The 144,179-nt window shown below is 36.3% G+C and overlaps 5 protein-coding genes across 14 annotated transcripts; 4 read left to right on the top strand and 1 right to left on the bottom strand.

The window, feature by feature from the left end:
* Nucleotides 1–55,850: 55,850 nt before the first annotated feature.
* Nucleotides 55,851–57,276, top strand: LOC126771489 (transmembrane protein 147). The gene is made up of 4 exons (XM_050491388.1): nt 55,851–56,030; nt 56,103–56,241; nt 56,347–56,469; nt 56,788–57,276. Exons 1-4 carry the CDS (start codon nt 55,954–55,956, stop codon nt 57,133–57,135), a joined length of 687 nt encoding a protein of 228 aa, XP_050347345.1. The 5' UTR covers nt 55,851–55,953; the 3' UTR covers nt 57,136–57,276.
* A 2,346-nt stretch (nt 57,277–59,622) lies between these two features.
* Nucleotides 59,623–73,034, top strand: LOC126771418 (uncharacterized). The gene is made up of 6 exons (XM_050491286.1): nt 59,623–60,288; nt 60,641–60,819; nt 61,836–61,917; nt 66,753–67,093; nt 67,845–68,240; nt 68,912–73,034. Exons 1-6 carry the CDS (start codon nt 59,986–59,988, stop codon nt 69,135–69,137), a joined length of 1,527 nt encoding a protein of 508 aa, XP_050347243.1. The 5' UTR covers nt 59,623–59,985; the 3' UTR covers nt 69,138–73,034.
* Nucleotides 73,035–73,662: 628 nt separating this feature from the next.
* LOC126771484 (uncharacterized) lies at nt 73,663–118,742 on the top strand. Of its 10 annotated transcripts, none has more exons than XR_007669537.1 (8): nt 73,665–74,231; nt 74,535–74,592; nt 90,349–90,399; nt 102,157–102,263; nt 110,045–110,286; nt 110,625–110,822; nt 116,319–116,461; nt 116,857–118,742. XR_007669537.1 is itself a non-coding variant. In XM_050491382.1 (8 exons), exons 1-7 carry the CDS (start codon nt 74,166–74,168, stop codon nt 116,400–116,402), a joined length of 741 nt encoding a protein of 246 aa, XP_050347339.1. In that variant the 5' UTR covers nt 73,675–74,165; the 3' UTR covers nt 116,403–116,430; nt 116,896–118,742. The 10 variants fall into 10 exon arrangements, 2 of the variants coding, with proteins under 2 accessions (XP_050347339.1, XP_050347338.1); XR_007669535.1 differs by having other exon boundaries at nt 73,675–74,231; nt 110,110–110,286; nt 116,896–118,742; XM_050491382.1 differs by having other exon boundaries at nt 73,675–74,231; nt 110,110–110,286; nt 116,319–116,430; nt 116,896–118,742.
* Nucleotides 118,743–119,105: 363 nt separating this feature from the next.
* LOC126771417 (protein lethal(2)denticleless) lies at nt 119,106–124,160 on the bottom strand. Its single transcript, XM_050491285.1, has 4 exons — nt 124,031–124,160; nt 123,750–123,946; nt 122,900–123,011; nt 119,106–121,533 (listed from the first exon to the last, which is right to left on the bottom strand). The coding sequence occupies exons 1-4, from the start codon at nt 124,071–124,073 to the stop codon at nt 119,930–119,932; spliced, it is 1,956 nt and encodes a 651-aa protein (XP_050347242.1). The 5' UTR covers nt 124,074–124,160; the 3' UTR covers nt 119,106–119,929.
* A 262-nt stretch (nt 124,161–124,422) lies between these two features.
* On the top strand, nt 124,423–127,566 carry LOC126771452 (putative uncharacterized protein DDB_G0282133). The gene is made up of 2 exons (XM_050491343.1): nt 124,423–124,723; nt 124,922–127,566. The coding sequence occupies exon 2, from the start codon at nt 124,926–124,928 to the stop codon at nt 126,774–126,776; it is 1,851 nt and encodes a 616-aa protein (XP_050347300.1). The 5' UTR covers nt 124,423–124,723; nt 124,922–124,925; the 3' UTR covers nt 126,777–127,566.
* Nucleotides 127,567–144,179: the final 16,613 nt, after the last annotated feature.

Genomic DNA, 144,179 nt, shown 5'->3' with positions numbered 1-144,179 from the left:
TGATGACTCAGCTATGTACCTGTAAGTATATTCTTGCATACATCACCTCGTATTTATTGCTATGGATGTATAAAGAAACTATTGTGCGACGTTATCGGAGATAACGACAATAGAATCGGTCAAATTCTATTTATTTAGTCAACGATAAATGCTTAATAAACAAAACTTTACAATTAATAATACAAATATATGTATAACGGAGCCTCTCGACTGATAACATTCCTCATTAAATTAATCATACAAATACATACATGCAAGATATCGTAGCGACGTCCGCGTCACGTCAGCAGAGACCACTTCATGCTTTACTTTTCTAGTCAGATAGAATTCGCGATATAAAGTGGATTGTACTCTATTGACGTAAACTATTATTTTATTTTAATTATTTATGTAGAAATCATAATGTTAAGCTTAAAACCAGACATTTTGTAAATATTCTATGAACCACCTGACTCATAATTTGCGGTAGGTTCAGGCAAGCGGAGCGAAGCAACAAAAACGTTTTAGACACTGATTTAAAATCAAACAAACGGCTAGATTGTCATTGATTACGAAGTTATTGAAAGTTTGCAAATACTAAGCCGATAAGTTTGACGTAACTGGTAATAAAAAATAAAATGTGTAAAATTTCCTCTGACTTTCGAAGGTGTGGACGTTAAAATGTTTACTGTGTGTCTAATCTATACTACGCTGACACACAGACTAAACTGACATTATTTATTTTAGTTTTGGGCCATTTGATACAATGTGGCCACTTTTACCCATAAAAATGGTACAGTACTTCCCCAATGCCCCAACATCTAATCTTCGATACGTTGTACGCCCTGTGCATATAATTACACTGGCTCACTCGCCCTTCACGCTGGAACACAGCAACATAAAGTAATGTTAAAATTAGGTGAGTGAGGTAGTAGGGTAATAATAATAATAAATAATAATAATATCCTGGGACATTTTTCACACACGGCCATCTGATCCCAAATTAAGCTTGTACAAAGCTTGTGCTATGGAAACCAGACAACTGATATACTACATATACTACTTTTCTTTTGTAAATACGTACTTATATAGAAAATTACACCCAGACTCAGAACAAACAGACATGTTCATGCACACAAATGTCTGTCCTGGGTGGGAATCGAACTCACAACCTTCGGCGTGAAAAGGCAAGTATCTACCAATCACGCCAACCGGCTCGTCAAAGTAAACCGGCTCGTTAAAGTAGGGTGAGTGGGTAAACACCAAGACGAACTTGCAGAAGCCCTACGTTATATGAGTACAGTGTTAAAGTTGACTAGAATATTTGAAATAAAAACCAGTACATAGAAAATTTTAAATAAAATATAAATAATCTTGTAAATCAAGCATTGTGTAAAAAAAATTGCTAAATTGGATGAGGTTCGGAAAGTATAACGATTGTGGTTGTTCGAAGAGAACGACTCATATCATCGCAACACACATCGCAAGGCGGCGCACGCGCATTATGCAAATCACTCCGATCTCAATTACGAGCCTTTGTACCTCTCATCGTACCGCTTAATGCGATACGCCTCCTACCCGTCAAATCTCTATATTTCCTCTTTATGAAAATTACTCGTCTTCGAATTCATAACAATTTTCTAATTACTCTACATCATGAGTATAAGTTAAATAAATACTGCTATTCGAAAACGTGAAAAAACGTCTAATATATAATTTAAATTACACAAAAAAATACGTCTAATTGTCATTCACGTTACTAAATACAAGAGTACAGTTTAAAACTATGTAATAACAGATTTTTTATCACAAATAGCGTGAACGAAACAGATTTTTCGGGTCGATAGGGCCCCATCAATATTGTCCCCGCACTCTATCATTTCGAGTTAACCCTGTATTAGTATGGTACAACTAATATTACGGCTTATTCTGCATCGATTTCATCCCGGCCTCGATTTGAAAGTATTGATTAATATTATAATGAACTCGATGGATAACGTCCTCGCTACTGCGACAAGACTTAGAATGCGAACTCATGTTTCAAGAACGCGCGCTCGCAGACCGACCAGGAGGTCGTTCATCAAGATTCCTCAATGTATTCAGACGAGAACATTAACATCACGTTAATTCTCATAGAGTTTGCTTCGAGATAAAGGCCAAGATCGGTAATTGTGTATAGTTTGAGATAATAGCGGCGGTGGAGTCGCGGGTGCAATTATTTTTATCCGGCTGGCGCGGTGATTTGCGTACGCGCATTACTGCCTGCGTAATAATACGCTAACAACCGCACTGTCCCCCAAATTGTGCTTCATAATAGCTATCGAAAGCAAAATAATGAGCTTCGTAGCGTAAGGTCGATCGTTCGACTTTTTTAATGATACTTCGTAACGTAATATTGCATTATACTCCTACTTATAGATCTAAATCGTTTATAATTTATACAATAAGTTATTAAATAGTACAAATTTCTATACCGCCTTTTTAATTTCTACTTTTAATGCTCAATTAAATTTACATTCACAGTAGACACCTACTATGTCCATACTATTTAGAAATATTTATATTAATTTATTTGGTAACTTTAAACTACCATCATAATAACAAACAAAAGGAATGGTAAATCTAGCGATATAAGTAAAGGCAGCGCTAGCAGTAGTAATTACGCAATCACGCGGCTCAGGCGCAAGCGCAGGTCGCTCCACTACGAAGAAGATCGTCCGCCCGCGCGTCTTCACAAGACACTCGAGTGATGTTATCGAATTAATTTGAACGTTATTTATTATAAAATTATTTTGTTTCAATTTTATTCCATGGATAATATACAATCAGATAATATGTTATTAAAATTTACGATGTATGTTCAGTTAGACGACCTTTTAAGTGCCATTCGAATGGTGAAATGTTTGCCACCTATTTGCAGCGCGACAAGAAACACTAATGATGTCTTAAAACATCTGACAAATGAGGTACAATAATAAGTAATTTATTTGAAACGTTCTTAGCGTATGAACAAACGCCTTTTTATAGCAATCGTTGAAAGGAATGATAGTAATTAATAAAAAATAATATTCAATATACTGTAAGCCATCGATAAATCTCGACCCATCTCTATGAAGCGCCGGTGCGCGGGCGCAGTTGATTGGATTTAGTTTAATAACAATAAAGCACCTGCCGCAGCGCTATGGAAATTGCTCTTCATGCCAATACCGTTGACCGACCGACTCGGAGCGCGGACCGTGCGGGTCAGGGATTAGATAATCGTTTTACATTACGTATTACGTACTTCTATAATACTAGCTGTATCGTTTAAGACTAAAATGAAATAAACACTTAACACGTAAATGTTCTACACAAACGAATGTATAAACGAGGGCATCGAGGAGGATCACATACGTTATATTTGCCCTTTTTTCTGTCGTAGCTGTATTAATGTTACATTTTTTGCTATTTTATGTTTTGATACACAATTATTTATTAGGTACTTGTTTAGCTTCTCTCTCTCTCTTTCTCTCTGGGATATTTCAAGAAGACGTGCTTTGTATGTGGTATATAATAGCAAATAGATTTACGTTCGAAGACACTTTACTTATAATCTATTCTATACATTTACGACAGTTGCCCTTCAAAAAGCAGTCGATAGTGGCAGACGCATCCTCCTTTCCAAACATATCCATCAATATTTGGAGAAAGGTAATGATAGTTCCGACCCTGTGATTAGGGCATTCACTTCCGAGCGTCTGTGCCCAGGGAGCGCAAACAATACCTAGGTAATAGCCGCAATCACTGGCGATCGCTGCGATCACAGCGTTGGTTACGATTAATATCATTATTTGATTGGTTAATCATAATACGGGACCGAGATGAGCCGCACTATCATCTTTATATGTGTGTATAAAAGAGATAACCTATGATTTTCAAACGCTTATTAATAACATTCTTAAAACTATATTGTAAATGGGTTTCTCAACATTTAATTTGTCTCAATTCGCTTTCTTCAGCATCACTTTAAGTGCTAATAAAAAAATATTCAACCAATCAGGTCGCTTGGAGCCACTCTCACTCACACTCGTGAAACACAAATATAAATATTAGTTAGGCCGCTAATGAGGACACGTATGAACGCGATCGCCAATTATATCTCGTATTTCAAGTATTTTAATAAACAACTCATAAACTTAGATTTATTTAAAAATACTTATATAAGTTCTAAGAGCTATGATATTATTATATATTATTTTTGAAAGTATTTACTAATGAGAACATCGAGTTTTATAATTCGTAATTGGTATTTAAGTAATTATCGAAACGACTAATTCAGACATACGACTGCGCTTGAATTAAATTTAAAAGTTTAATTCATAGTCAGACGTTATAAACTAGTGTCTCGCGATGATACCTCGTGTTATCGGAAGGACAAAGGTAATATTATAATCATGATGACGTCATCGTAACTCATGTACATTACATTAATCTAAAGATCGATCCTGAACAAAATCACATCGATTTCGAAAAAAAACTACTTTCGAATCATAATTCGACGAACAGCACGTACGTTACTCTAACAAACGTACGGAGCGATACTCATTCGATCTCGTATAGGCTGCCTCACGCGAAGCATCGGCATTAGAACATTCTGAGGCATTCGTTTAATAGCGACATGAGGAGAAATCGCCATGCGGTAGAATGTCGGAGGGTATATCAGCGGTGGTCCTAGTTTTGCTCCACAGTGGAAACTCGCAAAACACGCGCGGAGCGGACGGGTGTGTGGGCGCAGGCTTCCCGGTAGCCGGCGAGCCGGGTGGCCGCGCTGCGACCGCCGCGAGAGCGGCCGGCGCCGTCGCCGCCCGAAGGAGCCCGACGTCGCTAATTCGCTGGCCTGACATATTTTACATTTGTACTCGAGAGATGTAGACACTTATCACTTTTTATTTAAATAAAACACCTCTTCATAACACGTTCGAAGTGAACTTGTTTCATTCACATTGCTATACGACACACATGCCTTACATAATACTAATAAATGCTTTTTCTACATAATATATTATCATTATAATAAGTATAACTACTGATACACAAAAACCATGAGTGAAATATTCTTAAATAAAAAATAAATAAAAGGGTTATGTATCGTTTGAAATATTGTTTGTCAGTGTTTTCATATAATCCCAACGCGTAGGTTTCTGTGATACATCACATTCTTTAGCGACTCGTAAAAAAAAAACATATGAATGAACATGCAATATACATACTAATAACAGTTTTTCACCGCCAGACGACACCGGGCGCGGTGGGCGGCGGTCGGGGAGACGTTCGCAAAAAAGGAGATATGCCGGCGCAAGCACACGGGAGCATCTTTGCATTAATTGCGAATACCGGCGCCCGGGACACTCTCCCACCCACAGATCGTCGAGCTGACCGTCCACCGGCGCGCCGTGCACGTGAGCGCGTCTGTTTCATGACACAGTCGGTAGTCCTCGACCGCCGCCCTCCGCCCTCCGCAGCGTCACAATAGAAGGGCTCGTTGACGTTTAAAATTACTTTTAACGCGTCAAGCGTTACCGTCTTGCCGGGTCATCTTTATGTAAAGGGGCAATCTACATCAGGTGTAACATGGCCCGCGTAGCAATATGATTGCAGCCCATTCTCCACTACTAGACCCAGACATTTACACAGCACAAGTTATTCTATAGGTATAACACACCTAGATACAAATAATGACAGCATTACTTTCTACTAGCCAGAAGGTATCCAGAAACATCAAGCCACGACATACAAACCACTTTAAACTGACATGAAGTGAGTTTGCATTTGACCTCACTTCAAATAAAAAGAAAATCCAGCCAAACGTTCAGTGGACGATCAGCCTTAACTGCTTAATTTCAACATTATAGGAATTTAACAAACGCGAGCTGAATACAAATGCTAGTCTAATATAAAATAATTAGTAATTAATGTAAACGGTCAATGAATTAACTTCTTGTGTACTTTACAGATCAATAAATATAAACTGAAATGTCTGATAAATAATTATACTTTAAAATTACTAAGACTAAGTGTTTAAAATATAGGTATCAGATTGCTTTAATCACATACTTTAATAGCTGCAATTTATATACACAATATTCCACTCAGGTTTTTTCACCAAAAACATAACATTATAAATATTTCTTTCTGTACAAATTTTTAAGATGTCAAAACATTTTCACTTCACAAGTCAAAACTGGTTCTCTTTCAGAAGGTGGAGTGCGGAGCCGCGGCCCGAGCCGTCGCTACTTTTGAATGAACCCATTCATTACTACATTCATTGCCGACATTTAACACCTTTATGTCGAAGATAAATTTCAGTTCTGACAAATCATAACATCGCCCTTCACCTTTCGGATTTCGAGGATTTCGATATAAACAATAAATAGATTTACAAATTAAAAATTAAACACGGAATGTTTAAAAATATTTAGGTACATACTTAATGCTACTGTACATCTACTTATTACTAGGAGGCGTTTTCAGAATTTACTTTTAAGTTGATCATTTTGATTACTGTTGTAGTGAAAAGTTTTGTAATTAATAAGTCATAATGACGAGCAATAATCTCGCAGCGGGTTGCGAATGCCGGCTGCCGGCTACCGGCTGCCAGCGGGCCGGCGCGGGCGAGCAATAATAACTCGCGCGGACAGCTTTATTAGCATGCGCCTGCAATTACCGAGCCGTCTCATGTCACTCGGAGCGCGGACTTCGGCGGTGGTCCGCTTACTTAGTATTATTAATATGCCGCCCGAAGACTTCCAAGGAATGCTCAGCTCAACGACTAATCACTACTACCATTGTGTTACTCTATGAAGATTATTCCATTTCGATTTATGAAAAATAGCAAATAAGCTAGCGGGTGGAACACTATCGGCGGGGTGTAAATGTTATTATTTGTTTTCCATAGCGGAACGTATTTCAATAAGTAAATTAACTTCATTTCACAGGATCAGTTTCTAAGCTAAAATATTTACTGGTGGTAGGGCTTTGTGCAAGCTCGTCTGGGTAGGTACCACCCACTCATCAGATATTCTACCGCAAAACAGCAGTACTTGATATTGATATTGTTGTGTTCCGGTTTCAAGGGTGAGTGAACCAGTGTAATTACAGGCACAAGGGACATAAAATCTTAGTTCCCAAGGTTGGTGGCACATTGGCATATGTAAGCGATGGTTGACATTACTTACAATGCCAATGTCTAAGAGCGTTGGTGACTTACCATCAGGTGGCCCATATGCTCGTCCGCCTTCCTATACTATAATAAGCACTTTTATTTATTTATTTGCTATTAATATCGAAAATACTTAAGTAAAAATAAGGAAGCAATGTTTATACACTTTCACTTAAGCATAATTTATTTTGACTGGTTCTAATAAAATAGCTATGAGTTCGTAGAATTACTACAATTCTAACAAAACATTTAAAAAAAAAACTCATACCGATAAATAAACCAATTGCTATTAGTTAAACTAAATGAATTAAGGAAACAAAACGAAAGTCAATATTCAAAGAACAGCTATCAACAATCATACGATCGAATTAAACAAAATTAATAGATTGGACCGAATGACGTCAGGTACTGGCCGGCGATGGGGGACATTTATATCAATTGATAAATAATTACACACAATGCCAATGAAGTGATAACATCGCGACAGATGCGGCGCAGGCGAGGAGACGGCCCCGGTCACCGCTACCGTTTACATTGTTTCCTGCAATCAATGGAAGTTTTCATATGACGTCATTTTCATTTTCACTCGAACAAACGAGACTAATGATAAGTGACAATCGGTCAAAGAATCTTACTGATAACTGAATTTCTTGTAGAAGTTATGTTCGATAGGATCTACATTCCGACCCGGTGGTAGGGACGCATCGTTTGCATTGAATATTTTTAATTGACAAGGTCTTGCAAAGTTATCCTTGTGTAAATTTTATTTTGATTTTTATTTAAAAGCCTGCAGACAAATATCATAACAAATGCGCGAGCAGATTCTTAGACTATTGTTTTCTGAAATAGTATAATTTTATAATAATATAAACTAGGCAAATATAGGCTTAATACACCCAAGACACTCATGCAGTACTTTGATTCCTCATTCCTGATACGCACCACTGAAGACCTCCGCCTACAATATGGGTACCTCTAAATCAAGAGCGTATAGACTTTTCTAGAAAAGGGCACTCCACCTTACCTGTCCCGTCACTTAGCATCACATCGGGTGCAAGTTGTGGTAAAAAAGTACGCACTTATTTCATGGGTGTCTTAACTTTATGGCAATTGGCAGGTTATATAACAAACTTTTTTAATGAGTTTCTTTTTACATTTTATAAAAAATGGTAAAGAAAACGTTCCTTGCATTTAAATTATATTACAAAGTAGGCGATTCCTTACAATAAAACGAATACTATTCCAGCTTTAATGTTCCCTATAGTTACTGTTACTGGGCTGGTATATAAGCATATATACGTATTCCGAATCTTTTGACATAAAACGAACGTACAAACAACACTCCTAAGTTCGATTCGTCGGTTCTCCTCCGGGCTAGCCTTGATTGTTGTTCTTTTCTACATTTTTAGTAAAAGTTAAACTTGTATTATATTTAAGACAGTAGAAAACAAACCATTCTCTCGTTTCGAATGACCAAGCAAGTTGTTTTACTTTTTACGACTCCAGTAAACAATTAAATACCTAAAACACTAAAATGATTTGTCGGCGTTTGTACCGAGTGCTGTCACTTTCGAATAAATGATATAATAGGAAGGGACTTTCGTACTCATATCATTGCTTTTAATGGTACCTAACATAATTTATTTATTTATTTTGAACAAATTATACATATCTTAAACAATAAATACGATAGGAACTACATTAGTATAAAACTGTGTCGTAGCTACTATCGCCCTCCAATTCGACAGCACATTTATAATAATTGTTGTTCAAGTAGTTAAATCGCTTTATGAATAGTAATGATTGCAAATCGAGGAGATAGCAGACCTGTTCAATAGAAGACATCGAGCAAGACAATATAATTTGCATTCAATAACCTCGCCGATGATGAAAACGTTGCGCCGACGCCGATCTATGCGTTGCGAGGAACGCAAGACGCGACCAATCGTTGTCGAGTATTTCGAACTAGGAAGTCGCGAGCCGCTAATAGCAAGTGCGCTGCGTGCGCGCCCTCCCCGCGACACGCCCACCTTCCCCTCTCACTAGGTCTAAAGTGACTAGTTTTGAGATCTATGACAAGAACTAAATGGTCACTGGTCGCGTTGCGAGTGTGAGTCATACGACGAGTTCTCTATCGTTGTCGATAGATCTCGAGACGCGGGAATAATGAGCGGCCTTTTCTTTCCCGCAACAGTACTGCAGGAAAGCGCAGGCGCCGACGCTACCATATACAGCGGCGGCTAAATATTGACACGATTTACACTTCAATAGAACTAGCTTAAATACGAGTTGGCGCTATAACTCTGTCGGCTCAAACTTATATATTCTAGAACATGAATACCTGAACCTAACCACCTACTCTTATATGGCTAGCTCGAAGCTACATTCAACTTGTTCTAAATTATCTCTGTCCACTTGATAAGCTAAACAAAAAACGTCAAATTATAATCATATTTATATTATTCATACATTATTCGAAATTGTAACGGTGTTTATTATTAGATGGATAACCAATAAGTGTTGCAGTTGCTACAAGAACTCCACATTTTTAAATGTGTAAGTGTTTGAATAGTCACTTTAATAAAAGTAAATTAGAAAGATGTTTAAAAATGTTGCCAAAACTACATTTACAAGGATCATCGCTCCAAGGAGTTTCAGATAGCTGTATCTGAAACCTTCGCTTTTATGTAATAGTTTTTGTACAAACGAAACGACTACAGAACCGTTACAGTATGATACATTACAGTCAGCTCCGACCCGGGACTGATTAGTATGTAAGGGTAATCGTGCGTTAAACTTGCGGTACGGGGTTGTTAATTGATCTCCCCTCACAATTTGTACAACTTACCTGCATGCGAATGCAAATAGCCGCATGTCAGATCAGAGCGCGATAGCGCGCGTGACGAGCGATTTTATAGCGATTTAAACTGCGGGCAATAAGTGGAGGCGTACACTGAAGATAACCTTAATTGGTTTTTCGTACCAAATATTTTTAATTTTATTCTTCGTTTAGCGCCTGGTACACGCAGCGCGTTAGACTATCGAATGGTTGTTAATGATTGTGATAAGCTTATTCTTACACTTTTAGGAGATAATAGTTATATTTTTTAAGTTATCTTAAACAGGTGACAGACCAGCAAATGGGTCAACTGGAGGTGAATATGTGAAGTACATTTACACCTGTAAGATGTATGATTATATTGTGTCTATTATGCTTGTCGCAACACCGGCTCAATTTTCTTTTAAGCCCAAATACAGCAATACAGAAGGGTCTGCGCCTGTTCATAGTCCTAGCCCCGGGTTACACGACCCGGTCTCGTCATTTACATCTCATGAAAATGAAACACCAAAGAATATATAATAATAACATACCAAATAATTAATAATAAATTGATGACCATAGTAGGTAAAGTAATTCAAAATGGAAATTAGGTAATTAAAGATAACGTCAGAGACATTATTTGTTCAAAAATACCCGTTGTCCATATTATATGCATCGCCTCAGCTCGATAAGGGAGATTATCTCTGTTTGTTGAAGTGAAATCGATAATTCTGTGAGATATCACGCGTATTTATATTAATTAATGATGGAATTAAAATGTTTGTATGTAATATAATTAATCTATACGATAGTAACTCCGCCACGTAGATACAAAGGGTAGTGTCGCCTGTGAGTTATGTTACAACGCAAAAATTATCATGTTTAGGATAAAATATTTTTTTGAATAAAGCTACGAGTACATACTTAGTATTTGTAAAGGTTGCGTCGTGTTGCGAATAAAACTTGAACACAAATTAGTATTTTAAAAGTAAATAATACGAATATTAAGCATATTACAGTAACAGCCTGTTAATGTCCCATTGCTGGGCTAAGGCCTCATCTCCCTTTTTGAGGAGAAGGTTTAGAGCTTATTCCACCACGCTGCTCCAATGCGGGTTGGTAGAATACACATGTGACAATTTCAATGAAATTAGACACATGCAGGTTTCCTCACGATGTTTTCCTTCACCGTCAAGCACGAGATGAATTATAATCACAAATTAAGCACATGAAAATTCAGTGGTGCTCGCCCGGGTTTGAACCCACGATCATCGGTTAAGAGTCACGCGTTCTAACCACTAGGCCATATCGGCTTTTTATTAAGCATATGCTCAATTGTATCTAATTGCGTTTCATGATTATTTTTAGAGCAGATCATTATTATGCGCACATTAAAACGTGGTCCGTTTTATCGGGGGTGGTGTGCGAGTAAATTAATGTTGCTACCAGTTGACAAAATTGGTATTTTATGTTTTTATGTTCGATAAAAAGTGATATGTAGAATCGGATTGAGCACGTGTATGCGCGCCCACCGATAGCCGCCGCCGCGCCCGTCTCTTATCGCGACAAATCACACGAATTTGAATAAACACAATTTACTTTCAGTGATAAATGTATTCAGTGACTAACGCGAACTGTATTTTGATTGTGAAACCAATGAACATCGCGTTCTGTATTGTCTTGACAGCGGCTCACGTGACACGCTTCGATTGAAAAGGTTTCATTTGGGAATTAATTTGTAATTTACCTATTGTAACCGACACTGCTGATTATTATTAAAAAAACATGTGAAGACCTAATAACCCACTGGTGGTAGAGCTTTGTGCAAGCTCGTCTGGGAAGGTAACATCCACTCATCAGATATTCTACCGCAAAACATCAGTACTTGGTATTGTTGTGTTCCGGTTTGAAGGGTGAGTGAGCCAGTGTAACTACAGGCACAAGGGACATAACATCTTAGTTCCCAAGGTTGGTGGTACATTGGTGATGTAAGCGATGGTTAACATTTCTTACAATGCCAATGTCTATGGGCGTTGGTGACCACTTACCATCAGGTGGTCCATATGCTCGTCAGAATTCCTATTCTATAAAAAAAAAATCAACTAACCGAGTAGTAACTACCTAGTAGTACTATTTAACCGAACCTGTACCGTAACGTATTATAAGAAGATACGAGTTCAATATTTTATTATTTAGGTACTATTTTAATCGCAGTCATCAAAATGATAAATTTAAAGAAATGTTCACAAACACGCGAACGCCCCGTATAGACGACTGAGCCGTCGAAGCGATATGGGAGCCGATATCTTAAGCAAATAACACTTTCGCATATCGCAAAAATATATTCTATGGAAATTGTGACGCCGCGATGTTAATACATTATTATCGGCTACACAAACAAGTCGATAAAGTCAGGTGTCAGTCGATATGTGGGTCACAGGCGCACCTGTCCGTCTCCGCGGCCGCGCAGCCCCGAGACTCCGACTCCGAGCGGCGAGACGCCTCGGTACGGCTGCAGTGCAATTACGAATATCCCTAACAACAACAGTTGGGAAATCTTCATCTAATTCGATTGTTTATACATTAATTGCTGCTAGTACTCGTTAGCACTCTTTCGATAAAAGAAAGAAAAACAAACAAAATATTGATAAATTATTGCACCTATATTTCAAAACCTAAGTATCGTTACCATATCACGCTCGACCGAGTAGATACTCCTCTCGCCAGTGATTCTACCGACAAATGTCAAAACGTACACCTGTGTTCCAACGTTAAGAGGTCAGCGCTATTACAAGCCCATGCGGCAAAATATTATCATGGTTTTCTTACAGCGCCAATGTCTATGCATGGAGATGAGCATCAATCGTCAAAAAATACCTAATTGATTATTATAACATTCCACTTTTTTAAACGGCAATCAAAATGTTTCCTGTAAACTATATTTAGTTTAAACATAATCACGAGTAAAGAAATAGATAGATAGATAGATAGATAGATAAAGTCTTTATTTGGATCACACCACATGAGTAAAAATAAGAAGAAATGACAAAAGTAACACAGAGTTTAAGTTAATTTATGTCGTAGAAAAAGATAAATAAAAAATTAACTAACTTACAAAAATATTTACAAAAATATATAATACAGAAATATATAATACAGCTTTTTACTGATTATGTTCTTCAATTGAAAGACACTAGGTCGTTTCATAATGACTGTAATAAATTGATGTCAATGAGAAATTGATTTGAAAAAACTATAAAATCATAGGTAATATATGTACTCGACAATTACTATTACAGATATATATATATATATATAATTCAATTAAAGTATTTTCAAGACATATTTGCAGCTAGTGTGCCCCTGCTCTAGTTCGTGCTGTCTTGCCGGGTCGTCTCAGAACTTTAGTACCTATTGATGACCCGCGGCCTCATTTGCGCGCTCTCGTAAAACATTACATGTCTTATAAAAAACCTCCAATCCCTTATTCTTTATTAATTACTTATTATTCATTATTATTTTATAGAACAAGTACATGTTTAGTTTTTTTTTAAATGTAATTTAAGGAATGCGAAGCATTGCACAGTAATAAAAAAATATGAGAGTTACTCAAAGATGAAATCGGAGGCAAAGCGATGACATTTTTAGAATTAAGTTTTATACAAAGTTGTAAGTAACCCTTAATAATTGACAAATAATAGTTCGTTTTTAATATCCAGAACAAAATTCAATGTTCCGGTCAGAGTTCTTCGCAAAGCAATAACTGCATTAGTAAGACTTTTAAACACAGACTCGCGGGGACTCGGCTATTAGCTTCCGGAAGAAAGTTGCGTCAAATATGTTTCCTTGTCTTTTTGTTCATCTACTTATTCTTATTAAATGTTGTGTATGTATCATGGTATCGTATTTCCTTTAATAGATAATTTTACATCTAGTTTAATTGTAATTAAAGTTATATATATTTTGGTAATTCATGGTGAGTTTTAAATATACAATAAAATTTAATAAACAAATGTATGTTAGTTACAACACTAAATTCAGTTATAGCACATGCTATTAATTCAGACGCAGTGCGTTCGTGTGTTCATACCTACGTCTTGAGTATTTGGTCGCAGGATGAGTTATTTAGTTCGCAATCAGATCACACGCTTTACTTATGTTTCCCATTGTTCATATGCATCACAATAGAAGACTACCCTCATATATACGTAAATAATTATTCACTAGCGAGAGTCGAGACGTATATAAAAGCGTGATCGGTTAAGCTCCAAATATTTTCTGTTCCTCTCACTCTTACTGTATAGCCTTTTGTATATGAGGTGATCGTTTAAAACATATTTATAATCATGAATGAATGCAACCGTATATAATTATTTTTAAGCCGGCTATATGGAAGTAAAAAGTATTTCTGATGAAATCAAAATATTTATCAATCGGCGAAGCGGTTCCGACGCGTTATCAGCGATTTATTTTAATAAATATTCATAAGTTTCCGAAGAAACGTGACTCAGGAGTCGATTATTCAACAAACAGATTATAATATTTATAGCAACTACGTCGACGATGTTTTATATGACCCGATCCGTTCTACAACCACAGCATAAATATGATGGTGTCTCGATACACATAACGAGTCAGCGGCAGGAGATGCTAATGATGAGAGAAGAGCTCGCCAGCGACTTAGCCTACAGTAGTAGTAGAAAGCAGGGCAAATACCTGGCTCAGGTCCATGGCTGGCGGGCTCGGTGCGCGGCGGGCGGCGGGCGCGGCGCGGACGCCTACTTATACCGAACTTTAAACGCAAACTGCTATCGCGTCACGGCGATAAACTCCAGTCTATTGTTGCCGAGACGCGCCCGGGAAATTAGGAAAAGCACACACGACTCGCGGGAGCCCTCCGTCCGCTGTGACTGAGTCATGAGACATTATCGTTTCGCTAATATTTGTACCGGTCTCTTACATTATTTTATCGAATTACCTGCTTCTTATACTAATCACAAACATTTTACTATGTCGTCTAAAATAACTAGGAGCTATTTGTCCACGAACGTTCATAGTAGTAACTGTATACTGTAAACTGTTAAATGTCTTCCGTATCAGAACTCTAGAAGGCGTGTGTTTATTAGATTATTTAAATTTTGTAATTTGTAATTAACAAGTGTCAATTTAACGATTTGCTTTTCGTATTTTAGTCTTATTGTCTTTTTTTTAATTTTACGTCAATTTCAATCTTCAGCGATATTATTATACCTACTAGCAAAACCTACGTCCGGCGTGGAATTCAGATAATAAAAACAGTGAATAAAAACTTTCAAAGTCTGTCATTATAGCGTACACAATACCTATTGGAATCATAGATATTAAATATTTAAATTATTAAATAGCGGCGGTATTATTAAAAAAAACCTATACACTTTAAGAAAGGTAGTTTTATTTTGAAATCATAGACGGACGCTTTAATTTTATTTGTTCGTAAAGATATATAATAAAACAAAAATAATGGCTACCAAAACTAAGTACGTGAATTTTAATTTTTTGTAACGTTTGACAGACTAAGCCGATTTTGATAAAATAAAGATGACACAGTACCTCGGAACTCCTTATTTATAATTCATTATTTTCATTTGTAATTTCTAGCTGTTTAGAACATAATCACGGACAAGCAGACAGTCAAAAAAAAATGATTATTTTGGTTTTGGTAACTCGCAAATAGTCATATTAACTTATATTGAAGCAGTCGTCTTGGAAACAAAGACACACAGACAATATTATTTCTCTATGTAGATATAGATCCTCCAGAATGCGCACATCAGGTGAAATGTTTAAATGATTATGGTTCGCGTATACGACATCAATCCATTATAAATTCTCGTTTATAGAATGTAGTAATTTAGCTTATTTATTAGGTATTATATCAAATTATACGATGTAAATGTATGTTGAGCGAGTTTTTCTCGCATTGTTCCCGAATCGTCGGGTGTGGAGAACAATGGCTCGCAAAAACCAATGTTCGTGATCACGTTAACCGGCCTGCTCGCTCGCGTCTCCTGTGTCGTTTGATATTCGTCGTCATAAATACATAATATACCACTCATTTACATATTTTAATCGTTTTATTTCGAACAGTTTGTAATATATAATAATATAAGTAGCACAGAACCCGCGTTTATTTCTTGTCGGTGGGCGCTGTCGGGATCGGGCGACTAGACACACACGAGTTTTTAAATTATTTAAATGTTTCAGTGATCGATGATTTAGACGACCGGCTTTGCCTGAAACGAATGAAAATGAGTAGGTGGTCAATAACGGGTCTCTAGTGTGATTGTCACCCATAAAAACCCTCCGAATATTGCCAACCAAATAATAGTGGTTGTATTTTTCTTGTTGTGTGTGATCGTGTATAAATCCGATTATTGCAATTCATATGTCAAAAAGACTTGGGATTACGGATAGTAAACCGTAATTTCACCCGACACATGCTGAAATCTGTGGAAACCCACACGGTGTTTTTATATGAGACGAGACAAATTATTAAAAAATAATTAAGTATATTAATTTCAATGTCGATTGCTCAATTAGAAGCCGCGAAATCCCCGCGATCTATCGACCGGTCATACCAGATAGATGAACGAAATAATTTACGGCTCAATTGAGCTGTCGAACGAAGAAATTAACTTACTAGAATTATAATGTTTAAATTCTCATGATAAGACATTTATCTTTCGGCAAAGTCGATCGGTTAAAGTCGATCGACTCGACGCGTTACCGTCTAAAGATAGTTAGGTTTGCTTTCCGATAAGCGTGCGATACGTGAAAGTTATCGTAATCAAATAACTTGGAAAGTGTATTTATTTGTATATTTTATGCTATCGATGCGAATCATTTTCATACGAGTGTGTGCTCGGTCCACTCGGTCGTTGGTAACTACGACACAGGCACACACACAGGCACACAACGAACTCGCTCGTTGTGTGTGCTAGTTACACGTAACTACATTGTGACACCTGTTAAATATTAAGTTCCTTCTTTTCTGTGCGGTCGACGAGGCACAGCTGATAGCTAATACAAGATCAGATATTCAATTTCTCCCTCCCTCCCGACCTTAGAAACTCGATATCCAAAAACTTATTTTTTATAGAATAGGAAGGCGGACGAGCATATGGGCCACCTGATGGTAAGTCGTCACCAACGCCTATAGACATTAGCATTGTAAGAAATGTGAACCATCGCTTACATCACCAATGTGCCACCAACCTTGGGAACTAAGATGTTATATCCCTCGTGCCTGTAATTACACTGGCTCACTCGCCCTTCAAACCGGAACATAACAATACCAAGTACTGCTTTTTTGCGTTAGAATATCTGATGAGTGTATCAACCCAGACGAGCTTGCACAAAGGTCTATCATGGTCAGTTCATGAACAATTATTGTCGCACAGACCATTATTAGGACAACTGACATCTAGCAAATCGCCGCTACGCTGTAAAAAAGTATGGTCAGGTTAAAATGAAAACGATATTTTAAGGGTCAATCTGAAAGGTAGCCGAGCCGAATGACTTGCTAGCGTCGCCACCGTGCCGGTCCCGCCCCGCGAGCTGCCGTGCGCGGCGAGACCGACAGCTTCGCTCTGGTATTGGTTTATTGTTAACGATCGTACGTACATTCAAAATATTCGTCATCGGGCCGATTATTGTGAAAATTTATTATTATCGTTTATAGCTGTCATCACTTGACTACTTTTCTTATAATAATTGGTAGTAATGTAAAGTCGTCGGCGCCACCTCACTACCCCGAACTAGTTCACGTGTGCGTTTGTAACATTAACATCCTCCAACATAGAAGTGCAATAATGGCGAAATAAAAAGTATTTAAAAATGTTTCATTTGGCTTCAATTTGACGTACTTCTTGACTTACGTCATTTCAAATACTCCAATAGACAATATCTGTTCTAAGCTTTTCTTTTGTTAAAACTTATTAGATTAAAGAAATAACGAATCAACATCTAATTCCAAAAATTCAAGCTCTAGATTTACCTACATATTCCATGAAATTTGCAAATATCTTTGCCTCACAAGCAGTTCTTAATTATTTTATCTTTATTTATAAAGCACAAATCGCTAGTACACGAATTAATGATGAATACCATCAATTATTCATTATATCTTCTTGTGCAGTTTTTTTATAAAAACAAAATAAAAATAAAATGTATTCCAGGAGGTATAAGCAATTTTGTACCAATCGATTCAGTCAAACAACGACAATTAAACGTTAAGCTACCAAAAAAAAACCCGTGATGGTCCAGTGGGAAGAACGCGTGAATCTTAACCGATGATCGTGCTTCATGTGCTTAATTTGTGATTATAATAATTCATCTCGTCCTATACGGCGAAGGAAAACATCATGAGGAAACTTGCATGTGACTAATTTCATTAAAATTCTGCTACATGTGTATTCCACCAACCCGCTTGGAGCAGCGTGGTGGAATAAGTTCCATACCTTCTCCTCAAAAAGAAAGAGGAGGCCTTAGCCCAGCAGTGGGACATTCACAGGCTGTTACTGTACCACCTGCTCGGACTCTATATATGTATTCCACAAACAAAGACTAAGTACTTTTTACAATCAAATTACAATTACTAATCACAAATGCAAGTCAAGGAAAACTAACTCCGTGCTCCAATATATTTAAGGCATAACGAAATTAGCCTTCAGAATCTCAAAATCGCGGGTTTCCTCTCCTCTACTTAAAACAATGTTCACAGGATGGGAATATTGCTGACTCCTGGGGAAAAGACACTGGGAGTATTTAGATCCCCGAGTCGCGGTGTCAGGTGTTTGACGTAATTTTTTATATCGTGTCTATGCGGAAAAAACAGTTAGAAAAAAATAAAAACCCGACCAGTGGATTTCGCTGGTTCGCATCAGGTCGTTGATATTTTAATAAGCAAGTGTAATGCACGAGTATTGAAGAAATATTTTGACTTTGAATTCTCTGTCTAATGTTATTTTCATTTGAAATTTCACAGCATTCATTTATCATAATTGCAAATCAGAAAGAGTTTCGACTTAGAAGACGACGAGTGCGATTACCACCAGTCTGCGTGCTCGGTGGTCGCTACTGCGGTCGTATAATGCACGGAATAACATTATTGTTGTAGAACAATTGTTTCTTTTGTGTAAATGTATTATTTTGTGTAATATAGCGATGTACTGTATTAGTTACAATGATATATCTAAGTCCTGCATCGTAAGCGAAAAATAAATTCAATATAATATGTAGTATATAATATGTATCCAGTACCGCATAATAGTCATTACAAATTCATGTTTTCGACTCACATTTAAACTAATGGATTGTCAGACGTCTCGCGATAATGTCGGGACACGTGTAACGCTCGACGTCCCGATATTTTCCCAGGTTGCCACGTGATCACGCCGCTCTTTCCCGGCAGCAAGTCGATGAGCAAAAAGGGAGAATATTAATGATGACCGGCGACCATTGCTAATACTTTAAACGAAGAAATTAAATGTAATTTTTATAGCTAACTGGAGCCTCGCGACGGGACGCCGGCCGGACGTTTTTGCGGACATCGTGTCAGAGCTGATCGGTCAATCCTGATTACCGGCACCGGTCCACGAGGACACGGAGCTCGAACGATACTACGTCGACCGGTCGACCGGTTCGCGACAAAAACTCTGCCGATGAAATATCCCTGAACATTCTGCCTCCTGTTATCTTAATCTGAATTCCCCGGACCTCGTGTTTCTGTTTAACGTTTAATGTTTTATCTGCAGTTTGGGGAATCGATGGCGACGGCTCTCGTCTCTCGTGTACCGCTCGCGATACGCGTGTGTCGAGTACGACACGCCCCGAACGACTTCGGTATATAAGGTCGCGTCATGCGAGTTAACTAAAACAACTGTTTTCAATGTAAAATATATATATTAGTCCTGTTACATGACAACACACACAACGTTCGCCGTATCCCACTCCTAGTTACCAGTCGCTACTAACGCGCTGGCAACACTTCGGAACAGCGACCCAGCTTCCGCCGAGACGAACCCAGATGAATCCGACGGGAGTTTTCTGAATAGATGGGCAGACAGGTTGTTTTAATAGCAGGACGCCTATAGGCGACCAGGCACTATAGATGTGTAACACCGTTCATACTCTCTGATCATGTCGATAATGCGCCCCCAACCCCGGGAACTGAATTGTTATGTCGCGCGTGGCTGAAGTTACACTGGCTCATTCACCCTTTAAACTTTTAATTTGAAGACTCACACAACACAAGTCGACTCGAGCACAAAATTCATCTCGAAAGATAAGTATCAATGAGCAGGCGATCTCGTGATGCTCCCCGAAAAGCACAGTACCCACCACTGCTGGGTTTTTAATTGGTTGGTCTAAAGCACTCGGCTCCGGCGCGTCTCATATACTCCAGCGCTCCAAGCGCGGCATACAACAATATAGATATAAAAGATGTTAATGTCTAAGACTGCTTCTCATTAGAAAGATTAATTAATTTAAATTTAGTAATTAGATAACGTTACATTTTCTATAGACATAATTCGGAGGTCAAAGAAGGACTCTTGAATGTTACTATAACTACGAGGTATTTTCATTTTCTTTAATAAAACTAAGCGCGTTAGACAAGACGTTCCTGCGAGTTTGTGAGAGGCCTAATGTTCTCGTAAGCTGTGACTGCAATTATTTCGATTGTTTTCGAGTTGCTTTAAACTAGTGCCGGCTACTCATTTATAACGTATTTTATTCGTTCGGCAAAATAATCGATGACGTCGACGATGACAAATGTATTCAGTATGTATTATAAATACGTTTTAGAGCCACAGTTTTACCGCTATGTAATCGTTTTGTCTAGCCGATAGAAATAAAACATTTTCATTATAATATGTAAATTTGAATCTAGAGACGAGCAGAGGCCGCGGCACAGAGACATCACCATCGGCATCACCGCTGGTGACGGGCAGCAGCAGCACCCAGCAGCACCCGCCGCGGCCCGCCTGCAGTCGCGCCGCGGCAGGCTGCAGGCGGCGGTTCGACCGCACCGGGCGATGACAAATTTATCGCGCGCGGGCAATAAAACGCGCTCGTAAAAATATTACTACACCCTATGCCCCCCCCCCCCCTCACCGGCCCCACCCCCGGCCCCGCCGACCCCCCGCCGGGCGGATCCCGCGAGAAATAACACACTTTGTCTTAGAGAGAATCGCGTTCAATCGAGCTCCATGTTACTATGAATTTTTCGCGTTTATTAAGCGATTCGGATGCGGTAGTGATGCCGGTGAATATAATTTCAGTCGGGTCGGCGCGGTACGTATCATGTATCTGGCCTGGGAAATTCTTATGTAAAAAATCACGGCACAACCGACACGTCGGGAAAAAATAACGCGGTCTATACGTATTCGTTATAGGGTACGATGTACTCGGGTATTGAATTATATGAAGCTCCGGACGGTAGATACAGGAAAATGGGCCTTAGGACGGACCATGGAGCTTCAACGAAGTTGCACGGCGATACTCGGTCGCGTCGTCGCGCATACTGGTGATAGGGCTTTGTGCAAGCTCGTCTAGGTAGGTACCACCCACTCATGAAATATTCTACCACAAAACAGCATTACTTGATATTGTTGTGTTTCAGTTTGAGGGATGAGTGAGCCAGTGTAATTACAGACACTAGGGGACATAAAATCTTAGTTCCCAAAGTTGGTGGCGCATTAGCTATGTAAGCGACGGTTAACATTTCTTACATTGCCAATGTCTATGGGCGTCGGTGACCACTTACCATCAGGTGGCCCATATGCTCGTCCGCCTTCCTATTCTATAAAAAAACGCGCCCCAGCCCGAGCCGAGTGCCGCATCCGGCGGCCGAGCGGCTCCGGCGCCGAGAGCGGCCGCTAAGTCGCGGCTCCGCGTTTCGTTTACGGTCCCCGTTGCTGGTTTTTGGAGCGTTACGCGTATCGTCGTTATCGAGTTCTCTGATATATGATTTTTGGAATGAGGAGAACCAACTCATAATATTTTATTCCTAATCGATGTAGGTGCCTAGTGCCTCCCGACATAGATCGATTCCGAGTTATCATATTTTAGGTAGCGAAATAAACATTCGAAGTAAATCGATATAAAAGTTTATTAATTTCGATGGCGTGCTACCCCGATAGGTCATCATTATAGTAATAAAGTATTGAATTTACCTAACGCGTAAGTAGATTTCAGTTCCCAAAAACAAATTTTATGAAAGCTGCGTCGCATGTCGTCCACGTTCCCGTTGGGCGAGCCGGCCGCGTCTCCGTCAGGAGCTGAAAACCAAAGCAAACATTTTGTGCATTTTTTTATGTTATAGGTAGGTGAACAAATGGGACACCTGATGGGAAATGGTCACCACCGCCCACAGATATTAGCGATGTAAGAAATAATAACCACTCCTTACATTGCCAGTGCGCCCCCGACCTTGGGAAGTAAGATATTCTGTCCCTTGAATATTAGAAAGAAAAAAGAAAAGATTTAAAATTGAAGTGTATTCTGAATATAATCAATTTTTTGTCAGTCTTCGATCAAACTTTAACAGCTTCGATATAAACGGGTATGAAAGAATTAACTTCTCCTCAAAAAGAGGAGGGAGGCCTTTAGCCCAGCAGTGGGACATTCACAGGCTGTTACGGTACGGTACGGAAAGAACAAAAAAAACTACTTAAACTCACGAAAATGTGGTTAGAGAGAAACGAAATAATAAATGCAAACACAGGGATACGACGGCGTCACAAGAAAAATAAACAATAATCGAAACAAAACTGGCCCCTCGTGCGCGCACTCGTAAACCGGGCCGTAATAACAAAGACAATAAATAGCTACTAAACAATGCTGATCATGCAAAATGGACCGTCTCCCCGCTCTACGACAACCAGCGGGGAATTATAAGCGCGCGACATCCAATACGAGACTTTAAATACATTCATTCGGAGTGAAATTATTCCGAATGGTTTAATTTTAATATTTCGTAGTAACGATGCGAACAGTTGAAATCGAGTTTGAACACTTGTCCGACGTTACTCTGTCGTATGAATATTCTGCGAAGTGTATCGTGCGAGCGGGCGGCGGCCGGAGCGGGCGCGGACCGGCCTTTACGAGCCGTATTTATGGCTCACTCGGACACTTCGCTGTTTTTTACGATAAACATAAAAGCTGCCGTGAAAGATTTACGCCAAATATATTCCGACTAATGCTGATTGCCTCGGCCCGTCGCTCGCTTGTTATTGCACTTGTCGCACTCGAAAATGTTATGTAGATTGGATTGCTTCCCTCGCTTATGTAAATGTACCACATATGTACATCCTGTGTTATTCTTTACACAAGTAACGCACGGCGGACGCTCTCCTTGCGAGGAGTTGTGTTTATGAAAGAGACGATCAATTTTTTGATAGTGTCAGTCAGCGGAGACGAGTCATTTCTGCGGACAACGTTCTATTCGAGCCTGTACAAATTCAATTTGTAGTACAATACCAAAAGTCGCGGGGCGACTGCGGCGACCCGCGCCTCCTCGCGGAGAGAGACGAGAGCGGGCGGACGGCGAAATGGAAAGCAAACTCAAACCCAAATAAATATTCGCTTTAGCAACAATCGAGCTCGCAACTCACACAATTACGACGGAATGGAAAACCTTAGATAAATAAAATCGGAAGCGCCCCGGGCGGGGAGAGGACGGGGGGAGGATTCTTTTCTCGAAGAAAAAAGCGAAGGCAGCAAACGCAAACACGGAGCGAATGTAGCGAATTTCCAAAGTCCATTCGGTTTATTGACACACGGAGGCTCGTGGGGGCGCCGCCCGAATTCAAATCCCCGCCCGCCGCGATTTACAATAAATTTCAAGCGGAGAATATGTTTGCAGTATGTCGTAGGGCTTCGCCCGCTCTCGAGACCAATTACTTTGCCCTTTCGCCCCGGGCGCCCCGTCGCTGCATCGCGCCTTTGAGGACCCAATTTTAAACACTTGCTCAGGAATGTCGTAAGTTGTTTACAACGTAATCGAAAATATTGCAGGGGGAGTGACTCGCGACTGCTCGGATTCTTTAATGCGATTTTTGAATACACTGCAGATACTATGTGCACGCGTGGGTCGACTGTTACAACATTATGGGAAACGTATTTAAATGCACTCATTTTTATAAAACATTAAAATTGACATAATTACATTTATAATAAAGCAATTTACATTTTATGTAATCTACTATGATAACTACCTAACACCCATTCCACTCACTGCAAAAGTGAAACAATATCGTTAAAAACACGATCTTCAAACATACGGCATTCGCATCGTATTAAACACAAAGATATTTTGAAAATGTTGAAGTGAATAGCCACACATAGCTCACGATCGTATAGGCAACGTCGTAAGCGTAGAGCGGAGGGCACGGAGGGCGCGGAGGGCGCCGGCGATGTATTCATGGGAGAAGCAATAAAACGCACCCCGACACACGCAAATGGAATCGTAGTTTTGAACATTTCACATCCACTACATTTGTGCGAATGAATACATTTATCTCGACTGAATTCGTTCATGTTTATGATTTTACATTACATGGAGCGTTGGGGAAAGTTTTCATTTGCAAGAGCTGTTGCAGGGACGACTGTTTCTGAGATTTATCAATTGTTTGAACAGTGTAAATACAATTTACCGAACATTTATTGAGCTTGAAGAAATGGATGATAAGTGCAAATTATAAAAATATATAGACTAAGTGTCCTAAAATAATATAAGTAAGACCTAAAAGTTTTTATAAATAAAACGTTCATAAATAAAACTTTGTTACCATTTTTTATAATAAAAGCAATCTGAATGGTCATTTTAAAGGCCACAAGCGCTACGCCTACAGTGGAAGGTGGGTGAATTATATAATGTCGCCGAGATACCCCCTTCACGAGGGTCAGGGGGAGGGCGAGGGGGAAGCCATTCGTCAGCGCTCCGCAGAAATGTTTTCATTTTTATTTCATAAATAAAGAGTGGAATCTCGCCGAGCGTAATGAGGGCCACTACAATATATACTACATCACTGCGATCTTTTTATAAATACATAAGTATGAAGACATCGCAATACTTGTAAAACGTGCTTTAGTTAGACGTTCAGATTATTGAAAATACGATCCATTCGCCAATAGATCCAAAAACTCAAACATGGCGTGGCAAACATGTCCTCAAGATAAACATATAAACTGTTGGCACTGATTAGAGTAATATAATGCATGCAAGGAGTATTCATGACATGTACTAAATGAGTGCATAGCAATTTTAAGAATAGTCGACTCATGTGCTTCACTACGACATGCAATAGCCAACACAGTTTGAAAAGCAAAGCCATTACAAACATGGAACTTCGGGACCCAGATGTACAATGATTACATGTAGTAATACTGGGTAACACTAGTTTTATATTTAACAGACGCGTGGGTAATCTAGTTTGGTCGTCGTCTGTAAGGTCCGTGTGCTTTTGTCGCAAATCTATCGATGTTTACGAGACAATTATCGTCACAAGTATTTCCAAACATCCAAAAATTAACTAAAGCATGTGGACATATATCAGGTCTTCTGTTGTGTCGTACGGAACGTGCATGTGTGTCGCATGCGATGGTTACGGGGGGAGAGGGGGAGAGGGGGTGGTATTGTAAAGTAATATGTAGGATTGTAGCGAGTTTAATTCGAGGCGGACCGGCGACTGCAAAGATTTTTCAATTACCAACTTTGTGCCGCGCTCCAATCTCAGAGCACAGATTAGATTTCACAGAGCCTCCTTGTACCATTAAATACTTGAGAGATATACTCTTTAGATATTTGACGTTCTTACAACTCTACGCTCCCTCTAATTTGTGAATCGAAAGGTGACTACGACAACCGGCATTTACAGTAATTGTAACTTACAGGTACTACTAGTAACTAATTTAGACACACGTATGTACATTGACAAAGGCGCGTTATAGTCTAGATTATTTTTGACATAAGTACAGTGTTACTGTAACTTTTCCATTTGATCAACATCGGGCACAACTCGTCCTATTGCCTAGATACTACCTTTGCCCAGCGAATAAAATCTATATAACAGTTTCCGAGATTTCGTAAGACGCACACAAAAGAGAGAAAACTCCATAAAAACGTAACAAACCGAAATCAAAAGCGCTCTGTACATTGAGGAATTCTTAATATCAGTGCGCGCTAACTAGGAGCGTATAATATTGGCTGGGCGGAATGCACCTCCCCCTGCGCCCTGCTCCCCCCCCGCCCCGGCGAGCGTCCCTCGCGAGCGCCCGCCGCCCCCGGGCCGACATTCCTCATGCTGCAGCTTACAATAACACCGAGATGCCTTTGTCAACGAGGCGCGACAGCGGCACGCGATTTTCTGATGTTTCAGAAGATCTTACATTTTCTCTTTTAATCGCGTCATTATCTCGACACCACTACAAAATGTTATGTTACAGTCACATCGTTTGGCTCACGCCGTTTAATTACCACGTATTCAAAATATCAGTCCGAATTTGACAAGTTATTGTAAATCTTATGTCAAGCACATACGATGGTAACGTTAATCTCACTATTACTACTAGTACTATTGTCTACGTCTGATCGTCCAGTCCGATTTGAACAAATCTATGAAATCTGAAAGGTAGCTCGTTTTCTAGGAAGTTTATAGACGGTATTAATTCACGAGACAATGTGCGGAACAGTACTTCATTGATGTAATGCTGGTCCTTCTCAATCCGAACCGATGATGATATTTCATCTAAGTTAATCCTACTTAAATAAAGTGAAAGTTTAGCGCGGGTATACCCGCGTGATCCAGCGCTTTCAATAAAGATATGTTTATGTACATACATCTAAACAATATGCGATAAAGGCGATAACAGTTAGCGAATGATTTTCATTATATGTGAATATTTTGTGTAACGACAGTGTCATCCAGACGAAGACGATTAGAAGTCATAAATGTTTCTCGATCCTTATTTTGCTTCAAATCGCTAAGGCTTTGTTCGTTCGTCCCACACAAAGGCTCAGCCGCGCTAGACGGCTACACTCCAACTTTCGACCGGTGCGTCGAACTACGCGTCACGTACAATGCTTTGATCGCCGAACCATTAATAGCCGACAATAAGTATAGAACTATATTAATTTTCAAACACGACAATAAAATCGATATATATGAGGAGATATATATATATAGTAAATAACATATACTAACGTATTTAGTCAAAAGTATCGATATTAATGTTACAATTATGATATCTCTAATGGATTTTTAATGATTTTTTTGCTACTGTTAATTTGTGAATCTGGAACTGCTATGTACACTTGTAATTCACCTGCATATTAGATATACCCTTATTGTTTTATATATTTTTCATTTGTATTTTAAAAAAAAAAGCATACCCCATATAATAGAGAACTATCTTACACCAATATGTTTTTTTAATCAATGAACATAAAAAGTTCTGGTATAATTATCGCTGAAACCTAACACTAACTCTGAGTAATTTAACATAGAAAGTGCTCACATTTTCTCAACAAAACTATGTATGTAAAAAGACAGGTTATTTATTTACAAGCTGCGGTTGTGAAAACTAACGAGAATCTGCCGCTGGTTTTTTTTTAAATTTAATTTGTGGTGTAATGTTTTGATTAAACGTTGACAAAGCCTTTAAATATATGTCTATTCATTAATTTTAAAACGCATAAATAGTTTCATCGCCTCATATCGTACTGAATATATAATATTATTAAAGCTTAACTTGAAGTTGTCTCGGACTTAAGACAATGCAATATCGACTTGTCATTAAACACTTAATGAAGAAGCGCATCGTCGGAACACAACGGCGGCGGGGGAGGGGCGACGGGCGGCGGGGCGCGGCGTCGCTCTAAAATACTTTACAAGTATTTATTACCATCGCTTATGACACACGTAACGACCATCTTACACTATTTAATGATCAAATTAAAGTTATAAGGTTTCACACTATAGTTATTACCTTAGTAGGTTCACACAGCAAACCCGTGCGGTCTGTGCAAACAAGCCAAAAGCGAATTTAAAAACACTCACAATATAAGCTCTTCAACTTTAGATTCAAGAAATAAAAGTAACTTGGTGCCGTTACATCGACGTTACAGCTGAATAGAGTTAAGTTTCTTTGCAAATTACCAAAACAATGTGAAGTGCTTCATATTTTACTTCGAAACGATATGAAATTTGTATTTTCTTAGTTTTGTATCTAAATCGAAAGCATCCAAGTAGTAGAGCGCGCAAAACAAACATAGTGTAGGTACGTGGGGAGACATTCATTATGCATGCCGATCGATGCTGCACCCTCGCACCCCACCCTGCTCTCACCCTTACATCCTGCACGCGCTGAATACTGTATTTGCATAAGCTGATGCGTTCCCTTCATTAGAGGGAGAGATAATAATCGAAGCCGTTTCGAGCTTTTCTGTGTGCTAAATCTTTAGGTACGAACAAGTTAATGTAAATGTACGAATTATATTTGCATAATAAATGTTTCGTTGCTTCTTGAAAAATAGTGGATTTTATGTAAGTATTTGTAGTTAAAACAATTTAAGCAACGTGCTCAGTTCTTTTGCAAATAACGCTATTGCCAGCAGCTCTTTTGTGCATCGTACAAACACGCGTGAAATGCAAAAAAAGGTACGATTTTGAATGATTAAAGCAAAAATAAATGATAGTTAACATCAATTCTACGAGGAATCTAATTAAAGGCATACGAATGAGTTATAGCTACAAACGAGTGCGGCCCGCACCTCCCTCGTCCCTCTCGCATCGCTCGTCGTCTGTAATTACCCTCCCGTGATACGTCTCTCCTAGTTACCGTAGGTCTGGACTTTCTATAGTTATCATTAGCAAGTAACTATTCGGTCAATAATAAAACAAACTTTTATTACCACAAAGAAGTACCCGGCGCTCGCGCTACAAATTAAAAGCCTTAACAGGATCGTTTCCCAGAAGAGTAAATAAATCAAAGGGCTACCGCACAACAAGTACACGAAAACATTAATTATTATAACGTCGAAATCCTACTATTCACAGAAAGTGTAGAAAGCTATATATTTTTAAAAGTGCTGATTATAAGAGTTAATCACGTAGCCGAACCTCTTTATAAGGAATCAATTCACCCCCCGAGGAAGTCGGGGGGCGAGCGGGGCGAGCGGGGCGGCTGCAATAATTAGGCGCGCGGATTAGCCCCGCCGAGGAAATTAACTCGAAACTCGATGGCTTCCTGCCTCCTATTTTAGAAGACAATCGGCGACGTGATTAAATGTACCAGTACCAGGTGCGATATTGCGTGGAAAGACGTCCCAATAACGCGCGACACATTACAGAAACTTTATTGCATTCTGGGCGAAATAGCAACTAACTACGACCACCACGACTCGTACTCGGCGATTGAACAAAGGCGCTCGAAACTAAATGTTAAATCGTTGAATTGTTATCGTAATGTTCATCTCGCTTTGGCAGCGAGTGCATGTTTAACATTAGATTAATGTCAGATTTATAGCTTTAGTACTACATTAAATTAATTAGTAATACATTCTATGAAAACAAAAATCATCGTCGAAATATAAAGTCTCTTTTAATTGCTAAAAATCTTTAACTAAATGAGACTCATTTAGTTAAAGATTTTGTTAAATTAACTACGAAGTTCTGGAGTACTTATAACAATAATAATAACTGTTTTCTTCAGACAATTAAGCAAACCGTAGTAAAAAAAGACATTATATATCAAAAGGCATAAATGTATAAATTGTTAAACAATCGTTTGTTGAGACGAATACAAACTATCTAACTCTGTCATAATTATTACACATAGACAATAATGAGAGATGTCTCATAAAGGAGATTGCAATATGAGCGCTCTTGGATGCTGTACAATGACTTGTGTCGGTAGGGAGGGGCGGGCGGGCGCGGCGCGGGGGGGCAGTGCAGGCCGTCGCCATGGCAACCGCCCCCGCCTAATCAATTGCAGAAATATGTACGATCCATTACCACTATAGCTAGATCTGGGACTTCCGTGTCAGACTGACAGTCCATAGTGAACGCCGAGCGCCGATCCTTAAAGGATTAAGGTCATCATATAATCGCTTCGTTAAGAAAATAACACAATATTTATATAAAACGCAGCATCGTAAGCTTGTAAGTAAGTATAAGTATATATTTGAATATAAATAATTGGTGTTTTATTGCATAACTTTTGTTTTAATTGGGTTGGCATTACATACAGCGCATTAGTTACAGTTACTATATATAATGTCAGTACCTTCATATTATATGTAAATGAAATAAAGCGTACCTGCCTAAAGATATATTCTAATTGGACAGTCATCCTGAAGCTCGTACAATGAACGGTACCAGGAAAACAAAAAATATAAGAGCTTAGTGTATAGTAGACGATACTAGACATCGCCATTACACATACCTGCTTCATAAACGAGGGCTAATTAGCGGACAGATTATAATTTTAAATTATTAATATGAAAAAATAAACTGATTTTCGGTAAATGTGATATATATTTAAACATGTAACTTAAGTAATAAATACTAACATATTCGCGATCGCGCGTCTCTCCTCTTCGCCATCTCTCGGCGGTCGGGCTGATTGCTGTCGCTGGCGTCGTCGCAACACTGCGGCGCTGCTCTCCCACTGAGAACAGATAAGATAGAAACATGTCAACCTGATCTATTGGCAATACCTACGCTTTTTAATGTCGCTGACTGCAAATTCATTCATACATTCCGGGTAGACGTGTTTCGAAATGTTTATGGTTAAATAATAGTTTTATTATATTTAATTAAAATTATATTAATAAGACTTATTATTATCATTTCATATCAGATGCAAACGGCTATTAGGATATTTTGTTAGAATATTTTTAAATCTTTAAGGTTGAGTCGGTACTCAGAAAACATTACGATACCTCAGGTATATTATACCCTATGAATCGAGATGACTAAATATAATAAGTAAATATACAAACGCTCACGTGTCATATTTTTATTAACGGTACCGTAAAATAATATAATCCGTTCTGTTAGTAGGCTAGAATACCTTAACTTCACAACACAAATCAATACATTGTTACGAATATGAATTAGACCAGCCATATTAGGAGCCATTGCAGGAATGGTTGCACCTTGTGATACATTTCCCATTCCCCGTTTATCTGGCAGTCGCGGCGTTAGCCAATATTCGCCAGCACCTGATGCTGAAGTCTGCCATTAACATTGTTTATTGCTCTACTAATCGTCTCTTTAATCTCCGCCAAATGTACCGTGAAACTAATTATCGCTACTATAATCCAACATCCAACAACCTAAAAATTTATCCATAAGTTTATATTTTCCACCCTCCCTACGGAGCCCGTCCCTTTAAATAACTCTTAAAAGACTCACACACTCCATTATGTGATTTAAAAATCATATTCAAAAACGCCGTTTGAGCCAAACGACCGTGTCCGCTATTCTATTACCGACCCTTGCCGGAATAAATTCCATCGAAGCGCAATAATAATAAAAAAATGTCGAGAGCTTGTCGCGTGCAAAAGACGTGCGGTCACGCGGACTACCTCCCCCTCCCCTGCCGTGCCCTCCACCAACCTCGCTCCAACTACTGGCCGACCCTCTGAGCCTCCCCCGCAAGAATATAATATGCATTATGCGAAATCCGTAACTCTTATGTTGGGTCTGGAGAATACCTTAAACAAGCTCATAGTGCATTTCAATTTCAACCTTATAGTTCGTTACTTAAGAGTCTAAAATAGATAAAAAACGAACCGGTTTTAAGATGTTCTAGCTACGGAGATCAGTGCGGTTTCCTTAGGGCGGGCGAGGTCTGCACTCTCAAGATAACGCCGGGTATTAATCATAGTATTATCGGCCGGTGGCGGCGTCTTTGTTATGACACCGCGTTATTGCAGTTTTTTCTCTATCTACCCTCGAGCACGCGATAAACGGCTCGAGAGTAAATTTTCCGGGACAGATGTTTTAGTAATACGGGCATAGATATCACCGGCGCAGCGCCAATAAAACATTCAATATTATTATTACGCTGTGACGGCCCACGATGGGGTCACAAGCTGCCCTATCTCTATTAAGACATAAAATACTAAATAGATATTGCTAAATATATTCAGAAAATGTAAATATTATTCATTCATATATTGCCGTTGTAAATGTTTTGCTAGCGAAATAAAAACAAACCGTCCCGAGACCATCACTCACACGGACTCGCTGTCATTAAGTCGCGTCATATTTTAGCAGCTGAAAGCGTTCAATGGAATATTATCCGGTGAATTTTTCTAAAAGGCTGAGATGACTGGCTCAATCGAAGCTTACATATCCTCTCGGAGGGGACCCGTCGGGACCTGGGAGGGGCAACTGATGCGACGCAACAATTTGTGTATGATTAATGGGAACGAACGGCGTCGAGCGTCGAGCGAAATGGCCGGAAATCTCAGCGCCTCCTGAGACCGCTTCAGACTATAAAACTTGAACACTGTTAAACAAACTTGGCAGCGTAACAGAGTTTATTGTGAACCTTTCAAAGTTAAAGCGAAAGCGATAAAATATTAATAATATAATAAAGTCTTATAAAAGTTATCATTGATGATCTTATAAGTTAAATCTATTCAAAAAAGAGAGGGTGCCCTACCTTAGCCCAGCAGTAGGTCATTTACACTTACTTTTGTAAATACACTTTACCTAAAATTTTTATTTGTTGTTGTTGTCAACGCTAATATTAGTATACTAAAGAACAAAACGAGGTATTTATATGCAATTCCATGATTGTTAGGTAAAATGGCCTTGCGGTATTACGGTAATGGAAACGAGAAGCGCAGCGACGACTGCACATACTCGTAGCATCACTTGAGGTCTCAACATTCCAACTGTTCTAATAGGAAGGCAATAAGTGGCGAGAGGTCGTTTAAGGTCATTTATTACCGATAGCTAGCTGCGAAATGTTCGTTTCGTCGTACTTAGCGACAATGGAAACGACTGAAACTTCCCAATCCAATCTTTGCTGCACACAGGCAAGGGGGAAGTTAACTTTCACGTGTGAACACTATGAGAATGTGTGCGTCCGAGATCATTTTTCACGTTTCATGAAGCGCTCCGGCGCGGGGCAGTGGATTAAAATACATTTCGCTCGTCGTCGGTGATGGATGGCCGTGAACCCCTCGGAGGGAAAGGGTTACCTCCTCCTCCTAACTGTACTCCACACACCCTTCTACTCTACTTGAGAATAATGCACGTAACATCAATGAATGTAATACTATTAAATAATTTGAATGTTAAAATTTAGTAGCCTATATAGTACAGTACCTTGTTGTGCCTTTATTGTTCATGACATGTAAGCAGATCCAGTACCTTTTGACGTATAGTTGAAAAGTTTCCAAATAAAGTTCTCTTATCGGTGATGTAGTACAGCATGATTTATGTTAGTGTAACTGGAAACTGATCAGGGAAAACGTTTGAACAGGACTAAGTGAAAGTCAATACGACAAAAAACTTTTTGCGGATCGTATTTGCGTTGTGTGATGTTCTCGGTAAAAAGCAGCCGAGCAGTCAAGCGATGTTTATCTTGCTTGTCTAGTTCACTTCGTAGATCAGTGTAGGCATCGAAACAATACCTTTTTAAATATCATTAAATAGTAAATCACGTAATTACATTACATTGAGTTTAGAAACATTTTATTTTTGTATATATTAGAAGCAACTTCACATGAGAACTTAAAAACGACAAGTTGGAAGATTGGCTCCAATACGGTGACATAAATGGTGTTGTATTACTTAGTCATCAAATTGTCAAAACAGTCTATATAACATATCTCGGTGTTTCATATACTATAACATCGATCAACTCGAGGCCGTTCGGCCGACGTTTACAGTGGGTAACAGTAACAAGTAGAACGAAACGTTTGTCCGGATATTTCATTTCCTACGAGTACATTAGCGGTGTTTAACAACACCTCTGGGTAGTCGTAGACACATTATTGAAAACCTTGCGACACAAACATCGTTCCCCGCGTTGTAATTATTGTTAATATTTAGTCAGACATGTAGTGTAATCAAATAATTTCAGTGACGCATATTTTGAAACGAGTTATGAACACAAATAAAGCACATGCACGTAGTGTATTACCATTGGCCGATGATTGTTTGCTTAAAGTAATAGATTAATTGATTGATTGATTGATCCAGTATTTACTGGATTTGAACCAGCGACCTTCGGTTAAGGTCTAACGTGTTCTATCTACTGACCCATCTCACCTTTTTATGCCATAGCAAACCTATGCCATACCTTATAGGTTTAGCTTAGATTATTCCTACGCATTATATTCTCGTTTCGTAAAATATGTAAAGCAAATATGTATGTTTGACATAAGTACTTGTAAAAGTATATTTGAATAAAATATATTTTGAATTTGATTTTACATTAGAATAGTGGACATACTAAAGGTAGCCTACCTGCCGACTACTACTACACATAATAGTAACGAAATCCGCACTGACACTTTACTGGTATATAATAGTTACCAAACAAGTTTTAACTACTCGTATGCGACATATTATAAACTACTAAAGACAACATAACAAAATACCAGTAGAATAAAAGTACAACTACATAAAGAACATGAGAAAAACCTACCACGGCCACCGCCTCGCGACTGCAACCCGATCCCGCGCGACCACACATTAGCTGATTGCGCAAACAGCCGCGATGTTTGCCCTCGCCACACCCACCACCGTCACATCACCGCCGCCGTCGTCGTCCGGCGTCGCTTTAAGCGGACTGCACACGTTACGTGACGCCATTAAATATTTCAATGCTTTAACAAACAAACAAACAACGGTTTACATTTAATTATACTTTACTTCTTAATGGGCCAGCTATGTTACATCATAATTTGATAACACCGTTTTTTTACCTAAAAAAATATTAAAACAAACAATACTCATAATAAATACCAAGAAAACATATTTACACTTTGCTATTATATGCTGGTAACGTTTTTGGATTTGTGTTATCTATCTACACGCAAAGACAAAACAATTCAGTACCTTTTCTTCTCTGTTTGTCAGCCACCGCTTCGGTTTTTCTCGTTTGAACGATTTTCTAGCTATTAATGGACTTCAGTGTTATTTTTTAAAAAAATGGAAGCAATGATCAATGGTACCACATAAACAGACAATATTTACTAGGTTTAAATTGTCGGTGAATGACCGCCTTAACACCACACCTTGTAGTGTGCACGCGCTCTGGTGTTGATCTTGTCACCAGTCACAGCGCGACGACGGAGCAGGAAATTAGGTAAATTGCAAATGTACATATTATCCCTTATAGCACACGTACCTCTTAACAGAATTACTTTTTAATGTCAACAGCAACGGCACCATGGCGGTTCGCACCTCGTACTATTGTACGCCAGGTGCGAACCGCCGCCCGAACTATAACAAATACTTTCTTGTAATTTATTTTGTACGTGTCAAAGCACAAACACGTCAAAACGTACCGTCGCGTGCTCTTTACTAAACGAAACTAAAAAAACAGCTGCAACTTAAAAAAGGATTGCAGAAGGGTTGATAGACCCCGATCTGATTCAACCCTATTTTGTAAGGCGCCACGCGCTGGCATCCTATTGTAGAGAGCCCTTAAAATGCAAAGCACCAATAAAAAACGACGACGCGTGCATGCGCGGTGTAATTTTAAACTGATTTGAATATAGAACATTTACATATGCGGCTGCGAGAGCCGCTATTGGCCGCTGATTTGCCTACGGTCCTGCGCAATGCGAACAGTCGGAGGTTTTTTAAAGTGTCACTTTGCAACGACGATATTTGATTCGCTGTTATAATGTAACGCGACATGTACCTTTATACGTAGGCATACGTATATGAAGGGTTGATTTATATACATTTGCTTTTTTGACGTCATTATATAGTACCCGATATTGGAACAATTAGATCAGAAAAAAACATAAACAAAAAAATTAAACGACATATAAAATAATCCTTCAGTAATGATAAAGCTAAAACGGAGTCGAGTCATTAAAATATAAAGAAAAACAAATAAAATAAACAAAGAACCCACGATATAGTTTAGGAGACTATGTAAAGTCTCGCCGGCGGCAAACTTTTCGAAAAGCTTTATTTTAGAGATTGTAGAGGAAAACCTCATTAGGGGAGCAGTCCCTTTGTAGTACAATCAGTGTAGCGGAGCGAGCAAGGCCGTCATTATCGAATTGTTTAAAATAACGAGGGTGCGTTTGTCCTCCTAGTTAGCGATCTCGTCGACCTAACTACACAGACTTGACTCACTGCTCGATGTTTCGCTGCGAGAAATATGTCAAGACTGGCCCTTGTTAACGTACTACAAGGCAGCCACCAAATTTTTACAAGACCACTGAGAATATCTCTAATATTCTTCCTTGGGTAATTATAAACAAAGTCGAATGTTTAATATTTTACCACGTTGAATATATTGTCATAGATGATTGGGTTGGCTCATTAACGTGCAAATTTACACAACATACAAAGAAGCAAAATCAAATTGATATAAACTTAAAAACAGTAACGATATCGTTTTAAAATTTAAACAACAAAAGCGCGGCCGGCCATGAATATTGATGGAATCGATAATGTCTTAATCGGAGAGCCTCTGACGCGCTCATCAATATTTAATTTTTAAAAGTGCTTTAGAGCGATTAGCTCTACAAATTATGACTTTTGAGTTTCATTATTTATACCAAGAACGTAGCACACAGGAATCGCTTAAGGCGGCTGTATTCAACAATTTATTTGCAGAAAACGCTTTGTTTTGATTTACTCCTTTGGTTAAGAAATCTATAAAAACATTGTCTAAGGCAGCGATTAAAGAGGTTATCGCTTTGAGTAAAACTAATGGAATGAGTGGCTATAAAAGCATCAATTAAGAAAATCACAACATAAAGCAAACCACACGCTCCCTCGCCTCCTCCATATTACCTTAAAAAAAACGATAAAAATAGTTTAATATTAGCATCGGATACACCCTGACTTACTCGATCAACGTTTTTGTAAGCATCTATTAATGATTGCATATTGATAACGAGTTTATATCAAACGAGAATATTAAATACAATGATTATACCATCGGAAACAAGTATTTAATATGAAAGCAATGTAAAGAAACGTCGCAAGTTGTTCATAACAATAATTATAAATCCGTTTTAATAATTTCACATTACTTATAGCAATCAGCTATAAAAAAATGTAAAATATGCTTATTTTAGTTCGTATTCTATGCATTCACGCATCGTTCATCCGATTGAATCGAAGCTACGTACAGTTGCCGTTGATGCTTACGTGAAAGTTTCAAGCGTATTGTCTGCAATTTACGGTAAAAGGCACGTAAGACATATCGTTTATTTATATAAAAAATAAAAAAGTATTACAACGCTTGCCGGCCTATTACCTTAATTTATATAACATCAATCGGGAGGTACTAAACATTGTAGGTTCTATATATGGAAACGCCAATGTTATCACGAGGTCCCATGAGTTGGAATCTAAGGTTTTATCTGCGCAATTGTTACCGTGTTGTGGGCACCGTTTGTTAATAATAAATATGGCGATATTGTAAGCGGTTGAATACCTGTGAACGAAGCATACAAGTATAATACGAATAAAACGTGGACAACTTAGATTCGAGCTTATAATCTTGTAAGTTATTTTATAACTTAGCCCTAAATTGAATGCATGATGATGACAGACCTATGACGAAATATATTTAAAGAGCTTGTCCTAGAAGTAGTAGGCACAGCTCTTAATAATATTATTCTTAATAATATTCTCACAAACGGAAAGGAGCTTAATTCAACTATAAGATGTACCCGCGAGGAATAAAAAGTTGACAAAAGAGATACGACCGCCGTTATCAGTCGTCTTCATATGGTCGAAGGATCGTGAAAAAACGCTCCATTTGGTAATTAAATTGTAACGGAAGGACCTCCAACCCGGGCAGAGCGACTAAGGGGGTGGTGAACAAACTTTAAAAGCTAATACTGGATACCGAGGACCAAAAAATTTTTAACTTTTTAAATAGTAATAGTATAGTAACAGCCTGTTAATGTCCCACTGCTGGGCTAAGGCCTCCTCTCCCTTTTTGAGGAGAAGGTTTGGAGCTTATTCCACCACGCTGCTCCAATGCGGGTTGGTGGAATACACATGTGGCAGAATTTCGATGAAATTAGACACATGCAGGTTTCCTCACGATGTTTTCCTTCACCGAAAAGTACGAGATGAATTATAACAGAAATTAAGCACATGAAAATTCAGAGGTGCTTGCCCGGGTTTGAACCCACGTTCATCGGTTAAGATTCACGCGTTCTTACCACTGGGCCATCTCGACTTGACCAGTTATTTAACTTTTTAAAATTGACCAGTTATTAAATAAAATAAAACGACAATTCATTGACTTAACATTTTGCCCATATATTAGGATTTTATAACTGATGTAATGAATATAAAAAAAAATAATTTATCTCATATTATCACAACTTATTAAATTAGACAGCTTCTCTTGCGCCTAATTCTTTCAATTTTTTTTACAAACTAAATTGCAAAGATAGCCTGTAATTCATATTTAAAATTATAGACTCTTCATATCAGTACTCGTACAGTCTTTTAAGTTTCAAATTAAGATAAACTTTAACTGGGTACCTTGAAGAGCTAAATTATTAATAAATAATTAGGATACAAAAAGTCTATGGAATACACATTACATAGAGAAACATATTCGAGTCACTCGAAACAGGTACTGCGAGTGTCGCGTGAGGGTCGCTCACAATGGCGCGAGGGAGCCTTGCGTCTCCCCGGCCGGCGGCCCTCCGACGCTGCACACGCATCGCACAATACAACTCTACAATTTGCTACATTCTTGACGAAACATGACTAGAATATAAATAGTTCTGTTTGTAGGGTCCGTCTGCTTTCTCTTTTAATTAAAGCATTTTTTTTAATAAAGCACGGAGCTTTATTAAATATTTAGTTTCAATTCACTTAAAAATTCACTTAAAATGATAAAACACGTAATGTGTTTTATCATTTTATATTGTTATTGTTTTTAATTGAATAGTCTTAAAATCAGACTTAAAATATTCCTTATTCTAATATAAATTTAATTACCCAAACTAAAGTTTGTTTATCTCGCTGCTAAAGGGAACTAACATGGAAAGCGTATATGCAATATTTTATCAATTATGGGTTTCGATCTTATAAAGAAAAAACAAATGTGATATGTAATTGTTGCATTACCATCCGTTTTTAATACGTGTGTTAAATAACATATTATGCGAAAGTCAGACATTTAACACGTAAATAGTATTCTAATAAAGACAAAGTGACACTGTACAATTCAAGTGAATGTAGAGTAGTAGTAATAAAAACGCATTATAAGATTTATGTTCAAACGATAAGGGAATATTAATTAAAGTGCTAAAAATTTAAATAGAATAGTGTATTCCGACGGTGACATTTCATGACAACAGTGCAAGGACTCTATTAATATAGAGCTCCGCAGTAACGGCTAAGATAAAAATATTCTAAAGTAGATACAAAACAAGAGCTTAATTGAGACGTTGTAAGTGTTTAAATGACGATTTTTTACATAAAAAGTTTAATTGTGTATAATTTAACATTAATGAAGGGAAAGTAGAAAGTTAATGAGAATTTAGCAAAAAATAGACGTAAAAGTCATCTTTACCTTTTATTGACACGTAAAGGGCAAGCGTGTCCCGAAACGCGGTATTTTACTTCGACGACACATTTGCAATTAAAATTTTAGTACTTATAAATTGTATATTTATTATATATATACAACTTGATAATTTTTTATTGCTTTCCAATTATCGTATATTTACACTAGGAATGATAGAAACGACTAAAGCTATGAACTGTCCTAAGCAATTAGTTATAATGAGTTACCTACATTGTGGTTACCCCCGTGTTGAAGTATGGTTATGGTGGAACGGCTTGTGATTTTGCTCATTTGTATTACAAGATTATAATCTCATCTTGTGAATATTAAGCTGTGTAACATGCGTATTTGAAAAACAATTAATTAAATTATCTAACTCGAGTTTCTACTAATAACGAAACGCTACAATTAAAACCCTATACAAAAATAAGTAAGATAATAATAGTTGATTGGAAAATTGAACACAAATTTTTCACAAAATTAAAAACTGCAATTACGTATGTTGCATATTTTACGTACTCAAATATTACCAACGAATTTTATCTAATAAACGTCAAAATCCCTGCGTTAAGTTAGAGCATGTCTGTAATCGATTCAAATAGTTCTCATTCTTATGTTTAAAAAATAGAATGTCAACAAAATAGAAAAAGTCGTGCGAAGTCGGTTAAAAGTGTACATGCAATGCGTACAATGAAATGCGCTAAGCTCCCATTATATGGCGTTATACGTAAATTAAACACTTCCATAAACAATAAAAAAATAACTTTATGAGTAAGCATAATTACGTATACGGTCGACCGGGAAGATCAAAGGAAATACCGTCGCGCTGAATATCTATCTAGCGAGGTAGCTGTAAAGAAATTAAGTAATGAAATTTTATAAATTTACTATTGACGCATGTTTTGTGGGGTTATTTTAATGCGTTTGTTTCTTTATATTTGTTATTATTATTATTTTATTTAAGCCGCCAACTCTTTGAGGCTATTTGTATGAACATTCATATATACTACACCATTCATCTTTGTGAATGTCATATGAGCCCAAGGTGCATTCGAGCCCACGTCGATACGATCGACGACTGTCGATACGATCTTGTTTCAGACATCCTCTTCTATAAAAAAATATAGTCAATGTTTTTAATCGTTTATTGAGCCAATCTAGTAATTTAGTTTAACATTTGTTTCGATGTTTAAGATGATTGATTTATTGCAAAATAAAATATACGTTATATACTATTCGCGTTAGAGATGAACGCGTCAGAATACCTAGATATCGAAATATATACCCCAAATAAATTTAGTATTTTGATAAATTGGACCCGTCGGGTCGCACAATTGCTTATTGAATTATTTGTATATTTTTGCAAAAACGAGATCTTTCCTGACTCGATCTTTATAGTATACACCATATTTAATTTTTAATATATCCTCTAGTAAGCATTAAACAACAAACAAGAACAACAATAACAATTATATTTATACTGGTATTATATTGATACTGGTAGAGGACAAGATCGTCTGTAAAATGATGTTAAGACATTTTACAGCAGAGCATCGAAACAAATTATATCCTTATTTTATTTATATAATATTCATATTTTCTCTCAGCTAAATTATAAAATAAAAATATACAGTGACCTTCGACTTAATATTTGCACACGACCTTTCATCAAAGTAGCGATATGAGAATGTTATATGTATAATATATACCTACGCGTATAAAGATCTTAACGCGGATAAGTCTAGAAGCGTAATTGCTTAAATAATGAAGGCATTAACAGTATCACTATAATTATCAAGTCATCGACGAAAACCGACGCACCGTGCAATCTTATGTTATTTTTTTATTTATAATTTATAGACTTAGTTAAAGGTCAAATATTCATGTTATTTTAAGTCACCTAGTAAAATAACTTTTTATTTAAAATTAATTTACTAAAGCAAATTATAATTTTATACAAAAAGGTAAAGAATAATTAAAAGCATGTTAACATATACTTTAAAAGAGCCTATTTTGTTGAAAAATTAGTACGAATTGCAAGCTAAAAGTAGGAAGTATTTTAAAATAATAATTAATAATCGTCTAAAAACCCGTAACAACATCACAATGACATTCTCGTTATTGCTAAAATAATAATGACATTCATCTCGGACACAGATCTCATTCCATTCAAACCTCTCGGCCTCGTCCTTCTCATCACCGCTCGTCATCGGCGTCGTCCGCCCTGGTCCGGCGGAATGCGAATTGTTTTGTTGCATTCCACTCCGGTACCGTTAAATTTGAATTTGCGTATAGTAACTATGCGGTAGTGTGTGTCTGCGCGTTTGGCGGTGTGCGCGGTATGCGCATGCGCGTTGTCGCAGACTGATGGATGACAGCTGACGTCGGCGCCGCAAAGGGCCAGGGGTGCACAAATCTACGTGGAATTTTTGTAAATACTATAAGTGGAAACCGCATAATTAATCCTCGATTAATTATTATCTTCAGGAATTTTATTCTTAAATATCATTATACAAATAAGCAAACATTTAATAATAAATCATTATAATATTCATATATATATATATATAATGATATATATGTTTACTAACAAAATTATTTTCTGCTATACCGTAAATGCTCAACCTCAATGTTTTCGCACCTCGAAAATTTACTTTAAACTAAAATAATACTATGAAATAAAATCATTATAACACGCGATCTTTAAGTACTAACATGAAAGCGACACTTCGAAATGATCGAAATGATCGTCAAAAATACAATAAACACACCGCTTGCTGCGTTAGGACTCACGAAGGACCCGCGCTAAGCCCTGACAAAGCGCAGATCATTACACATTCATAGGTTTGAAGACTGAGACGGCGCAGATTCCGCGGTCGGCACAAAGCATGCCGACGCTTTACATCGGAGACTCTATCACGGTTGCCCTGTGACAAATACTTAAATTCTAATTACTTCGTTTAAGACGGGTCTCTCTCTCATCACATAATTAAACTGTACTCGTACTAAGTGTACTTGAATACTATAAAATCGATGCAAATGAAGTCGAACGAGTTTATCAATAATTTAGATTTAAAAATAGTATTATGTATGAATATTAAAAAAAATAATATTTGAGACCAATATTCACAAAAAAGTCAACTTTGCTCCCTATAATATGTCCATTTATTTCAACAGTACTTGTATCTTGATCCTCAAAAATTTTATTCAACTTGTCGTTAATACTTAATTGAATGTTTAAAAGGTTGTGTTGAATATTGGAAAATTTTATTCGAGGGTCCCAAAAAGATGAAACTGAATAGACAACTGTATGTGTTAAGCTTTAAGAATCAAAATAGAACACAGATTATAAATCTAAATTGCTGGAATTGTTCAGAAAAGAAGAGCGAGCGAATATCACTAATGAAATAAAAGTAAGAATATTTTTAATCTCTTCGCGTACAGCGAACACGGTCTCAGAAGAATCGATCGGTAAAACTTGCAAGAGTTTAGTGATGAGAACTAATATAATGATGTAGTAGTAGTAGTAGTAGACATTTTTCAAAAGTAAAGAGTTAAGTAAATCTACTTATAAAAAGTAAAGCCTTCTACGGGTTAAATATGATACTGGCTTTCAGACAGTAAGTTATTTACAACATATTTCTCCCCCATACGTCAGGACTTACTGAAAGTGTACTTTAAGTCAATAATCAATTACTTATTCATTGACCTATGATGATACTTGTAAGGAGGCTCCATGTATAATGTTATGAAAAAACAAAACATTTCTATTTATTCTCTCTGTATCCATAAGAGATTGTTAAAACACTTTTTATGTTTTCTTTATTGCTCCTTTATCAAAAATAATATTGTATATGAAGGCAAATAAATAAAGTTTATAAGGTATAAGTAAATAAATCATAATATTGTCAAAAGAAAAAGAAATATATTCGTATGTATAATAAAGTACTTTGTAATAAATTTATAATGCCAAGTAACACGCAAAGCATGGTAACAATACGCAACGGCAGCCTCGCATTGCGTATACGCGAAGGTCGTAGGTAAGTAAAGTTATGATATATGATATGATGATGTGTCCTTGCAATATGTTTTTTTTTTATATTCGCCGGGATATCAAATGACTCTACTCCACCTGATGGTAAATGGTAGTAGAGTCCAAACGCGACGACGGCCAGTACAGACGGGAAAAACGTTCTGCACTAGCCGCCTTCGCCTTGCCGGCCCGCAAGATGCCTCTTCACGCCACGTTTGAAGGAACCCGGGTTGTAAGAGGAGGAGAACACGTGAGCTGGTAAGGAATTCTATTTTTTGGAAGTGCGACAAAGAAAGGAGTTGCCAAATTTCTTTGTTCGCGATGAAATAGATGTCACAGTTAGGCGGTGACATCGAGAACCAGTTGTTCAAGGCGGGCTGCACCGCACATAAAACTGCAGGGAGGACACAAAATGTCATTCATTACACGTAAACGACGGCGGCGTTATTACACGCGCCCCACTTTTCCGTGCTTTGGTATAAAGATGTCTCACGGTGACGAAGATGTTCTTTTTGTAAACATCTTTTAAATGTTATAAGATTTCTTCAGCTTTACATTTAAAATATCATATTTCTACAAATTTAATACAACAATACAATTTACTACATATTTAATACAAATTATTTAAACATATAGCTTTATATTTAACAATATTAAAAAAATAGAATAAACGTAAATTGATGTTCAAGATCATTTTACATTTATATACACTGATACGTTCGAGTACGTACGATGTACTGTTCGCTGTGCTTGAACCTGAACCTCGCATCCCCCTAGCGGTTTACATGTATCTGCGTGAAAATGAGATAGTAAGCTGGTACGTGGGTCGGACATCCATAAAACATCTCGTGGGCTAAAACACGCCCGCGCCCGCGCGAGATAAGTCGCATCAATTTTTTCTACCGCCGCTAAAAATCCCCTGACGACGTCCTCGCCTAAAATATTCCCCACTTTATACGTAGAATAATAAGGATGGGTCGAGAGGGCTTTTATAAAAAGGCTTGTAACGAAACTTTTTATAAAATATTTTTGTATATCGCGACCTTTACTTAATTTGATATGAATCATACAAAAATATGATTTTTGTATAATTCATATAAAATTTAGTCTTATGATTTTACCGATATGCATGTTAAATAAAAATTAACCGACCGATTTTTATATGTCATATTTCCCAATATAAATATATTTATGAAACTGAATATGAAAATTATTTTGTATTCTTTTTGTATGTAATTAATATCAAACAACTTTAAAAAACATTTCTACAAGTAATGCAGGTTTGCTCAAGATACTACCTTATGTTATATTAAGTCAACTCTGGCAGAATAACAAGGGCGAAGAAAAAACGCACTAAAGTTCGGTAAAAAATACACGATCTTAGTGTCTCCCACAAAAACTCTGCGGCTCGCCGGCGATGTTTATTGTATGAGTCGCTGAAATTCAAGTGTTCAGCTTAATGGATTGTACCGCCGGACCTTAACTCTAGCCCACATAAAACGTGCTGAGTATGAAATAATTCTTGCCGCTCCGCATTTTTCTTGTCACATTATATCTTGTTATAATAAATGGTACATTGTGTCAGAGAGTAATTGTTTTGATGCGATTTACATTTTAAGAAGAGAAAAGTATGTTTGTAAGTAACTTTTATGTATAAATAATTTTTTAAACTCACTCTTCAACAAGTCGCAGATACATTTTTTTATTGAAATTAAGTAAATTTAGAAACGACAATTTAAATCATTTATTTACCTTTACAAATATATTTATCATTACAATAACAACTGTCGTAATGTCATTAAATTAATAAATTGTCATATTCAATTACATTTAGTCCCCTAAAAGTATCAAAAATTAGCAAATGATAATAGAATATAAAATAACAAATAATATACAAGGCAGATAAACGATAGACAGCCGGTCGATTGGTTGCAGCAAGTCACGACTGAAATATTAATCACGAGGGTCTTTCAGGGTTGAATTTCATAAAGCAACTTTATGGTAATGGATTTGATTAATTGCGTAACCAGCGACTCACGTTCATCGAAATGCTGACTTGGTAGCCTCAAAATATTCTTTGGCGATTATAAAAGCTATATCGCTCTTGTTAGTGGAAAGTCAATAGATAGTGGCTTCACCGGGCTTTACTTCGGCTCCCTTTATTGTTATATCATTTAAGTTATCGTTCTTTGAAGCTGTCAGCTTGGAGCGAAAACCTACTGCTTTTTAAACTAAATAACTTACGTCATTAGTATCTGTTCCTAATGCTGCTAAAACTATTTTAAGTCATGTCTTAGCCACTTTTTTATATGAAGGCTTAAAAATATCCCCATTGGAACACTATTCTATTCTATCCGATGTATAGAGAACAATTATCATTAGCGACGGGCAAACCTCCGAAGGCGTCAATGCGTTAATGGCACTATCGCGTCTAAACAAAAGACTCATCCATCATTTACTGGTGCCGCCATAACGCACTAACCCTTTCTCCAGCGTCTACTTACAAAGTGTCATCTGCAACTATCAATCATCTATGATGCTTTTACCTATTTACTGTACCTAATTAATATACGCAATATTACATAACTCTGTACATATATTTTTTTTTATTATGTACATATATTATAGAGTTTACTGAATTTCATTTTTAGTGTTATTGACAAATGACACACGCGACCTTATTAAATAAAATAATAGTAGGTAAAAAAACATAGGTTTTATTTTTAGTTGTTAATGAGCTTTGAAGTTGTATTAAAAATACCTGATAACTTGCGCGTTTGGTCTCAGTAAATGTAGGCAACAATAAGAGAACACTTTACTGGTACTTTACAATTTACTGGCACAATAAGAGAAAACGCAACAATTATTTATCTTGGTTTGCTAGTACTGATTGCGTTTTATAAGTATTACTAAAAGAGCATTTAATATAAAATTAAGACAATTACAAAGTAAAGTAAAAGCAAACACAACTTGTTAAAATAGGATAATCATTTGAATAAACATATGAATTAAGTTAGTGTAAGCACCTAATTAGAATTTAGTTAGAAAAACAAAACAGCTGTTCAAATCCCAGAAAACAGAACTGTATAAGTTAATAAATATATATATAAAAAGTGTAATAACAAAATAAAATAATATAATGCATTATCTAGGAAGAAATCTTGCGACGTCACACTACCGTACCGTACCGTACCGTAACAGCCTGTGACTGTCCCACTACTGGGCTAAAGGCCTCTTCTCCTCTTTTTGAGGAGAAGGTTTGGAGCTTATTCCACCACGCTGCTCCAATGCGGGTTGGTGGAATACACATGTGGCAGAATTTCAGTGAAATTAGACACATGCAGGTTTCTTCACGATGTTTTCCTTCAACGTAAAGCACGAGATGAATTATAATCACAAATTAAGCACATGAAAATTCAGTGGTGCTTGCCCGGGTTTGAACCCACGATCATCGGTTAAGATTCACATGTTCTTACCACTGGGCCATCTCGGCTCGTCACACTACAGCACACCTCAATTCCGGATATGAAACCAATCTTTGCTGGAATATGGCGAGTTATTACGATCATATTTCCACGCTAAGTACGTACTGGGCAAAAATTATTACATAGCGATGTAGATGCAGTCGTGAAAACACAATAAAAGATTTAACTACGACACGCCTCGCGAACATTTCGCTTGCAATAACCGCGGACAATATCTCCCTTACGATTTATAATGTATCTCTTTTATTACCATAGGGCGGCGCGGTGGACGCGCGAGGCGATGAGACCAGCGCTTAATAATGCAGCGCAATAAGTGCATTATTTAGTTTATAATTCTCCGTAAAGCATGCACGGAACGCGAATGCTTCGATATGCTTACTCGCATGTCGTAAAGTGTTTTATGCAATTTGCTGCAACGCGTGGGATCGACGCAATGAAAGAATCACAAGGCATTGTATTACAAAACACATAAAATGTAAATATTACTTCGCTTATTATATACTTACTAGGTGTCCGTGAGGACTTCACCTAAAGGAAAAAATAGGGGTCACACAATGACATTCACATCGAGGCAAGCGATCTATGTTGATGCGAGCCTGGACTGTAATACATCTTACAGCACGCAACACGTCTTTTTTATGCAATTATTCAAAACCGTGTAACATCGCTTAAATTACATGTATTGCTCAAATTCTTTAAGCTTCCCAATATGTATTGTGAGTTATCAATAAACGTTAGATATTGCGGACTTTTATGTAAATATCATTAAGAATAATGATTCAGTACTAGAATAATACGATTATTTCTAACACTTTAGTAGGCGAAAAACTGGCTAGTTTTTTAAAAGCCTTGATTATGTAACATTCAATTTTTCTGTTATGGTCTTATTAAATATGAGTGCATTACACTCAATGTTTCTCTAAGAAATTATCTTAATAATGGTGGAAATTGCATCAAAATTAATCGTGTAACATTTAGAAGAACTTGTCTTTTCACATCTTAAAAGTCACCTTGTTTAAAGTTATTCTAAGACGTAAGTCTTATTTAATAAAATAAGAGTTATTTCATTTCGGCCAAAAACGATAAAAAAATTATCGTATAAAAATGTATATACATACCTATAGGTATTTATTTTTATATTTTATTAAAACATAAAAACCGTTACTAGTTAAGAAGCATTTCGTGTAATGACATGAGTCTCGTTAGTAATGGTTTATTGGCTCCCAGGATGTAGTCGTAATAGTAAAATGATCTTAAATATCGCATAAACCTCGTTTTACTTTCACGGGTGACATATTGACAATAAGTAACCCGACAAGATCCGGCACTATACCTCACATTTTCAAAGAATTTCACGAATGCGCTACAATATGTACGTTTTTATTTTGTAATAATGGTGTCGCTCGAATGTCACTCCTAATCCGTATAATTAACTTAAGTTTAATTGACGTTTCCGTTTTTTTTGTACATTTATCGCATATCGATGTAATTTTATTACCAATTGGCCACCTGTCACCTCTGATGTGCAGCGCATTGTGGACCCGCCGGACATACACACATGTCCAGAACTAATAACTCAATCGTGTTGGTTGCTGCCACTTTAAGTCACCATTCCTAAGCCTAGTCCTACTAATACTAATTAAGAATATATAGAGCACAATTAGCACAATATCTTCCGTCGATTTTATATTTAACCTGTATTCAATAAAATCAGCAGTAATAAAATGTTTTTTTTGTTTTCATAATAAATAAATTACGTAAAGAATATATATTTTTACACACTTTATATACACTAAAAATATATTTAGTATTATTGTGGGTTTTAGTGTTAAAATTTATAAATCATTTTTTATAATAACAATTTCCCCTAAATTGAGCACTCCAACGGGGTCAGAGGGCGAAATAAAATTTTTAAATAAATCCCTTACGCGCCCAAAACATCCTTGAATTCGCACAATTTTATTATAATGTCCAAAACTTAACAACACAAAACTAAATTTAGAACTTATTCCAAACTAATAGAAATCAGTCTTCAATAAACTTGCTTTCAATAAGCGTTGCAACAATTATTTCTTTTGCCGTACCAAACCGCTTTGTGCCTATTCCTCCTTTACTTCGTAATGGTCATTCCCAATTTTCGATTGTTAGCTTAATACTCCATTTTCAACGCTTTTACTGAACCGGATTAAGGCATCGTGGGAGTGTATTGATTGATGTGTATGGTTTAAAAATGTATTATATTAATTTGTAATAATTTATTTTAAGTTTCAACGTGGCATAAAAACCTGGATATTTAGTTTATAATTATTCAACTTGAGGTCGATTAAGGACAACACAAAAAGACTTAAGAAAATTGAAAGTTTCGAAAATAATGCTTACACGTGCATATTAACCCAAATCGCAACATAGCAGCTTCATGGAATAACCTCCCAATACTTTTACTTAATATTTGTATAAGTCTACGCCCAGCAGAACATTGACAGACTATTTATGTCTTACTTAATTTTTTACCGAATTGTAGTTTTCATGTTCTTTAGACAAATATATCGTTCCATTGTTTGTGACATGCTCGCGGTCCTTTAGTGGTATCTGATCTACGACAAAAATTATAATTGGGAACTCTTAACCATTAGAAAATAATAGAAATGTTGTTATCTTAGAATTTGGTTTGGTTGCATTTGTAAATACAAAAATAATGAAAATAAATGCGACAAATTGCTTGCAGCTATATGTATGTATCGTATTAAGAAAAATAAAATAATTTCTGGATAGGGTAAAAAACCGTAACATTTCGTAAGTATGTTTAACGCAAACAACGAGTATCCATTCAGCAACGCGATCCCTTGTATCCAAAGGCTCAAATCGTAGCGCACCTCCGCAAATCGTAATCCTCTTAGAAAACATTTCCAATTTAAAAAGAATTCCACCTTTTATCCCTTCGAGGAGGGCACGCGTAAAAAATAAAAGGAAAAACCGTGTGACACGCGTCTACGACGGACGAACTCGTACCTATATATACCCGGTGTTGTCGGTTCCCTCCACTCGACTCTTTACAGGTCGCTTCTTCCATCGAGAAAGCATCTATTGAAACTCCACTCAGGCCGTGTTAGCTGCCTATTTAGTATAAAAAGGGTCGAAAGTTTCCCCGAGATCCTTTTTTATCTAAAGGTGGGCCCACCCCGCGTCACCCGTCGCCGTACGTCGTGGACCCGACCTACGTAACGACCGTGCGGCCTTCATTACTATCGATGTGCTATTCAATTTACTTATCCTTGTTTCTATTAAACTCATACAAATAGAACTTATGGCTATGGCTATTTATATTGAAGATAATGCCGATCATATTTTTATAGGAATGCATATATTTACTGAGAGAAAAAAAAATTCACTTAAACGAAAATATACAAATTAATTATTAAAACATTATTAGACTACAATACAATTTGTAATTTGTTGAAATTACTATCTTATCAACGAAACCGACTTAAATTATTACTCGTAGTACAATTTTTCACATAGAAATTCAAAAAGAAAATAAACTTATCAGTTTTTATGAGTATCCATTTACTTCATTCCCTGTAGTAACATCAGTTCAAATATTTAAAGGGCGGCTGAATTTGATCCGGGCCCGCGAGTGGCCGCAATTGGATCACACGAGCGGTTTCCATCCTCCCAAGTTATTTCATTGAAATTAACTTATCCAAGCAAATTCGATTTCAATGGCCTAAAGTAAACTTAAATTTGTATCAATTTCGAACTCCGATCGTCGTAAAAACTTTTTTACTGTAAGCTATTCCGTCGATACAATTTATTGTTTTATGGCTATTGCTTTTGTTGAATGTATGGCATTTGTAAATAAGACAACAAACTTTTTTAAACGAAATTTGTACTTAAAAATTCTTTCACTTTTAAACTGATAACGGAGATCCTAAATGAATAACATCCTGTAATATGACGAATAAAAAATGCCTAGGTACTTGAAGACAGAATATTTTCATTTTGAATAGGAAATGTAAGAAACTGTCTAATTACTATATAATTTAGTTTATAACATCGTTCCGATAAAAGGTAAGGTTGAGTTTTATTTCAAAAAAACGTATACAATATTATTAAAGCATGCCAGAGGGGAACCAGAAACGCTTTCCTTTCAAAATTTCGAGGTCGAAAATAGGAATTGGAAAACAGAACAATTCGCATAAGAAGACAGCGACGGCGAATCGCCTAGGGATCGGTTAACCCATGTTACTCGACGCGTCCGCCGCGCTCCCATAGGAGAATTCCGACTTTCCACAAAGAAAATAGCAATCAAAATTTGATTTACTGCCACCCGTGGCCATACATCACATCTCTCTAATCCGCGAACAGAGAAAGCCTAAAATCTAAGGGGATCCGTCGAGGTCGAATTGAAAATCCTACCGACATGAAGTCTCTTTAATATTTATGAGGACGCAAAACGTATAGCCCTACAGTTTCTTACTTTAGTTACTTACATTTTGGCAAGTTCGATTTAAGAAAAATACAAATCACGATATCAAAACGAAAAATGTACAAAAATCTTCTCCCAATTAGACTTTTTTGCACTGTAGACGAATACGTCTCTCGTCTCCTCCCCTCGATGCTGTTCTATGTATCTTTGCAAAATATTGCGAATTATACGGCGACCCGTCACTCAATATTCAGTGGCATATAAAACTGAATTGGACTTTTTGATCAGCTACCAAAATTTCTATGATCCGCTCGACGATAGCCTATACATATAGAATGAGTTCTGAACTTGCTTCGGCAGATTGTTTTTAAATAAACCAATATCATTATAGGCGAAGCGATTTTATTCATCATATTATCGATTAAAAAATGTTTTCATTGGGTATTAAAGACACTGTATTTTTTAAAAGGAAACGAATCAAAAATTAAACAATCCGTTACGTTGCCGTTACAGCAATCAAAAACGAGTCGCTTTAGTTATCCAATCGAAATATTGAATTTTGCTACACGTAGTTCAAAGCAACATAAAGATACGCGTCACGGTTAACGCACTAACTAACTAACAACGCTGATTTAAAAATAGAAACCGACTAATCACAAAAATATCATTACAGACATTATTTAGAAGATTTTTTTATATTTTTAATAAAATCTAGTAGTGTGAAGAACGCAAAACACGAAATGTTTTCTCTGCGCCAACAACCCGATACGGTAATAAAATAAAATTATTAGTAAGAACAAAACTGGCATCCCCAGCGGCGAGCAGTAATTTTGCATTGAGATCGATCGACGGAGGGAGCTCGGGCTCGGCTAGGGCCAGTGAGGAATGTCGCATTAGGGAGTTTGCATGGGGTCACCGTAAGCCGTTTCCGATAAGGCCCCCCGGCGAACTCGGACTTTCGGTATTCTCGGCTCAATACGCGCTTATCTGCCTGCCACACTCGCCTGCAGCGTGCGTGAGCTGAATAATGCATCCGACGTCCACTCACTCCCCAAATTGAAATAATTTTTCTATAACTTCATAGTAATGATGGGTATTCTTATCTTGTAGATAAGATGCGACATAGACACAATATATAGAGATATTATTTATTTGTATTCCAAGTATTCTTATATCTTTTCATTCCAGTTCAATAGTACAGCAAACCCTCTGTTTATATTTCAAATACTAAACTAATTTAATTAAAACAAAATATAATTAAGTAAATTTTAAACGGTACAATATTCTTTCAATAATTCGAAAATAACAAACTTCCATTACGTCATAGTATTTCTTTAATTCTCTAATTTCTACATACAAACTAAAATACTAAGTCAATTTTGTACGCGCTGTACGCGCTGTACGCGCTTTACGCTATCTTATATTGTATCGTGTATGTAACAAACACAGTCTGTACCCAAATAAATCTAGGGGGACGACTTTAACCCACTTCTAGTTATTTACGTTATATACGTATTTATTTGAAAGTTTGCAAATATAATATTTAATTAAAATTAGTATAGGGTCATATAGGCAGTAACATCGTCGATTCGATGACGTGCTCTACGATCTTTGGACGCATTAGATTTGTTATGACAAGTAATTTACACTTGTTCATAGATCAGACTAACAAACGCGCGTTTTATAATATAGCTAAGTAAATATTATAACGCTGTTTTGATTACTTAATTAATTTGAAACTAACCAACCTGAAAGGACAAAACATGGGAAATCAAAAGTCGAGCACCGAGTAGGTACGTTAAGCGCGGATTAAGTTCAGTAACAAAAACTTCACGCCGGCTCTAGATTGAGATCTCCAGCTCCACTTCACATCTCCACATGATAAATAACCGCTTCCCCGCTTTTTACGCGTCGAGGGTGTCACGCAAAAAAATGAATAAGGAAATTTACCTAATGGCTGCGATTCTTTATACTCTATCTCCATTGTCAGAGGACAATGCTGTAATGGAGGGATAACGTGAGTGAACTGTGCTGAAGATTCGCATTTTATATCCCTCTTTCTTTACGCAAAGAATTAAGCGTTGTTACCTATACGACTAGGTTCGTACTTTAGTACACAAATACTATTACGAACACATCCAATTGAACTTTACTTCGACTGCCGAGATTTTTTTTTAATAAACGAGATTCACACGCATCAGAGCTTTCTATCTAATAATCGTTTCTACAAACGTATTGGAATATATATAGTAATACATATTACTGTGTAGTTAGTTGAAAATAGCCGTTGGTGGAAGGGCATTAAAAATCTAGAGCTTTTTTATTTTTTTACAAAAATTACTTTATTCAAACAACTGATTTTTGGTAGATAATTTAGAGATTTACATTACTTACTACAAAGTTTTCGTACAGCTAATATTTAATTAAAAATATAACTAGAAAAACTTTCTATTTTTACTTAAACCATTGAAGGCAAATTAAATAGTGTATAAATACTACACAGAAAAAGATTTCTAAGTAAAACAGTTAATAAACTCAAAATTGTTGAATAAATTCAACTATCGATTTACCATTAATTTTGGTAATTATTAATACATACAGATTTTGATTGGCATATTTTAAATGACATACATTTTTTTATGTTTATATTTTATTTTAATCAAACAAATACTCAACCAATTAGTCTATTAAGTATCAAAAAGTATTGTTTTTTTATGATAATACTGTAATTATGACTATATTTAAATATGTTGTTTTATATAAATAATATATTAATTTTAAACACAATTCTTATTTATCATTGAATTTAAATTTGTATATTCTTCTACCTACTATGAAATATTATGTTGCAATAAGTTTGAATTCTTAGAAGATTCCATAAATATTATATAGTTTAAAATAACTTTTAAATATGTATTAACACAATAATATGTCCTTTATTTGTTTACTTAATTTATTACAAACTTTATAAAATAATTAAATATTTATTTATTCAAAAAAGACTCACCAAGTTTTATATTATTAAAACAAATATCCATTTCTCTCATATTTCACTTTCCGTCTAAAAGGTTTCTAATTATGAAATATTATACTTTAAAGATGTTTTAATAAATGAAATAAATACCTTATCAATAATCATGGTTATGCAAATATAAGAGACAAGTTTATCCAGTAAACTGCACAAGGGTACTGCGGAGAAGTGTTGCTCGAGCTCTCACCGAGCGGAGCCCAAACCATTCTACGGACAAATAAAATCTGAATTAGATAAACTCTTCTCTGTGATTGGATAAAAATATCCAAACCCCTTTGCGCGTGTGCTAAAAAACGAAAGGGTTGAAAACGTTACCCTTTTTTTAGTGTCCCCTTAGCTTTCATCCCTTCCTGTCACTAATATCTAAACATATTGAATTTTCTTTTCTGCTAAGATAACTTTTTTGTGTAATAAATTAAAAAATTATACACTTTTTACTCAATGTTTATTATTATTACATAACTAATTGTACATTATTTGAAATTACTTACATCTAGTTTGTAGGTATGTTCCTACTTAATTATTTGATTCATACTAATACAAACTTTTTTAATATGTATTCATAATGCTCCGAAACCTGATTTAATATAGTTAATTTGAGGTAAAATTAAACATTCAAGTAAAATAAAAGTTTAAATTTTCATATAATTTAAATTCAAACCCCGCCGAAAGTCTAAACTGAATACGTTCCATTGCACATACGACATATATCTGTCAGTTAGTATTTAAAAATATTTATAAAATATTTAATATTAATAATCAACAATATTAAAGAAAAAGAAACATAATTTTTGAAATCAAATACATTCAATAGACTACGTAAAAAGTAAGTTAAAAATGAAGCCGTATGATGAACTAAAGTTTGAATTATCGATAGCTCTCTTGTATATTTTCTTGAAATTAATATATATGTCATACTTTAATATAATTACTTTTTTCTGAAATAATTTCTTATCGAATAAGTCCAGTGTTTTATTATTATTCTAGAAACTAGAAAAAAATTGGTATCTGTGATTGATCATAACGTTAAGACTACTGACATTTGACATTATTTTGACAAGTGACATGTCACTCAAGAAATAGAATTTTTGAGTTAATTTTTTGATTTCTTCCTATTAAAAAAATATCTATAAGCCTTATATTCAGAATTAAATTTATATAAATAAAAAATTGAAATGACTTTATATCACTTTGGGAATTGTTTAGCGTTAGTTTACGCACCATATCATATGGCTTATAAGTTTTCAGGAATGTAAGCGTATTTATCTAATTAGGTTAAAAGTGTTAAGTTAAAACTGTAAATACATGATTTTACTTCTTACAGATCTGAATATGCAACATTTTCGAAATGCGTATATGCCGGAGGACTGTATATATTCACACAGCTTTGTAAAATGTTGCTTTTAGCGACCTTTTTCCCCGATTCCGATAACGTTCAAGGCGCTGAATATGATATATTTCTTGTAAGTACCCTTATGATGAATGCTTAAGTTGACATTAAAATGAATGAAATAAATTTTTTTATACATAACTTTATTTATTAAAAACTATTTCGGGCTATCTTACAGGAAATTCTAAAAGCCACAGTTGATCTTGCTGATCTTCTCGGCTTATACTTTGCTCTGAATTCAATACCGGGGAAAGGACATGCTAAGATCTTGACTGCAGCTATAGGTTGGGCTAGTGCTGAGGTAAGCAAGTATTGTTAATTAAGATGTACTCTACAGATTAATATTTATACTGTAGGCTTGTACCAATACTTTACTATAAGTAGGACAAGCAAAAATGTTTTTTTAAAACATATCAAAACAGTAACTAGCCAAATGCCGGTTTTCAAATTATTTAATTTTTTTTCTAAAGATTAATTAAGTACTATTACAAATTAACTTTATTTTAATATATAAAAGAAAATGTCCGCTTAAAGCATACTATAGCATTCTATATTGTTATTTTAAGTTATTTAAAACAATCCTAGTTCAACCGAATCAAATAAAAATTTCATTTAACAGGTGCTAGTGACCCGCAGCATTCTCCTATGGGTCGGTGCAAGGGGTTCAGAGTTTGACTGGCGATATGTGCGATCTTGTGCTGAGTCCAACGTAGCATTATTGCAGCATGCCTCTACTGCTGCCCTAGTGTGGCTCTGGACCCGCAGTGACCTGCCTCGTAAACACTTCCCCATAGTTGTTACACTTTTAGCGATATCTCCATACAAAAGTCTCATAGAAGAAGCCATTGCTAGTATATTTTCTCTCAGTGCTTGGGCTTTATTAGGTCTTCGTACTGTACACACCACTGTAATTGGCCTTACCGCATTAGCTATGTATGCAGTCTTAGCTCAGCAAATCGGAATATAACTTAATTAGTTAAGGTTATAAGTTCAAACCTAAGTGTTTGTTTCATTTGTATGTCAGAAAGTTTGTTTGTTGTCACATTAAGCAGAATAAGTACCTAATATAAGTGTAAATTTATTTAATAAAATATTGATTGTGTCAGTGCTCAATCATTCATTTTAATACCTAACACACAAAAAACATTAAAATATTACAATTTATGTTATGATTGTTAATTTCTATTCTATCAACAACAAGGATTGTAAGAAAATAAGAATTTTACATTTAAAAATATTACTAGAGGTGCAAAATGCATTTATCCTGGTTAAATCTACATCACTAGTAAATAGGGTAAGATTTTTATGGTAATGATATATTTATTGCAAATTTATTTTCGTGACCTTAGTATTAAAGTCTTTGATGAGTGGTGCTTAGGACTTATGTTTGTAAAAACCTAGAATATCTGTCTATAGAATATTTGTTAGCATTAATATGGAAATACAACAAAGTAAACGAAGTTGTCAATTTTTTTTTAATATTTTTTGGTTGTTTATTTTATATGTATGTATGTATTTTATTGTATGTATTTCTTTTTCTGGTATATGTAATTGTATAACATATACCAGAAAAAGAAAAGTGATCATTTACAACTACCGATTTAAGGAAGATGATATAAAACGTGTATCAGTGGTCAAAGATCTTGGAATAACACTCGATTCTAAACTTCTTTTCGATGAACACATAAATTCCATAACTTCTAAAGCGTTTCGTATGCTAGGATTTGTGCTGAGGATTTCCAGAGAGTTTAAGCGTGTTTCAACTTTTGCTCTTTTATATAAATCATTTGTGAGACCTATTCTAGAATACGCTTGCACTCTCTGGAATCCACAGTATAGTAAATATATAGAATTCATCGAAAATATTCAGGAAAAGTTTTTAAAATATTTAAAATTTTCGTTTATAAATAATTTGAATCAAATAGAAAAGATACCGACAACTGAACAGAGACGACTTGAACGTGATATGGTGTTTTTATATAAATTGATCCACAACATATTTGATTCCCCTTATCTCCTTTCTAAAATAAATATCAAGTGCCTTCGCCCTGGTAGTCGCAACAAATCTATTTTTGATTTTCCATTGACAAAGACTAAATATGCAGCAAATGCATTTATTAATAGATCATCTAAACAGTACAATAAAACATTTATTGAATGTGATATATTTCATCTCTCCCTTAAAAAATTCAAACTGCAAGTAAAAGAAATATTATACTCTGAAGAGCCTTAACTTACTCATGCATTTTTAATTAATTAATTATAATTTGATTATTTATTATTAAATTATGTTTTCTTGATTTAAAAATTAAATTTATATTAAATTAAATTATATAAATGAATTATATAATTTCATGCACCTATTAACTGTTTTGGTTTAAGAATTGTTTTATATTTTTTATTTTATTGTAATTATTTCACTGTTTGTTTCCTGTACACTAAATAAATAAATAAATATAAGAATTATACAGATTTTGATAAGAGGTATCAAATAAAAAATATTTACTTTTAAACAAATCAAACTGGTATTATCAAACACAATATTATATTAATATAAAACTAATTTCTAAACGTTCATAGTGTTTTTTCATCTTTGTACAACAGCTTAATCACATTACTTATATAGTAAAAGTTGTTTTTAGTTTTATAGTTATTTTACATTATTCAATTTCGTCCAGATTATATATATGATAACTTTTTTTTCGGCCTGTGTTATCATAAAACTAAAAAATAGTAAAACGAACATTCATAGACGATGGTAGAACGTACTTTCGCGTATTTAATTGGCACATCATTTTCATAAATCGACAAAATGAAATTAATGTAATATTATTTTCTATTTTGTTACGAAATTTAAGGTTTTCAAAAAACTCTGCGTAGGTTTTCGAATGCATGATCGTATATCGTATCATCTTAAAAAAAGGTCTAACATGATTTGAATCGTACGTGTGGCAACGCTGACTTGGGTACGTGTTTAGTCTAGTGATAGCTAGCATAAGATGGTTTATTCTGGTTTTAGTCACTGTGTAAAACACTACTACAAACGCAAAGCGTCTACCAAATTTTTCTGTATTTCTTTGTTTATTAGCTGCATGACTTATCTGTACAAAAACTATTACTATAATCTACTGAAGTTACGGGATCTACTACCCTACAGTAACCAAATCCAATGTATTCATATCGAGATTATTTGAATACTACGGTAAGATAATTAATGTCTTGCAAAAAAATATAATGCTACGAACCGTAAGCACCATAAAACGACACACCTAAATAATATAATAATGGCATTGCAACGCATTGTATGCATCTCTCACTCTGTGTCTGTGTTAGACTTTAGTCAAATTGTCATATTAATTTTTAGCCTGTAGCTGTAGTTTATGGTATGTATAAGCTTGAGCCTTAATAATTATTAGTGTATTGTCTATGATATAGTTTATTATCTATGCTTAATAAAAGTAATAAATTTAGTCAAAAGGTCACAAGTACAAATATGGCTAAAACTTTAGATTCAAATATATTTTAAAGTGCAACGCCGCTTCAGCAGGAGATAAAAATAACAATTAGCATGTAAAGCTGAAACAGGGTGATAGTCATGAGGCTGGGGACTCTTTAGGAGTATAGCTGTTAATAACATCAGTGAAGCTTACATTACTGAAAAGTGGTTTTATCAACGACTCTCTAGAATTTCCAGTTACTTTTTCGCATCGATAACACTGTACCGGTCCTATACATTTTACATATTACCCGCCCATTCATATGTTATGTATTTTAATCTTCAAGTGAGTTCGTTATGACGTGATCGATAGTAGTCAATATGAAGAAGTTGTTTTTATTTTCGCTGCTATGTTATTTAACAAAGGCTGAATATAATGTTAAGTGTAGTGATAATTTACATAGTGGCTTAACTTTCGAAGCTACGAACGATGGTGTGGAGGGACGATACAGGGTGGAGTGGTGTACGATGGCTGATAAAAATGTTACCAACTGGGAGCTGGTTATGCGATATTATGACACTCTGTCTCCCAGTCGTTGCGAGAAATACAGTGTTGACATCCCACTTGGATTATTACATTCTCGTTTTAATGAGATTGTTCACGTTAATTTAAATTGCACTAATGTGAGTATATTTTCCTCGATATTTATATTTAGAATATATGTAATTATTCTTTAATTTGTTTTTAAAACACTTATTTAAATAATAATTACTTATAATTTAAGAAAACATAACAAGATCAAATGCCATAATACACAATGGAGGTAGTCACAAATACTAAGCAAAGTATTTTTTACTACCTCCATTTCTTTACATTAAAACATTTATGGATATAGATCTTGTTAATACAAACCATGTATAACTTAATATTTGGATCGGTAATAAATTTGTATTTACAAAGCTTAAAATTCATATTCAGTAAAACCTTTAAGTCCTTCACTATAATAATTATAAATATCAAATTTAAATATTTCAGGTATGCTTCTCCACGAACTTGGACTTAATATTCAATAGCACATGCTATCACATCAAGACAGTGCTCCACCGAGGGACCACAAGCTCCAGTCCTCATGATTCTTTACATTATGTTAATAACCCATATCCAAAAGAACATTTCACTAAAAGCATGGCTCTGGTTAGAACACACAGTACATAGTAAGTAAAGAAGACATTCTTGTTTTTACTTTAAAAAGGCTTTACAAGTATTTTTTGTGCCATCATTTTACAACCTAAAGAGTCTATTTAGAATCTTAGAGTTGTAGGTCTAATAATGAGAAATTTTTTAATGAGAATTGAGTAATTTAGGGAGTTAAATAAATTGATACAATCCTTTATAATAAAATCAAAATATTCAAGAAGGCTCTATTAAACGTAAAACTACCAACAGTTCGGAATGTAGATTCCACTGAGAAAAACTTGTAAGAAACTCTGTAGTTACTTTTTTAATAATCAAAAATTTACATGTAATAAATTTTTGTAATAATAATAAAAATTTAAATATTTGTAATAATACAATACGTCTTTATTATTAAAAACAAAACACTAGTTTCAAATTTAAATAATTTTTTTTTTTTCGTTTTTTTTAATGGATTTTTTATCCTTGCGGCATGTCAAACCCATAAAAGTAAAATGGTCTGCAGAGTTTTATTATAGAATCGAATACCCTGTTTCAGGAGGGATGTATTAACTCTGTAAAGTCGAAATTATAAAACCTTTTTTATACAAAAATATATGTATCTTATATTGTACTGCCTTGTTGGTCTAGTAGCTAGATGTAAGGACGCAGACCCGGAGGTCCGGCGTTCAAATCCCAGGTCGTGCCAATAAAAAGTTATTGGGCTTTTCTGTCGAAAATTCTCAATAGAAGCCCAGAGTGTGGAAGTTAGTAGTGTGTACACTATCATGCCTAGGAAAGAATGTAAAGCCGTTGGTCCTGCGCTTCAACTCTTTCGGGTTGTGTCGAATTGCCGTCCCATCAGATTATGAGAGTTAGGGAATAGAGAGTGCACCTGTGTTTGAAAACACACACTTGTGCACTATAATATGCCCTGCGCAGTTGGCTAATCTCTCTTGAGTTTGGTTGCCGTAGTCGAAATCAGTCTGGAGGACCTTATTATATAAAGGAAGTATGCTAATGGGAATGATGTTAAGTGTTACTTTACATTTTCCAGTGAGGAGCTCATCATGCACTGGTATCTGGGCTTTGTGCCGGCCACTGATTACACAATGAACCTTTGCACAGCAGACTTCCAGGTGAACAAACTTTGACACTAATTTGCCATTTCAAGTATCCTGCTTGCCTTGCATACAGTAGTTGTTCCATTTCTATAATTCAAATATTTTTAAAGCCCATTAAATTATATTATTATAAAAGTTAATCAGTAACATGGTAATTTTCAGTGGCCCAGTTCTAAGATATAAGTATGCTTTAAAAATATACATTTTTCACTAATGAGAGATATATTTGATTACACAGCAACATTCGTAATGCTATAAAATTTAAATTAAAGTGACATATGATAAGAAAACCATTAATTTAAAAAGTAATATTTAATAGTCGTCTCATGGCAATAATACTGCTTGATATTCTACTACCAAATGTGACTATTAAAAACCTGTCGTAAAATTTTACAAATAGTTATTAATTAATAGTTCGTGGTTATTATGTGAATATTATTATTTTTTGTATATTTACCTAAGCCCAGAGTTCTTGTCTGAGTATTCTTACATGTAGGAGATAATTTCCAGTTGAAACTGTTTTTTTTAGACAGTCATCACACTTCACTATTATTGTAAAAGTTATATACAAAATGTTTTTTATATGTTTTGTTAAAAATATAGTATTTATTTTTTTGATGATAATGTTACATTTGGATCTATTCAATGATTATAATAAGTAAGTAGTTTCTAGTGGTTCAACAATGATAAATCCAGTTAAACGATATTAAAAGGCCAAAATGTGTTAATTATGTTATATTTTAACTGTGATAAAGCTCGAAGAAGTAACAAGTAATGAAAACACACATAACCTCTCGTATTTATGATATGATTGTTGTTTTTATTTTGGTAACTCGCAAATAGCCAATATTAACTTTAAAAGTGGTAGTTATTTTGAAATCACAGAAAGAAAATTCAATTTTATTTATTTGTTTAGATGTGATAAAGCGTGAAGAATTACTGAATATTCACAACACACACAACTGTTCGTATCCATAATATGTCGTGTGATTATTATTACTCTAGTGATTAAAGAAAAACGGATTTACTGAATTATTGTAATGTCTCCTTATATACAATATTAGGTGTAGTATTTCGATATTCTAAGAAAACAATAGCATTGGCATGACTTACACGTGATCATGCTACACATAGTTGCCCATGGGTAAAGCAGCAGCAAGTAATAGAACAAAATACAACCTCTTATAATCTAATAAAACTATAAATAAAGTTAGAACTAAGCAATTTAATGCAAACTTTAATAAATTCTATAATTAATGCAAGATATTAATAAAAACTCAAAACTAAAAGTCTACCTCGTAACTAATGATAAAAATAAGAGATCTACGAACTAAACACGAATCCTAATATGGCAGAGGGTCACTCTACTCCGGAAATCTGGACACACCGCCACCATCATATACTTATATTGTAACGAAAAAATACGTATGATTGTTACGTATAACTATTGATAGACTCACTCGATTTTGATAAAATTAAGACTAAACAGTACCTTGAAATTTCTGTTATTTCAATTTTTAGCCATTTCAAAGATTAACCCGGACAAAAAGACAGACATACAATATTAAAAATATATTTTTTTGGTTTTAGTATCTCGCAAATAGCCCATATTAACTTCAAAAGAAGCAGTTATTTTGAAATACAGACAGACACTTCAATTTTATTTAATTGTATTGATTCTAAAATATTCAGATTAAACAAAACTATTTAACTCACTGAAAACATTATTTATGATTAATAACCCTAGCACCCATTTGTACACGACTCTCGTCGTTTCTTTTTGGGACTAAAATTACTAAGTTACTCGCAAAGCTTACTCTAGAGCACGCAACATAAAACTGTCCTGAGAACTGCCATCATCTAAATCAATGCCGGTCATGTTCAATGACTGACCTTGAGACTTATTGATTGTCATGGTGAAGCACACATTAAAAGGGAACTATATTCTTTGAAAGAATATTCTGATGGATCCATATAAAGCTTCGAAACTACCAAATAAATGGTTTTGTTCTGTATAAGTCCATCTTCTATAATTTGCTTCGCTCCAAAGGAAGCATCAATTTGCAAACATTGATCATACTGTGTAATACAGTCCGTGAAATGTTCGTGTTCAAGACGCTGACCGATTTCTTAGCGAATATTCTAATTAATAAAGAAAGAAACATTCTAACCCTTCACAACAAAAAAAACTACCCCTTTGGATGGAATTTGAATACATGTTTATCAAATTATTCAAGAAACACAAACAATTTCAAGTAGGTCAGACCATTTTTTATACTAATGTTTCCACCCCATTTCTCGCGTTTTGGGTCGAATATCGAAAAATGACAAAATTATGACTTATGCATCTATTTTTGCTCAGAAACTTTAATATTAAATTGCATTCTTCGTACTTCAAAAATGACGGACTCCACATACAAACTTTCAACCCCTATTTCAAACCCTCTTGGGGATAGATTTTCAAAAACCCTGAAATACATAAGTATTTATATCTAACTAGAACCTTGTATATAACATTTAATGCTTCTTACTTCAGAAATGATGGACTCCTCATGCAAACTTTCAACCACTATTTTACCCTTATGTGGGTAGATTTTATTTATTTCTAACCAGAAGCTTGCACTCTTAACTAAGAAAATATGCACCTAAGTTATGTACGTGTACATTCATAGTAAAAGCAAAGGGGGAGGGTTGATAAGGGACATGTTTCGCCCATCGGCTACTTAATGTGATATCAATTTGATTTGGTAGCAGACATCATAACAAATATAAAAAAATTATTGTTTTAAGTAAAAAGATGGAAATAGAAGGAATAAATAAAACAATTTTTATGTAGATTTTATGAACATTTCTTCATGCAGACACTGCGGCACAAAAATCAATTACAATTAGTATTCTAAATGCAAGATTGAGATAAAAGAATGTTTTTATTACTATGCATTGAATGTTCCAACTATGGGAATTAATCAACAATCGAAAGTAATTACTACGTTGAGATACACTTTATAATATACCTACTTGGTCTACCACCATAGTAGGTATATTAGGGTTTTCGTAGTGTTGTCGCCAGTACTTGTTGAAACAAAAATTATTGTCATTATCGTTGACAAGGAGACAAAATACCCCTGGTATTTTGAGACCGAGCTACACGAATGCATTTAGAATAGGTAGAGGTAGATTTTGAGGCCGAGCTACACGAAATGCATTTAGAATAGGTAGAGGTAGATTTTGAGGCCGAGCTACAGGAATGTATTTAGAATAGGTAGAGGTAGATTTTGAGGCCGAGCTACACGAATGTATTTAGAATAGGTAGATGTAGATTTTGAGGCCGAGCTACACGAATGCATTTAGAATAGGTAGAGGTAGATTTTGAGGCCGAGCTACACGAATGCATTTAGAATAGGTAGAGGTAGATTTTGAGGCCGAGCTACACGAAATGCATTTATAACAACTTAGAATCACTGTGCATGTCTAACAATTTTAAGAACTTCTAAGTATCGATAAAATGTTTCTGTTTGAACAAATGCAAAAATCGCTTTTTTTTTATAGAATAGGAAGGCGGACGAGCATATGGGCCACCTGATGGTAAGTGGTCACCAAACGCCCTTAGACATTGGCATTCTAAGAAATGTCAACCATCGCTTATAGCCAATGCGCCACCAACCTTGTGAACTAAGATGTTATGTCCCTTGTGCCTGTAATTACACTGGCTCACTCACCCTTCAAACCGGAACACAACAATATAAAGTATTGCTGTTTTGCGGTAGAATATCTGATAAGTGGGTGGTATCTACCCAGGCGAGCTTGCACAAAGCCCTACCACCAGTAAAGTTTTTCATGTTATTAATTATTAAGATTTCCAAACACATTCGCAATGAGTTCCGAACTCAATATTTATATCTTCAGTATGTTAACACTTTTCAGCGTGACAAAACACTTAAACGATCGCGCAACTGATACTCACGCGCAACGTATATAGATGCGCATAGTGAACTAAGCCGTATAATCATATAAGAGTCACATAAGAATCAAGAGTTGTATAATCGTGAGTTAAAATTAATGTTAGTTAAAAAATTAATATGGTTCATGGAGCGCTTCTTTAAGAAATAATAACTTAAAGACCGAATAAACCACAAAAATGTACAAAAAAGGCAAAACACTCTGTTTTTGACCAATAATTGCTTTGATTTACTACATTACTTATCATGTAAAACTTACTGAATAAAAAACTATATATCTTCAAGTATAAAATTCATTTAAAAATAGTCGGCAGTCGAAATATAAATTTTTGAGTATGTGATAGGAATGAAGAATGCTTCTTATCCACCGTCCGCGTTTTTAGAACGTTAACGACTATTATTCCAAGTTAGTGGACGAAGGTGATCACGGATTTAGCTAATTTATATATTAAATAAAGTTAAACGTGAAACTCGTTATCAGGGCCCTAAGCCATTCCCCGTGCTGCCTACGCGCTCTTCCCTATTCGATTTATCTCGTGTATTTGTCCAAAATTGGTTTGTGTTTATCTATTTTATATTGGAATTATTCAGTTCGTGAAACGGCCAACTGATATATGTATTTTAATTGTTGTTGTTGTACAATTTTGTGCTTACCTTGTGTTTGATATTATTCTCATGGTCAATTTACGTTTATACCTCACATAGAGAATAGTCGATGCTTTACATTTCTCTGCTTATTGTATAAGCAGGACGAACCACCGCTCGCGCATCAGTGTCACTGTTTAATATTACATTTGGCCCAAGACCGTTTCTACGACAAATAAGACAGCGGTCAGACAATCGACGCAATCAAATCGGACGACGTTAACCTCGCGACTGTCGCGTGCGCAGTGGTGCGTGGACGTCGGCGGCAACTGCAGCACGCTGGGCGAGTGCCGCTGCGAGGTGCGCTGCGTGCTGCGCGTGCCCGACGGCTGCTACAGCGCGCGCCTCAAGCAGCTGGCGCCGTGGACGGAGGCGCTGCGGCTGTTCGGCTCGCAGGCGCTGACCGAGCACCCCGTGTGCCACTACAACCCGCCCCCGACGCCGGCCGACGTGTCGCGCGCCGCGCTGTGGTGGCTGTGCGCGGGCGCGGCGCTGGCGGCGCTGGCGCTGGCGCTGCTGCTGCGCGCGCACCGCGCCCGCCTCGCCGCCGCGCTGCGGGCGCGCGTGCTGCGCCACTGGCTCGACAGGTACCGCGCGAGCGTGATGCGTCCCGGTACTCCCTCGAGTCACATTTACAATGCATGAGTAACAAAGGAGATCTCTCCGCAAAGGAGTAACCGATCTTTCCCAAATCCCAACCCAAGAAGTCCAGTTGTCCTCTGAGAATACCTGCTATATTGCCCACGTGTGCTTCCGTTTTGACTTCGGTACGAACTATTCTCGCTCTCTTATATCACTGGAAAATTCCCGACTTCATAAAAAGTAGCAACTGCTCATCCTATTCTCAAGAGGGGTGACGGTATAGACCCATCCAACAACAAGCCTGGTGCGATTATCTTCTCACTCGCCAAGAGCGTGTGATACGTATCTCCTTGGTTACCTGCAGAGTAACTATCTTATCAATGACTAAGAATGGTTTTTGTTACGAACGCAGTGCTGGTGATTTTTTAATGTACCTTACTTATAATAGGTCGCCATTGAGAGCAAGAGGAAAGACATGGCAATCAGCCTAGACACCGCAAGTGCTTAATAAGGCTATTTTCGCCGTTTATACCGCAAAAATATTCCTTGCATCGAAAAGTGGAAGAGAGCGAAACCATTTTTGTTCGAAATTGACGTCGGGCATTCCACTAATGATCATTATTTCCGAGCTTCCCTCGGAGGTTTTTTCCGGATATTGTATTACGTTTTCAAAGATCGAGTACGGGGATCCGTCGAGGTCGGCGGCGCACCGGCGAGTCCCGGGTCGCCCCCACTAATACACGGACGCTCGCGCAGGACGGAGGCGGAGGCGGCGAAGCCGATCAACGGCAGCGAGGCGGACGAGCGGCGCGTGCTGCTGCTGTACGCGCGCGACTGCCCGGCGCTGGCGCGCGTGGCGGGCGCGCTGCGGCGCCTGCTGGGCGCGGCGGGCTGCGCCGTGCTGGACCCGTACAGCGCCGCCGCCGCGCGCGCCGCCGCCCGCGCGCCCGCCGCGTGGCTGCAGCGCGCGCTGGCGGCGGACGGCGCGCGCGTCGTGCTGCTGCAGTCGGCCGGCGCCGCCGCCGCCGCGCGCGCGCCGCTCGTGCACGCGCGCGCGCCGCACGCCGCCGACGCGCTGCTGGCGCTGGCGCTGCGCCGCCTGGCCGAGACGGGGCACGTGGGCCTGCCCTACCGGAAGTACTTCGTGGCCGAGTGAGTGCGACTCCCGCTCGCTTCTCCCGCGGTCCCCGAACGTGATCCCGAGGCGCCCCCGAGTCCCATTCGCGACGACGCAGAGTTTTTTTTTTTTTATAGAATAGGAAGGCGGACGAGCATATGGGCCACCTGATGGTAAGTGGTCACCAAACGCCCTTAGACATTGGCATTCTAAGAAATGTCAACCATCGCTTATAGCCAATGCGCCACCAACCTTGGGAACTAAAATTTTATGTCCCTTGTGCCTGTAATTACACTGGCTCACTCAATCTTCAAACCGGAACACAACAATATCAAGTATTGCTGTTTTGCGGTAGAATATCTGATGAGTGGGTGGTACCTACCCAGACGAGCTTGCACAAAGCCCTACCACCAGTAGAGTGACCGATCTTTTCGATATGATTGTGGCCGATCGAATCGAAAAGCTGGCCGTAAGTTTTCGAAGTACCGTCGACCGCCTCGGGAGAATCTCATGTATCACGTCTAGCTGTCATCGTTATCGATCGCCTCGGCCGGTGATTCAGTACCCGCCGCCCGACTATACCGGTCGCCGCCCGACCCGAAACGGCCGGGGTGAGGTAGCGATCAGAGTGCTTTTGAATTTAACGAGTGGACCGACCACGAGTGAGGTGTGGGCCATGCGGGGGCTGACGTGCGCGCGGTTGCAGGGTGGCGGGGCTGGAGGCCGACGTGTTGCCGCACCTCACGCGGCTGCGGCGCTACTCGCTGCCGGCCGCCGCCGAGCTGCTGCTGCGCGACGTGGCCGGCCCGGACGCGCCGGCCGTTCCGGTCGCGCCGGAAGTGCTGGCCGAGCTGTCGCAGGCGACGGACGAGCTGCTGCAGTTCGTCCGCGAGAACCCCGACTACATGTCCGACATGATCCACATCTGCTGACCGCCCGGTGGCATCTCGTCGATACGGCGACTTATTTATTATTAACTTCAATTCATTTTAATACTGTAAAGAGTGACCCACTGTGTCAACGAGTGTCGGAATTGTGTCGGTACAATCAAATTATTTTAAACTTCAAGAACACAAATGTTATAAAATACAAAATTTATCATCGAACTCTACGTTTCAGTGGAGTTGAGTAGTTTATAGCTTTTTTTAATTTGCAGTCAAGTGATTTTTTACTAAAGTATTTACGCGTCAATTCATAACATCACTTAATACTAATAACGAAAATGTTCATTAATTTACGTCATATTCAAAACACACTTGAAGTATATCTACCGGGCGGCACGGTGCACGGCACGGTGCACGGCACGGTGCACGGCACGGTGTACGGCACGGTGCTTGTATGAAATGTACTTAAAGAATAAAACTTACACTGGCGTCAGAATATTTGAATATTAATAACGTAGATATGCAAAAAGTATAGAAGTTCAGAAAGTATCATCATATTATAATCAATGCGATGAATATGTATTTTAAAATTTAAATTATGACTAAAAAAGTGATTGATGATACACACCGTACCGGTACAAGTCGGCACTATTTCCGTGTCGCGCCGCTCAAACGCGCGCAGCGGTAAAATTCGATGAGTTCGCTGTGTGGGCTCCTGCGACACCCACGAGATCAGCCGCCTGCGTCATGCATTCGACAAAACGTATACGTTTGTACGGTGACGTAGTCGGGAAAAGGTAAATAAACAAGTTTGACCTTGACATGGCACGAGAGCTTAACTGGCGGCGGGAAATTACTGAACGGTTCTGAACACACGATTTCATTTATTATTGTCCTACAATTTACAAAGAAACTTAAGAACACCGAGTTATATTATTCGATTATATCATATCAGGATAGCGATGGCGGCGATTCAATAAAAATTGAAAACAAAGGTAGTTTGGGTTTTTATAATATCTGATATTCGTTAACTTTTATCATAACCAATATTTTGTAAATATTTAATATTATGAAAGAAATAAACGAAGAAGGATATCAAGTACATAGAAACTCAATTTAACGATATATTAATAATAACAGTTGAGTCGTTCGCGTTGCCTCGGTGGCGACGATTCGTGTGAAACGTGGCCATATATACACTCAAGGCGTTCGTAGGACATCATATAACAAATTTCCGATTACCTTTTTCCGACTTTAAATACAATTCTTATTTATATAAGTTGTACTTTTGGACATTTTTGTAGGCAAATGTTACATTATAATGTCTAGAAATGGGCGTATCGTTTGCTTATTATTGATATTTTTTTGTTTATGCGGAACGAGATAAAAAATGTGCCTTAATGGGAATTGGCTGCGTCCTAAACTATATGCGTGTAGGTATTCACTCTTGTTATAATAGTTTAATGTGCGAGCTTACTGCACTGAAATATTTATTAATTTAATTGTAATTCCTCTATCGGTGGCAGCCTCGCCGACATGTTGACCCTTAGTGCTGCCTATTGTTAGTTGATGATTTAGATTTTTAAATGTCATATATGAAATGATAAGTGTTGATACCAAATCTATGATAGCGGAGATTTAATTTCCGGCGAACGCATTTTAACGTCACGCCACACGCCGCATCACAGAATTCGGAAATGACAATTGCAATGTTGACGTCGAGTGTCGTGATTGGAACGGAGACGTTCGCTGTTCTAGTCTAATGTTTGTTACATGCGGTACATAAGGGGAAGACGTGACGGGCGAGCCCTATTGTTTCGCAAGTTTTATTAATTATATTATTTTTTCTACATTTTAAATGAGTACTTTGATTCTTGTGCGAGCGGTTTAATTTTCTTTTTTTTTTATTTTATAAATAAATAAAGCAAGTTTTCTGCTAAATTTTATTTTAACATCGAATGTCGCTGTCTGACATGCAGCTGACATAATATATATATAAATGTATATTTAAAAAAAATAGCACAGGAAGTAAGTACCGTATATATTAACTAAAAAAGTTACAATACAATTGTACATTGGACGTATTGTTGTTATTAATTCGTATAAAATTTATTTGATCTGAATATACACATAAAACATTAAATGCGATTGAATACTTGAAAACCGTCGCGTAGTATAACATTGTGACTGTTTTCAAATCAACGGATAGGATATGGTATCAGTCAGATCACAGTGAGCGGCCGAGACGACGCGAAGGTATGTGTGATATATGTATATATAGAGTAAATTTAAAAAACAAAACCAAAAAGCCTCAATGCTGCAGCGAGACGAGTCGCGTCGTGTCACGGTGACCAGCTACGTAACTAGAGAGATAATTATTTAGTGTTATTGTATCGGTCAAGGAAGGAAACGAATGTCTTCCATTTATATAACGTTATTAGATATCTTTTTATACAAAATATATTTATTAAACATTTTAAAATGATGTAGGTCACTGGGGCGAGCTGTGTTATGTAGAAAAAATTAACTGAAAATATATTAGTTTTAATATTTTCATGCATTTAACGAATTTATCGCGTCGTGATAAGTACAGGGTCAACAACGAATTTTGTTTACATTCGAGTTATCTTAAGATTGCATTGGGTCTACTCGGCGTCAATGGAATTGAGCTCTTATAGTGTACGCAATAAGACCCACTGACGTGCCTCTGTGTGTACAGCTGAACTGATACTGGCTGTTATCGGTCACGGTGTGTGATAAATGTTTTTATAACAAAAATATTAAATCTTAAGATTGTATTCATATCGTCGCGATAATTAACTGACAAACTAAAATAATCGCCTTTTATACAATCTTTTTTAAATTTGTGAACTGTGACCGTATTTTCTTGATACGTGTATGAAGTATATTGAACAAAATAAACCCTACCGTATTAAGTTCCATTTAAGGCATTAATTGCTAAACATATACATGCAATTATATTTTAAGGAAATAATTATTAATTTAAGGGAATTATTATTATTATTATTATTATAAGATGTATGTCAATGAAAAATGTATGTTAAAAGATGTATGTTCACGCTAGCAAGTTTCTGTATTACAACGTTAATCTGTAGACTGTGAACTTGTTCAAAATCTCATGTTACGTGAACAGTACTGTGTAGCAATAATCGTTGATTGTATTTGTAAATAAGTTGACACGTGTTGTGAATAACTTTAAGCCAAAGTTTAAAATCACAGCAATTATAGTCTGTTCTTGTTTAACATAATATAGTATAATATATTTTTAAATTATTGAATAAGTATAAAGTAGGGTATCCATCAAGTAGCTTTGACGCGCGACTTTTTTAAAGGACATGTTTAAACAGGATAAACGTATATAATATCACGGGACTATTCTTGTAAACTCGATTCAATTAAAAGCTATAATCCTTAACATTGTTGTAGCTCACGCCGTCCGAAAATATATATAAATACTGGATCAGTATCCCGTGTGCAATAGTATTTTGCAGTTTTAAATACATTCTGTATATATTGTAATGAAATACCTCAAAGTAATAAAATTGTTGAACTAATGTCTATCAACGACTACCTTGATAAATGTGCACTAATCCTAGCTGTATAATATGTTTTTGTATTTTCTAATGAAGTTTTCAAGTCATTTTTGTTGTAAGTATGCTTATAATATATTAATTTTGTTAGTTGTTTATTAATAGTAAATAAAAATAAATATTTTGTCGAGATACGGGATTTGTCACTGTGATAGAGATTCTCCTAAAAATGTCTACATAATCTGTTCGCTATGGAAACTCTAGAGATAGATTGAACTTGTTGCTTTAATAAATTAATTAAAAAAAAATACTAACGCAACAGTTTCAAAACGTCTCAAATGTAAGTTAGTGTTACGATATACGTTTGTTATTAAATATATTGCAATAATCTCAAGTCGTATTTATTACTTTCCCTTTATAACGATTATCAGATAAATTATTTAAATTTGCCGCCCGATGCCGGCTCCAGCGTTATGTGCGAGAGAGACGGAATGCTCGGCTACATTCGGAACACGCGCGCAGGTATGGAACAGATATGGCCGCTATTCATTATGCCAACCGATGTAGATGTAGTCTAAAAAGATTGTTGTAGATAAGCCAAACGTATTAAATAGTAAAATATACATTCGAGAGCTTATGATATAACATTGTAAAAATAACAACAGAAATATTGAAAGCACATCATTTATTTAAAATTCTTAGATATATTTAATTTAGGGCGATATTTGAAGTAAGTTATACATTTATCAAGATGTTTGTAAATAACGTTACGTAAAAAAAAAAAAAGTAAGACATGGCTTATCGGAATATCCATACATTTCTCACATCCGCAACTTTTTATCAGCAATATATTATCAACTCGGTGTTATATAACTTGAACCTGTGTCGCTATCGCTATCTCTTTCTCCGCTACAACACTCTACCGATTGTTCGAGACGAGCCTCCCGTCTCGAGTAGTCAGAGAGGGACGAAAGATATTGCATTAAATTTCGATCCTATTCTGTAATGTTTTGTCCAATCGCGTCCGATCTCTGCGTGTTCCGGTTCTTTGTCATCAATGGGTTGCCGGGCGAGATCATTTCGAGTGGCACTTGAAAACGATTTACGCAATATTTGAGTTAGATTTTGACATAAGACGTGTTTTAAAGAACTATTCGGGCTAATTTATACATCCTCCGTGATAAATATCGTGCGAGACAACAGTATTTAACGCGTTCGATCTTAGGCCCTTTCGGTATTAATGAGCCGTACCCACTTCAGCTGACTGCGTCGTACGCAAGGCTACTCTAACTAAACTAGTAGTAGTCCGGCGTTCGAGGAAGGCGGTCGGGTGTTCGCCGTGGCTGTGATATGCGGATATGTTATTGAGGTTTAAAATGTTTTTGGAACGTTCGCCATAGGCGTGACGGCGTCTATATCGCAACAGTTCGTGTCGAAATTGTATCGCGAGACCGGTGAGCGGCCGCCGGGGTCGCAGCGCGAGTGAGTGCCGTGGAGGACGATCAGGGCGAGCCGAGGCTCAATAATGCTCAAATTCCTGACTCATAAGCTACGAACGCATTCGTTGAATGAGGAGAACGTTTCCGAGAAGGTGGGTGTCGGCACGTCCCAGCCGGCTTTGCGCCGTGAAGGTCACACCGCCACCAGAAAATGGCCGCCTCGCTCGCGAGAACAAAGGAGCGGAACGATCGCCGGCTTCTACACCGCGCGACACGTTCTCGTTTAGTCTAAATGCACTGCGATCTCGTACTTTATTAATGTCGGAACCTACCGGCGAAAGAAAGTAATGGATACTCGGTACGAGAAGTCTTGAAAAGCGGCGTTTCGGTGGCGGTGTATGTGATGGCTGACCGAGCGATTGATCTAGTGTTTGAGGAATGGTTTTCATTCGCAGGTGGAGGAGCGGGACTCCGGCACCGAGTCGGACGACGAGGCAGAGCGTGCCGACACCGGTGAGTCCCAACTGTTCTCCTCTGCCCGATTCATTATCGTAGAGCTGCAAGTGACAACTGTCACTGGCCTGTGGCCACTGCCAATTGTACGTAAATAATTTGTCCAATACCTCATCTTCTATTAAATCTAATTTCATACAATATTCCTTTGTATTAATACTAGCACACCTTATCGCGCGTGACCTGTTCGACTAGCTCGGCGAACGTTGTAAATAAATAAAATTATGCAAAATAAAAAAGAGTAACAAAACAAGGTTGCATAGCTTACAATTGTTACTGGCATGACATTATTATTGGATTCTATTAGCATACTGGTTTAGTGAGCGTTTAGTGAGCGCACTGCACACTCGTAGACAGGCGACGTTTATATTGGCTTCGTAGTTCAGACGATTTCTTCAATCGATTAACAACGTCAAGCTTAGGTGTAATATATAATAGTACATAATTCAATTCAGTATTTTACGTTAAACTGGTTCTTTGTTTCTCTAGTGTGACCTTGACGCGTGACCTTGAACTTTACAAAATAAATACCCAAGTATGCAACGTGTACTGGGCATTCTATGGCATAATTAATTCAAATTAACATCAGCTCGTGGTCGGAATTCAACACGTTCAATAACATTTTACCTTTTTATGTGATGAATTTAAATTAAATGCTAGTAATGCTTTACGAATTTCAATAAATGTTATCTTTATGTTAATAATTCCTTTACTTGTTTACATAAAACGAATATTATATTTTATATATCTAATTTGGAATAGTTGATCTTGATCTTGTTTAAATGTTTGTTTTTTTTTATAAGTGAAAAAATCTCGTGTCATCTCATTAGCGACGAAATTATCGATCTGAAGTGAAACTTAGACGTGATGTAATGAGTACTTAGATCAATTTATTTGGCGACGCGGACAATTTACACCTCAATACGTATTTAGTAAAAGTCGTAAAGGTTTAGATGTGCAGTGACATAATATATACTTTATTATTTGTATTATTTGTACCTAAGTAAACATTAGGTATATCATCACTTACGTAAGAATTTGCATTTTTCCGTTTTAATTTTTTGCTTTTTCGACAAACGATTTTTTCCAAATTCCTGTTTGGTGTTACTTGATGGCGGCTATCGCAATGGTTTCGAGTTAAATTCGCGCTCGGACACCTTTTAATACTAGATAGATACATATTTATTCGGCCTGTGTGTTTACTTCAACCTTTGGCCCCGTTGATATTGTTATTTATACAATTGTAAATTCTTAATACAGAATATTTAATATGCGTACTTCATAACAAACACGCATAGAAAAATATTAGTGGTTTATACAACTGTCTAAGAAATCATTAAAAAATTAAAGTGATTATATATAAAGAAAACAATTGCAGTTCATATCTTAGATTTACATTTTCCGAAACATGGATTTGTCAATTACATTTAAATTTAACCTCGAACAGATATATATTACATAATCACATAGGCGTGATCGTCCAGTTCCAGGATAGACTCACTTGTTCGCTGATGTTCTATCACCTCGAGTATTCCCCGTGTTAAGTGGCTCATGGTGTCAGGTGTAGGATTCACTGTTTACATTTATTAGTGTCATCTTGTATTGGCGATGCTAACTTTCTTAATTATTGTATAAAGCAGGCAGACTGGCAAGTATATCACCTAATGGTAAGTGGTCACCACGCAATAGTTATTGGCATTGTGGGAAATCGTAACCATCCCAAACATCTCCATTTCCACCAACTTTAGGAACTAACATGTTAAGCCTCTTGTGCCTGTAGTTACACTGGTTACTCACAGGTGGTTAGTTGTTTCTCTTTCTTCATTATTTATTTATATTAATAAAAAGTCTTAAAATACAATAAATAACAATACCAGTATTAGGAAAAGAATATGTCAAGTTATATGCATAATATAAAATTACTTAAAATAATTCATGCATACGATTTAATTAGTCTCATTTTCTGGATACTGATGACCTAGGTTCATATCTCGGGTCGAGTCAAACGTTATTGGGAGTAACTATATAATAATAATAAATAATACGTAATCCGTGCCTTATTGGCACAACTAAAAGTCTAAATCCCATTTATACTATAATTGAATGGTGTTTGAAGGTACAGTCGTCGATTAGTTATTCCTCACATATACCCAGAAGAGACATATAATAATATGTAGAGACTTGTGGAAATCGTTGGCTCGGGTATGAAGCAATGGGATTACGAGCTTTTATTTTAACATTGTGATACTTTACCGTGTAAAAGCGTCCCGTGTTACAAGCAGATGCTATAGATAAATCACAAAACACGCCAGTAGGTAATATTCTGTGACTTCTCCCAAGTATCGTATATGTACTTAAAATATATCTCGTGATATTTAATCCGTTTCGCGTGAGAAACGATGATGCCATTACTCGAACGACTTCCTTCAATATTTTCAATATTAAAAATTATATCAGATTAAGCGATCAGTTTATTTTTTGCTTGTACTTTTTATTTGTTATATTATTATAAGTCTATTACACATTGCGGCATAAAATATGTCTAATTTACTTCAGTATTTTGATATGCAAAAAAATAATGTTTCGGTTCGTGAGACGAGATGTTTATTTGAATATGCAGCGAATAGAGAAATTACAAATTGTTGCACATTTGCACATTTAATTATTATATTAACATTAAGTTGTCTAACTCAACATTAACATAATTTCGATCGAGTTCCATCAATAACTTTCATGGGACGGAGTCTCAAGTTCACAGCTGCGTGCCATACGTTACACATTAAGGCTCCGTGTACATGGCGCCGTAGCCGCACCGCCGCGCCATGTAATCCGAAAGCTCCGCATTAACACAGCAAACCAGAGCAATATAATCGGTAATGTGTCGACCACTGTTTTTAACATGCAATAAAACAATAATGAATTGTGTACAATGTTGTGTACATTATGTACATGTCATTAACGTAGTAACGTAACGAACACCTTGTCTTAATCTGCAGGAAAGTAGGCTTGTCCAGTAATAAGGATATTACAAAGTATTTAGAATATGGACGAATGAGTACGAAGTTAGTGTTAAAAGGCAACGTGAACGGCTGCTCCGGCATCGCTAACTTGTGACCCGCTGTAACCCGCACGCCGCACGTCGCACGCGGCACGTAAGTGGTTTTCAATTCGGTATAATATAGACGCGGCTGTGGCACTACGTTTATATATATTTGAATAGCTTTCTTATATGATAACGATTCTTCCACGGAGCAACAACACATATTATTCCGTGAACGCACTGTTTGTTTGATTGAAGAACTTGCCATACATAATATGCTTGATATTAAATAACACTTTAGGCCTATACATTTACTTGCCTTTTTACTCAAGAAATTATTTTTCTTTGTTCTTACTTTGATGAAAAGTAAAATTAACAACCCAATAAAAAATATTAATAGAATCTTAGAATATTGCCCATTTTGTTATCACTTATCTATATAAGAGTGTGTTAACATTTTTACGTAAACAGTTCATTTTGAAGAGAATCGATAGAGGTTCGGCTGAGTGTCGACACCGAGGGCCGCAACATGCTTCGACACACCTGTGTCAATACATTAGACAACTATTGTGTACTTTTTTTATTTATTTAAGAATGTCACAAAATCAAAACTGAAAGTGACGTAATCATTGGAAAATATGCAACAATTTTAAACCTCATTCTATTATAACCTCCGTTTTATGGAAGGCTTATATACTTGCTTCAATAATCATCAATGTCCAAATTTGTATGTAGAAGTACAATTAACTGAAAACGCGTGTCACTAATTAATATTGGAAATATTGCCATTGATTCATGCAGGTTTCAAATGTTTTATTAGTGCTCGACCATCGAGCTACAACACGAGATGAATTTTGCTATAGTTTACCTGTGCGTATACTTCATACGCAGATGTCGGATACAGACGCCTTCTATAACTCATTCGTAACATGACGTCGTCAGCGAAATCAATATAATATAACACGTTCCCGTTATCTAAAAACGCCGTTACAACGAATCTGAGTGTTTTAATACTTCGGTATTGAAACAATCAATATTCACGCGATATAATATCTAACATGGCATATACAGTATGTAGTTTGAAGTAAAATATATATACATGTAGGTAAAGCTAGCCCGCTGGCTTGTGTTTTACAGTACATAGTCATTACGGTGACGTATCAAATATATCAAAGTCGTTTATGTTGAAACGCATGTATTTTTCTCTTCACTCGTAAACATTTGATTGTAAAAATGTAATTTCCACGCGGTCTCAATCTCGAAGCGATTACATTATCATCAAAGTCAAACTAAAGTCATGGTCTAGGTTAAATCATGCACGGCCGGTGTTCTCGAACCTCACTACCTACGCGGTACGCGGTCATACGCTGCATGCACGATTTGTCGCATCATTCGAATATCGACGGCGATCGATTGTTCAAGAACGCCATGCAACATGTACTTATCAATAGGTGTCGTCGCGCTGTCTGCGGCGCAGGCGCAACTGGCAAACTTACTCACAACCCAATGACACAATGTATTCAAAGAGCATTTTGCGCACTACACTTCGATGACTAAAATTTTATGATATCGATCCTTATATTATAAAGCGTCGAAAATCGATATTTAATAAAATCGTCACAATAACACTAAGAGAAAGACTCCATTAAATTTTTTAACATGAGTGAAGCATTCAATAAATTACATATTATAAGATACACGTGAACCTATTATTTATATTTAAGCTAGGTAAGATTGTACTCTAGAATAAGGAACAACAAAAATTGTATACAGCGTCGGCTTCCTATTTAATAAAATAAAAAAACAAATAAAATGTAGATATTTTTTACGCGTAAATAGTAGAGGCCATGAAACCAACATACTTATCAATCAATTGTATTTTAGTCATGTAACGCGAACAAATAGGTAAAAGTGAGTCTGTTACGAACATTGATCATTATCATTAGGAGTTAGGGTCACCGCGAGTAGCTAATTATCTTGAATCAGCCGACACCGGTGCTGGCGTGGCGTTACATCAGGAAGTGTTCGTGTGATTGATGTTGTTTGACACATAACAGGCGATTATTGTCAGATCTGCGTACATTATAAAGGTTATTAGGACCTCGACAAATGCACGAGTGATTACTATACATGTCGCATACATCGTAGTATAGTATTATATAAGAGAAATCGTTTTAATTAACTCATCGTAACTGCAGCAACATTTTCTCTATGTTATAAGTTTAGTTCCTTCATGTCAGGCTTCGTCGTTCCAACCTGTCAGTCAAAATATTTACGAGACGTGAATTGACTTTACCAAAGTACCGTTACCGTTATATTTATGTTTCGTTTATAAAAAGCATTGTGAATCCATCAGAGGTGTGGACGGGGGAATGGCGGCGCCGTCGTGTGAAGACCCGGCTGTCATACAAACTAAAGACAATATTTGACGCGCTGTAAAGTAGTTGTGCCATGAATAACGTCGCCAGCCGTACAAAGGCGATATCTTCCATCATGGTACGAGACCAGACGCCGTCGTCGCGCACAAAGCTTCAACAAATATTAATTTACTATCATTAATATAGGCGTCGTAAACTCCTGACCACGTTAAATTTCAATTTACCCAAAGCTTATAATGTCGTGATCGCTGCGCTTAAAATATACTTGTCATTTTTAATATTAAATTATTACTATTAATTACTTTAAGTTTGACTCACGCTAATGGGAACCGTTCTCATTTTCAGGCGTTTATATAATATTTAATTGTCGGCGATGTTAAAACAAAACTAAAATTAGTTTTATATTCACCTAATATGTGATCACAGCCCGAGCACATTATATTCAAATATTTTGATACTGTGTTTTAACTAATTGCAAAATAATGCAGTTTAAATGAAATGAAATAGTAAACATTACAGAAATTGACGATTAATGTTATATTTAATTTAAATTAATAAGAATAAAACTTTCAATAAATATTTCTTGCAATATTGTTTATTTTTTATAGTTTTCTTGTTTCAATAATAAATGTTGCAAGATACGCTAATGGTTAAATATTAAAATTTTTGACGAATCGAGCCGCAGATCGTGGGTTCGATTCCCATGTCCCATGATATTATTATTATTAATCATTTATATATTATTATTTAAAATGCACGTTATTTGAAAAGTGCACGAAAAATTCTTGTTTGATACGATATCAATCCCAATAAAATGTTACAATCATTAAGTTGCTAAACATTAAATACTACTCACTGCTATTTCGAATGCCTCAAAACCTAATCTCGAAGCAATGCTTCGGTTAATAAGAGACGGCAAGGACTACGAGTTCGTCGTCATTTCATGTAATATTGCTTTTTTTGTAAAATTGACGTCAGTCTATAGATCTCGAAGTACTGGTAAGTGTAGCCGAAATGTGTAATTAATTCATAATATAAATTACTTATTTCGAAACTATTTCGAACTATGTAGGAGAAATAATAAAGATGATTTTAGATTATTCGAATCTCGCATATAACGACTTTTTTACTCTAGTATCAACAAATAAGGGCAATGTTGTAAACATTTACATTTTTTGAATTAATTCATCGTTTCGATTGCATCATCTATTGCGAAGCGGGTCGAGACATGTTGAGTCCTGTCCTTCGAACCGTTATATTTACGAATAAAAAAAACATTAATTCTAGTTAACATGTTATCGCTCGACTGTTTTACAAAGGAACACATTACAATTATACAAGTCATGATTTATCGAAACACGGAGTTTTACTTAGTATTCCTGCGAGTTCAGGTTCGTTAGTGTAATGCGCTGGTGACTAATACGACTATTTCACGAGGTTCATTGAAAAAGTAGCAATAAAGAAAATGACGCATTCCTTTTCTATAGCCCGGTGTCTTTTTATGTTTTGTAGCGATTGTATTTTCTTGGCATTTCATTTATTTATCTAATAATGTGTCTCAACACGCAGAATTGCGTTTCCATTACTTACGTATTTAACCGTTTCGTTGAACTAGCATATTCGGCGGCAGATATGGAGGTCTCGGGTTCGGATGCCAGTTTTTTCTTTCAATAAATTCTCAGTAGCAACCTGTAGTTTGGAATTCAACGCTATTTACATTCTTGTGTCTCAAAAAGTACATAAAAGTCGTTGATTCTGTCCCTTATCTTACGTGTCGGTTTTTTTTTTTAAAAAGGGAACAAAGTGCCATTGATAATGCAATTTAGGGCTTTATGCAATTCCGCCTAGGTAGGCTACCCACTTATCACTAATACCCAGCATGGTTGTGTTTTTTTCGAGTTGAAGGATGAGTGAGCCAGTGTATGATATCAGTTGTAAGTTGACTTTTAAGATAACAACACACATCTTTTACCAGGTTTAATTGACTTTTGTCCTTCCACAATGTCAGCCGGAGCCGAATACGTATTTATCCGAGCTTAGATCATCGAGAGATTCACATTTGTGTTGAAATAGTTATATTTATTCGCAATATTATATCGCCTGTTTATTCGCTTTGTGTTTGATTTGTATATTTAGTAGCAATTAAGAACTTATTTAAAAATATTACACATTATATGTATAAATATTCGAAAGGTTAATGAGATTTATTCTATTAAAAAGAAGTTACTCTTTCAATTAAGATCAATATCACAATTCCATTCCATTCCGAGACACGATTCTCTTCATTTATTATTATTGTCACATTTTAAGATTTGTACATTTTAAAGACATAAAGAACTATTCTTTAAATTTTTTTAAATTAAATTAAAAATAAATATAACAATGATTATTCGACGACGTTGTCACCGACGACACCGAGACAGCTGAAATGAATTAAATATCTTGCCAAAAGTGGGCAGATTCGTTAGAACCGCTCCCCTGAAGCACACGAGTTAGCAAATAAAGGAGGTCTTCTTAATTTTAATAAATTCTTCAATACATGATGTATCACACACTTATTAATCGTTAAAGGAAGATTCATTTCCTGTGAGGTAGTTGAAGCTATTTTGTAATTGTTTTATTTTTCTTAAAGCATTATATGGCAAAAACAATATTTATTCGATTGAGCTTATACAGCCCTAGCAACTGTGAATTGCATTTTATCCCATCAATTGGCAATTGCACAGTGAATGGGCCCCCTGCCCTCGCTTCCCAACATGGCGCGACAGGCGACTGACGCCGCAAAAACCACTCCTGAACTCGAATACACCGACCGAAGATTAGCTAGAAAGAGACACATGCACACGTTTCTCTGAACGTCCACCGCAAAAACTATCGACTTACTATCCAGTAGTAACAATGATCATACGAACGTGAAGTATCCGGGAATTGTCTTGTAACGTCAACACAACATATCAATACTACACGTTAGCTTTACAAGGGTCGGCTCGCAAATCCATTTCTGATACTAATTGCCCACTCCCTCGTATGTGTAGTACTTGTACTAAAAAAAGAATAATTTTAACGTTTTTATTCTAAAAAGTCTTTTGATTTAGATAAGTTAACGTAATCGAACAAGGTTGGTAAAGTAAAGATCTGTGAAGCGGTGCGTAAAAGTGCCCGAACGTGGTGTTTATAACATTGGCTACGCATTCTTCTAAATGACTAGTTTTGGTGTCGTCGCTCCACTGATTTCACAAGTGGGTAATGGTTTTTACTAAGTATTTTCAAACATCACCTTTGTCGTTGTAGGCGGGTTGGTTTTAATAAGTAATCGTGGTACTAAAAATACTTACAATTTAGAACGTATTTATTAAATATTTGTTGTATTTGTTGTGCACAATTGCTGTTACGGGCCAAGACAAACTTGGGCCCAAATATATTACTTTACATTTCAAACTCGGTAGTTTCTAATTTTTAACCTAGCAATATTGTAAGAAAATATGAAAACGTGGCCGGCTTATATAGCAAAATAGAGCCGCATGCGCAGCTCATTCGTGCAAGATTACGATCCGGCAACCAATAGCACTGCTGTATCAGTTCCCTTCCTCTCCCCCCTCGCATTAGTCAGCTGGTTCGATTGAGTTATAATCAAACCCAACTGATAACCGCATTGCGTGAAAATCCAATCGATTTGGGTGAGTTTTTATTTAAAATCATATTATTTATTTAAAAAAAGCACAAATGGCTAAAATGTATATATTGAGTGAAACTTGCGACTTCACGATTGAATCATTTATATATTTATAAGTTAAAATACAATAAAGATTCAAGACGTTCATCAGTTCCACTGCAGACAATTTCCCGGAGACTATAGGCCCATTCACGTTCTACATTAAAGCCTGTTGCAAAAGTTCTTGCGGCGTTGAATTAAGGAGATATGTATGTTGTAGTAAAAAAGAGCAGCCTCCCTGACAATGGCTACGTGATTTCCGTCAACATTTCTCGTTTGCTGTTATAACTTATGTCACGAGAGCGGGCGCGTCCGACCGGTCGACGGATCCTGTTTTATTTCAGCGTCGTTTTTGTGAGTCCTGCGCCTGCGCAGCTCGAACCGCTAAGTCGTGTCGCTCGTTCTGATCGAAATATCTATCACTGAGTGCCACATTATTATTATTATTTGTTACTGATTAACGTTCTACGTACATATATACTACAGCTATCGTAATTCACTTTGATACAACTGTTACGTACAATTTTAGTGAAAACACTAAAATTAAATATTATATTAAATATGAGATGAGAAAGCGATTGCTATGTCACATCTTATTTATTAGAAAAAACACACCCACACACAAAAAAACTAATTATTATTAGATGCTAGCGAAGTTATGTCACCCAGGTACCAGGTATTGTCTAATATGAGAAGTCCTAAAATTTTTTTCCGACTGAACATGATGTTTTATTTATTTAAACATAATATTCTGATGCATGCAATTATTCTATTGATACATGTTCGTCACATCATTTTACAAATTCTTGCTAGTTTTTAATCTTAATGTTGACTGGAAGAAATGCTACTAAGCTAATAAGCACGCGTTATTGTACAAACTGTACACATATCTTGTTAAGAAAATCTGTATTTCGTTTATTTTACACCGCATAGGTTCACAAAATAAGAGTATCTGTCTGTCTAAATAATGACTCAATTTTATTTATAATAATATAAAATACGAAACGTCACATCGAAATAGTTCGACAAACGATATATAACAAAAATATATCGCATCCACGAGAACTGCCTTAGCAGTTAGCTACAATTTTTCTCTGAATAATGTACATTTATACACTTAATAATGTTTAATCAGTACATATACAAACATGCGTATTTTATTTGGTATTTTGATTGATTGGCTTCGTGAATATTTTGTAAAACATTTTGACAGCGTACACGCTTTTAAAATATTTCTGCCTTTTCAGAGTCAGAATGCCACAAGTTTATTTCTTGACGACGTAACTAATTTAAGTAATATATTATAGCAAAACGACAAAAAAGCATAACTGCTGTTTATCGCATTTTGATCGCGCGGTTATTGACCCACATCGTTATCTGCGTGTTGCCTAAGAGCGCAGTGTCAAACTGCGCCACAGATAATCGACTATTGTTAAAACTACGATATTATTGAGATTTCAATTTAAACTTGTCAAAATTATTGCTGGATACCTGACACGCCGAGACGAGTAATTTGAATTGACGCTTGCGCGCGACGGACGCAATTGACATTTGAAAATTATTAAATATTTGGCGATTGGATTATGAATTCAATCTAGTTTCTTGTGTTGATGTGAATTTGAATGACTATATAGATTAATAAATGGAAGAAACTTGCAGAAATAGACAAGTCTGATACTTAAAAAAAACAACTGTCTTGTTTTCTTTAAATATTTAAGCTTAACATTAATTTTAATGAACTGTGTAATGTGTGTAATGGCAGACTTCATCGATTTCAAAATTTTTAGGCTTTGGTTAGTTAATTTTTACTATAAATTTATGTATACGTATTGTGGAAATTTGGTATATACTAGAACAGAACTTTTTTATCTTATTTATTTATATCACACAATTTACAAACATATAAAAGATTAAGTAGTATATATAGTATGCAAAGGCGGCCTTTATCTAATACTTACAGTGATCTCTTCCAGGCAATCTCTGTAAAGATAAATATTTATGTTTTTTTTAAATATTTTTTTTGTAGTTTTTAGATCATTGATCAGGAGTAGTGTGCGAACAATTTATACCGAAAATTTAATGAATGCTTATAAACTTAATACAAAAATGTAATATACCAACATACATACTCTTGTATATATACACACATACACTTATACAAACATACATATAAACTTATATAAGAGATAAATAACCATATACATATAATAATACAACATGCTATAGTTATATTGATAGATAATAATTATGCAACCCACTTAAAAATATGTAAGGATTCAGCTTGACGAATTTCTAGAGGCTGGGAATTCCACATTTATCTTACTTTTATAGTGTACAGAGTTTTTAAACTGTAAACTTTTTAAATGAACATGTTTCTCACTATAGTACAATTTCGTCGCTGCGGATTGCAACATGTGTCAAGAACGATTGAATTGAAAACGGAGACAATCGAATGCCACGACATATTCGCTGCGATATCCCCGGGGAGATTGTCGACAATTTCTCTGTCACGACTTACCTCCAATAGTTTAAATTGCATCACGATAGCTACAGCACGCGTTTAGAGTCCCCCGGGGAATATGATTTATCTCGAATTCTCGATCGATTTGCATGTTTCGATAAGTTGTTGTCGCTCCGCGGACTGCCGCGTCGGCCGCGTCGGTCGCGTCGGCCGCGTCGTGACGCCGCTCTTCATGTACGACTTTAGATATTTAGGTATGCCTTCTCCTCGTCTTGTGAAGTATTACAATATGAACGTTACGCAGTTCTTTAAAACTAAAACACGAACAAGATGATTAGCTAACGGTATCTTTATTGTAAAGTCATGGTTCTTTTGTACCAAAAACTTTCATTCTTTAAAACCTCTTACCTTTATGTTTATAAATAACAAAAAATAATTTAAACACTAATATTTTTGATAAATTTAATGTCAGTTCGTTAGCAAAGCTTCAAATTGTATTTTTTTATCCCGTATTATATATAAAATTAATTATAATGAACTGCTGAACAACCGTCTCGAGCTCTTAGAATGTAGTTTAGCGTTGGTAGCGTCAGTCAGGAAGTAAAGTATTATCTGCACCGACTCTCAAGTTTATATTTAGTTGCGTGTAGTAGCTTCAGTTTGTCAATTTATCGACAATGATGCTACATCCGATGACTATTCTCTTCGCATATTGTATATTTAAAACAATCTGACATAAACATAAACAGAGCAACGTCAGTTCAAGATGATTACGCGAGGCCAGCGGTAGCTCATGAGCTAGGCATAGGCCATAGCTCAGAGCTAGTCTATGCTAGGGCGAGGAGCGCGGGCGTTCACCCTCGCCGAAAGCGGGTCGCGAAGGTTACCGCACGTCGCCCCCCTCGCGCCGCTGACGCCCGCACGGTGCCGGCTCACTCCCTACTGCTCTCGAAATCTAATAGAATTATCAAAATCGAACTTCCGCTGTGCACTCTTAAACTTGTCTCGCCTATCTAAAAATCGGCAATTACAATTTTTTTAGATATTTTATTTTTATTAATTCATCCGTACATGCATATTTGACAAAATTAAATAATTACAGTCCTAATATTTACTTTGAATAAAAATTACAAAAAATATATTTATAAATATTTATTATTTTTAAAAAAAGTTAAAAGAAACTGTAAGGTTCTAATTCTAGGCACTAAAATGTGCACTAAAATTCTAGGCACTAAAATTGATAATCATATTAAGTGCTTTGTTTGTAATATATTTATTTATATAGCTTCTACTAAATTTTTTTAATTAATTGATTATTTGCGTGTCGTGTACTCCGTCGATGTAATAAATATACAGGTAGTTAATGTAGAAACAGGCTGGGTTGTGTTTTAAATAATTTTCTAAACTATATATATGTATAATATTGTATTGTTTTTTCCCTGAAATATAAAATTAAATAATTCTTTTCGACGTTGATTTCCAAACAAGTTAAAACATTCAAATACGGTATCGCACGTCGGCCGTCGGCCGTCGTCGTCGCCCTCGCCCGTCGCAAGCTGAACGCAGCGAGAGCAGATGGCAACAACCTTTGAATTGAAACTGTTATAGTTCATGGAGCGGTAACAATACAATCGCGACGATAGCGAGATGGTTGACACGTTGCGACCACGACACGAACAAACACAAACACCTTCATTATTTATTATTCTCGTATTATAATTTCATTATCCGTATCTGTAACCTATACTCTCCATAAGAGAGATTGTATATTATAAATTATTTTTAAAATCGTTAATATTTTTATATTAATAATAATATAAAGTTTCATTTGTGATACAATATCAGGAAACAGTATTTTTCTCAAAGTTTTTGTTGGTCTTTCGTTATCAGACGACAGGAGCTGCCGTAGGATTTGAATGAACTTTGGACAATTTTATTGAGAAAATATTAAGTGACCTTATTATTTATCATCGATTTGATATGAGTCAACAACCAACTAAACAGAAGTCTCAACCAGAGGGCCGCCTCGCCCCCCTTTCCTCTCTCCCGTGCCAATTAGAATAATTCATTCAGTAGAAACTAGGCCGACGCCCGTATCGCCTCTTCTCGCCTCAACCTTATTTACTGCGTCGTTATTGCCACCTTTCACATCGCCTAATCTCTAGTAACTACATTTAATAAAGTGCGCGATGTTTCAACGTGTCATTCGTGTATCACGCTCGTTGAAGAACACTTCCTTAATATTTATTAAGTTATCAGCAAGATGACGAATAGCCGTACGTATGTGGGTCACGTCGAAAATATTTTTTAAAGGTATTGAGAGTCGCGGTGCTATGCTTAATTGAAGTCATCACGGCCGCTGCGTGAAGGGCTGTGTAGGGGGTGGACGGGCAGGGTGGGGCTTTGTGTTGTGTGAGGGCGTCGTGTATTTGCGTGTGCATCGACAGTTAACATACCGACCACTGCATTCAACGTATAACACTTTTTCAGTTCCAATTATTTTCATCATCTCATTACGATTAAAGGAGCCATTGTCAATATTCAGACTCTCACGAGAACTACATTATGTGTTAATATCGTAATGGAAGACCCGTGTTATAGAAAAGATTTTACGTCTCGATTCCGGCCTGTTTTAAAATTTCTTTCGTTATTGTTTAACTTGATATATAATGGGAATCGAGTTTTTTCATGATTATTATAATGAAGTACATTTCAGACATACTTCAGAAAATTGAGCGCTTAATTCGCTTCACAAGCGATGTAAATTTATCTAGTTCAAAACTTCCAATAGAATGTTAATCAGCTGTACCGTAACCGTAGCTGTAAGTGACGAAGATAACACCAATTTTGGTCAAATTAGTTTAGTTTTTATTTTATCTAACGATTAGATTACCCTAAACTAATAAAACTATATCGAATTGACCACTTTTTTTAAATAATCGACATAATAGTAAAATTAGTGTGATCAAAGTTAGCGCTAGATAAGCACTATTTCCGACCAAGTTATTGCTGATACTCTGTTCACAAACCTTTAGCAATCGATTGTGTTATTACAGCGACTCGATTTGATTTACTGCGAATACAGTTGACATTTATCCTATTAATATTTTATACAAATATACACGTCGGTTCGTACAGTTCGCCATAATGGTTGATATTAATGGTTACTGCGTCATAGCCTGTGGTAGTTTTGTACCCTAACCTTCCGCAAACTCTGTAACGCAAAAATAATTTATCAAATTGAACTCGTATATAGAATATTATTTATAGAGATATAAAAATATTGAATTACAAATACTATTATCGCTATCGCGAGATAATACCAGAGAGTAAAATTTGTTCATTTAGTTCGATTATTATATTTGTTATCTAAAACAAATAACATAGTAGTTTAGGAACAATTCAAATTTACGTTTAAGGTTTGATACTTGTGATTACAGTATTGAAGATGTAAAAAATAGTTTTTGAAAGTGCGTATAGAACATTGTATGGTCGCTGAACATTGATACTTACGAATATAGTTACATTAAAATTTGCTGATATTCAATTTTATTTCCCTTAAATATATAAGCAAGTATTGAACTTTACTCTTTTATTATGTAGAATTTTTATGTTATTCGTCGACGAATGAAGCTTTTAGGTATTACAGATAATGTAGATAAGAGAATGGAAATTGCCCCAAGTCGCCGTCTCCAATCTCTCTGTAACCGATAATGTATCATTCGATATTTAAACTGCTTCATTGGTCTAGTGCTAGTTTGTGCTGCCGAGATTCCGGGTACATTGGTTCGTCTATTAAGAAATTCTCAGTAGCTGCCTGTAGCTTAGAAGTTGGTAGTGTTTACACTCATTCTCTCCCTCCCCCCGTACTTCGGAAAGTGCGTAAAACAGTTGGTCCTGCGCCTGAACTTTCTCCGCTGTCGTATCGTCGTCCCATCGGATTATAAGAGTAAAGGAATAGATTGTTTGCGAACATACTTTTGCCCTGCGCAGGTGACTAATCACAGTCGCCTTAGAAAACGGCCAGTAATCATTAATATTTTATTTTATTTATATTCAGACATCATCATCATTCTAATAATCTAATTACAAGTAACGTAAATAAAAATGACATTAATTTTAAATTCTCCTGGATATGCACTTTATCAAATCTTTTTGCTTTCAGGTGAATACTGTGCTGACGTCATCATGAAATGGAATGACGTCACCGACATCAGTAAGTTTAGTTTTTTCACTGAGAAACTCATTAAAACGAAAACATTTAGTGTTTTATAGCGTGACTTGCAAGATGATTCGTACGTGCTCGTACTCGTCGTTGCAACATATTCTCAAGATTTCCCATCTTAAACATTAAGAAGATAATTCTGTCCCCGATATTCCAATTGTTGTTTTTGGCAGCGTTCGACGATCGTTGGCCGTTTGGCAAGTTGGCCGTTTGGCAAGTTGGCCAGTTGGAAAGTTGGCTAGCTGGCTACTACAGGCACTACATAGAGTAGCGTAGATGTGCACGCAGTACGGCCGCGTGGGAGCCATGTGGGCGTGGATATCGTTTAAGGCACATCTGTTTGTCGAAACGTTTTTGTTCGAGACGTAAATCTAAGATACTAAGCTGCTTCCTTGATGTTAGTTTAGCATTCCAATTGCACTCATTTCCTTTGCACGTAGCCATTCGTTTTATACCCAAGTGCGTTAAAATAAATCGTTAGGCTTACAAATCCAAATAATTTATTTACTAAATGTAAATTACATTCAAGTTTTTCGAACATAATCTCAGTATTAAATTCGTACGTTTGATGTTCACGTTAAAGTTCTACAAAAACATAATCTTGTTGGCACCGGCGGATACCTCTACGGGATTTTTTGGCACGACGTCCAGGATGTGTGGCCGTCGTGTGTACGCGGATGCTTGTAGTGGTGCCATTCATACAGAAATAGTAGCTGGGCATATCGCGTCGCCAAACGGTTACAGATTTTATAACGATGATCAGATGTTGAAATAATTGACCATACAGCTCCAAATAAAGTCATCGACGGCATTTTTACATTCGTAACAAAAAAGGAATGTCATTACGGGTTGAGTAATAACGCTATCGGCAAATAATATACATCGTTGTAGTTGTAACTCGTATGTCGAGCGACATTCCAATTTAATTGTTCGTGTAATGTTCGCTTGGGAAGTGGCCGGCTGCGGTCTGCGGCCGAGCTTCGAGTCCCGACTGCGGTGACGCGGTCGCTGGCTCGCTTTGGATCTAGGCACCGAACCGATTCCTCTCTTTGTACTCACAATGCAAAATATTAGCTTAAACACTCACCTCGAGCACAACGGAACAAAACGTTCTTTATAGTAACAAATAATACATAAAGTTAACTGATAGCGACTTTTTAATAGAAAAATCCAGTAATAAGTATTTTGACGACAGAGACACCGAAATAATCGTTGTATGTGACAGCTTGTGTCACAATTTCCTAACATATTGTTTATATTTTATTGCAGTTATTAATTGTTATTTCATTGTTTTTAGTAACTTGGTGACGGTAGTGGGTTCATAATTAAACTGATTCTCAGAATCTATAATATCTCTAATGTGTACGGTTGTACATATTTTTGAAGTGAAAACTTCTTTTGGTGCTTTGCGCTGGTTTATCGTAAGGTATAGGACTCGTGGCTTCGCGTCACCGACAAGCTAATGTTAATATAATAAAATCAAATCAAATAATTTAAGTATTCTGAAAATTTATGAAGGTAATAATGATTGAAATTTATGTAAATAATAACAGTACGTACAAATAATTTAAGTGTATTGTAACTATTACTTATTTAAATTAGGCTGTAATAACATTTTGTAATAACAACCGAGTTTTCAACATACTTTTACTAGATGAATAAAATGCTATATATTAAAAATGGATAGAATTATTACTTGAAGTGTCTATAGAAGTGAAAATTGGACAAATATATTTACCAGTTTCAAGTTTTCACTTCTATCGGAAGTCCCTATGACAGCCTGTTTTTTTTTTATAATCAGAATGTTAGAATACAAGAAAATGGTAAAAAATATTTATTCATCTGTGCGTGACGGCAGGCGGCCATGTTGTGCGCGCGCCGAATTTCTGATTACATCACTGCGCAAAAAATCGCGTGCGCATGCAGTACGGGGCGCGTGAGGTGTGCGGTGCGGGAGCGGGGACGGGGGGCGTGGTACGCTTGAACGACCTTGGCCTTGCTCAGCCGAAGCCAAGGCGAGCTCAACGTTATGCCGCAATTATACATGCGCCCACCAGTCTACCGGCACTCGCTTATTATCGTACGTATGAAAATGAGCTGCTCATGACGAGAAAAAATTATCCATAAACATTATATTAACAATGATCGCTAGGTTAAAGAGACTGTAGAAGAGAAACAGGCTCAAAACAAACATTTCAAAAACTTTTATGACTAAGTGCCATAAAAAGGACGTATGTACGTTTGGTGGTATGATCTCCTTACTCGTATAGTTCTTGGTGTACTCGGGCCTTCATGCGCAAACAGCGTCAGTTTATAACACCTCTCCAACAGCGGCAATGCGCTTGAACGCGGCAGCCGTACAATCTCCAAAGCAGGTTTTTAATTATCGACGCTTATTGTTGTGTCAGCAAACAATTTTATAAGATATCGGATAGTATTAAGACGTGAAAACCGGGAAAAATCCATTAGCGTGTATTAATAACGACTATATTCGAAAGGTAACTTAGATTCCGTTTTTATACATTCTATAAACGTGTATGTATATAATAACCACGACATTAAGAGTATTATTATAGTAAAAGAACTTTGACCAGACAGGAGGTCATGGATTTAATTCCCAGGTTGGGCCGATAAAAAGTTATTGAATTTTTCTATCAGAAAATTATCAGTAGCAGCCTGGAGTCTGTCGGATTGCAGTCCCATTGGATTATGAGAGTTTGGGAATAGAGAGTGCGCTTGTATTTGCGCACACACTTGTGCATTAATATGTCCTGTGCAGTTGGCTAATCTCTCTTCAGGTTGGCCGCCGTGGCCGAAATCGGTCTGGAAGACATTATTATTATTATAGAAGATATTATATAACTTCAAAATATACACACTACTCGAGTAGGCGTATCTAAAAACTTCGAATGTTACTAGAAGAACGTAAATCTATCATCATCGGTTCAGAATGTAGAAGTTCTGTTTTTCTCAAATGAAATACGAACTACGTGCTTGTTTATCTTATTTAAACAAATAATAGATGTAGTAAAATAGTTTTATTATATTATATAACAGTTGCATTACCTTATATAACATAAGGTAATACAACTGTTATTAAAACAATTATTAACGCTCACTGAAGTGAAATTTATATAAAATTAATTAATTGTATCTTGGGCGAACGCAGCCACCCAGCAGTCCTGTCTGCGCGCCTATACCTAAAGTAGACCTTAGGAGTCTAGGTGAGAATTAAAAATTGTATATATCGTCGTGGCTCGAATCTCAGAATCTGTTCAATATAAAAATCATTAGAGGGACGAAACGTTACGTCATGCAAATATTTATTTTATACTTATTAACACAAAGTTGAAGTTTGATTTTGACAAAATCGCAAAGAGAGGTATTTGTGAGTATCGACTTAAAATAATAATGAGAGAAGGTAATAACAATAATTACTTGCAGTTGATATCGCATTAAATCAAATATCTGCTCGTAGTGTTGCTACGTTCGAGAGCTTTGACTAAAATTAAAAGATATGAAAACTAGATTTCTCGTGTCTAAATGACGCAAACAGACACAGAACAAAACGAACAAGGTTCCTGTGTTAGCTATTTGCATTCTTCAAGTGACTAAGTAAGTTAAACGTTATAAAAGTAACGTAAATAAAAGCATTCGCTTCAAGCTATATTTATGTGTTATAGCTCATTGATCGCAAATGTTTTTTATCAATTTCGCGCAGCAAACCGGTTTAAATATAAATAACGATGACGATAACTGAATACTCCCTTTATTTGGTACTTAATCTGTAAATGAGCCATCGATCGATCCTCTGAATGTAATCTAAAATTGATTCGAAGTGTGACACAGTTACTGCAGAGTACGCAATGGGAAATATTATCGCAATATGACCTCTAAGATCACCGCTTATGCCGCAGCGCTTGCAATTCATGTAGTGCTTTGAATTCCAACAGCGACCACGTACTGACACCCGTTGGCTGGTTTACATTTTGCATACAGGGTTATCGACTACTACTACTATTTTCTGCAGTCCGACGCTTATTTATTATGAGAATAGTTTTCAAGCGATCAATTAAGCGCACGATTGAATACGTCTGAGGCCCTTTTTATTTTAATTTGTCATTATCAATATTCTAATTCAATCTCTTTACCACTTGAAAAAACATTTACTTTCATACGAAGGGACGGTTTCTTTACAGTATCTTGTAATATGTAGACGAAATCAAATTCGAAATAAATCAATTTTACAGATAAACAATATATTAAATACCAATAAACCAAGTGGTAATACTACTCATATATCAAGAACTGTCTATTGAGGAGCGTCGAATAACCGATTCATGAAATCAACTCGCAACGTAGTACAGTTTTTAAACAGACTGATCAAAGTTTTGATTTCACAAGACCTCGGTCTACGAAAACTAACTACCATATTAAAGTCATTAAATCCTTCCGTGGTGTTCGTGAGGCTCTCGGCGAACAGAACACGCACTAGTCGTACTTACGATATGATGGTGTTTTCAGTCTGTGTGTCTATAGTGATGTCGCCGCAGCCCTATGTATCGTTAATATATTCGCATTTATAGATAAATGTACCTGTACGTGGATGATGGTTAAACTGTGGTCTACATCTGCGGTAACCTTGAAAACTTGCTTGAAGAGAAACTTGTACCGGCAGTAATGAAATTATAACCGTTGGCATGCTTATTGGCAATTATGAACATAGCTCCCGGTACCATTCCGAGCGCTGCATCGCTGGTGCTATTTCGATTATGAACTTTGCTATGTCTCGCCTCATAAATCTCAAAAGTGCGCCAGATGGAGCGATCATTTTTTATCGTATTTCAACTAGTTATTTCTTCACAAACCACTACCGTGTGGCTCGCCTTCGTTCGGGTGTAATACGGGCTTATAGCAATTATAATTTATGGATAATATGAAAAAATTATATTCACCTGTAACAAGAACACAGTACCGCGCCATGGTAGCCATTTGTTTTCATCCTAACATCGTTCGTTGTCTTTGAAATAACTAGCTCGAATTTCAAAGTTAAAGAGCAACAATTTCTTTATACCTTTGTAAAAATAGAATTATATAATAATTCCCACGTATGAAGCGCAAGTTAAATATATAATACAAATGCTTAGTGTCTCATTCACAGAGAAGTCGAACCTAAAAATTAAGATACAAAAACACGGACGCGCTATATTGTTTTGATAAAAAACATAAGGGAAGCTGTGTATTACGAAGACGAGAGGTTTTCACGGCAGTCAGGACGAGAGCTCGGCCGCTGACCTTGAGTTCGAATGGATTGGGTGTGTTACTGTTCAGAGTGCGTTGTCTGTGTGTGTGGCACTCGGCACTCGGCCCACGCACTGCCGCCGCTCCCCCCCTCGCGCCCCCCCTCGCGCCCGGTCACGTCGAGCAGTCAAGTCGACGCTGTGCCCACATTTGCATTGCGGTGCCCACCCAGCTTTGTGTATGTTGGACTAGCATAGACCATAAATATTTCAATTGTTACCGTTTCACAATTTTATTACTATGACCCATCCCCCTAACCAGCCTGTGCTTCTCTATCCAAAAATATACACAAACCCAATGAATCTCAACCGATTTTGGAATGGTTCAATGTTAGGCGGCACCATACAAGTGCGCGAATCTTCGTGACTTGTATGGACTTGTATCATAATTATCAATCATGTCATTCGTGCAACTTTGTTAAATTCTGTCGGTTTCGATCTCTACCTACACGGGGGGCGACAAAGTATTGATTAAATACGACCTTGTCATTAATATTCTAAATTCTTTTTTTTCTATTCTGCATGCGTACAACAAAGCAAAATTATGATATGTCTTTATGACAAAAATAATAGATTAAAGAAATATTACTTCCATGCAAATTACCCCCGCAATCATAAACAATCATTTTCAATTATACAAATAAAGTGCCTCACACAATATGTACATATGTATTAGGTCGCACCGGATACGAGTAATGCAAATAAGATAGGCACCTAATATTTAAATATTTATGAGAATAGTAATCTGATTGATTTAACTTTAGTTACTCATATTATGTAAATGTTTCTCATAGCCTTCATCTCGTTCTCGTTAGGCAGGCAATTCAGATTGGTTGATTTTTTGTCGCAACAAAGTTGAAAAGTATTACTTATAAAATCAAATAACCAGATATGCCGCAGACGCTTTAATAACATTAAATCATTGCAAGCAAACACAAGAGACCGGAAACCCACGTAAAGGTCCATAAACATGTCCGCGAAACCGCAGACGCATTGCCACCGCACGTTGGTTCGACGTTTCGTGACTCGCTCCCGTCAACGACGCAATGAATCTCGATCTCAGCTGCACCACGATAACACCCACTGAAATACTTCCACACCATAAACACCCTTATACCGTTCAAATAAAGAGTATTTCGGCTTCCGACATTTGTAGCCACGAGATAAGATCTGAGGGCGATCAGTGCGTCAAGCGAGAATACAGGCCTTTCAATTATTCACAAGGAACACTGTTATGGGACATACTTTGGCTTTCGATATATCTTTAAAAACTTCTTGTCTGGGTCTAATTTGACACTTGGATTTCAATTCACTTTTTGTTTGGTCCTACGGGTATACTAAATGCAATGTTCGCCGTTGAAATATGAATCCTATAGGAAGGTACTATACGAGCAGACTACCGTGCGATCCAAATATAGACATATTTGTAATGTAGCTCTCTCGTTCAGCCCGGTTTCACTCGCAGTCGAGTTGGTTTTGTGCTTTCCTGTTTTAATCTAGTTCTATGATACAATTTTTAGATTTAGATTCTATCTAAAGACCAGTCGGTCTAACTTTTTCTCTTTTGACGAGTCGGTGAAACTTCGATGTTCTTTACTAAAAGTTACCGAAACGCACATTTTTATAACCAAACCTGTTTATCTTCATAATCAATAAAATAATTTGATGTATTGATGACTAGCGCTTGGCCCGCGGCTTCGCCCGCGCCATAATTGAAAATCCAGTTAAACAAGATCAAAAAGCCAAAATATGTTACTTTAGCTGTGATAATGATATTAGTGCGATTATTATTATTTTAGTAATTAAAGATAAATACTGAATTATTGTAATGCCTCCTTATATACTATATTAGGTGTAGTATTTCGATTTTCTAAGAAAACAATATCATTGACATGACTTACACGTGATCATGCTACACATAGTTGCCCATGGGTAAAGTAGCAAGTAAAAAAAATACAACCTCTTATAATCCAATAAAACTATAAATTAAGTTAAAACTAAAAAATTTAATACAAACATTATTAAACCATACAAACTAAGGAATAGGTCACCTTAAGAATAAAAAGTAATAATCTATAAAATTCAAAACAAAAATATTAACTTAAGATTAATAGACAAAGCAACAACTAAAGTGATCATTGCAACCTCCAAACCATAACGTATTTAATATAATAAATATAACATTAAAATTAATGAAAAAACTCAAAACAATCAGACTACAGAATGCCATTGTATATGGCAGACGGTCATATCAACTCCAGAAAATGTGTACACCGTGATCAGAAGTTGACTTATTTAGCACACGGCATCTCTGGGCTAATGGCCGCATCATATATTTAACAACAAAAATACGTACCTTTTTATAACTTTTGATAAGACTCAACCGATTTTGATGAAATAAAGACTAAACGGAACCCTGAAATACTTCTTATAATAATTGTTATTTCAATTTGTAATTTTTAGTCGTCTCAAAGATTAGCCCGGACAAACAGACAGACAGAAATTTTAAAAACACCTAACAAATAGCCACATTTACTTTAAAAGTGGCAGTTATTTTGATATCACGGGCACATTCATTTGTATAGATTAATTAAATTTAAAGGTCGACGTCATCGTAAAATAATTAAAGTGCTCATTTTGAATGATAGATAGGTAGTATATTGAATCGTCCAATGAGCAAACAAATAAGACCACTGAAAACAATAGAAAGCGAAAAGCCAGGACAGAATAATGTAGCGTCAGAAACGGAGGGCATTGAGTGAAGTGATTTATTACAGCTTTAGTGCGCGCTGATTCAATATTCAGGCCGATAGTGGCCGGTTTTTGTGGAGGCTGGGATCCCTCATTGATTGCGTGGATTACGTTGCGATATTTATGTAATTGAGAGCGATCCTACATCGCTCAAGGACACGAATGAGATCAATAATATTCGTCCCAAGTACGTTTTATTTTACAATACAGTTTTTGAAGTAACATCGTCTGTGCTGTAGATTGCATCATGAGGTTTCTTTGAGATATAAAAGTGGACACTTATATATTCGCTCACCGCGATGGAAATTATCTCAGGCTAACGATTTTTAAGTTATTTTTAACTTCCGATTAGCGAACTGCGGTTCGTTCCCGTACCTTTAATTTGTTTCACGAAGTCCCTCGTTTCGTCGGCGTGTCGTGGCTACTTTTACCGAGGAGACGTTCGATATAACCTTTCCTGACAAAATTATTTATATACTTAACGTTACAATATTCCACATAATGTTTATAGCCTATTTAAATATACCCTTAATATCGGAGGGTAACTCGTTTATTTTAGCTTGACCTGCATTTATGTAACGCAATCTTATAAGTTATTTTCCCTCTACTGTGGATGAAGCGTGGGCCGCTTGTTATAAATATATAATTTTTACTTATTTGTAAATGTCGAGTTATTATAAAAATGGATAATCACAATTATGTGTCGAATCATGGCTCCAACTTAAAATGGTTCTTAATTTTTCACTATCATTCTCCATCACTAAAAAATAGTAACCAATGCAATATTATGGTGGGCCGTGGGGGATTTCGAGGTAGAGTAGTGATTCGACATATTCACCTAAAATGTTCTAGAAAGCACCTTATTTACATTTTTTTTTATAACTTCATTCTCATTTCAAACTGATTTAAAAACAATTTATTATATCGTGTACAAATATTCGCTATTATCTGTAATTAACTATTTTGTTTAATTTTTAGTTCACCTTGCAGTTCAAGCGTGTTGTTGCTAGTATGATTCTCTAAGAAAACTTATTGCTAGTATGATTCTCTAAGTTTTCTTAGAGAATCATACTAGCTTAAAGTAAATATAAAGTACCAGCCAATAAATGCAAATGAAAATTTAGTGGTGAAAAATCACATTTTCTAACCAATGGGCCATCTCGGCCCTTGCTTAATATTTGTCCAATTAAGTTAAAACATAAAGGATAATACAGATCACAAGAATTTTGGGAATCAAAACATATTTAATACTCGTAAATATTATTAATTCGTTTATTTCGTGCACCTTTTGTTACATGTGTATGGTAACATGACACGCGTGTAATTGACAAGCCCTTATGCTGTCTCGCGGAGCCTTCGCCCAGCGCCGTTTAAATATATCACGAAATGTTTGTAGTCTGAAAGTCAATTACTTATCTTTATTACGTTCACGATGGATGGTGTTCTTAGCGCTACCTAAAAACTTTTCAACCTTTTGAATCACGACCGTTTTAAAATAGAATTTCGTGCCAAGAAGGGAATTTTCGCAATAATGATAATCTCACTTAGTAACTGCGCGGAATTAAAAGGTTCGCTCGCTATCATAGAACCCTTTAAATTTAAGTTGACCTGCTTTTTAAAAATTAAGGTCCCGAGCCGGCATTTCATAAATTCACTCGAATTAAGATAATGTGATAATTTAAAAGGTTGCATTTTATTCGTTAATGTAATATGAAATTTTACGTTTTGAGATTTATATTTAAATGTTTCGCTTTACATTATTTAGAACTGAACCTCACGTACTACAATTTATTCGTGATTATTTTCGGATAAGATATCCAAACATATCCAAAATCGATAACCATCGATACTGATGATGAGTGCTTACAAAAAAAAATATTGTCTCTGACTGCGCATTTAGCTGAAGTCACTGAATCGAATTTGCCTTTAAATTTATCACATGATTGCACATTATCCTACCTAGCCTCCTGGAATGCTCGGAGGAATAAAGATAAAAACAAATAAATTCATTACATTGCATATTATTTTACTAGTCATTAAAGCCAAAATAGGAATACAAAAATAGTAAATAATTTTTAATATATTATATTAAAAATTAAATATTTTTTTAATTTAAATTCATTAGGTATGTATTCGTTTTGAATATTGGCGAAGTTGTATCAGATTTGGACGTAAAATTAAACTGATATATCGTATTCTTTAATAAAAACCTGTTTTAAATAAAGCCATATTAACATGAACTGTTTATAGTGCATAAAATAAAAGCTGTTAGTAAGTCGCATGGAATATGTAATCTAAGGTTCTAAGTATCTGAGGTTTTTTTTTATCTTTACTACAGTTTCCATTGGATATACAATACACTTACTTACTGTTACTCAGAGCCCATTCAGAGGGACATAACATCTTAGTTCCGAAGGTTGGTGGTGCATTGGCGATGTAAGCGATGGTTAATATTTCTTACAATGCCAATGTATATGGGCGTTGGTAATCACTTATCATCAGGTGGCCCGGCCCTTATGCTCGTCCGCTTACTTATTCTATAAAAAAAAAAAAAACGATTACCGCTTTGTATGTTGAATGGTTTCCTTGCGCCTTGTTATAGTTCGTTTCTACAGTAAAGCCAATTTCAGTAGTTTTCTTCATATTTAGCTTTAAGCGCTCATTTTATCGCAAGTTATACGTTGCGTCATGGCGGGATGTCGGTTAGCAAGGTGTTGGAGCGCCGCGCGCCGCGCCGTGTAGTCTGCAGACTCCAGCCGACACAAGTTCAAGTCCACCCCCTCCACCCCCAAGACCCCTCTCCCACCCACTCCCCTATTCCTGGCTAGTACACTGCATTGCTAATTTCATACTTTTCTTACATTGTCATGCGTTTTTGGGTCACAGACGTTGGGCAACTTAGACCGCGTGCAATCGTACGCCTTTTATGTTAGTATAAAACCCTTAGGATGTGAATTCTGTGGGGTAACTGGCCTGTATGGCCTGTATAAGCGGTAGGTTCGTTGTAGATAAGTTGTCTGTTATGCTTAATCGAGGATTGGGGAATCAGTGTTTAACACTCCGACTATTTTTTTTTTATATGTCCGGGATGGCAAATGACTCTACTCCACCTGATGGTAAGTGGTAGTAGAGTCCAAACGCGACGACGGCCAGTACAGTCGGGAAGAATGTTCTGTACTAGCCGTCACCGCCTTGCCGGCCCGCAAGATAACTAATGTGACAAACGCAGTACAATAGTGCGAATTGCCATAAAATACACGAAGTGATTTTATAATAAGTGAATCATCAACACTGAACATCGACGAAGTGAAAACAAATGAGTAAATAACTCTTGATTTTAGTTTCCTGGAGAATTTGTTAATCTGATTTTATTCTTATTAAAACTCTTTAAAAAGTAGGAGGTTTTAAATTTGGCCTGATTATTTACCTCGCCAGCATCGCCAACGGTGGACCGATTTTAATGATTCTTTTTTTATTGAATTGAATATTGTTTATATAAATTCAACAAAAATATTAATGAAAATTTCACACATAAGGTATCCGCTAGTTTCCGCTTGTCCTTATGGAGATACCCATATTTAACATAGGAACCATATATTTTTTCAGTTTAAGCGTACCATACATGCAGACAAATTTATGAAGTCGCTTTTTTTAAACGAAATTTAATTTTTTAACCTTAATATGTTCTCTGTTTTAGGTATGGGCGGTGAAGCATGCGCCTGCGCGCCTGTTCCGCCGCGACCGCTCGTTGCGCCGGAGCCCGACCAGCTATACGATCACCATTCTTCGGAAGAAGAACTAGAGGTGATCATCAGATATTCTAAATAAATTCATTTACATTTATTACGTCATATTATCAAAGTTGTTACGCTTTATATTTGTAGCTTTTATTTATGTATAATTGCTAAATCATGGCCACAGTGTTACTAAAAATATTAAATAATATTTACCTTGTGTTGTTATCTAATTAGTGCGATCTAGTTATACATCTCTATATCATTAACACTAACAGTATCGTCTCACAGGTGAGCAGTGTTGCTATCATTTAACTCCTAAAAGCGAACGCGTTTAAGACAAAGTTTCTTCGGACTACAAACATTACGCCAAATGTATTCAAAGACACGTCAGATCGCATTCTTTCAGTCATACTTATTAAAACATTATTTATGCTTATAATTATATTATGCGTGCTTCGATAAGGACGGTTCTATTTTCGCTATATCTCATGTTCGTACGCTACTGTGCCTATCATGTAGCAATATATTACAACACGTATATGATTAGAAAATTACAATATGTTAGGTAATCGTAGTAACTTATACCGTTTCCGTTTTGCATGTGAAGATGTCACAAACAGGGGTTAAATACCACATTTTAATTGAAAATTTAAATTATTAACAATGCAAGAGCTTTCTACGATACACATAACATCCTAGTTCCTAAGGTTCGTGACGCATCGGCTAATTAAGGGACGATTAATATTTTTTTAGTACCAATGTCTATGGGTGTCGGTGGCTTACCATGACGTCGACAATTGATGTTATTTGTTCGAGACATGCCTTCGAAACTTACAAAACATTTTAATAGGGGCGATTTGAATGAGGCATTGTATATAATTCTGCCAAGGGTTTAAGCAAAACCAATCGATTCTAAAGTATAGAAACCGAAATTTGTTATTTTGAAATTGTTGTCATTAGTAATTGATTTAAAATTAAGGACACTTGTGATATAAACAAAATTATCTTTGAATGTGATCTTGACTTCTACGCACCGTGCGTTGAATAAACAAACAAGATTGTCGACGGTCACACACATTACTCTCATTTCCTTTTACCTTCGATGTTCTAACGATGTTATATGACAGAATACAAACAGATTGTTTATCAAATTTCTATAAAAAACACGTAAACCTATTCGTTAAAGTTATCGATTAATTAAAATTTAATAAAATATACTCATTGTCACAGACAATATAATCAGTCCTATACCATGTAATAATGGATTCCGTTAAGTCGACCCGTAGCGAGTCACGCTGTATCGTTCGACGTTCGTATCGCGAGGGTTGTCATTGTCAATATGATCGATATAAACGGCATAGGAGGGGTTGCACCGCCGGCAAGACAATCGCTGCCGACTGAGAATTGCTGATGCGGTAATTGGCCGACTCGCCGACCGCCCGCGCTGCACTTATTATGCTCACCATTCTTGCAGACAGACTGACAGTTCTCACACCAGAACAAATTTACGGTTATTCAACTACGACAAGAATTCTGCAAAATTAGTAGAATTGCTATGCTAATGAGTACCATGGGCTGCTGCGTCAGTACCAACGCGTTGTATATTATTGGCTTAATTTATACAATATTTCGCATGTAAATCTGGAATGGAATATTACGTTACACCAACAACATGGGTATTGATCGTGTAAACTCGTAATCATGTTAATATTTACTTTTGTATATTATTTCGTACTCGACGTTAGTTTGCACTTCCATGAGTACCTCCAGCGACGATACATCGCAATCTCATTACAATATGTATTCTGTCGCCGGAACAGAACTGCTGAACGTCGGAGCTAAGTTGGTTATATCTCACGCTGACAACCGGCCGATTCCTCACGAGTCACACGACGCATTAATTCTCAACGACACACCGCAACTAAATTACACCGTCGCCTCGTCCTCCACACTGCCCTCCCCCTTCCACGGTCGACCCACCCCTTTCCACGTCAAGGGAACTATTATGCGGAGACTTGGCATCCGTACTATACACTTCCTGAACGACAGAGGCAATTGGAAGGGCTGCGCTGTAATCAACCCCCTGAAAACCATGTTAGAAAACATCCCCGTGTTTTAACTGATTATTGCAAGGAGCACATATGTTATAAGCTATTTACTACAGGGTACAGTTCATTTGTCTTCTTTTAATTTAAGCAAATTTTGAATAAAAAATGATCCCGTATTCAAGGCATTATAAATTTTCCGTTTCAACGCCAAAACTTGTATATTATATGAATAACTGACTGATTATATGAATAATTTAAAATATTAAGTATAAAGTTTGAATGATACTATTGAAAATGTAAACGCTGACTTATTTAGTGACTGCGATAATAGATTGAGATAGAAATGTAATTATATAATAAATGTAAAAGCCTTTTCAACTAAAATGTAGCAAAAAGTACTCAAATTATTGTCAATAAAGTTATTGAGAGCCGAAAAAATGAGAAACGTAATTAGTGTTAAGTTGCCGAACAATTTGAGAACAAAAAATGTTTACCCGATGTTACGTAAAGAGATTAAAATATCACGAGAGGTGAACGCCCTCCGGCCGCGGGTAGGAAAAATTAGTAGACGAACAAAAACCTTATATGTACGAACTGTTCACACGCTGGCGACTGAGCAGCTATTTCTTGAACTGCGACCCCACGATGGTGTACAAATAGTTCTTGTTACGAAATAGAAATATTTTCATTTGAATTCATTTACTTTTCAAGCAATTACGAAGCCGTATAGAGCAGGAAACTATTACTGGTTTTACATTTATGAGTGTTATAAGACTGACGGATAAATGTATGTTACATTTAATGCTTTTATATATGTTTATATGCATTAAGTACAGCTAAAGTAGTATGCCAGCCTGAACAATGTCCCCGTCGGGCTAGGCATCTACTGATGAGAAGATTTGGGGTTAATTCGAAAACGCTTTTTCAATTCAGTTTGGCAGGGTTTCATCGGACAAATGAAGGTCTACTCACGTTGTTTTTCTTCATCCACGAACACGAAATGACTTACAAATACAAATTAAGAGGTGCTTGCCCGGCTTGAACCCGCAGTCCTCAGATAAAATATATGTATTCTAATCACTGGGCCATCTCGGCTTACATAAAATTACACCCTTATTATTTTTTGTCTATTAGGTAACTAATATTTTATTATACTTTTTTTTGGTTTGATTTTTACATTAGAAAACACTAAAAGAACATATCATATAAAATTAAAACTTGTACAGAGTAATGCAAAATCATTTAAAAGCAAACACAACTTGCTGAAAATAAATACTGTAAACACCTTATTACACTTCAGTTGAGAAACAGACCAGTTGTTGCCTTCGAAGTAAGAACTTATAAATTAAATAATAAAAGTGCAACTTAATAACTATCAATAAATTAGTGTAAAAAAAGGAAAAATAAAGCTTTTAAAATCTACAACAAACTGTAACCGCTACTTAAAATAATAATAAAATCAAACACCACATAACCTAATCTAATGAAAAGTACCGTTTTTTTTAAATAAAAATTAAATAAATTATTACAGTATTATCAAGTAATAATACAATATTTATATAGCATTATTATTAGTTATGCATGTTTTAACTTTAGTAAAAAAAACCGGAACGTGATTGGACACGCATTTATAAAAATGTAGTAACTCACAAACGATTAACCACACATATCTGCTGAACAAATACGCTAATTTGAACCGAGCTCCAAGGATTTCTATCCAGTTTTACAATAAACAACAAGCTTTTTTTTTGTTTTATAGTATAGATAGGCGGACGAGCATGGGCCACCTGATGTTAAGTGGTCACCAACGCCCGTAGACATTGGCATTGTAAGAAATGTTAACCATCGCTTACCTCGCCAATGTGCCACAAACCTTGGGAACTAAGATGTTATGTCCCTTGTGCCTGTATTTACACTGGATCACTCACCCTTCAAACCGGAACACAAAAATACCGAGTACTGCTGCTGCAAACACATTACACTAACACAAATTGGTCCTTTGAGAGAGAGAACCTTTGGGTCGTGTCGGAAGGAGTATATCTTTTACGGTTTTCACGACCACAGTTTTCTTTTCTTTTTCGAAGGACGACATTAAAAATTGAAAACGCTGGGAGCTTGCACATAGCCCTACCACCAGTAAAAATCCCTGCATCGAGTTTTACAATAAACAAATGAATGTATCGAGTTACGATTATCGTAATCCTCTATAAACACTTACTTGGATCACAATAATCATATTACAAGAAGAGTGAGGTATGAATATGGCTCCATGAAAAGAAGATCAGGCCGACCGAGAAGGAAGTGACCGAGGATATGTCTAGAGATAGACATGAATGGAAGAGAAAAACACTGCGCTGGCCCCAAATAAATGCGATAAGGGCAAGCGAATGATGAATGAATGAATGATGAGGGTGTAATGAGAATACTCAGTCACGTGACACGCGTGAAATGCTCAATTGGCTCTGTTAGGTTCATTGTTTCGATCGCGTGTGCTCCGCACTGTTTTCATACATCGGTATATGAATGATTATTCCATATATAAAGATAATATTTTTTTTGTATTTCAATTTATGGGAACAGGCTTTGTCAGCCTGTTCTTGCTTTTTAATTTCCAAGAATATTGCAGCGATTATTTATTTATTTTATTTTCTATCGGAACATATATATAGGTTACAGTTAATTGAAATATTGGTCATATATAGTTTGATATATAGAAAAAGATAAACTTTTTTGAGAATGTTATATAAAAACATAATTTTTATGCTAACAGTTAACTCCTATATTAAATACAAAATAATAATAAAAAAATCACTGTCCAAGACTACTTTATTCAAGCGGACTCTTTCGAGTTACTTTTGAAACGTCGCGTCGCTCACCAAGATTAACCGTGTGAATTAAATATGAAGCGACCACCGGTTCGTAATGTTTATTCGACCGAAAACGGACAAGAAACTCGTCTTCAGTAGTTACTTTATAATTTGTTTACTTACACTTTAAGCGTCAATAGCCGGTCTACGGACGGCCTAAAGAAACACAAGTCAAAAATTCGATCTTTTTAAAAAGTAGGTTTGTCGTCCCCGTATAAGGGCCCCGTCGCCGTATAAGGGGTTAATAGCCCACATCACACCATTATGGGAGTTCGTATAGTCATTATGTATATGCAACACGTGTTTGTTTATGTGCGTTAGTTTTGTATTAAATACTTAAATTTTAGTTTTGTTTAAAATACTTAAACCTTACACTAATTTGTAGGAGTAATGTAGTGTCTGTCGTGTTGTGTGTTGTAAGAGTGTGAGCACCTTCCTTTCCATTGTTACTACACTCAAAGAGAGTTGCCGTGCACGCAACGAGACGTCGCGCGACTCTCTGTATCTGTTTGATAGTTGCTCTAGAGGCACTAGCTCCTTGTGTCGTGTGTGTCGACGTGAGATTCACGTCGTTAACTACTACACAGCCAGTGGATTCTTCTTTTTTAAATAATTTTATTATTTCAGTTTTAGGATAAGTAATATATACATATAATGTCAATCCGTATAAAATAATACACACAGAGGTAGATATAACATATTGATATAGTTAACTTTCTTAAATGTAAAATATAACCTTGAGTTTTCTAAGCCGATGAAAAACTGGTTACTGAGAAACAACTCTATATAATAATAAACAAAAATGAAATTGGCGAAATATAAATAAACTGACCTTGGCCTCTATGTAAGTATATTGTATATTGTTCGCTAAGATCGACGTTATCACGAACTGTTTAACAGCGTGCGGTTTTATCGTACCTTCGTTACGGCTATATCCAGTGGCCTATAAAATAATATGATAAAGTTTAATAATTTAAAATGCTCACAAGATTATTCAGAATACGATATAAGTATATTTGATATGGCGACTTGTTTGTCACTGATCTAAGTAGGTACCTAATACTGAGCCATTCTCGAAATGTTTTCCTCTCCGCTTATAACAAGTGATACAGATGTATACAAACAGCAAGCTTCCTTGCTTTTTCGTTCTTCATCTTCATTCCGAGCTATTTCATTCGTTTTGTTGCGATGAGACAAAACAGTCAAGGTTTTCCATTTTTCGTCTGCCTCCTACATAGCATTTGTTTATCATGCGCTTGGCTGGAAATTAGAAATTCTTTTGTTTGTGCCATGTTTTAATTGTAAGGAGTAAACGGACAATAGGTTCCTTATGAAAGTAGTGGATCGTGTGATGTAACGCGGCGTTCGGTCTCGGCTGTGCCTCGGCTACGTTCCCTATCCTCTCGGAGGCATCTCACTTCATATGTAAAACTTTGAACAACGTTATGGAAAACTCGCCATTACTTGTATTTTATTTTTGTTCTATATGACTTCAATCTAAATCTATGGTGGGAATGATATGAATAAGTTTAATCAATCTAAAATAAATAGTCAGAACAAGTAATAACAATGGCTGTATTTGTCGTCACCAACCCTGCTTCCGGTACCAATACTGAGTTTATCTCGTCTACTTCACCCATTGAACGTTACTCATTTTATTTAGCGCATCAAAGAGCTCTGAAACTCATTTAATTTAAACCGGCAACGTAGGTACTTGTACGGGTAATTTTTAGCTAACTAAAATTTGCAGCGAGATTAGTGTAGTCGGATGATCTCTTTGTGTTCCACTGAACCGTGATATTCGGGCGGCCGAGACGCGCCGCGTCGCGACGCTTCGCCGCCTACAGCTATCCCCTGATCTATAGCGTACGAGTCGAGCGACTCCGCTGCAAATTACTGAAGTTTTACTCGACTCGCTCTTAATTTCACTACGTCGATACGCGATCGGTGACTTTGCTACAAATTTGTATAGAGAGTAGATACTATAGATACGATATATACGCTAGGTAATTATATATTTAGCTCGGCGACGGTTATCGTTAGATATTTCAAAATCTCTAAAAGGAAATACTCGTGATCCATAAAACGCTTATGACGCGCCGGTAAAAGGGCGCGGTAGGTACCAAACGTCAGCATAACCGTTAACACGAGTGATCGAAAAAGGTTTTATCAGCTTTATCAGCAGTTAAGCGCGCCCATAATCTCCTAGTAATTTATGCGATTCCATTAAACCCCATCCAGCCCTCGGCCGAGAGAGCGAGTCGCTGCAAAGGCTGTGTGGTTTTTTTCGCATGGACTTTCGCATCCATAATAAATGAGCGGCCGGCCGCAGCATTAGGCCGTCGTTTTCGCCAGCCATTGCCAGCTGTTTTTTTATCTTCGTGGGAGGGTGTGGCATGGAGGGGGACAACTCCGGCCATTAATTCAGCCGTGTAATGACACGACGCTTTGATGGACGAGAGTTGCGAGTTCTGCAATTACATGCTGAAATATTCAGCGAAGACATCGCGAGCCGAGTGCCCGCCTTTAACTACCGCGCTTTTCTTTCCTTTCTGCCGCGCCCCCTCCCTCTACCCTCCGACCCGCGTCCCCCTATCTAGCGAAACAACTCTCCTTCATTCACGACGGCATTGCATCGACTCGAGGGACGATTTTTTGTTGTCGGACCGCATCCCGTTACGAAAGCTTGGCTTTGGTCTGCTCTCTAGATTATTCGTTCTCGTGTGCCCAGTCTTGCATTTAAATAACACTCAAATGATTGCGTACGAATGAGTGTAACGAACCCATCTTTATTTTATTACTAAAATTGCATGTTTAATGATTTCATTACATCCAAATGCAAACGCTTTCATGATTCTCCCGATGACTTGTTTCTGACACACACCTCGATGTATGTGACATTACCTCGATGGTCAACTGATCGCATAATCTAGATGGTATACAACAATCAGTAATCACGACGAAGACACGATTAAGAAGTGACAGGAGACTGGTGCAGGTCATCAATGGCAGTCCTGCGGGGTCGTCCACTGTGGCAGCGAGAGGCGAAGGCCGACGGAGGGGAGCCTCGTCACCGGCACGCACTGCACCAGAAAAGCGTCGCTGGCCAGCGGAAACCTACCTCGATGACGAGCTCGCTGCGAGGGCGCCTTCCTCGGACGACGACGACACAAAGGTTCGCCATCTAACTTGCATTATTGCATCGCATGGACTAACCGTGCACTTCGAGTAGAAATCTGACCAAAGCATATTTCACGCTCTTATTTTTCATTTCTTGTCGCATTATCAATACTATATTATAAATACTTATATTTATAAACACTTTAAATCTAATTGAAGTTTTTATCTTAAAAAGATTGTGGCATCGTATCATTTGTCACCACCGAAAACAAAATGAAGAGTCTAAAGTCCTAAAGGGAAGACGATGTCTGCCCTTCCACGGCTGGGCGGAGACATTACCGACACATTTACCGACTGTATCAAGCGAGACGAATGTGGCAAACAATATTGCAGGTGGAAACCCCGGTGCGGTTCCGCACGTCGCCACCACTGGAGGCGCTCAAGCCCAGACGCGCAGTGGGCGGCGCGAGCGTGGCGGGCGACGGCTGCGCGTGCGTCGGCCGCACGCCCGTGTCGCCGCGCCGGCGCCGCCTGCCGCTGCCGCCGCCGCGCCGGCACCGCCCCGCGTTAGACTTCGATAAGATGCAGCAGGTATGGCGCAGCTCCTCCGACGAACATCGTCGATACTATTGGACATCGTTAGTCCAGACCTAAACGGCACCAGAGCCCATTTTACTCTAATATATATGGAAAAATAGTCGGCACTCCCAGGCGGCGGTAATATTTTACTCTTCAGCCGTTTCATTTTGAAAGATAATTTAAACACGTGATGCAGCCTCCGATTGCAATCGAACACGTGTCGCGACGCCATAAGTGATACGAATGTGATTTACGCTGAGCTTTCATTTCTTTTATTTCGATCAATTTCAACTTTAAATAAAATGTTATCTGATTTTTCCACTGGCCCCGTACACTGCGAGTACAATCTTAGTTTCGAACTTAATCATAGATTTCAGCATTAAAAAAAACTTAAAGCTAATTTTTTTTCGTCAATACTTAATCAAACCAAATTGGTGGATGTACCACCAAAATAATTATTACATGTAAATAATTTATTTATTTATTTATTTATAATAATAAAACATTTCCTTGTCACTGTTTGAAGTAATTTTCTCTGTCATATTGCTGTATTTATTTCTACTTAAATGCAAAAATAAACGTATAATTAAATTCCCGATACACGTCTGTGTTGCGGGTATACGGGGAGGGCGGAGGGGCACGTCGGGCTTACACAAGTGCAGTGCATGATGCCGCATAATGAGCTAGCACATGCACCGTGTTCCCACGCCTGCCGACGTTGGCTCCTGCGGGGTGTACCTACACAGGACGCTCGACTTGTAGACATCCAAACATGGAAATTTATTCTTTATGGTGTTTTATGTAATTGTGTAGTTATCGAGATATTTTATAACAACGAGATATTAAATTATTAATTATCAAACCGTTTTAATTGTTCTCGAAGTTTAATTCAATTATCATAATGAAAGGTTTGAGAATAAAATGGCTAAACTTCGCTCAGACGGGTGTCTTCTAATCGGTAAAGATGGTTGAACTCAATTTGCATAACCCTTAGCACCGCGGATCGAGCAGGCAGGCAGTGAAGCGCGTACATATATATAACAGCTAATGTTCATTTAAATACACACTATGAAATTTCATAATCATTAAAGAAATCACGTAAAAATTATCCATTAAAAAATGAATTGTTACATTTTGATTTTAATATACGTCGTACATATTGTTGTTTGTTAATTGAATGTTACCGTATCGTCATAACAAGAACATATATATTTAATGTTTCATTATCGCGCGAAATAATTTTGCAATGCTTTTTAGTTAAAAAGTGAAACAAAGAATTATTATAATTATTAAGATTATAGATAAATAAGTAGTTCTTTAAACTTGTAATAGTCTAGTAATTGCTTGCTTATCAGATTCATAGAACCGCTAATGCAGGAAACAGGATAATATCAATAATATTCATGTGAAAGGCGCAACCCGACTGTGCGTCGGGGGCCTTAGGTAATAGTTACACAGGCTACAGGATCTCGTGTCTATAATTTTGCTGGTGTTCATGTTGGTTCTACGATTTCGGAAGTCTTAAATTATTAACAATTCTGCTTTTCATAGTTACTCAAGAGTAACTATTATCTTGCACATTGTATGGCAAGCTATAATGGCAATAATGAATGTATTGGTTTAAATTAAAAATACATCAGGTAATTGCTCTTTGATTGTTGCAGTTTGCATCTGTAAGAATAATTACGCCCTAAACGCGAAAACTTGTTATTTGCACGCTATATACTACGCTACAATCGTTGTTTTATTGTGGTATTATTCAACTAACATTAATTCATTTATAAAACGTAATTATATAAATATTTCGATATAATTATGATATAATTATCTTAGGATAAGCGAAATAAAAAAAAAAGTGGGGCATTTCTCATACTTTAGCCTTTTTTAAGTTGTTAGCCCTGATTGAGTAAAAGTTTCTTCCTTTATATATTGTATGTAAATTAACATTTTTACTAATGCTAAAAACCGAGGTGACCTAATGGCTAGAACTCATGACCATAAATTAAAGATTACGGTTTCAAACTTGGGCGAGTATCACTGAGTTCATGTGCTTAATTTTTTTTTATAATATAAATTTTTAAATATATACATACGTCACAACAAGCGAACAAAAACGAAGACGCGTTTATACTTTATACTAATATTAAAATAACTTTTTAGTTTTAGAATGGCAAAAGCTATGTATTTTAGTATATATTACGTTACATAGTCTTTGTGATATAGCTTATTATGTCATCACAGTCTGAGAGAAACTTTTTGGCCGTGCAACGAGCGAACGCTGGGAAACTAATAGATACTTATATGTCGTTAATTTAGCAATTAACGTCACAATACAATTAAATGCGAAAATATGATTTTAATTAAATTAATTTTGTGTATAAAAAATGTATAGTAGTATTAGAGATATTACAAGGTGTTTTAATAAACGAACGAAAAAACCGTGCGAGATGTTCCTAAAAGTATTAGTTACAGTACGGGCGAATAGATCGCTGGGGTCGATATCGATTGTATTATAATATGTACCTGCTTCCTTTATCATCCCGGGATAGAATTGTAATTTACTCTTTCGAAGTCGAGTCTCTTAACTACTAGTAGTAAATCTATTATAAAATCTTTATATATATTTATTACCCAAATCAAAAAACGTAGTCGTAGAGTTTTCACGGCGCTATCGGCTTTTATCTCGGGGTCTCCGACCGCGGCGGACGGCCGGCCTCGGGCGGGTTTACTCAAAACAGCTCAATCTCATTATCTCATGTAAATAGTGCAAGAGCATTCGCGTGGCCTGTATGTTGTATAAGATGGCTTTTAATGTGGGACGAGCCGGTCCAATAAATCATTATTTATATTCGAAAATATAACGATTACATATTTACATAGGCGCTATTCCTTTCTTGCCGGTTCTTCTCGATAGTTCATTTTTGCTTCATACCTTGGCTGAAAATATAATTACTGGCACTGGACAGGTAGCGGCTAGTGTCTACTACACTGCAGGTTCGTCAGGGTATTTACCGGCCTCCACTAACCACTGCACAAAGTTAAAACGCTTTGAGTTGTTTTGAATGTAATGTACACGTTTAACTGTGTGAGAGGAGATTTGTCAGTGTAGTAACAGTATAAAATATATGCCTCGATATTGGTAATACCGATTAATCCTTTGCCACCTAAAATTAAATTATACTCTGTCCATTTGGTTATTCACTTTTCCACTTCTGCCTTAGAACGTAACTGTTCCAGATTACGTAAAAGTTAGCTTTAAATGCGTTATAAAATAAATATGTGAACTACTTCATCATATTTAATTAACTTGTTTATAACTTCTTAAAAACATTAATGGCAAAAATATATGTATTTTTTAAAAGATAATCGTTGTCATCAATAGTTTTCTACAGATACATACACTAGTATAGGAAAAACCTTGCTTTAAATTTGGAAAAGACGCCAATGGCTTTATTTTGTGGCTTTTGTATATTATAAATTATGTAACCAAATACATATTTACACGTTTTATTACAATTTTTATTTAAGTGAAATAAACTAAAATACATGTTTAGTATTTATAATCTTTCAACAGGAAACTGGCGCCTGATGATGAGTCATCACTCGTCGCCTAAAGTTTGGCATCTATTTCTTAATAATATTAATCATATTAGTCCTTTCCACTCTACTCGACTTAATATTTTATTTCGAAACTTCATATTTTGTCTTAATATTTATTATGTGTCTACAATCCCACAAATTGATTTATGTTTAAAAATAATAATAAACAAAATTATCGAATCGATAATCAGAATGTTACGTTGCCGCCACACGATGGAACTAGAGACCATCTGACAAAAATTGACTAACCAAATGAACATACGAGTAGTATCATAGTATCAGACTCATATATATTCAAATCCAAAGTTACCAGAAGTCGCAAATAGTAGACGCGAAGTATGATATACTTGGACCGCCATGTTTACGCAGAAAATTGCTAAATTGCTATAGAGTCACTTGGAATAACTACATTCAAAACTTTAACGCTAACTTGTGTCTACTTTCGCAAGCTGTACCGGTTAAGCTTCGCTGGTTGGCAAGATATACAGACCACTGACTTTGATACTGCCTAGGTTCACATAATTCAATATTTAATAAAAAAAAATATATCAAATCAAATATAATATTATATCAAATAGTAATTTGTGATCGTTGACCAAATTTGTAACTGTTGCGACAAAGCGTTACCAATTACTATTCAACAGTGGTACGATCACCGATAATGTAAATATCATTTCCGTTGCATATCTCGTTGATAAAAGACTGATTATGCTTTACTGTCGATTATTTTACTCCATGAGCTTAAAATGGTAATAAATATTAACTAATTACATACGTAAACAAAACCACAAAATACAATAATCGTCTTTTGAAAGAACATAGTAACAAACGAACAAATTTTATATTCTTATGAGTAAATAAATTGTACGAAACCATTCAACTTCGTAGACTAAGTCCTGAACTCTCCCAAGTATACGGAAAATACACTATTAAATATATCAGTCACGTCCTCGGGTCAGCCCTGGAGTGAGTCTCAATGGGGCGACGCGCCGCGCCATTGAGCGCTCGTCAATGGCGGCGGGCCTTGCGCGCGCAGACCGCCTCCCCCTACATAGCCCGACGTGGAATGAAAACGCACTTTTTATCTCGCCCGGTATGGACATGAGCGTTTTCGATGCATTATTGATGCTGAATCTGTTTTTCTACCCGCATACGGTTCAACTTTTTATACGGTGATTGACTTGCGGAAAATGTCGATCGTAAGATTTCCAGCGAGTTTACGGTGCCTCGTTTGTTGAAGTTTATCTAGATCGCTCGAAGCCGCGTTCGATATCGAATCGTAGCGTAGCGTATAGTGTGATGTGACTCGAGCATACGAAGCAGTAGCAGTAGCTATAGTTACTATTCGATACATTTTATTACTGGCAGATATCAGTTGACTGACATAAAAGGGATCGTAGGTTGTTACAGCGAACGAGTGTTGCATCATCGCCATCGCCATCGCTAATTGCACCCAACACATTCATTATTAATCTTCGATGTGTGCGTATCCGACGCTACTTAATATTCTCACCGCGAGCTACCACAACTACATACGTACATCATCTTACGTCTTTCGCCATAATCGTACTCTTTAATTGACACCTTATTATCGATTCTACATTATTGTTTTATTTTATTGATTAATTTTTTGTATACTCTAAACGATCCGTCGGTCGTGCTTAGTGCCAATTTAATTAATTAATTCATGATCGTATGATTGATGTAATTAAGAACACAAATCGCGCCGAGCTCCGTGAGTTATTATGGAAATAGAAACGACTCCGTATTACTTCGCCATTTTCTTAACCATTTCAAATGTTCTCTCACCGGCTGCGTATCTAAATTAATTATAGCACATAACCAAAACGTAACCGATCGTTTCGCTATTCTGCCGTGCACTGGGTGTGACGAGCGCCGTTCTTGCAGCTGAAGGTGGGCGGCGGCGGCGTGCGCTCGTGGCGCGCGGTGGGCGGCGCGCACGGCGGGGAGCTGTCCGTGTTCTGCTGGTGATGGCGGCCGCCCTGAACACGAGCCGCGGGTTAGAGTGCGACGACTTTACCTCATATTCTGTACGAAATTTGTACGATCTGATCAATTAGCTTTAATGAAAAAATATGTTTTGTATTTATAGGCCGAAGGCAGACGGACAAATGGGACGACTGATGATAAGTCACCTTTGCTTAAGGACATTGGCATAGTAAGAAACACTGCCTTGTTGGTCTAGTGGCTACATGTATGGCCGCAGACCTGTCCTGGGTTCAAATCCCAGATCGAATCAATAAAAAGTTATTGAGTTTTTCTGTCGAAAATTCTCGTGACAGTCTGGAAGTTTGTACACTCTCGTGCCTCGGAAAGCACGTTAAGCCGTTGGTTCTGCACTTGTACTCTTTCGGGTCGTGTCCGATTATCATTACCATTCTATTGCAATCGATGAATTAATTCAAGTCTTGAAACCGCAACGCAGGTGCAGTGCTCCGGTTACCCGTAACGTGTGTGTGCACAGGAGGAGAGTCGGCCCGCCCCTCGCGCGCCGCTGAAGCCGAGCATCGCTGACCGTATTTACTCTACACTACCACTACCCACTTAGCGCAATAAGAAAACGATTCCGATACCCATCTCCGTCGCGGCCCGCCCCTGAGCTGCGGGGCCGGACGGACGTCGGACTAGCCGGACCCGTCTCGGAGTCGGCAGAGCGCAACGACGCTCCGGTGTTGGAGTTCCTTACGTTGCACTCAAATAATGATCAAAGTACAAACTTACTAATACTATTGTATCGAAGCGCGGCCGCCCCGCGTTGCCGACCCAATGTAGTTTTTGGAAATATTTACTCGTTTTGAATACTGTGTTTAAATTATTGCCACTCTTGATCGGTTTCGGATGTTTGTATCAGTAGTCGGACGCTACCTCTCGTGCGGCCTCGTGTGACCTCGTGCGACCTCGTGCGGCGGGATCGCAGCGCACGCGGGTCCAATTGTATTAAAAGGAGGCCATCGCTAGTTACACACGGATTATCATTTTAAACTGTCGCCGTGACGGTCTGACGTTGCCCTATTTGTCGATGTGACAAAGTTTTAAAGGCTTTCACGAGGTGCGGGTTTCTCCGATGGGAATCGTTTTCTACCGGCCGGTCGATAATATTACTTGTGAATTAAATGTTTCTAGTGTAGACGCGCGGCGTTAGATACGCGTATAAATTTATATATTGAACGTGTACGTTACTTAGACTTTACTTCGTAATTCTGTGCGCGTGGAATGTCACTGGGTATAATCGTGGCAGGCGAGACCCGCATCGCGTGAAACGGATTATAAGAGGTGACGTATCATTAGAATCGCCTCGGCTTTTGATCTCGAATGACGATGAGCGGCTCGACCGCTGTCGGGAGTCTCTCCATACGACTGCCGGTCGAGCCGCACGTGATTCCTTAATAGATTATCAAAATATTTTTATCATTTTAAAAATGTCAATTGATACGAACACGATGCTGCTTTTCGTGCGCTATGCCTGTGGCCGTCGGCTGCGAACGACGGAACGGGACGTGACGTCATTGTCATGGGCGCTCGGTTCGTACGATATATCGGTTGTACCTAGTTGTAACTTATGTTAGTAGTTTATTTAGCTGGGCTAATTCTGTTACTCTTGTTGTGTTATAAACGAAAATGAAGAAAAAATATAATAAAAATGTGGTGCGAGTGGATACAGTGAATTTAACGATAAAGACATTTAACAAATTTTCAAATTAATACGATAAAAGTACTAAGACTTTTTTTAAAAATCGCTTGGATAAAGATCGTATGTACATAGTGTTAAGTTACGTAGGGTTTAAGTGCAGTCCTAGATGTAGTAGGTATAACAAATTGTATGGCGGAGGCGCCCGGCGCCCGCTCTTCTGTTAACAATTCTTATTGTGTTATTTTATTTCTGCTTAAGTTTCGTTACTGACTCGTCCATGTTGTTCCCCGACCTGTGACCTGTGACCTGTGAACCGACCCGTCACTGCGAGCCCCGACCTCCCGACTGCGGCGGTCGCATCGTTTTTATACAATACTTCAGGCAAACCATTCCACTGCTGAACACATCGCAGAGGCGTCGACTTTATTTTTGCGAATAATAACTTTCTCAAATATTTTTTGAAAAGGAGAAATTAAACGATTTTTACGGAGTTTCACTTGTAAATTGTACCTAAGATTTCGAGAAATTAAAATGTTTGCCTCTCGACGTGTTCCGCGCGGAGCGGCCCGCAGTGACGGCCGGCCCGACACTCGATGGTGATATTTACAAGATCATTTATATTATGTTTTTATATACTGAATTAACAAGCGTAATAAAGAGTGAGCAATGGCACATCTTAATTGTTGTTTTATTACACCCGTGGTTATAGAAAATAAAATACTATTAAAATTTAATTTCCTTTACTTCAAAAGGTAACATTATCACAAATATATCAATAATAAACACGATCTTATTACATAGAGAAATTCATTAAATGACTAATTAACTATTACAACGAATGTTGATAGATAAAAAATAAGACAGATTAAAAAACATAATTATTTTTTTTTACACGTCAAATTTTTTTAATAATATATCAGTCTATGCATGAAGCACTTGAGAAATTATGCTTTAAAACTTACATATAATTATTTCTATAATATAACTAAAGAATCTAAAACTATCATTACATTTTGAACTATCATCTTTATAATTACTTATGTGATATCTCAGTGACATTTGACAAAATTTGAAGAAGAAAAAACTGATTCTTAAATAACTTCAAAGAATACAAAAACAAACTAAGTATGCATTTTTATTTAAGAAGTCTCCGACTCTGTGAGCGACTCTGACTATTCTCAAGGGGGACCAGACTGGCACAAGAGATCTGTCTATTCCTTCACTCTTGTACTCCGATGGGACGCGGGGAGTTCAGGCGTAGGTGCTGTACAGACAGCTGTACATGCTATACGGGGAGTTTTAACATTGCTGCTGAGATTGCTTTGACAGATAACAACCTGGGCTTTAAACCCATGGCCTCGGCATATTATTATGCAGCCTAATAATTAGCCACTAAACCGATGAGCCAGTCAATTATAATTATTTCTTTAATATATAACTTGAACATTGATCCCTTCGGCATGGATATGTTATGAAATTACCTACATTAGATGACCTCCTTAAAACAAATCGTTACTATTATATAATGTAGAATTGAGAATATGAATAGCATAGAATTTGAAAAACAATTGAATGTTTAATTTTGTCTTGTAAGAAATTGTTGAAAAACATGTATTTTTTTAATCTAATAGAGATGTGTTTTTAGTTAGCTATGAGCAGTCTGAACAAACTAGAGCAACACATATATGGCAATCCAACTCTCCCTACAGTGCTCTGCTCTCAGAGGCCGCAGTCACATAGACTAATGCAAAAATTGTCAAATACCAGTGTCGTGTCACAGTGATGTTTGTCGTGAATCTAAAAGCTAATATTCTGTTATTGTAACGTTTATATTAGCGATTAAAATAAATCAACTTTTACAGCTTTTTTATTTTTCTTTTCTGGCGACACTGAAATATTTGAGTAAAGTTCTACTCTTAGTACTGGATTTAGTCATTTTGTCCGTAACCGAGTTCCTACGCACGGGCATGTTTTCCTTCGGACTAGACGGTGCTGCAACGCTCGGCTTGTCGGTAGCGTCCGAAGCCTTACCTCTCCGCTCGCGGACCATGAGAGTCAACCAGTCCGTCGTCTCCGGCTTCTTCCGGACCGGCGACATCAGCCTCAGGTGGGGCGCCTCCCCGTTTAAAACGAAATTTGGCAAATCTTTCGTCGGCGTCGTGAAGGCGATGATCTTAACCGCCCCGCAGGGCTCCCCCTCGGGCGAGCGGGCGGCGGGGCTCCGCGGGGACAGCGCCGCGCCGCCCCCCGCGGGCCCCGCGGGCCCCCCGGGCGGCCAGGCGTCGGCGGCGCGCTCCGGCTGCGAGCGCCTCCTCTTGGCCGGCGGCGCGGCGGGCGAGGGCGCGCGGGCCCGCCGGCGGCCGGCGCGCTCGGCGGCGGCGGGCGCGTCCAGCCGCTGGCGCTTCGCGGCGCCCGCGTCCGCGTCGCGCGCGCCCAGCAGCTCGGCCAGGCAGCGGCGCGGCCCGGCGCGCTTGGCGGCGGGCGCGGCGCGCGCGGCGGGCGAGGCGGGCGACGCGGGCGTGGCGGGCGTGGCCGGCGTGGCCGGCGTGGCGGGCTCGGCGCGGCGCGCGCGCTTGAGCGAGTGCGGCGTGCGGTCGCGGCCCCACTGCGGGCCGCCGTCGGCGCGCGGGGTGAGCTCGGCGCGGCCGGCCAGCTCGCCGGCGGGCGCCTCGGGCCCCACGCGCCAGATCTTGTGGCGCGCGTCGTCGCTGCACGTCACGATCTTGGTGTCGCCGCGCTGGCACCACGCCGCGCACGTGACCTCGGCGCGGTGCCCGCTCAGCCGCACGACCGGCTGCGAGTACTTCACGTTCCAGACGTACGCGTTCTTGTCGCTGCTGCCGCTGACGAGGTACGCGCCGTCGGGGCTGAGGCCGGTCTTGATGTAGAACGTGCTGTTCTCGTGGCCGACGTACCGCTGCTCGGGCAGCGAGCCGAACGTGGACACGTTGAAGCAGTAGATGACGTCGTCCATGCAGCTCGCGTAGAGGCGCACGCGGGCGTCGTCGATGATCAGATTCGTGTAGCCGTTCCTCGCGGAGCTGCCGCAGTACGGGATGGAGTGCCTCGGCAGCGGCTCGCGCTTGTAGACGCCGTAGTTCTTCCTCATGTCCCAGACCTTGATGTTGCCGTCGCACTCGCCGCACGAGACGAGCGCCAGGTCGTCGCGGAAGGCGAGCCCCGTGATGCTGAGCGCGCGCGGGTCGGCGCGGGGGCGGCGCGCGCGGGGCGAGGCGCGCGGCGGCACGGCGTGGCAGCCCGCCAGGCACAGGTCGGGCCGCAGCACGAGCGCCGCCGCGGCGCAGCGCGCGTCCCACACCAGCACGCGGCCGTCGCGCGCGCCCGTGGCGAACACGCGCGGGTCGGTCGGCCGGAACGCCGCCGTCTTCACGGAGCGCGTGTGGCTGGAGAACACCAGCTCGCGCCGCGGCGCCGCCTCCGCCACGTCCCACAGGCACGCCGTGTGGTCGCCTGCCGGGAATGCCGTTTTTGTACTGTGGGTCGGCTCCTACTTATTTATTTGGATGCCCCCGGTTGTCCCCGAAGTACATCCGGCGCTTGCTTTTAATTTCCTCGAACTGAATGTGTCCGACCGACGATTACGGTGTTAAGATTTAAATAAGGAGGTAATTTTATATACGTTTTAATAGATATGCTATATGTATTGTTAGTTAAAAAAAAACAATTATTAAACAAAAATTTTATCTTCTAGCCAACTTTAAATAAACTATTGAAATGTATATTTTACCGTTTATTTTTTTGTTTAATTATATATAGTTAAAAATAGCCGAGACGGCCCAGTGGTTAGAATGCGTGAATCTTAACAAGCCCGGGCAAGCACAACTGAATTTTCATGTGCTTAATTTGTTATTATAATTATTCTTGTGCTTGACAGTGAAGGAAAGCATCTTGAGGAAACCTGCATGTATCTAATTTCACTGAAATACTGCCACGTGTATTCTACCAAACTGCATTGGAGCAGTGTGTGGAATAAGCTCCAAACCTTCTCCTCAAAAGGGAGAGGAGGCCTTAGCCCAGCAGTGGAATGTTAACAGGCTGTTACTATTGTTAAAAATAACAAGTTACCCTAAGTTTTAAATTGAAATAATAATATTCAATCCACTTAGTCCATATTGAAGGCAAAACAAAACTCAGTAGGCAAGAAGTGATCTTTTTTTTTATAAATAAAAAGTACAAAATTAGTTTCAATCACAATCCTTTCAAACAAAGCCAGGTCATAGTAGAAAACTTTTGATAGTTGCAAATGACTATTCATTATATGAAAGATCACAGACTTGAATGTTTTACTTTCAAAACTATAAATTGAATTTTGCTATGCATAAAAGTAATGTGTATACTTTGAGATTCTTGTTAATTTTTAAAAAGTCTCTCTTTTTGTTATCTTATGTTACATGATAATAATATCTATACGGGATGTTTAGGCAACTTTCTATTTTTTTACAATTATTTTATCTTACATATTAAATAAAATTCCTAAACAAATATCTATTTAAAAAAATCTACAACTTGTGACAAAACTAAATTAATATATTTTTTAATTATATAAATTCATTCATTCAGCATTCATTTAGCAAATGTCCTTGGTTTAGATCTAAATAATTGTCAGTTTTCTTTATGAGGTTTTCGGAAGTAAAATTAAAGTTGAATTAAGTAGTTAAGTTGAATATTGCTGTATTAGAAATGAAATTATATTAACCAAAAATGGTTCATAGTGCATCACATAGTGGAGTTATCAGCAAATCACTTACAATATTTAAATTTATGGTTTGTTTTTAGTTAGTCCTATTGTGATTGAAATAGACTATACAGGACTTACCCGATACTGTAACAAATTTCATATTCTGTGGCATCCATGCGAGGTCAAAGACGGCATTGTTGTGGCACTGGAATCCTTCCAGTGTGCTAGCAGTTTTCTGTGTTCTGGTATCCTAAAAAGATTAAGTATTATTTTTTTATTTACTATCATAACATTATGCTGTCAATGATGAAGACTGCCTACCCATAAACACTGGGACTGTAAATAGTATAAAAATTTTAAAGCTATCTAAGATGTTGTTTTTCTTGTGTCTGTAATTGCACAACAGTATTACAACATATTAATGTTATGTATGCAATAGATCCCCATACAGATTTACCAGTGGCATCTATTCATAATCATCACAATAAAATTCAAAATGATATTCCTCGCTGAAAGACCGACTTAATATTAGACATAATTAGATATCTGTCAAGAGGTGAACTACCTCTTGACAGATATCTAATTATGTCTAATTCTATTTTATATTTATTAATAAATAAATTGCAAGTTATTATACTTGCATTATATAAAATACACACATCCATTATGTCCTGCAAGTATCTTGCTGCAGGGTTGTCTGAAAGAGATCACTACTTGAGCGATAAGACCACCCCCTGCATTCATTATTTTAGAATTCGTAATTATGTTAATATAGTATGACTATCCTTAATCTTTTGTTTTTTTTTTCTATATTTTATATTACTTGTCTTGACTTTTTATCCTTATAAGTGCAATTAAATTATTTAATAATCATAATAATTAGTGAAATTAGTCCCCATGTTTCATGCAAATAAGCTATTAATTTTTGCAACAGTCGAGCAGAAGCTCGACAGATTACTCAGTAAAAGGTTACGATGACAATATTTACCTGAATGGCAACACGGCCATCCTCGTTAGCAAGTGCTAGGATATGTTCGTAGCCTGGAGCTTCAGAAAAACGGCATGCAAATATTGGAGGATCTTGATCGAAGTTCGCTGGCGAACTGGCGGTCTGTAGCCCGTAAAAAGACTCCTCACTCTGTACCGATAGCCTCTTTAATATATTATCGTAGTTGAAGCGAGAATCTAGAAAAAAACGCGCATTTGTTGTTTAAATAGTCAAAAACAATAAGTTAACACTTGTTTAAATAGTCAAAAACAAGAACTTACAAATCCCAAGTTGACGGTCAATAATACTTTGAACGTCGTTCATTTTTCCTAAAACTAAAGTAACATCACAATATGAAATCGGACCTAAAACGAATTTTACCCGCAAATTTCGCTAAAATGACAGTGACACAATACATTATACAGACTTAAATAAAACAGATAGCATCTAAACTTTAGCTGTGTTGAGTATTACTTACATTAAACTGTAAAACAAGGGATTTACATTTTAGCTGTAATAGTTTATTGTAGTTATATTAAACACAGTAATTTTATGAATTTCAAGTTTGTCTAAAACAACACATTTTTTTTTCTTTTTTTATTATGTTTTTATCTGCAGAAACAAAACATTTGTATAAATGTAATTAGTAATCTGTGCAATTGTGAATCTTGCTTTGCTGTGAATTAATGCTGTAATAATGTTTCTTTTTTATTTTTATTTCTTGTGAAATATTAGATAATTTCTAATGCATAAAATATTTTTTTAAAGAGTTTGGTGTTTTAGATTGATGTGAATGTTTTTCATTAAAAAGTATCAAGTAAATAGATACTTATAGAGACTTCTACCTGACCCATTTACGTTTAGTTCAATCGTTTAAAAAACGTACGTTGACTTAACTTATAATATAATATTTGCGTCTTGTGGTGACGTGAAAGAAGATATAATATACATTCTGTCGGCCAGTTGTCTTAACAGTAAGTAAACATATTAAATTTGATGTCGTTTCCATTTTGCATCAATACGGCGTCATAATGTTGCTTTTGGTTGACAGATCTTGAAGCTAGTTTCACTAAACCATTATTTGAGCAAAAACATTACTAGCAATAATAATGACGCAATATTATATTAAACATAAGCCGTTATTTAATAGAAATAAATGTTAACATTTTCAGGTGCATGGAATGTGATGAAAATGGGCGACAGCGTACGTTACCGGCAGCGACTTGCGGCCGTGGAGTCAAGCGAAAGTGCCGAATTGATCAAGATAACCTCGTGCAGCTGGCGTTCGCCACTTCAGTGCCTGACGCGAATCATTCACACTCAATGCGCGTCAATCTGGTGCCGTATTGCCCGCCAGAGCAACCCCTTTCCACCGCCAACGTCCAGCCTGCAGACCATCCCTTTATGAACAATATGGATGAGATATCATACTGGGTCTATACAAAACGAGCTCCTTGCCTGTATAACTATGATAATGTTGTTAAGAAACAAATTGATCAACCTCACTGTTCCAAAACAAAACCTGCAAGTGTTCAAAGTCCTTGTGAGGAGGTGCCTTCACCAAAAACAAAGAAAAGAAAATTAAAATTATTGGATGATGATTCAGTTTCTACAGAAAAGCAACAACATGTGTATTTTGAAACACCCAAATGTGACAAACAAAGGCCTGCACAAAGCAGCTGTAAATCAGAGGCAGTGGCTTCTAATATTGATTTTAATATTAAAAATTCACCACAACAAAACACAACAAAAAGATTGAAATTGCAAAGAAATTGCCAAACTACATCACAAAAGAAAAACAAGCTCGTAACTTCGACACCAAAAGCCACAAACTTGAGAAGAAGCCTCAGAAAAGCTCAACAGAATCATAATAATTCTTTTGAAATTTTCAATTCGAATGTTAATAATGGTACACAAGAAGAAAAACAAGAACACAACGAGAAAGGAAAGTTACAGAAAAGGGAAAGTAAAGTAGAAACAGATAAAGACAAAAATGCAGTCGTACTTAATGGGCAGTTTGAGGACTTAAGTGATGTTTCTGGTTTTACTGCTAATTATATAAGATCTACTAAAGTTCACTCCTCAAAAACCGCAAGAAAATTGAGAAGCAGAAATAGTAGGAACCTAATGAAGGATGCGAAGCCAAATGTAACTTCTGAGAGTGAAAAGATGTTAGTGTGTGTTAATAAATCAATGAACACACAGCTCCCTGACACAACAGTACAGAATTGCAGCACAGATTCTTCACAGAATGTTATAAATGTTGTATCTGTCAAAAATAATGAAAAATCTAGCAAAGTAAATAAGAGTACTTCCCTCTTAAAGTTTATGGACACTAAGGGAAGTTCATCTAATAACAAAATAGATAAGCAAGGAGGGAAGAGTAACCTTAACATCTCATTCCAGTCTAAAAGTAGTGGCACATCTAGATACCCTCGGCGACAGAGGAATAATATGAAGGGAGACTCTGAACAAAACTGCTCTAAAATGAATAGCACCAAACTTAACTCATTAGATAATGGTCGCAAAGATAATAGATTAGATAATTCTAATAAGAAAGAAATCTCTCAGGATAGAATTACGACTAGGACAAGGAGTGGACGAAAAATAGCACAGCGATTGGGGCCTGAAGAGTCTGGCTGCTCTATGTTGCAGTTAAATGATTCAAGTGAACCAGTTAGTTCGAGTGTTGCATTAAATATGGCTACTCCTACCAAAAGGAGTAAGAATGTGAACAATTCCTCAGTGAGATGTCTCCGCAACAGGAGATGTAGGGACAAAAGTGGACAAGATTTGTGTAAAGACTCTGTTAGTGACGAAAGTGTAAAAAAAAATGAAGATAATGCACCTGATTCAGCTTTACACTCATCAACTCCTAGACGTATTGGGCATGTAAAAAAATTAATGGACAAAACTAGTGTATCATTGCGGAGGGACTCTTTGAGAGATAGAAGTGGTTTTGCCGCTTGTTTTTCAGACAGTGACAGTGACAGTGAGCCTTTAAAACAACGGAAATTTTTCTGTTAGCATTTAACCAACATTATAAATAACTTATTAGCTTTGAGCAAGTATATCAATATTGGAATTTTCATCTAGTAGCTGTTTTTGGCGTGTGCCACTTGTCTTATTAAATATTTGATTCCCTGGCATTTGAGATGCCCTCAAAGTGCCCTCATTAATGCACATTTTACATAGATAATAAAATATTTTTTTTATTAGAAATAGATAATAAATTTGCATATTTGCAATATATGAGTACTGCATTTGTCAAATATATAAAATATTTGCAGTGGCATATGTAATAACACAGACAAGAGATGTTAATATTAAAATAAAGAAAGCTTGTTTGAGATTGCAAGATGCCCCATAGACTCGATGGCAGAAATGTGTTACTAGGTACTAGCCGCTCTGTTAATTTATTGTATTTAGAGGACGATTTGAATGTACACAACATGCTGAATGTGACACGAATGAAATTTGTGTATCAAATTTGTATTATAAAGTGCCATTTTATGAAATATAATTTAATGGATGTATCTTTGTTTTCCATGACTATGACTTTGTTATGTGTTAGTTAAGATTTTAATTTAGAGTAACTATACTGCACTCTATTGTTTATTTTGTATTAAATTTTTGTGTAATAAATACATTTACTGTTTTTTAAGATTGTACATTATGTACATGTCATTCCTTTGCAAAATATTAAATAAATAATTTATTTTATTTTCCTAGAATTGCGATGCGGAAGTCACATTATAGAAATACATGCAAGCGACTGATGGTATTAATTTATATTATAAATCTGTAACCATGTTAACCAAGTTGTCTAATTAAAATGAAACCTTTATAATATGTTCTATTCTCTGTTATTGATAGTAATTATTAAATTATATACAATACATTACTATACCTACCTAAATTAATTAAGATAAATAAATGTTATTAATTGTATGATGGGAAATGTGAACAAGAGAGCAAATGTGAACAACCCACCCCCAGGGATATATGCAAACCTTTGCCTATGAACATTGGCACTACAAGAAATACAAACTATGTTTCAACCAACTTCACAAACATTATAAATAAATACACTAAAAATGTAATGAGTATTAGATAAATTGGAATTAATATAACGAAATAAATTAACTGCTCAACGAAGCAGTTTAGTGGCTCAATGTGGTGGTAAACTGGTGGTAGAGCTTTGTGCAAGCTCGTCTGGGTAGGTACCACCCACTCATCAGATATTCTACCGCAAAACAGCAGTACTTGTTATTGTTGTGTTCCGGTTTGAAGGGTGAGTGAGCCAGTGTAATTACAGGCACAAGGGACATAACATCTTAGTTCCCAAGGTTGGTGGCGCATTGGTGATGTAAGTGATGGTAAACATTTCTTACAATGCCAATGTCAATGGGCGTTGGTGACCACTTTACATCAGTTGGCCTATATGCTCGTCCGCCTTCCTATTCTATATAAAAAAAAAATGTAAGGCCGCAGATCCGGAGGTCTGGGGTTCAATTCCCAGGTCTGGCCAATAAAAGTTATTAGATTTTTCGGTCAGAAAATTCTCAGTAGCAGCCCGAAGTCTGGAAGTTGAAAGTGTGTACACTCCCGTGCCTGCGTCCGTCGCCTGAAGTCTTTCCGGTCGTGTCGGATTTCCGTCCCATCGGATTATGAGAATGAGGGAATCGAGAGTGCACCTGTGTTTGCGCACACACTTGTGCACTGTAATATCTCCAGCGCAGTTGGCTAATCTCTCTTGAGATTGGCCGCCGTGGCCGAAATCGGACTGGAGGACATTATTATTGTTATTAGATAAATTAGCATTGTATCGGTAAAATAATTTTTACTTGAAAAAAAAGATACTCAAGGAATACAAGTAGAAACTCACAGCGAGCAACAAGTTATGTCGTAAAGTAATATATTTCTAAATAAAGCTACTTAAGATCAAATATGTAAAACTATAATATATATCTAAACAGTAACAGCCTGTTAATGTCCCACTGCTGGGCTAAGGCCTCCTCCCTTTTGAGGAGAAGGTTTGAAGCTTATTCCTCCACGCTGCTCCAATGCGGTTTGGTAGAATACACATGTGGCAAAATTTCAATGAAATTAGACACATGCAGGTTTCCTCGCGCTGTTTTCCTTCACCGTCAAGCACGAGATTAATCATAAACACAAATAAATAAAGCACATGAAAATTCAGTGGTGCTTGCCCGGGCTTGAACCCACGATCATATGTTACATTCATGCGTTCTTACCACTTGGCCATCTCGGCTTTTTGCACTTGAAAACTTAGTTAACTGAAAACTTGACTATCCTAAGTCCTATCAGCTGTCCTATCCTTTTTTATATATAACTATAATTTTTTATATATATTAAATATATCTATTTAAATATAAATAATACATATATTTATCTTGATATAAGTCAATTATTATAAATTGTAAGTGTAATTTTAAATTTGCAATAATGTATGCAACAGTGACATCTAGTCAAACGAGTAGGAACTAAGACAAAAACATTTTTCTGCAAATATGTTTCTATTCAACAACAGATGGCGTTTCGATTATGACAAGATACCTTTCTATCAGACAATAGATGTCACTAATTTTAATTTTTAATGATGTTAAAATAATAAAAACTTATATTAAAGTATCGCGTATTGTCGATATTCGGCTATTTAAATTAGACATTTAGATAAGTTTTTTCAGCTTTTATAGTAAATACTTCTTACGTTCGTGCAATAAACATTTTTTACAGTCGAAAACATCAAACAGGCCACGTTCCGACCCTTATCCTACGTAATATTATATACATATTTTGTATTATACACATATTTATATTATATATATATTTTGATGAAATTTGGTATGAAACAAGCTTGAATATCAAGAAGGGATATAGGCTACTTTTTATATTATACCTAACACCTGATTCCCTCCTCTCCTACCACCAAGTATCTAGAAAAGTAAATCTAATTAAAGTCAACTTTGGCATAAATACTTGAAATAATAATCATTTATAAATCATTTGTAGCTATTCACAGGAAATGTGAAGTGCTCGCTGCTCAAAAATCCATTCGAACTGTAACAATAAAGTTAGCACCTTACGTCCATTTGCACGTCTATAGTTGTGCTATGAAATGTTCACAATAAGATGTCATCGAGTCAATCCGATCATTTCGCTTGGTTACCTCCAAGGTGGTTCTGCAAATCAATCCCTGGGTCGTGGGAACACATGAAACTGTCAAGTGGCTGTTCCCTCGAGAGGTGGACCTGTACCTGTGTAGTTGTTTTGTTATTACATTTCTGCAAAAATAACAAAGAAATATTTATCGTTCAGTAGTAAATTAGAGAGTGGTAAGCTTCTTCGTGAGTTAGACAAAAGTTAAGTACAAGCGTTATATTACAACATCTAGTCGGTCAATTTGAATAAATTATAGACAAAGGTACATGTGTAGAAAGGACTAATTTCTTTAATTGGAAATAACGACGGATGTTAATAAAACTTGATAATGTTTAATTTAATATGAAAACATGATACGTTTTATTAAATTTCAGAGGTTGGTATACATGGGATAAGACTTCTGATATATTTGTGTAGTGACAAAACAGTCTAGTAATCTTAATTTTATTCATTTTAGTACATTGTCAACAACATTCAGTTCAGTTCGGAAAAGTTTTAATAGTTTTTTTTGCTTAATAATTATAATAAGCTTTTATGTCATGTTTTCATTTTATTTTGTCTATATATGTAACTTAAAGAAAACATGCAACTTAATAGCATCAGATTATAGACAAAAGTTTTATGTATATTGCCTTTCGTCAATACAAGCAAAACAGTCAATACAGACAATATTTAAGTTACTTATACAAAGAAAATTTAAAAATAATAAGTAAATTTTTTATTATTATTGTAAAAGTAATAATAATAAAAAAATTACTTATTATTTTTATATTAGTGAATACATAATGTTCCGTTACACATATATCTTCGTAGACCGGCATCCCGACAGGGTAACTTTATACGCCTCAACATCTCACTAATCTTCTGTATGTACTGTGTTTTGTCTTCGTTTGTTTTTTTTTTAAACATTCGGAACGTTCACGTCACGTGGTGTAAGTGTAACGGAAACTGTGTAAACTAGTTTTTATGTTATTTTAATGTATTTAAAATAAGTACGAAATGTATTAGTATTTATAATACAATTACAGTACAATACGAAAGCGAGGGTATTGGTTTGTTTGTTACGCTGTCACGTAGAACAGTGATCCTTGAACGACCGATCATCGCGAAAATTTACATACATGTTGTCAGAAGTACAAACATAGGGTACATAACACTTTCGTGGGCGGAAACCTACCACATAATTGTTACAACCATGCTAATTCCATGTAATAATGCAATAATTGAAAGTTGTGTATCTCTACTTATTACCTAATAATTTCTGTAATACAGGTCTTTGAGCCTAGCTCAGAAATCAGGGACTTCATTATAATTTGTAACTTTTTATGTGAATAAAGATTATTTAGTATTAAAAAAAGAAAAATAATAATAAAAATTAACATTTATATTTGTCGCTAATTGGCTCTTTTGTTTAACGTATTGTGAAATTAAAAAATACAAAGACGATAGTTTTGTATGATTTAAAAATATTTAGAATATCTACCTAACTTGAATGTAAATATCACGTCAATAAAAGAACAGATTGTTTAATAAAAATGTATGTAATGTTGTCGTTTTAAATACAAATGAAGCAATTATATGTTTTTAATCTCTCAAAATGTTTCATCGAAGTCCGCACGGTACGCGGCCGATGTAACGCGATATGTCTATTTGTACAACTGTTATGGGTTTGATTCTCGTTAGCGTAAAAAAGCAGAATTGATACGTGTGTCAGTGAGGCGTAAACCGAGATGTTGTTTTAAATGTTTTGGAAATATTTATGTTGTCGGTTATATTTAGCTTATATCATAGACAATTTAAATTTACACACACAATATTAATTTTATACTTAACGGTATGCCAACCTCGTGCCATTTTTATACACATACAAAAATCATAATATCGTAGTGACATGCCATCTATTTTTGTCTTTTATAATCGGAAAATTCTAATATAAACTAGAAAAAGTTTATTATTTTATGTTATATTTTACAAGTTACTTTTACTGCTTTATTACCTTTATAGCGCTAAATAGCATTAAATAAATAGCATAATATTGGTCAGTTATGTGATAATTTTCATAATTTTCTTCATGAAATATTCGCTAATACATATAATACATCTGAATATATCAAATATCAATATCAAAATTGATTTTATTCGAGTGGGATCTTACAAGAACTTGTGATTAATCATTTAAGATTAAAGTAAATGATTTTAAAGGTACCCTTGATGTGGAATTGATATTCTAACAAGAAGAACCGATATGAACGACAATCGGGATTTACTTTTTTAATCAATTCAATTATGAACGAACAAAAAATTTATATCTTCTGTTTGAAAATAAAACTTCAAGTAAACTTCTTACGCTTTATCGTGTATTGAATATAACAGGTATGTAGTATGTCTTTAATTATTGTTACTCTAGCACAAGGTACAAATTCATTAATCTGCAATAATAAAAGTATATCCGGGATTTAATTATAGAAACGAATACCTTATTATATGATTGGACAGTCAATTGACATTAAATAAACATAAATAAATAGTCAACGAAAGCTTGTCCTTTCTCATACAAAAGAGCGCATTCTACCTTCGCATACCAATCTCATTCATTACCAAATACAATCCAAGTGCCGACGCACAATTAGTGTTGCCCAAATAATAGGTACAATGGGGGGTATCAGGTGACTCAGTGGAGGTGGGAAGACGAGGTGCATGGAACTTGATACGACGGGTTGAATCCCGACTTTATTTAGGACTTATTGAGCTTTTTTCTCAAGGTACGGACGCCGCTCTCCGTCGTGGAATTATTTGGCGAGTTTTCTGTATATAAGTGGTTAGCTACCAATTATATGTCGTGGGATTTTTGATAATATATTGTTTTTAAGTTTTAATTCAGCCTCAACGTAATCTGACTTAAAAAAATATAATTATATTATTTAGTATATTTACAATTAAAAAAAATAACATTACATTTCTGGCAATAAAGAATTACATAAAAAATATGTAAATGTAAAGATGGAAATATTTATTATATTAAAATAAGTCGATGCTGTATAAATATGTACATTTGTTATTGAATCAATTTAATAATTTAATCTATGTCTGTCATAATACCGACCGAATGATCTGGTTTTCATTATTACAAACACGAACACATACGCGAACAATATACTCGTACCTACTCGTATGTATCTGAAAGCTGAGATAGGAAACTGACTTCGCAAATACTTTTACATTGAGGTCGATGCGGCTTTACTCTGGCAATGGATATCGAATGACAGCTGCGGTGAGGCTATAGGTACTATCTACATTTCCACCCTCCGTGCTTCGGAGAGCACGTTACACCGGCACCGGTTGACCAATCAAAATGTTTCATTTAGGTCTCAAAAAGTACTTTTGTATTGGACAAATGCTATTTTATGAAGTAAATATTATGTTTGAATATATCCGTGTTCTACATTCAAAGCCTCGAAATAAATACTTTATTCAAGTTCGAATTCACCAATAAGAAGTGAGTGGATACTAAGTATTTATTCAGTTTCATTCATCATATATATAATAGTAATATAAAATGACAAAATACGATTACATTACATTCAAGTAAAAAGTAACAGCCCGTTAATGTCCCATCGTTGGGCTAAGGCCTCCTCTTCCTTTCGACGAGAAGGGCTAGAGCTTATTCCACTACGCTGCTATAATATGGGTTGGTGGATACATTTATGGCAGAATTTCAGTGAATTTAGACTAATGCAGGTATCCTCACGATTTATTCCTTCACCGCCGAGCATGAGACAAATTATAAACACAAATTTAGCATATGAAAATGCAATGGTGCTTGCCTTGATTTGAACCCGGAACATCAAGAATAGTAGCTCTTTTTTGATATATTTCTTATCTTTTTTTATCTATATATTTTTTTACTAAATCATATGACATATTTTTATTAAAGTTTTGTTAATAAGGTTTTTTTAAAAAGCTATTAATTTAAATGTATGATGGGCAAGTATAAAGTTATATGCGATATTTTATTATATAATGTAATGCCTTCTCCCAGAACGAATGTATTGACTTTTCGTATTCGGCAACTTTATTACAATTTTATTATCCATACAAAATTCTTATTTATTATATAATATTGTATATTTAACGTCACCGTTTATGTGGACTGTTATTGATTGATGATTATGTACGATCTCGTATTATATTAAATAATGAACAACAGGATTAATTTATTCAACAGTACAGATTAAAATAACATACTTAAATAAAATAAATATTGCAAACATATTTCTAATACATAAAAGGTGTTATCTCTTAAATAACGATCTCTTTCAGACACCCACTCGCAGCCACTGTCACTGAAACAATTTAAACAAATCGATTAATTTTTAAATAGTTTCAATAGCAACCATTATGTATAATCTAGGAATTTCTTTCAATTAAATAATTACAATAGTACCGTATTTCTAGATATAGTTGTATAAGCACTTTAAATTCTTTATTTTTCAAGATGAATAAAAGCAAGTAATAGATCTATTTAATATTAAATATTGATATAATAATCTCACAAAAACTTCACTTAAACGTGGAGTATATAAATATTTAAGAAAGCTCCATCGATAGTTCGTTATTTAACATATAAGACTGTAACTAAGCGGTTTTGAACTCATCGTGTTTCTTTTCATATACGTATTATGTAGGTATGTACTTAGGCCTATAACCCAAAGTGCAGCAGCTTTTGCTCTGCGAATGAAAGAATTATCTTATAATGATAATCCTGTTGATCTGTTGCCTCGTCACAGCGGAAAAGGAACTCATACAAACAAACGATGTGTAAACGTCATCTCAATATGAGTAACGTGACGCTATTGAACTGATAATGTAAGACTGTTAAACGTATATTATGTTTTACCAAAATTTAAACAAAAGGGTTAGGATGTAAGGGGCGTGGTTTCGGCGCGTTTGATCTGCCATTCAGGTGCGGAAAAACAGGCTCAGATTGCTACTTCCTCTACAGCCTTCGTTTCATTTCGAGGCCATGTAACGTGGACTCGAATGATATGTCCGTCTCGCTCTATTGTTACCTTTTGTCTAATTGCATCATAGCGTTTTACTGAAATGAGTCTTTGATTCTAAATTTTGTTCCGTCAAGTGTAAGTTGTATTGAATTGTTTTATATCATACAATGCGGTAACTTATAGTAAAAATAAATGAGTTGTGTGGAAGCACCTACACGAGTAGAGTAGTATATCTTATTACATCATGTATTTCATATTAAACTAAATATTTTTGGATTGAATACATTCATTCAATTATTTGTTTTCTGTATTTACGGGATTATCTTTATATGATATTTTATTTTATTTAACTTGGACTTAACAGTAGATACGTTAGATAGAAAGTTAAATAGAGGTTGAAAGATTTTTTGACAAATGTTCTACTAATTATAGGTTATCACATCGTAAAAACATCACATTATAAACAGTCATTAAATTAATTTAATCGTTAACAATTACGAGTCCATAAAAATACAAATGCATTAACATCATTAAAATTATAAAAAATATTGTGAAATTATTATTAAATTTACGATTACATATTTAAATAAACTTACATATAATTTTAGACAAAAAAAATGCCATGATTCTATATAAGTAATAAATAATAACTCAAATAGGATCGATTTGAAGGTAGTTCAACGAGGGCAACTATTTAGGTAATTCAAAATGTTGCGTTCGAACTGAGAGGCTATTATGGAAAATATCCAAATCAGCTACTAGTTTTGAAATGCTATTGTATAAAGCTCATAAACTGGGTATACGTGATTTTTTTTTTATATAGAATAGGAAGGTGGACGAGCATATGGGCCACCTGATGGTAAGTGGTCACCAAACGCCCTTAGACATTGGCATTGTAAGAAATGTCAACCATCGCTTATAGCCAATGCGCCACCAACCTTGGGAACTAAGAATTTATGTCCCTTGTGCCTGTAATTACACTGGCTCACTCACCCTTTTAAACCGGAACACAACAATATCAAGTATTGCTGTTTTGCGGTAGAATATCTGATGAGTGGGTGGTACCTACCCAGACGAGCTTGCACAAAGCCCTACCACCAGTAAGTTTTTTTCCTAATATAATTCCTGTATGTTCCTGTGTGTAAAAGATTACCTGTTCGTCTTGTATTGCTACAAGGTAAGTTAATTTAATTGATAAACTATATATTATATTTATATATTAATACGAAAATTATATTTCAATATCAAAAATATACTTTGTCATAGACACTCAATATTTGAAAAGTAAAATTTTATAGATTATTATACACCTAGCCATTAACGTTGATTTTCTTGGTAGAAAACAATTTGTGTTCAGAATATATTCGCACCGAAATCACTATCGTCTTAGCAGAAGACAACCTGGAGTAGGAAATTTAAGATTTTGAATTTTGTGTTTATCGTATTCTCGTTGTTGCGAGAGGAAATCCTACAACAGAGTCCACATGCGATTTATTTCTTATTAAAACAAAAGAGTGCTTTCAGGTAGTGGCCAGTACTAATTGTAAGTGTTTCGAAATTAAAAGTTTTGTTTATCGGCTAGCGTGATAATCTAATGTGTTATTTTTATTAAGACGATATTATACGACTTTCGAAGGTTTTTGACGGTAATGTAGAAGATATAAATTTACTCTTTGTAAAATTCTTTATTACAAATAAATAATGTTAAGGTACTTTTCTAAAACTTAAAACAGTACCATAAAGGCCTATGGAATGAAATTGAATATCGAATCATCATCATCCGAGGCGTTACAGCCGCGGGTGGGCCTTAGTCTGGTCTAGTAAAACTCCAGTCCGATCTATTCGTATATTCTATGCAGATATTTAATAGCACTTACATTAAACGTTAAAGTAGTAATATCTATAATGTCTATAAAACCTAACTAATTATCTAGTATCCTAAATATTATTAAATAAAAAGAAACAAAAAATGTTCTTATTAAAATTTAAATTCTCAAAAGGTTTAAGTGACCTAACGGGGAAGGTCGACCCAACGTTTTGTCTCTGTTCAAACAATCAACAAGAAAAAATACATCGAAAGGATAAATCACATCTGACACGAGCTAAATTAGCATGTTCGAAATGTGACGGGAATTCTCTGACTATCGTAAACTTAAAAAATGCTGAGTTCTGTTTAAAAATAAACAGGCGGGCGGCGTGACAAGTAAATTAGCGCGGCACCTCCACATGGGGACTTATTTATTCGTATTGCAATCAGCGCCCTGCACGCATTTTATATACCAGCGAATCTAACTTGCCTTAAATAATATTGAAACTAACCCTATTTGATTCAGTATAGGGTACAAAATCACGTGAATTTGTTTTTTCCATATGCTTTCTTATTATGGAATTTTGTACCTTATATATTTTCTATAGAGTTGAAATTGTTAAAACTTTCGCTAAGATGAGGAAGGGCAGTGGTATTTCTAAATAAATTGTCTCCGATATATCCCTGCGCGTATATTACAATGACTTTACATCTCTAAAGGGTCATCGCATACTAAGATTGTCTATTACCTATATTAATAAGAACCTACGTATTTTCTAAACTTTCTTCTCATTACGTATAAAATGTTAGGTACATGTTGATTTGCCTTATTATTATTTGCTTTAATTCGATTTTTACGCAGTAGAATTTAACCCAATTGCAACGAAATGACGTGTTTAGCCAATAGGGTGTGTTTTTTTGCAGTTGCGTGTCAAAAATAGTTTTTGTCTAGTTTAACGTAAGAAACAATACAAGAAATGCAGTCACAGAACCTCATACATAGGGAGTGGTACACTGTATAATACTCAAGATATCACAAGTGTGCGACGTTCCTTACAATCCTTAAGCGGCGTATCAAAAAGGATTATACGAATGCTATAAATATGGACGCCGAGATTATAATAATTTGAATAATAACATTAAAATAATAATAATACGCCTGTGCCGCGTCCGCGCCCGCCTCGATGGAGATGTCAACTGCTAATAGATTTATCTGCCTCCATACATCAAAATTATTGTGCGTTAGCGTTGTTTAAGTCTTTAGCGGGCATCTCCGATGATCATCGGTTCATTAGTCACTCGCTACGGCGATTTTTATCGATATTTACAAAGAGAAAACCTCCGCCTAACGATATTTAATACTTTAATAACATCATCTAGCACGCTTTTTTTATTAGTAATGAATTCGATCGAGCGTAGATTTGACAAATAATATATTTAGTTTTACGTATTTGCATAAATATATTCGTTTTAACTCGGACAATTCTTCAAAATGAGGACATCATTATTATTTGATTGTCAGCTGTCAGAATGACATTCGTTATAGCCGTTTCGCAATTAAATAAATAAACCGTATACGGGCCGATCTCGGTCCGGTGCAGTTTAATAAATCAACATGTCAATACGTCGAGTCAATTATGCACATAAACAAACAAGGACAATAAATATTATATTAATAGAGTATTTAGCTCATTTTTTAAGTGAGTGATTACATTGAACTGTCTGAATTGGCGCGTTTTTATGACGTAAGTACGCTTACTTTTTTTAGGGATTTATTGAATTGAACAATGGGTGTGTTAGTGCTGTGCCAGCCGTGGGTGGTTTATTGTTTTATGAGCGACATTACACGCTTCTCCCGCTTTGTGTCCGAGTTTTACGGCACACAATGACAGGACAAATCGAAGGAATTCAAGTCTGTTGTCAGATGCGTTGATAGAGTGCTGCAATCATTCTTCCTGTCACATACATGTTTTGTGTCACTGAGACTGCGTTTCTTCGCATCACAAGCACACGACGTATATAAAGGTATATACGAAGTTTTATTACGAAAACAAATAACTGTTTGAAGTGAGATCAGAATTCAATAAATTTCATTTATTTCCATTTTTTTAAGTAGGTATATCTCTAATAAAACATTGACATTAATTAGAATTAATTCGATAACATTACGATTAGCACGTGCTTTATTAGTAAACTAACGTCAATTAAAGGAGTATTTTATTAATAACGATCATTAAAACTAATGTATGTACGTTAAATGTCACAATCTATCAATTCGCGATTGTAGTAGACAAGTACGATATAATTAGGAGTCTGAATGTTAATACGTTTTTATTTTAAAGTTTTTATTATTATAGTTGCGTAGGCGTGACATAAATTACTCAAGCCATTATGGGGATTGTAACAACAAGGCTGTGCGAGCTCGACACAACGCAATATAACGAGGTCTTGACGATCTGTCCGCAGTAAGATATGAAACCAGGAAAGGACAGAAATACAAGACACATAGAAATACAGCCTTATATTTGTTTCTATCTCTTTCATTTTAATGAAATATGAATACTAATGGCATCTATAGTGAGCTGAGTAATGCTCAGTTCCTTGAAATATCGCATTGTTAACTCGTCGGCGCGGCGCTGCGTCCGTTTTGTCGTCCGTCGAACGCATTGTCTTAGTGCCCCGCTGGCTCGTGATTTTTGTAAAGATCATGTTTAAGTAGTAAGTTCGTCCATCAATCACTCGCGGTGGGAGCTACTGCGCGGTTTAGGCGTCGACCTTGGAATTTTTTCCGTTATCTTCCTTAGAACCTGTTATATAGGGTGTTATGTACTTCTATCATGTTTACATTGTATTATTATATGGTAAAGGTTAATTTATGCAAGCGGGTAATAGGAACTTCGTCATTATTTATAAAACAGTAATGGATTGATTGATTTATATATTCAATTAAATTATTATAAAACACTATTGAATATACGATATCGTTATTATTTATGATGCAATAACTCAATCAGGTAAAAACGTTTTATGTCATATGTTGTTTACCTATTATACATAGATATAGCTGGTTATATTTGCTGTTTGTTTATATTTGGTTATATTTAGGTTAGATTGCCTAAGGATAAATAAAAAAAAGATAATTTTTCAAAACATTTCTAACAACCTGTAAAAAGGCCAGTGTCCCTCATTATTTTAAGTACATTGTACCCTGCGGCCACATTGTCCGCACAGTGGCTGTGAATGGAGGCCTAATGCCTGTTTATAAGTTAGAACAACACCTACACAGAGGGGCATGATGGCTGAATGTATGTAGACCTTCATCCCTTGTATTCGTGGAATACGAAAGTTGACTTACAAAATGGTGCAAATTGATGGATTGCTTTAAAATTGTAGTAAGTTATACAAAAGTGAGTAAGATCACATAAATAGTGATGCATTTGTATGTTTTTAGAATTTAAAAACTAAACTTGATGCAACTACGTACAGTGAATATTAAATATTTGTAGGTAAACTCGTTCGGTTGTGTTTTTACATATTCTACACACAGTTCTAACTCGGATTTAAAAAGTTCTTAGTTATCTATCGTTACGAATGGTAACCGATACAATTTTATAACACATAACATATGAATATTTATTATGAATATTTACCTTTACAAATGTTTAATGATTAACTTAGTTTCGAAATTGTAACAAACAGTGGTCGATGTTTTATGATGATTCGCCTTTTTGCTATCCAAAATAAATTTTCCATGTCTTAGTTAAATACATTCCTAAGGTTTAAGGACCAAATATAATGATTACGTGTGATTGAAACAGGCCCGTAGAGATAGTACATCGCTTATTCCAATGTCGCCATTAAATTTTTAATGTCCTGTCAAGTCGTAAAACCAAATTGATTCCTTTAATGAATCACTATGAAACACTATCTCACGTTTAAAATATTAAATTTTATCTTTATTACGAATATACAACTTTTTAAAGTTGCGTTTTTTGTGTATAAAGTTACCTAAGCTTTTGTAGAGGTTTTTTGGAGGCCTTTTAGCCCTTGAAAAGTCACGTCGACGTCGTTCTTGACGGTATTTGAACCTGCGATTTTCAGTTACGAGTGACGTTCCTTACCCGCTGAGCCACAAAACATAAAATTCTAAGTGCAGTAACTTAAGTTCTGAATAAATTAAGGAGCTCATACAAAACCGGCCATGTTTCTCTTTAAATTTTAAGAAATCACTTGTCACAATTTCTACTTCCAACCCCCGTGGATCAAGACACAGCTTCGTATCAAAACAATGAAAATACAACAATACCGCCCAACCAAAACATATTAAGCTTCGCATTGTATCGACTTTCTTTTGTATAATGTTGACCATTCGGGTTCCATTCTGATAATTTACAGCGGCTGTAAAAATTGGGCGAACACAAGATATTTTAGTATACCCATATGATGACTGAATAGAGTTCATATATCTTAGAAATTTCTGTTTGGCCGGGAATTGTAATTGTTGATTATTTGAGTTGTAAGCTAAGGACAGATTGTTTTACATTATCATAATGATTTTACAGGCACAAGGGAGTAAGTTAACTTATAATTGGTAAACACAGCGTTCACTGTGTAAAAAATAAAGATCAAGTTTAGGTAATATGCTATTATAATTATAAACGTTTTTTTTGTATTTGAATAACAGGAAATAGATAAGTGAAATAGAGCCTTAGAAGTTTATAAATTTGTATTTTTATTTTAGTAAATCGGCTCAATTTTCTTTAAAATATTTTTTTTTTGTAATTTTTAATAAATACCTTTGTTTCTAAATCTAAACTTTACAACTAGAGAAGTCAGCTCCTACACTATAAACTGTCATCTCAGCCACACAACGCGTTGTTAAAAACAAACAATAAAATACTAACACCTCTTAGTTCCTTTGTTTATAATAAACTAAAATATAAACAATTGTAAAATATAATTTACTGCCTCTCGCCCGTTTATGGCACTCAAAGAGTTGAACAACAAATGACAAATCACTGTTGTATCAATATTATTGGTTCCGGCAGTGATTACTTTGTTTATTATTTAATTTGTAATTAAATAAAATCGATACAAAACGTATGAATTTTCTTTTAATAATGTCAATCTATCAAAAATATTATTAAGTTAGTAGAACTGAAAGCCCAGTTAAAGATTAAAACGAACATTGAAAGCAGTATAAGTAATAATCCATCTATGACATTACATATGTTTAAAAAAAAAAGAATTAAAAAAAAAAATATTAGTTTTATATTATTAAAAATATTTTTGTTTTTAAGAAAATATTTTAGAAATCTTAATCAATAACTAAGGTTACATTAATATAATACAGCCAATTTATCTTATCAAATTTTTTTTAAAAGAATTTATTGCTCATGGGTTTCAAGATGTTTGTTAGAATGGGAGTCGAAAGTGTCGAACTTGGTTAATTACTTGAGGTATAGTTGCTGTGCCAGTCCTACAAGGAAAAGAATTTTTATTTCTATAATATATTTTGTTTATTAAAAACTCAATTATAGTTCGAAAATAATACATGTTATTGGAATACCTTTAAGTAATTTAAAGACCCATTAACAATTAAATTAATAACTAGTGCGTGAATACAGTATTAGATATAATTGCGTGTGACTCGAACTCATTAAATACAGGATTATCGGATTAATAAGAAAATATAAACTGACGATGACGTATAAATTGCGCAACACTGAGACATTACCGTGATGACAATCATAGTATTTTAGGATTATTAACCCGTCAGTGGAGAAGGCGGTGAATTTTATAATGGATATTTTAAGTTTATTTAACTTTTTACCGATACTTTTTTTTGTATGTTACATGTGATTTGTTAACATAACAAGTGTATAGTGTGTTTAAATGTGTATTGAATATAAACTAGGTGTTGTTAGTGAATAATTCATTTAATTAAAAAAAAATGTACATAATCATCACCCACATACACTATCCTAATATTCGCACAGTTCACAGCTCAAAGCTCACGGTTATCCGCCTTCAGCATCCAGTTCTGTATTGTAGGTAAATCATACAACTAATTCATAAAAATATAATATTGTTTTAATAATATTCTATGTTATTAAAACAATAAATTAATTAAAGTTGTTAATTAAGTTAAAACAATAGCAATAACTTTTTAATTACAATATAACAATATTGAGTTTATTTGTAAAAAAAAACGCTGTCATAGTCATTATGTTATAAGTCAAAAAAGTAATAAGTCATATGTTTCAAGATATTTTCATTACAAGCTTATATTCTCAAAGTTAATAATTGTCGACGTAACAATCTGTTCCTCGGGATCAAGCTGTGAGCTTCTAATCACGATCTATACCCGCTTCGAGTCTTTTTATTCGCCGACGAACATAAATCACAACGAAATGCGAATAATGATACGGAACATAAAACTAACGATGGTGTAATTGAGATCATATCAAATAATTGTTAACATTTGTGTTAGTAGTACTTGGTGTTCAGGTTAGTTGTTATGTTAACTTTCAGCTAAACGTTTAAGTTAAATGGTTAATAAAACGTATTAAACTTGCGTTTATTTTTAAACAAGTTTTCTAGTTTCACCGTAAACACCTCCGCTTAATGAATGATTCAAGAAGTGTAGAAGTGGTATGGAAAGTTGAAATTGTACTAAACTAACAAACATATATACATTTTCGAATTATTATTTTCTAATTTCTTCGAATTGATATTGGTTTTTATTTCATATATTTAATATTAAATAACATCTTCGTCGAGCACCTGTTGACGTATGCTATGACACCAGCCAGGGCACCAAGCAGTCGGTTTATGTAATTGATGAGCGGGGCCTGACGGACCCCCGCCGGCAGAGCCGGGTCACGCTTTTGCCTGTTAAAATTATAAGCTCAAAGCGAAATGATGGGCGAGGTCGGTGCAGATATTATTTATATGGTAACATTTGATTTGTAAAATAATATTTGTATTTAGTGTTTTCGTTTTAAATCTATATCAAGTAAGGTAAATAAATTTCCATATGGTACTTACCATATGGAAACTTAAATAAGTTATACATAAAAATATATATAACATCCAAATTAACACTTTCATAAAATAATTAACAAGATAGGTATTTTTTTAAAATGTTTTGACGATGACGTAATCATGGGTATTTGATGGTAGTATTTAATCGCGTCCTCACTACAGCTTGGGCTGCATCATGTGATGGGTATCCCAATCTACGCTTGCCAAAATAAAACATTAATAATATAACATTTTAATACAATGCCGCATGCACCTGCCCTAATGAGAGATTTTTTTAGATAGGACATAGTTTTATACGAAAACAGTAATTTGCCGTGAATAATACAAAAATATGTTGTGATACGGTATCAATATAGATGTAGTTATATAAATTATATGTGTATTTAT

The sequence above is a fragment of the Nymphalis io genome, chromosome 10 (assembly GCF_905147045.1).
Source record: "Nymphalis io chromosome 10, ilAglIoxx1.1, whole genome shotgun sequence".
Classification (NCBI taxonomy): domain Eukaryota; kingdom Metazoa; phylum Arthropoda; class Insecta; order Lepidoptera; family Nymphalidae; genus Nymphalis; species Nymphalis io.
Note: the sequence above shows the minus strand (reverse complement) of the source record. Positions and strands in the feature narration are given on the sequence as shown.

What these genes read in the sequence shown, in the direction of transcription:
- LOC126771489 (XM_050491388.1), top strand. Translation starts at nt 55,954, where the DNA reads ATGACTTTATATCACTTTGGGAATTGTTTAGCGTTAGTTTACGCACCA. An exon ending in GCTTATAAGTTTTCAGGAAT is followed by an intron (nt 56,031 to 56,102) that starts GTAAGCGTATTT and finishes TACTTCTTACAG; the next exon opens with ATCTGAATATGCAACATTTT. An exon ending in TAGGTTGGGCTAGTGCTGAG is followed by an intron (nt 56,470 to 56,787) that starts GTAAGCAAGTAT and finishes TTCATTTAACAG; the next exon opens with GTGCTAGTGACCCGCAGCAT.
- LOC126771418 (XM_050491286.1), top strand. Translation starts at nt 59,986, where the DNA reads ATGAAGAAGTTGTTTTTATTTTCGCTGCTATGTTATTTAACAAAGGCT. An exon ending in TTTGCACAGCAGACTTCCAG is followed by an intron (nt 61,918 to 66,752) that starts GTGAACAAACTT and finishes TCGCGTGCGCAG; the next exon opens with TGGTGCGTGGACGTCGGCGG. An exon ending in CTGCGCCACTGGCTCGACAG is followed by an intron (nt 67,094 to 67,844) that starts GTACCGCGCGAG and finishes ACGCTCGCGCAG; the next exon opens with GACGGAGGCGGAGGCGGCGA.
- LOC126771452 (XM_050491343.1), top strand. Translation starts at nt 124,926, where the DNA reads ATGGAATGTGATGAAAATGGGCGACAGCGTACGTTACCGGCAGCGACT.
- LOC126771484 (XM_050491382.1), top strand. Translation starts at nt 74,166, where the DNA reads ATGCTCAAATTCCTGACTCATAAGCTACGAACGCATTCGTTGAATGAG. An exon ending in AGGAGAACGTTTCCGAGAAG is followed by an intron (nt 74,232 to 74,534) that starts GTGGGTGTCGGC and finishes TTTCATTCGCAG; the next exon opens with GTGGAGGAGCGGGACTCCGG. An exon ending in GGCAGAGCGTGCCGACACCG is followed by an intron (nt 74,593 to 90,348) that starts GTGAGTCCCAAC and finishes TTTTGCTTTCAG; the next exon opens with GTGAATACTGTGCTGACGTC.
- LOC126771417 (XM_050491285.1), bottom strand. Translation starts at nt 124,073, where the DNA reads ATGAACGACGTTCAAAGTATTATTGACCGTCAACTTGGGATTT. An exon ending in TGACCGTCAACTTGGGATTT is followed by an intron (nt 123,947 to 124,030) that starts GTAAGTTCTTGT and finishes GTTTTTTTCTAG; the next exon opens with ATTCTCGCTTCAACTACGAT. An exon ending in GAAATTTGTTACAGTATCGG is followed by an intron (nt 121,534 to 122,899) that starts GTAAGTCCTGTA and finishes CATTCCCGGCAG; the next exon opens with GCGACCACACGGCGTGCCTG.